This window comes from Anopheles merus, chromosome X, assembly GCF_017562075.2.
Source record: "Anopheles merus strain MAF chromosome X, AmerM5.1, whole genome shotgun sequence".
NCBI lineage: Eukaryota > Metazoa > Arthropoda > Insecta > Diptera > Culicidae > Anopheles > Anopheles merus.
This window is the reverse complement of record NC_054081.1, coordinates 10,346,062-10,488,463: the sequence shown is the minus strand read 5'-3', so window position 1 is coordinate 10,488,463 and position 142,402 is coordinate 10,346,062. Positions and strand designations below refer to the sequence as shown.

Genomic DNA, 142,402 nt, shown 5'->3' with positions numbered 1-142,402 from the left:
GACGACTTCAAAAGTGCGTTCACCTGTCAGCACGTCACGCCTACGTAGATTCTGATTATTTATTGGTAGGCGAGCTAATGTTGCCACCATCAGTTTGGTCTTTGCCCCGTTTATCTGCAATCCGAGGCTCTCTGCCGTCTGCTCGATCCCTTGGTAAGCTACTGCTACATAGGAGAGTCGCAGACTAATGATGTCTATATCATCAGCGTATGCCAGGATCTGGGTTGACTTACAGAAGTTGGTTCCCGTAGTCTCCACCCTCGAATCGCGGATGGCCCTCTCTAGTGCCAGGTTAAATAGGAGACAGAAAAGCCCGTCCCTCTGGCGTAGACCCTTGGTGGTAGCAAAAAATCCTGAGAGTTATCCATCCACCTTCACTTGGCAAGTGACGTTGGACATAGTCATTCTAACTAACCTTATCAGTTTGGCAGGGATTCCATAGAGCTCATAGCGTCATATAGTTTTTTCCTGGCTATGCTATCATATGCGGCTTTGAAGTCAATGCAGAAATGGTATGTGTCGTTTCTGTATTCAGCCATCTTCTCCAATATCTTTCCATAGAGAAGATCAGTGGTTGATGTTTCGTTTCGTTCCTCTTTGATAGTTTCCGACTATCTCTTCGACATGCGGGACAAGGCGATCCTGAAGAATCAGGGAGAATATTTTATCATGACACTATCTGCTAGTGGCGATTCTAGCCGTTCGTTAAACTGGTCGTTGAGTAATTCATCAAAGTACTGAGCCCACCGCGAGAGGACCTCTGGCTGGTTACTGACCAGATCGCCATTCTTTTTGCGACAGCAGGTTACCTTAGATACAACGTTATTTCAGTGACCTGCTATCGCTTGGTAAAACTTTTGTGTCGGTTCCGTACGCCTCTCTGGTTTGCTCAAGTTCCCGCATGTTTTGCTCTTCCAAAGCATGCTTCTCGGAGCGGTGAACTTGTTCATACCAACATACCAAATGGTGCTCTGTTGAAGACGCTTCTAAGGTTTCATAAAAATATGTGTTTAAACAGTGACAATGACAAAATAACACAACGTTATGTGAAGATATATGTGACAAATGCCTTGATAGCCGTATGGGAAAGACCGTTAATTCGTATAGAAGTTTTTCGGCTCTATCCTTCTTAGAGCACAAGAGAAAAGCCCAAACTCCGTTGTTTTACGACCGTCGTTCTGTCGATCTAGGGAACTCCTAGGGAATTGGGTGTTTAGAAAAAAAGGTAAAAAACTAATAAACTATTAATAAACTAAACTAAACTAAAGTGTAGCGTGAGAGTGAACTCATGAACTCGAAATTGTTCAGAATATGAACCAAAATATTGTTGTAATTTTATGATTTTTTGTTTTTGCTATGTTTCTAGTAAAATTATTCGAAATCTTTATTTTTTCTCAAATGTAGAAGGTTTGCTTTAATAAATGGGGTTAAAAGAGGTTTGATCGATAATAATTGAATTAGAAGATCGATAATAACTGTCTGTAATTCGAAGAAATGTGGTATATGTTCTAACGAGTATCTTAAAATATCAACATTCATTGCAACAGGAAAAATCTTCTAAAATGTCTCTATCTTCTCTTTCTTTTTTTCTTTCTCTGTCTTTCTCTCTCTCTCTCTCTCTATCTTTCTCTCTGTCTCTCTTTCTGCTTTTCTTCCTCTCCACTGTGTCCAATCCAATCCAATTGGGATGGCGTTTAGCTCAACGCACCCATAAAACCCATCAATCAAAGCAGACAAAGCATTTCGTGCACGGCGCTACTCACCGACGACAGCCCGTCGGTGAAGCACGCACCGCGTGATTATAAATGAGATTTCTCGAATTTCCACCCATCCGTTTTTGGGGGGGGGAGGGGGCGATACTGACCCGGCAAGATGCGGGCAGAGGAGCAAATAGCCGGTTCCCGCGGGGCACATCATCCAGTATAAACCGATGAAATCGATCCCGATCCCGTGCTGATTTCCCGTTGGGCGGTGTACTAATTCTAAAAGTTTGCGCTAAGCCCTGTGCTGCTGTTGCGATGTGATAAAATCGGAAGAGTTGGGCGGAATTGGGAAAAGAGAGAGAGCGAGAGAGACAGGGGGAGCGAGGCAGATAAAACACATATCTCACACCTGCCAAATGGGGGTTAGTGTCGATGTATTTGTTGTTTTTTTTTTCTATTCAGTATTTCAAGAGAATTTTGTGCTCTACCGTCGGGGCCGGATGGACGGAGGTGTGCGTGTTTTGATTCCATGTTGATTTTTTCCCATAATTTTTGTGACACTGATCCGATGTACGGCCACGCCAGTTATTTATCTCTTCTGCACTACCATTCTTCCCTTCTCTACCGCTCTCTCACACCCACAGACACTATCTCTATCTTTTTTGTTTTTAGTTTAGACAGCAACGCATCGATGCAGGCAAACGAGATTGATAGAGTGCTTTTTGAGGACACTGCGCTCAATGCCGGCCAGTTCGATAGGGAAGCTTTCGAAATGGAGGCGCATGGTGTATCACGATAAATGCATTATTTACACTGGTGACACTCGCAAACACGTTCGCTGCACAGTGGGCACTTTAACACAAAAAAGCAGGATAAAACTAATTTAAACTAATATAGAGTTGAAAATTAAAATTTTTGAAAATTTAACTAAATATTAATGTTGATATGATTATGTAACAAATATTATAACTATTTTAATAAAATAAATCCCTACATCCCAAAAATATTCTTTTTTTGGCTGCGTTACAAACAAATGGGGCTATACTTACAGAGTTTCTCTAGCCAACGTGTACTTGTTGAGTACACAAAGCCACCTATGACAGATCATTCGAGTTTCCATTGTTATTGTTGAAATATATTTTACAGGTTTGAATTATTTGCTTATGGTGTTGAGTTGGTTCGAGAAACCCTGTAATATACTACGTACTCTGACTGTGAGTTATTGCTACGGTGTAAACGAACTGGATTTGATCTTGTCTGACCTTGTAGGAGCTTTGTTTATAATAGATCGCCTCGACATTCCAACATATGTAAACGTTATTTCATGATCTTCATATATATCTTCATCTTCTATCTGCAAATTACTTGCTATTCAAATCATTTACTGCATATAAACCTTCTAATAAAGATGGTAAGCTTTGAAAAGAGTAAATAGCGTTTGAAACTTAATGAGAAGTTGATGTTTTGCTTTTCGAGATTAAAAACCATTTGACCATTTTAAGAAGCGTAAGAAAAGATACAATACTACCTGCTTTAAAAGATTTTGAAGGCGTTTAGAAGGCATTTGAGGCCTTAGTCGCCTTAGAGGGCGACCAAAGATTTCAACCGAAACTTACACGGCTGTAACGGATCCGCTTCGAAAGCTTTCAAATTTAGAATTGAACGAGAACAAACAGCTTCCCGTCATCGTAATTTGTTTATATACCGGTTTTGCTCCTTCACAAATTTAGCTGCGAAATAGAGCAGTGACGATGCTTTCGCTTCCGAACCGAGAGAGCATGTGTTCAAACCTTAGTTATATTTTGATAAATGATTTTCTTTTTTTTTGTATTTGTTTATATTACTAGTTTTCTCGCTATAATTATTATAAAAAAAATTTATGGACGGAGTAAAAATAAAATAGTGCCTCTTTAAAAAACGAATTTATTTCACAATGTTCACCCTTCACTATCAGGATGGGTGAAATATTTATTCCATTTCACCTTTTACGAGAAGTACAGAAATGAGTTTGATATAGTATTAACACCTTTCAACGTTCTTGTATTTAAGAACTGAATAATTGAAACCATTTTTAAAAGAGTGAAATAGCTCAGGGCTGCTATCGTACTATCGAATCTCACACACGGAATCTCTTTTGGCCATTGCAAATTCAAATTCCAAATTCAAAACGAAATATTTCACTGAAATATATCAAGGGCATTTAATTACTGCTAAATGCACTGCTAATCGCCTTCAATTCGCCGGCAATTACAAGGCAATTATAAGGCATTTAATGGAAATCAACGGGTAGGGAACCAAAATGTTACAATAATAAAAGATTGTAATGTGTAAAAAAATTGACACCACATAAGCCAATAAAAAAAAACTCGAAACCAAAATGAGCCGCAAATGAAGCCCAAGCTCATAAATTAATGGCCCGTGTAATGTTAGATTGCTGTTACTGATCGGTGCTGTGTAAAACAGCTTTCTAGCGCACCGTAAATTAGCTCGCCTGAGTGGGCGAGGTAGCAGACTTTTCCTCCGCTAATCAAGATCGATTGTTTGTACGTTACAATTCGAACGCTGCGAGCAAATGGAACCCGTTTAGCGTTGGTAATGGCCAACACAAACAAAAAAAACGATCAACCAGGAGGAGCAGAGAGAGAGAGAGAGAGAGAGAGAGAGAGAGAGAGAGAGCAAGCAAGCTATTTAGTGCGTTCGTTCGCTGCATGCAACGGTTGCAATTTCCGATGCGCGACCATTCTGTGCGAGGGATAATAATTGAAAAGAAGTGAGCAAGCTACACACATAAACAAATCCCCACTCCATCAAGCGAGCAGAACCAAGCAGGCGAGCCAAGACACCAAGAGGCATTTTCCTTATCTCTTAACCTCGTTTTATTTATCCCCGCTCGGGCAAGGCCGGGACCACTCGCTTTTTCCCCGTGCCCGGGCTGTCGGCTGTGTCAATCACATTAATCTACCTCAAGCAGCCAGCCCGGAGTGATGGGTCCGGGTTCGTCTTCTGCCAACTTCTTTTATTTCGTGTATACAAAAAAAATGGAGCAGCAACCACATTCCACTCAGTTGCTCATCGTCTTTGCGATGGACTGCACCTTGCAAGCACAATTTATGCCACTGTGTATCGTTGCTCTTTCTTTCTTTTTTTCTTCCCCTGCTCTGCTCGGTTAGGTCACCTTCCTTTATCCCGTCAATATTGCACTCTCACTGCTACACACACCCCCGCCTTGCATCTTAAACGTGTGCAGTATGGGAAGGAAATTTATGGCTCCCCACACGCCTTACCTGAACCGAGCGGCAAATCGACACGAAAAGCAGTTGCGCTGCACCCTGGCTGGAAGGTGCCGTGGCAGTGCCGAGTGCTCGAGAGAAGGCGCAAGCGAGGAACCTTCGTGCTAGAAACCGTGTGTTATCGGTTTTATAGCCATGTTTTGCTCGATTTGTTCGAACCCTTTGTCTTCTTTTTTTTTTGTAGTTGTAGTCGACCAGTCTCTTTACCCCACGCCCTTTTATATCCACTCCAGTGAAGCGGTTTGTTGATTACCGGTTTGGCGGTGGAGGCACGATTCGATCATAAATTTATTTTTAAATGAACCGCTTCTTCCGTACACGGTATCGAGCACACCTTCGGCAAACCGAGGAACTGGCACGACGACGACGACGACGACTACCACGACGTTGAAGTGTAATGAAAATGCATAAATAATGCCATCGAAAGCTCAATCTATTGCAGCATGTAATGATGGGAGCGGAACAGAGAGTGGAGAGTGGTAGGGACGGGTCAAAGCAGGGTAATGAAATCATATGTCAGCTCAAGTTTAATGCGTTTGCGCACGTGATTAGAGTGATTGATGGGGCTGCATATTGAGTTTGCCGGCTCCTGATCCATCCCGCACAATTAGGGTTTGGGGCCGGGGCGGCATGCGAGCACTCATTTATTTTGCTCACCTTGCAAAAGGATGTGGGAGGGGGGGGAGGGGGAAGGTGGAAAATAAAAACTGCAAAATTAAAGCCGCTGCGAAAGATGCAGCGATGGCATCGATTTATGGGCTGTATTGTGTTTCCACATTAATTAAATCGACATTCTCGGTGAGCGCGCGCCAGTTTGCATGCGATACCGATGCATTATCATTCCTCGGGGTGCCAATGATGTGATGAGAGCGGAGGGAAAGCAAATACAATTGATTGGTATAGTTTTTTTTTAGGTTGAATATTTCACTTTCAAAATATTATCTTCGCTGATCGATGCTTTATACATCAGCAGAGTAAAAAGATATGCAATTATTGATTTTCGAAGTTAAAAAAATTGAAAGTCTTTGCCAAAGTTGTAAGAATTTAATGTACCAATAAAGAAAATATTTGTTTATTCTCTGCGCTGCAATGGGATAGGATTCAATGGAACTTTGAGGGATATTCTAGGCTCCCCAATTCGACTCCTATCCGGGCGTCCCTGTTCGTGCACAGTGGGAACATGTGTCACCAAATATCCAAGATTGGATCTCCCGGGACATCCCAGGAATCACAACCCTGCTAGTGACCCTGCCCCATGTATCAACAGACTACGGAAGGTATCAGGAACATTCGAAAAGGGCTTTATAATATTAACCACAAAGGGCTCAGAGAACGTACGCAGGCTCTGCAGAGCCGGAGCCTTCAAACAATTACGAGATACGATGGCTAGGGATTGGTACGTATAACAGGCATGGACACCTTTCATGATCATGATCTCTACCTTACTAGACGACAAATTTACTATAAAAAGATACTTGCATCTAAACAAATAAAATATGTCTTCATATCTCTAATATGTTAGAAGATATTTGTAGTTCACTATTTCTTTGACAGTATTATTGATTATTGATGATGCAAATAATATTTTTAAAAAACTTTGAATGTCTTGGCTTGTGGCTTACAATACCTATAACAAAACTCATTCAAGACTGAAAGGGCCCATCTACAAAAATCTTGAATAACTTGAAATAAATCAAAACGTCTCAATTATACACACCGTTTTAGTTTAAAACACATTATTCTCATCATCAACATTATAGTGGGCTGCTCACATTAGAACCAGCTATCAAACATCATGTTACCAAACATGAATTCCAATGTGTCTTTCCTGATCTCACCTTAAGGTAATCTGTAATGTTACACGTAGAGTTCATATCGTTATCAAGGTCTTTTGGTGTCCTAAAGAGATGTGGATTGAGTCCTGAATTGTCCTAAAGAGATGTGTAGTTTTGAAATGCAGCTCTTTTTCGATGTCCATCCCGAGTATAAGATCAGTTGATCATAACATCTATGTCTCAAATGGATAGCCTTAAGACCAACTTACTAGTGATGGGAAACATGAAGATTTCGTCGGAATCGATCCGGCTGTTTCCGGAATCGGCTTCAAAATTGGTTCCGGAATCGGCTCCGGAATTGGTTCCGAAATTGGAATCGGAATTGGCTCCGGAATCGGAATCGACTCCGGAATCGGAATTGGATCCGGAATCAGAATCAGCTTCGGAATTGGTTCCGAAATTGGAATCGGAATTGGAATCGGTTCCGGAATTGGCTCCGGTATCAAAATCGGCTCCGACATCGGAATTGACTCCAATGTCATAATTGGCTTCGAGACGGAGTCGGTTTCGGCAACTTCATAGGAACAGACGTTTGGGTTCAATGATGCTACGTGTTGATAGTGGCAAAGAATCAAAATTTACTTGTAAATGTTCTATTTACATAAAGATTCCCGGACTTATTTCGCTTCCCACACTTCTTGTTTCAATTCGAAAACTAATTCTCATTTTGGAGCTAACTCCATTTCTGGAGTCAAGACCGATTCCTTTACCGGAGCAAATTGCGATTCCCAGGTCGATTCCGATTCCAGCGATAATTCTAATTCCGGAGCTGATTCTAATCCTGGAATCAATTCCGGAACCAACTCCGAAATCGGCTCCGGAATCGACTCCGGAATCGGAATCGTTTCCAGCATCGGAATCGTTTCCAGCATCGGAATCGGCTCAGGAATTGATTCCGAACACGGAATCGGAATCAAATACTTTCGATTCCGAACTCCCACCACTACATCTTACGAATACATTGAATACAAAACCACAATTTAAGTTTTAGCAACCGACGGTAAAACTTTTAGGCTTTAGGCACAGGAATGGTTTCTTGGGCGTTCTACTGTGTTTGACATTTTTGTGACATTACCTCAATTTATAGACAAGTGCTAAAATATTGTTTCAACTTCCTCCAGATTTTCACGCAGTTTGTAGTTATTCTCGCAATGTTAAACGCTGTTTTTGCTCCATAAATTCTAAACTATCGCTCATACGCATTGGCACCGGCTGATAACATTTAGGGAGGGGTACAATGTACTGCACATCATCAAGTATGCATAATTGGTTAAAAGCCGGAAGGCTGGAAACTCAATCCCCAGTCGGTGACTGCCACAGCATCCGTTTCAGCGCCCACAAAAACTTGTTCAAATTCTACCATAGCATCACACATTTTGCCACACGATCGAACGATGTTCTAGATATATTATCTCTCTTTCTCATGCGCATCATCGAGTCACATGCGAAAAGTAATGTTGAGTATACAATCGCTTCCTGCAATACAACATCAGTTTTAAACGCTCCTCGAGAAGACAAACTTAGTTTCGGGAGGGCGGCTGAGAGAACGGGTAGAATTTTCCACTCCATTGAAGGCCCTCTTTCCCGTATTCGAGCGAGTTCCAAATTGCTGCTACCTTTTTCACAGCTTGGAAATGATTTAAAAGGATAGGAATAAAACGAGCCAAAATTTAAGGGATCGTAATTTGAAAAAAAAATACTCACATGCACAGACTAACTTCATCCCAAATTTCAATAGTGAGGTCCATAATAAGATCATAGAAAAATAAGGTTATCCTTCATTTAGCTCACCAAAGCCCACGCAACCTTTCAAGTTTTACCTACAATAAGGATATGGTGTCGCGAATTTATTGTCTTACTTATAATAATTCTTATTCTACTTGTTTTACTAGGTTGGCATCCCGGAAATTTGTAAGGTCTAGCTGGACTTTTACATTAACCATGCATGCTTCGGTATGACAGAGCTTCATACGAGCTCAACTCAAAACACCAACATGCAAACTCTTGCCAAAAAATAGTACCACACCTGTGCTGATGGGCGGCGGAGTGGAACATGTTAGCAACCGAGAAATAGAACAAAAACAACAAGTAACGATGTTCAAGTACGATAACATCGTGTATACGCGTGTGAATTTTTTGTTTATTTGGGTGACCATAAACTTTCTCACATAACTTCCCAGGGCTCCTGCCCTTTTACGCAAATTGCTTTAAATCTTTGCAAAACATGTTGATCGGATGGAATGAGGGTTAAACGCGCCCAATTGACAGCGCTGGAAACGCAGGACCAGGAAACAAGGCAAAAGGGTGCATAAACAGTAGAAAACTCTGTCTAACTTTCTCTGACGATTCAGGCATCTCCGAACATCACGATGAAATTCATAAAGCTTTACAGATTTATAACCTATAGAGAGTAGAGGGCCGTCCCGTGGTACAGTCGTCAACTCAAACGACGCAACAACATATGCCCATGATTGGGTTCAAGCCTAGAATGGACCGTCCCCCCGCAGCAACAGGTCGACGTATCCGTATAGGACGATTGTGGCAATTAGAAGAAGAAGAAGAAGAAGAAGAAGAAGAAGAAGAAGAAGAAGAAGAAGATTAATCCCACGGGTTGGAATGCGGTTAGGAAACATTTAATGCCTTAGTAGTCGCCTTAGAAGTAGCAGGCGAATAAAGATTTCAATCGAAAGTTTCCACGACTTTTACAGGTTCCTCTTTGAAATATTTCAAATTTTTAAATAAACGAGTGCAGTTTTCTTTGTTTACATATCGGTTTTGCATCTGTACTGATGTATCTGACAAATAGAACAGTGGCAATGCGTTTTGGTCTAGAACAAAGAAAGCGTATAATCAAAGCTTGATTTTTATCAGTACCTGATTTTTTGTGTTTGTTTCCATTCAATTTTATTATTTTTTGCTAGAACAAAATTAAACAGGTAACTCGTTGAAAAAAAATTATAATTTCACATCAATGAATAATGAAGCATAGATTGTACTACCGAATCTCACACACACATCGCTGGGAATCACTACAACAACGCATCAAATTTCGTGCAATTGAATGAAAAGTTGTCACATGAAATTTTTCATTGAAATATATCAAAGGCATTTAACTACTGCTAAATGCACTTCTAATCGCCATCAATTCGCCGGCGACGACAAATGCGAAGAGAAGGCATTTAACGGAAATGAACTTTCTATCGAGCGGTCAATCCACACAAAATCATGGCATCTCTTTCTATTCTTCAACCCTGCTCTCTCACACACATCGATGAACTTTTGGTCCTTCGTACACACCTCTTTGTTTATGGTGCTACATCTGCGAACAAATTATCCCCGAAAAGACCACAGAAACCCAGCGTAATCTGAGGCTTGGGTAGGAATATTAATGAATCTCAACGATATATTCATGGGCTACAACACCACTCTAGGCTTCATTAGTAATAAAATTTGTTTTAATAACTAAAATTTTTAGCACTATGAAGAATAAACCGGAATCTCTACATGGCTGGCTCTATGCTGACCCACTATGCACAGTTAAGTAAAGTGTAAACTGCCCGAATGAGGCTCGTTTAACCCTTAATGTTAGACCCTTAACTCTTCCCATTCAATAAATTTCAGCCGAAAAGTTTTCCATATGTGACGGCGAACGTTGAGAGGAGGGAAGCATTTTCAATTTAAAAAAAAATGTCCAACATTATGTATGGCGTACAGCTGTATCTAATTGCGACCCGAAACAGCTCCCTCAACACACTTGCCAATAGGGATGGAATGGTGCTGCTCAGGCGTTCCAGACTCGAAGATCGTTCGTTGAAATGTGAGCTTTCGGCTCGAACGAATCGTTTATCAGCAAAGGTGTAATTCTATTGGTAAACTGTCTTCTAATTTTGCGCAACAAGAAAACAAACAGCCGCTAAATATCTAACGCTACCAAAAATGATACACCAAAACGTCAAAAGGCATCCCATTCGGGAGCTTGTTTTTTCTTCTTTCTTGCCACTGTATAACTCCTCCTATACCATAGCGCTAACAAACAAACTCAGCCGCACAAAACCCACCTGCCCGGTCGGGGCTAATAAAGTGCGAGAGGACGAAAAAACGCACGCACTTTCCCGGCGCACGGTGCTCGCGATAATTTATTGGAACATCTATCTCTCGGGGCGGCCTTCACTCGTTTGATGGGCACGGCAGTTTGAAGCCGATTAAGACAGGAGTGGTACAGGTGTGAAGGAAGGTTGAAAGGTGCCAAATCAAAGCGAGGGAGCAGCAAAGCCGTAAGAAACTTTTGTTATATTTTGTTTGTTTTTTTGGTTCCCACTTTAAAAAAAAGAGGCAGGGAAATAGTGTAATAAAATAATCCGAAGCGTTTTTTTTTTTCATCTTCTCCAGCTAGATGGGTTGTTTTGCTCTTTTTCTACTCTTTTATTTTCTTTAGCGCGAGCATGAAAAGCGGATTAAAATCGGAGAGGGTTCTGGGGGTTTGTTCTACAAGGGCACTTAGCGAGGTTCTAAAAATCCTCAGCATAATCCGAAATTTAATTACTACGTGGAATGGAAGGGAGAGAGTGGAGAGAAACTTACGCCCTTGCTTTTTTTCATTGTTTTTTCTTCTATTTTTCCTTCTTTTTTTGTTCCATATCTTACACTTGGTCCCCTCAACAGACCCCCTCCCCAATTGTTGTAAGCGAAGGGCAAGTGATGGTATAAATTTACGCCACTTAACGCGTGGTGCCAAAGTTTGCTCACCACTCGGCGAAAGCACCTCAATATCAATCCCCAACTCGCCACCCCTCGCACTGGAGGTGAGGTGGTATTAGACCTCCGACTACACACTACCTTTCTGCCCTCCTGCCGAAGATCACCGCTTCGGTCTTGTACCGTCATAAAGCGAGCGAAAGTAATGGAGCTTTCCCCGGGTTTTGCTGCTTTTTTACGCTGATGGATGATGGCTCATCATTATCATTAGCAGCTATGTCGTTCCGGGCCGTTCGGTTGTTTGCCTGCGTGGCGCTGCGCTTTTCTTTTTTTTACCAAGGGCAAGAGGCGTTGTGTATCTGTGTGTGTGTGTGTGTGTTTTTTTTTTTATTACTATCACAAACTTCACGGGGTGACGATGGCAACAATTGCAATCGGCGTACCAAGGGTACAGGGAAAAGAACAAACAAAAGGGTACGAATGAGGCGTAAGGAAAGGAGGAGCCTGGTGAGCAGGGAGAGGGTAGTTACGAATGGAAGAACCCATCATCATAATCCACGGAATTACTCATCCCGACCGGGCTCGTACTCTTGCGTCGAAATTCCATCGATGATTTATTTCTTCTTTCCCCACTGCCCCATTGCACACGCCTTTGGTCGTTCTTTTCTACTCTATTTTATGTTTTTTTTTTTGTTGAGATCATTCTTTGCCCTTTTCTTTTCCTTTGACACAAGCTAGTGCCAGTGCTACCAAACCAAAGAACACTGTTCATGCTTTTCCCTTTCGCGCTTGTTTTATATTATCCCTCCATCCCGGATTACACCGAACATTGGCCCAGCTTTCGTCATTTTTTGTGATTTCTGTGTTTTTGCTGTTGTTGTTGTTGTCCTGACCCGCCCGCCTGCAGCACTGGCCAGCGGATTGGCATTGACAAAGTGACAGCGTGTACTTGGCAACTGCCGGAAAAGTGCAGCACAGAGTGATAAGTTAAGTTGATTTTATGTTGTTCGGATGTTTTTTTTTTTTCTTCCGAATTCAGCTTCCCGATCGACGAGCTTTTTACGCGCTGTTACAGGAGGGCGATTGTCTACAGCACCGATATAAACATCGATACATTTGCGGTAAATATGTGCGGTCGCCTCGACCGGCCCACAATCATTATCTGCTGCATCAATCAAATTTTCGCTCAATAAAACCCTCGAACTCGTGGGCATTAAATAGACATGTTGCTAGGAAGAGGGTGACAGTTGCTTTGAAGCATTTTATTTTAATTTATTGATTTACTTAATTATTTGCATTGCTCAATGCGCTTTACAGATTGCTACACAGGAAAACCACACGCAAGTAGTTTGGAGAGAGTAGATTTAATTGAAGTGTAATTAAGTTGCTTTTTTTTACAACGGATAACTCATCCAACTCTTGATCTTGTTTCAATTTTTACAAACACTGCTCTAAAACACCATTTTTGCACGTGTTGCCCGTGTTCTTAGTAATATACTTCAATCTAGACTCTAATTGACAGTTCATATCCGATTGGTTCGTATCGTACTTACGCGCACTTGTCTTAGTCCTTTGTCGTTTATTTTTTTTACATTAACGATGTGATGCATGAACTACCCGACGACTCAATTCTTTCCATTTGCCATGGTGCCTTTTTCATTTTAAGTTCACAGGCTGAAATTTCAGCCTGTCAGCTGCTTGCATTGTATAGCAGTTTTCGAGCAGCTATCTAAGTGGGTATATAACAGGTGGGCTTATCCCAAGATCAGTGAATTTAGAAGACTGATTTTTACCGCTTCTGTTTCTGAATGAAGATTTTAAAGGTATTTTGTGTATTCTTCAAGCCTCCAGAAAGCTTGTTTGAACAAAAGTTTTCACCCATCCTGTCAAAAAAGGCTATTCTAATTTGTTTACAAAAAACATGCTATGAGACCACCTGGACTACATACACTTTGGTTTTAAATTCCATCTCCTGAAGTCTATAATGCACTTTAGGATAAATGTAAACACTACCTTGTTTTGCCATTTATTCGAGCAGGTACTCGAATCTAATTCTATCTTTGAGGATAAAATGATCTAGACTGAAAATTGCAGGCTAGTTTTGTGTGTGGTTTTGTTTGGATTGTTTATATGATTTCAGTCTCCAACTGTCAAACTCCATACAAAAAGCTGAATAGAATCGTGAAGAGCCCCAATGTCAGACTCTTTAAAACAGTACGTAACCATGAGGATTGTGCTACGCTATGTACTATAACTTTTTGTCAATAAGAGTATCAATCATTCCACCGCTGGAAACCACTGTAGGTAAACCGTTACCATAATAATAATCACACTGAACAAAAACGTAATTCGACAGTAGGAGACCTCGGCGTTGAACTAGAACAAGCCACTCCTTCTTTCATGACACATATGCGAACCCAGTGCCGTTCTCTTCTAGAATTTGGTTGCGTAATGTCCCCGAATGAATAGAACCTTGCAAAAAAAAAGTTGTAGAACGAACATTTATCAGAGTCGCGATTCGTTGCTTACCTTGATACTTAATCTTGATGTCCATTGCTTGGGCTACAATCTCTGGAACATCGCCGAAAAGCTGGACAAAGTTTGTTTGTAGCCAAACTGTCGCGAAATGATCTTATGTAGCACGCCTCCCAACACAAATTTCTATTCACACAGCAGCTAGAAACACTAACCGAAGGCGTACAATATTCTTCTGCTTCAACTTGGCGTAAGGTCCTAAGCCGGTCTTCTATATAAGCTTTCGAGACTCATTAAAGACCACGTATCCGAATAGTCAAACCTTGCTACGGGGAGATGTTCCATTCTAGGTTTGAACCCACGATGGACATATTGTTAAAGTCGTACGAGTATACGACTGTACCACGAGACCGTCTCCGTACATATCTGCACAACGAACATACAAGAACGGTAGCCTCGTGTAACGGCCCTATTTTGAAAATGTGTAAACAATTCAATGCTCATTTCGAAACTTTTAAAGCTAGGATATTAGCATCGTACGCACTTGGCAATTAGCCAGGTTAGTTTTAACTCATGGCAAATAGTGGCAACGGCCATAGTTCATATAGCTAGCCTCAAAAAATGTGTTAGGCGTCATCCATCCCCGTTGGTAGTGCTGTTGCGCCAAATAAGAGGAAGGAGAATTTTGGTCACTGGTGTACAGTTAATGACAACTGTATGTCAGATAAGAAGGGGACTACCTACTGAGTCGGAATCCTAAATTTTAGTTTGATATTACAAGATCTAAACTCGGATCAAGCAATGATGTCATTATAGCTGCAAAAATCGGGGTACTACCAGACAATTTGAACATGCCACTTTAAAGTTAAAGGTAAATGATCAGGTGGCGGAAAGGATCAGGATACGCAGGCCAGCTTCTTTACCAACAGGTGGAATAGATTTAAATCCATAAGATTACTCAGTAGCAAGGAATGGCCAGGCAGTTCTACTTCTTCTATTTGGCGTAACAACCAACTCGGTCAAAACGACTTATAAAGTCGTACGAGTTGAGGACTGTACAACAGGACCGCCCTCAGTTCTTTGAAACTTGCAGGAATGGAATCCTGCAGAACAAGGAAAACAATTTCACCTTAAAAGAGATGAAAAAATAGCAGATAATAGGTAAATCAAGACAGCTTTGTTGGTATAGTATATAATATAAGATGATATAGGCTACTGTGTAAAATAAAGACATGGGCTGCCATCGGATCTGAAATTCAGAATTTTGCAAAATCTTTCATTGCGGTGTACAATCCTGACATTGCGTAGTAGTGATGGGCAAATTTGGCAAAAATCCGGAGTCGCCTCCGATCCTACTCCAATTATTTCGGAACCGACTCCGAAAGGTAGGTTCGTCCAGAATTATCTGGAGTCGTTTGGAGCCGTCCGGAATCGCCCGGAGTCGTTGGGAGTCGTCCGGAGCCATCCAAAATCGCCTGGAGTTGGAGTCGTCCGGAGATGGCCGGAGTGGGCCTTCGAAACAAAGGCCTGAATACGAAGTACATGCACAAATTGAAAGACAAAACAACACAAACACATTGCACCGAACGGGTACAGGTGACTCCGACCGACTCCGATTCTAGTCAATTTCGATTGACTCTGGATGACTCTCGATGACTCTGAACGACTGCGGCTCCGGTCGACTCCGGACGACTCCAGATGTCTCCGACTCCAAAAAACTCCGGCCGACTCCAGACGACTCCGACTCCAAAAAACTCCGGCCGACTCCAGACGACTCCGAACGTCTCCGTTACGTAATTGATGGATGACGCCTTATGAAATAACTAATTAAATATTATCAGTTTTGTCGTGACCCAACCGGCAAACAAAAAACATCCACAATTGTTGCTATTAATATTCACTCCTAGTCTCAAAAGCACACACGAAGCAATAACAACACGTCTTGCGCTCGAATCTATGGCACCGCATTGGCAACATGTATGTATGTGCTAATTGCAAGATCCCAGCACGCCCATGCTGCCCGCTGCACTGCACCCGTGGTGCCGCGTTGCCTCACATTCACTTCGCACATTCCTTCCCCTCTGTTTGCCCCTTCCTCCGCATGCCAGCCCTTTCGTACATGTTTATGATTATCCGTTAACCCTTACCATTGGGCACGCCACCGACAGGGACAATTGGCGCGACGACCGTTCACCCATCAACGCCCATTTCTCTCCATTCTTTATTATGTTCCTCTGCGACCCACTCTGGACTCGGAGCTTTCCTAGCGCTGGCCACACTCGTCGCAGCAGGCTAACAACACAACAACATCCTACCCCCGCTGTAAGTAGCAAAGCTCCTCTTGCACAAGTATGCGTGTGTGTGTGTGTGGTGAAAATGGTTGCGCTAAGGGTGAAAGGCAAAAAAAAGAACAACAACCGCAAACAAAAACAAAAAATGTATGCGAAAAAAGGATTCACGCAACACATGAGAGAGAGAGAAAAAAATACAAACGAAAACGCAAAAAAACACGACAACCAAATGGGTACAGGACATTCCTTTTCGCCACATCCCATTACCGATTTACCCCGGGGGAAGGGGCGAAAAACAGCAGAAAGCAAAACAACCAGTACAAAACGGGACGGGAAAATAAAACAATACGTGCATGTTCACGCTCCGGTGACATACATATATTTTTAGCTCGGCCGGTAGCACATTTGGAATTTTAAACTGTCAGGATCCATTTCCAGTTCACTGTTGCTTGCAGTGTAAGTTTCGGTTGTTTTTGTTGTGTCTTTTTCTGCCTTGTTCTATTTCTATTTTTCTTTCTATTTTTGCTTTGCCATTTGCTTGATTCCAAGTTTTGGATTCATTTTGGTTGCATCATCCTTCAGTGTTCTTGTTTTCTTTGTGTGTGTATGTGTGTGTGTGTGTGTGTGTGTGTGTGTGTGCGTGTATTATTTTGGCTCTTAACTATATATGGTTAATCAATTGGAGCTCTATTTGCACGTTTTGTTGCTTAGCTGTCGGTAGCTCCGGTAGCCCGAAAACCGAAGCAGAAAAGAACGAAGTGAATCCAACAGCATGCTTCACTACATTTCCATTTTCTGCCCGATCACCAAGGCTAAGGATAAGTTATGCCGACGTTTTGCGGGCTCCCAAACGCCAACCCGCCCCTCCCCGTGCAGCTTCGCAGTGCGGTTGTTTGGACCGGCACCCAGAGCTTTTTATGCCATTTCTGTACCGGCAGAGTGTTAATTTCGTATTTTTCTCACATATCGTTCGGGCTCGCTGGTCTCCTAGCCCGGTGGGTCCCGCCTTTGTGCGACCGGTTTCTAGCCGCAGCACACACATTCCTTCTGCCGCTCCCGAACGCCGGTTACGTGCGCGGGGAAAAGGATGTCGTCTTAGGCCGTCGCCGGCACGAATTGGAAACCCTCCCAATGGACTGACTGAGGGAGAGAAAAAGCCCGGCCCCGTGCGATTCATTTAAATGCGTTGCCCGGTTTGCCTAGAGTATTTTGTACACATATATATATTTTGTGTGTGTGTGTGTGTGTGTGTGTGTGTGTGTGTGTGTGTGTGTGTGTGTGTGTGTGTGTGTGTGTGTTGTTTCTTTTTTTGTTTTGCTCTTCTTAATGGCACCGCATTAGCAATGTCGCGATGTGGGAGAAACAGAGCCTTTGAAATGGAATTTTTATTATCCATATCTCTTCACGCGCCTACCTTTCCCCGCACACCTCCCTTCTTTTCCACCTCATCGTCTCCCCTTCCCTCCTGGCACCCTTTTCTTAACCCGGTCGCGTACACACTGAACATTGTTTTAATCAGATGCGTAGTAACAGATATTATCATATTGGAAACGAACGAATGCTTTACGCACCTCTAATCGTTTGATTTGCATATACACACCGACCCACGGGACCGTTGTTGTGCCGTGCGAACCCGACCAGATCGAGTTATCCCGTAATCTCCGTTAAACACACTCGTAACCGGTTTTCCACGATACACATATAATTGAGCCAATCGAGCACAAAGTGGTACATCCGGTTTGTGAACATGAAGGATATGAAAGCAATCGAGCAGTGGGATCACACTAACAGCGAGAAGGAAACCCATTAAACCACCATCGAATATACATGCAACATGAAGAGGTAAACAACATCTGAAAGCATATTCTTCAAAGCTGAATGTGGAATTTGTGAAATTTGGTCCCTGCACTGTTGTGAAGATTTACATAGGCTTACAGTTTTTTTTTTTAATTTTTACTGGTGCAAAACTATAAGTGCATGATGTTATCCTACGCCCAGTAAAAAAACTAAATTTGTAATGCTCTACTTATGCCTCTACAAATTCGACTCCAACAAATTTTGTCGTTTCAGAGTGTCTGAGCGAGGGAAGCAAATGGATTGTATCTACACTGATCTCAATGTTGCCTGCAATGTGTATCGATGGATATACTGGTAGCAAAACTCGATAGGCTAGAGCTCTCATTTTCACTACTACTATGGCTTCATTCGTATCTGATAAACCGGGACCGGGCTTTGTGAAATTCGGCGAAAAGAGTGCTCATCAATTCACAAGTACATCGGTAGTTCCTGATCAGGAAGCAATCTTAGCCCTTCACTATTCCTACTCTATGTGAACGATATATGCTACCCCTTGACAGCATTTTAATGTACACCGATGACTTAAAGATTCTTCTCGCTGTGAGTATTGAATAGGAACTGTAATATTTTACCAGAACTTGTAGATTTGTGTGCCAATCGATGTGCTAGTAACTTCCCAGTTATTTGCATCCAAAAATGTGCTTTACCCTTTTTAGCGCCATTTATCCGTTTGAGGAGACTGATCAAACAAATTTGTACAATAAACGGGCTTCCAATACAACAGTTTCAATAAGATCCGTGATCTAGGTGTACTACTAGAAGACTACTTAGCAATCCGTAACCAGAGCGATGCTGTAGTAAGTGGAGCCAATATGTCTTTTGGATTGATACGTAAAGTGACGAGCTTTATATATAAGAGTTCTCTTGTGTAGTGTAAATTGCTGGATAAAATGAATTGAAAAAGTTCAAAATGAATTGAATAATATGACGTAACATGCTATAAGACTTCTAAGATGGCCAAACGTGATACTTGCTGCTAGGTTTATGTAGCTTAACCAATCTTCGGTAGAAAGCAAAGGAAGCGGTGCAATAATATTTACGCACTGAATGAACCTATGTCTGGCATGGCACGTAGTTTATGTTTATACTACGGTAATTTTTATGTTAACTTTCAATCTAATAGTCTTAATCAGGTCCTTCATTGTTCAATTGTATGAACGTCTATTAGCATTAGGTTAGCATATAAGTTATTATTGTATTTGATATCAATCTCTTGTTGAGACACACGCGACGGATAAGAACATACAAATAAATAAATATGTTCTTGTTGACCTCCAGGAAGCAGAAGAGTCGCTCTAAATGCCATTCATAACGTATTCTTCTTCTATTTGGCGTAACGACCTACGCCAGAGAGTTTCCCCCTAAGGGAGGCAAATCCTCCACCATGTCTACTCTTCGGCAGCTCTTTCAGAAACGCCGAGAGCTGTTCATCAACTTCAAGACGGCCTACGACATCATAGACGGGAATGAGCTATGGAACATCATGCAGCGATGCCACACTCCTGGGAAGTTGATCCGGCTCTTAGAGGCCACAATGAACAGGGTTCAGTGTAAGGTGAGAGTGTCGACCTTGATGTCGGAATCGTTTGAATCTCACAGAGGTCTGAGGCAAGATGACGGACTCTCCTGTCTGCTCTTCAACATTACCCTGGAAGGTGTCATTCGAAGCGCGGGGCTAGACAACGATATCCGTGGCACGATGGTCTACAGGTCTCTCCAATTTATTGGCTTGACGGATGACATCGACATCATCGGTAGGTCAACAGCGAAGGTGTGTGAGGCGTACAGCAAGAATTAGATTGAGAAACAATGCGACGTATACGAAGTACATGCTTGCCGGAGGCTCAGACCATCTGGTAAGCAGTATATAAGTTGATGGCGACTACCTTGAGATAGTAGAATAATTCTGCTATATGCTAGAATTCACATTGATTCGCCCGGTGGTCCTCTATGGACATGAGTCCGAGCGGTGGATGCATATGCGGTAAGCGTATCTGAACGACGCATCCTCCGGACCAGCTGTAAGGCGAACCGAGTATCCTGACGGATGCTGCGGAATTTTATGAGGCTGCCGTACTCATTGTCCCACCATGAAGATATTCGACAACGACCCCCAGTTCGGCTCGACGCTATTGCTATTAACACCTAAGGGTAGGAGAATTTCGGGATGAGTACAGAGTGTTTATACAAAACTATTAAATATGTTCCATTAAATTGAAAAAGAAAAACCAAGTATCTGAACTCTTCCTTATCAAAGCAAAGCAAGGCTGAAATTCCAAGAACTCAAGAGCACATCCTGGATCCATACCGAGTAAAAAGAATCAACTCACTAGAGCAAGAGCATAAAAAACCAAACTTCCAGCTTCATCGGAATAGAAAATTCCCGGTCCCCATTCGTGTGCAGTGTAGCGTACACATTTTAGATAATTCGCTAACATTCCGCACAATCACATACGTGCACACCACCCCCCGTTGGGCCGAAATGGAACAGTTTTGGGTGTGATGAATAGGGCAAAAACACATTACCACATTGTACAGCATGTGGTGCTTGAAATTCTCGTGCCCGGAAAAGCCTGGAATCCCGAAAAAAAAATTGAGAAAAGTACTTTTTAAAAGAAGAAGGACCACGATTCTTCCTCCGACCCAAAAACACACACAGCAATACCAGGGGGGTGGTTGTTTGTCCAGCGAGTACGCACGCTTTTATGACATTTTTATCCTTCAGTGGAAATTCAAACACACACACACATACACAAATGGCCACAAGAAATTAAAGGCGCCCCATTGTTGTGCAAGACGCTTTGTAATGTCAAAATCGTAAAGCGAGCATTCTTTACACGTTGCTGCACACAAACACATACGGGCGCGCGTGTACTTTTTGTTGCGAGAGATGATCGGAAGGACGCCTCGCTGGGGGAGCACTTTCTTCCTGCATTGTAAACGGATGCGGACGCGTTATTAAAACTGACACTCTTTTCTTCCAACAGCTTTTTTGCCCTCCTGGATAGTGGTGTTCCGCTGAGGGAAACCTCATCCCCATTGAAACGTAGCCTTTAGACGTCCAATTTGTGCGGAACAAATGGTATTCGCTTTTTTTTTTTTCTTCCCGTTTTCTGGAGGCTCTCGGCCGCTCGCTCAGCGTTCAGGTGAGGCAGCGACAGGGCAATCAAACGCACCAGTGTGCTGAATGAATGGTTTGCCGAAATAGCGCACGGCCGAACAAAGCATTTCGCCACCCTGCCCGCACGCTTTGTGCAGCGGTAGCGCCTCGGGGAGGTAATTTTTATAACAAATGTCTCACTCAGCGGCACACCCGGCGCCCTTGCTCGACAATTGCTCGACCATGCTCAGGGCCATAGCCGGCGGGTCGGTCTCCGCATGGCCGGCCTGTCCCCGCGAAGCAGCCAACTCCTCGGGAGCTGCCAGGACCCAGTCAATCATTTTCGATCGCGGCCACAAGCGAGATTGATCGTGGACAAATTCCACCTCCCAATGTTCGGATCGGGGACGGCACGGGGGGGGGGGGGGGGGGGGGCGGCACAGTTTATGGTTTTATTGCCCTACCTTCGCCGGGCGAGTTTTCACATTTCGGGAATGATGAGGTACTGCCGAAAGTTCATCGGCGCAGCTGGAGCAACCCTTCGCTGCGGGATTTTTGTGTTTTGTTTTGTTTACTTTTTTTTTATGACAGCGCACGTGGTCGGGGTTTTTTGTTCTTGCAAAACTGGGACGGGAAAATAACAGCAACTCATGCATTAGAAGCGTATGGGCCACAGTTTGGTGCCGTGTTCCCAACAACAGCAAAAACACACATCAAATCAAGCTGTTGCAAAATGGAGCGCAAGCAGAAGTGAAACATAAATGTTTCTTTTTAGAAAGTTACAAGAAAAAAAGAGGTTGGAGATGAGATTGTGTATCAAAAATTTTTTGTACGGCGCTTAACAAAGTAACGTGCAATTAAGCTCGAGTCATATATTCCAGGTTTTGGTGTACTTTTTTGCGACCCAAAATACTCTCCTAACACACATGCACACACACACACACATACACGCACACACAATAGGCTTGGACAAAGAACAGCCATCACGGAGAAGCCTCCCGGAGTACGTACGAAGTTGGCGAGGATGGTTTGTTCTTGCAGGATGGGGAAAAATCAAAACAGTTCTTGGCGAGGTTGCAGCATACACACACACACACACACACACACACACACACACACACACACACACACACACACACACACACACACACACACACACCGGATGACCAACTGGAGCGAAATGATTGGTTCTTGTTCGCCAAAATGGATGCTGCTGGACGCCCCATCCCGTTTTGGGAAACGGAAGGGACCGGTCATACTTTTGCTGCTTTGTGCTATGATGGGAGGAATTATTAACGCGCACGGCCGAAATATGGCACTTCAGAAACATATTTCCTGCCCGCAGAGTCCCATAACAACCCAAGACAAGTGTGCCTACTTATTTTTTTATTTATATTTCTTTGATGATCAACAACCCAAACAGAAGAGCTTTGGGTCTGTGGGACGATCTTTCTTGGACAAGACTTTTGGGGAACAAAAACAACGTTTTTTGTGATTTTTTACTATCCAGATGCTCCGTAATATCCAAAGATTTCTCACCAAAAGTCCTCAATGCAGACACACAATGCAGAGATTAATCAATATCCCCCGCCAAGCGAGAAACCTTTATTGTCTGTCCCAATAACAAAAAATAAGTCATCCCCAACGCCCTGCTATGTCTACCAATGTACACTGCCTGCCAGAGCCTAGACGCTGGCGGATGCTCCATTAGCCGCCTGGAGCGCCGACAGCGCATTCAGCCCCTGCTGCAATACGGCCGAACCGCACACCTTGTACTGCCAGAGCTGCTGGTGCACCTGGAGACCGGCGGCACACGCGTCCAGCTGCTGGGTAGCCTCCTCCACCACGACCGCCACCGCCGGTTCACTCTCGGCGGGCAGGCTGGTTGCCCGATTTGCCAGTACCATCAGCACCGTCGCCTTATACTGGACGGCCTGCTCTTCCAGGGTCAATGCGCCGCCACCGTTCTGTTCCGTTTCCTGTGCCTGGAGGGGAGAGGTGTAAACATTAGGCTTATACTAGGCGCTCCTTTGCCAGACGTACCTTCCCGGTGGCCCAAACGGCCACCAAAATAACAGCGACGGACAGGAGCGCCTTGCGAACCATGGTGCGTGCTTTGCTGCGCTGAGGTGGTGTTGTTCTTGCGTTCTCTCTTTGTCTATCTCTGGCGAGAGGGTCTTGCCCTTTCTGTGTGTAATTTACAGAAGTTTCTTCAAACTTTCACCCAGCAAACACGCTCTGATCCGCAAAAGATGGGAAGAAAATGGAGGATATCCGTTAGTTTGCCGAAACGAAAGGATATCCGTCTTTCGTTTTTCTTTCTATCTCGTTTTCTTATCGCTTTTTTTGTAACTTACAGTCCCACTTTTACCCAAGAAAGCCAAACGCTGAGAGGAACCAGAGAGCAGGCGAAAAGTGTGCAGAATATGGTCGGATACCCGCAAAAGTTTATCACTGTCAGCTCTACAGCGAGATGGGGGGCGGCGTAAGTTACACCGATATCTTAGTAAGCAAATTAAGATCCGAGAGGAAGCGGCGTGTGAGATAGTTCCGCGAGCCGACCTAGACACCGGGGCGAGCGAAAAACTTAATTAAATGCCACGACTTCTTCACTGCTCGTTTATATAGCGGCTGTTTTGTCGCCTGCGCCTCTCCGCTGTGTGCACTGTTTGTCCGACCGTTTGCCAGCGCTCGTTGTTCGACGCTGAGCTGCAATATTACTGCGACACTTCAATGCCACACGTGACTGGTGTAGACACCCCGAGTAATACTCCCGGTAGGGTTAGAATCGCGGTCCATTCCATGTGAGCCGAGTTGGTATCTTCGTCATCGCTGTGGTTGTTTTTTTTTTTGTCCTGTTGGCTGAAGGCACCTCCATGTGGATACACGTACTTTACAACAGCGCTTTGTCGTTCTTCGGAGCGAACTTAAGAAGGTGTTATCAGTATCTATTGTATTAATGGTCGTCATAATTTAAACTTCGGTCGGTCGTGATATTTGCGGCAAATGGGAGGAAGTTTGTTGGCAAGGCGTGTACGTCCGTTCGCTTTTATTACCAAGTTATTGAATATAACTGTCGCATAGAGGCATCGGAGTTGTAATCGGACAATAATTGAAGTTGAGTAATTCAAGATGTCAAAAAATAGATCTCTTTCCAAATATTCTATTTTTTCGGAGGTTCAGACATGTGCTGCAATATATTTCTATAGATATGCTAAGACCTAATATGCTAATAATTTAAATAGTCGTAACATTATGTTAATTCATGCGACAAGTCTTATAATTAGTCTGAACAATCATCAACGTCCTTTTTAATAATATCCAGTTTTACAAACCATCTTCGGGATATCTTATTATTGTAAGGCTCTCCAAGGATGCAATAGGCTTATAACGATTCAAAACATACAATCACAGTAATCACAGTGATTTAAATACAAATTTTTATATGAAACTCACATTTGTATTCTAATTCCAAACTGAGAATCAATTTACAAAGGATTGTCTCTCGCGAATTGAATGGTTGTGTGAATGGTTTTGGCCTCAAAAGTTCAGCTTTGAGAAGGATTTGAGGTGTTTAAATATTCTCAGAAACGGTAATGCCTTAACTCGAATTTCAACCAATACATTCTTGGAATAGGCTAACAGACTCTGAGTTGAATGTTTATGAACTTTGGGCCACATTTTCTTGAAAAACTAATCTATTCAACTGGTCGAAGGGTTCTGAGAAAAATAAAATTTCTGACGCGTTAGTTCGAAATCTGCCTAGTTGCTGTGGCGGAAGCGTTAGTGGTTTGATCACTTTAATCGTCTGCAATGTCCCCCGCCGCTAGAGATATTGTAACAACAGATCAAATAATCAACACTGCGCTCCTGTTACCAACACGGCCGTGCCCAGTGCGGAACTGCACCACTAATCTGCCAGCAAACATTCTAATACACCCGCACACAGCCCCTGCTATCCGGGGGTCTTTCCATTGGCATCAGATAAACACCCCGGCCCGACTATATCTATTGCCGGCTGGCGAACAGTTTCCGCACAGACGAGATACGACCACTCCAACAAGCATAATGAACAGCTCACTGACGATTTTTGCCGTGCTAGCGATTGGCCTAGCGGTGGCCCAACAGGTAAGCAGTAGCATTGCGGATGATACGCACAATTTTCTTGGAAGAACTGTTCAGAACATTTTTGTGCGTTTTTTTTTTTCTCAGCCCGATGAATCGAATGTGCTCGGTGCGAGCAATATGGCAACTGTGGGCGGTGTTTCACTAGAGCAGCGCACGGTCGACCAGCAGAACCAGCGGCTAGCGTTGTCGTTTGCTCGTGCCTTCCCGGAGGAAACGCCGGCCGAATTTCAGCCGCTAGTGGTGGCCCTGTACGTGCGCTGCCAGGCGGAGCTGGACAACTGTGCCGACTTTCTGTGGGAGACGCATCTACTGCGCGAGTATCGCAACTGTGCGATGACACAGCGGCGCCTCTGCACGCAGGAGGTGCAGGAATTGCAGGCCCAGCTGAGCGTGATGGCCGATGAGGCCAATGAGCAACTAGAGCTATCGCCGGCGGAGGAAGAAGTGCTGACGCAATTAGCCGAGTAATCGATCAGAAAATCAATTGAGATTAAAATGTCACCCAAACAAAAATATTGTTTGGACAAACAAAGAAGGAATCAATTCCTCTGCACCCTAACAGTCGAATCTTAATCAAATCAAAGCATATACAATTCACTTCGAATGAAATGAACAAAAAAACTTGATTTATTGTGCAATTAATTTGCATTGTGATTTCGTATTGCGTCGAAGTAAAATAAAAATCATTAAACTGGAACTGTGTTTTTCCCTTTTCTCTAATTTGGTTGTGTGACACGATTACAGTTTTTATTTTGATTTTGATTTTTGAAAAAAATCCAGTTTCAACCGGTTTCAACCCTAAAACTATGCGTGTAATTAATTCTGTAGCCTAGCCCGATCTTCAAAGTAGTCTTGGACGACCTAAAACCTCGAATTAAAGCTGATTTAATGGTAACTACATTGTCATAGCTGTTTATTAATACAGCCTAGCAGGAATATCTTAGGCTTTGAAACTGTTGTTGGGACTAATCTCGTTCTAGTACTGGTTTTAAGCTTATTATAGGTTCCAAAATTAACCTTTATTAGAAGTTTTGGATTTATTATTCCATGACCAGTATGGGTTCATGATAGATTTCAGGACCAAAATGGGTTCATTACAGATTTCAGGCCCGGTATGGGTTCATGATAACTTCATGATTAATTCCAGGACCGGTACGAATTCATGATAGGTTCTAGGACCAGTATGGGTTCATGATAGATTCCAGGTCCGGTATGAGTTCATTCTAGATTCCAGGACCAGTATGGGTTCATGATAGATTCCAGGTCCGGTATGAGTTCATTATAGATTCCAGGACCAGTATGGATTCATGATAGGTTCCAGGACCAGTATGGGTTCATGATTGATTCCAGGACCTGTATTGGTTCATGATTGGTTCCTGGGCCGGTATGGATTCATGATATATTGCAGGGCCGGTTTAGGTTCGTAATAGGTTCCAGGACCGGTACGGGTTCATGATAGGTTCGAGGACCGATACGAGTTTACGATTGGTTCCTGAACCGATGTGAGCTCATTATAAAGTCCAGGACTGGTATGGGTTCAAAATCGGTTCGAGGAGCGATATGGATTCATGATCGGTTCCAGGATCAGTATGGGTTCATGATAGGTCCCAGGACCTGTATGGGTTCATGATAGGTTCCACGGCCGTTGTTGGCTCGTGATAGGTTCCAGAACCGATATTAGTTCATGATAGGTTCCAGGACCGGCGTGGGTTCATGATAGGTTCCAGGACCGGCATGAGTTTATGACCAATTCCAAGACTGGTATGGGTTAAGTATCCAGGACTTTTATGATTTCAGTATCCGTTCTAGAATCGGAAGGGGTCAGCATCTGTTTTATAATCGGTATAGGTCCGTGATCGGATCCAAGACCGGTATGAGTTCAGTATCAGTTTAAGGACTGGTGTAGGTTCAGTATTACTTCGAAGACCGATATGTATCCAGAACGACCGTGGGTTCCGTACCGGTTCCAGGACCAGTGTGGGTTTGGCATTAGTTCCAACACCGGTAGAAGTTGTTTTTTAATTTTAGATCTGTTTATGAGACTCATCAGCTCTTTTATTTAAATAGAGCTATAATCGGGTTAAACGGGTTAAAACTAAACAGTACGCAATAAAAACACTAGAACAAAAATAAAAACCGTTACAAATTTCAAAGTTCAAACTTGTTGCCCAGCTATGTCCGTAGGCACAGCGCACCACTGGGCACCAGTCGGAAACGTCAAACCGAACGCGTCAAAAGCAAACGTCAAAAGCGCTGCGCAAGCAAAACAACAACAAGCTGATAACAATGGACACGCACTGAATTGTGCTGGTTCGTTTGGCTCGCGAAAATAACAGTGCATCTGAATCATCTCTTTCGCGTGTGTGTGTGTGTGGTTGTGAATCCTCCAAAGAATCAAAAAAGGTGTTTCTCACCAGCCGACATCAATCAACGTAGCAAGAAAGCCTGCAGCATCATTCGCCGTAAAAAAAAACAATCACTGCTGCACCAGCGCACAGACGGACACACAATCAAACAGCAGGCTCCTAGCGTGCAGGGGGGGCGAACAACCCATCAACCGATTTGGACCGTGGGGCTGGGCGGGGCAGAGGGTGAAGCAATTCCGTCACGATGGGCAACCAGCTGGTTGCGCTGGCACCGTCGCAAATCTTCCCCGTCGAGCACTACCTCACGGGGACGTTCGAGTTTGACCTACAGTTTGAGAAGAGGTAACACGGCCAGCAAAAGAAAAATGGTTGCAAAATTAAATCGTCTGTTTTCTTGCTCCGTTCGACTGCAGTATGGGAAGCACCCGCTTCATGAAGGTGGCCAAGGTGAAGGTGGACGAGGGACCGGCCGTCGTGAAGGTGTTTGTAAGGCACGATCCCTCCCTGCCGCTCGAACAGCACCTCGAGCGCATCGAGCACATCAAGAAGCATCTTGCGAACGCGGTCAACTGCTTACCATTCCAGAAAGTGCTGGTAATTTTGTGCGGCTTGATTGTTAATCTATTTGTTTAATTTATTTTAGGATTAAGGGGATTGTTGTGCAGGAAAAGGAAGGAAAAGTATCTTGCTGGAGGAACTGTTTTTAGTTTTATATTTATTTGATTTCAGACATAAAAGGATAAATAGGTATTTGAAAAGGACATAAAAATTAGAAAATTAGAAGACGATCAGCAAAAGCACTTGCCACCAAGCGTAGTATCACAATGAAACGAATCCAACAACGAAAGCTGCATGAGCTATTTCTACAATCCAGGGCTGTTACAGCTTGCGCGGATATTGCGGAAATGAAAAATAGTCTATCAAATCGAGATTATTTTCTTTCTCTCACTCCAGAATCGAAATCGATAAACTTTTCGTTCTAGCAATCGTAACATCAACGAATTGAGTGAAACATTATCACTGTCTGGGCGATCTTCAGCTTTATTATCTGATACTCAACGTGATACAGTGTGGCAGTCAAAGTATTAATAAGCAAAATGAAAATGCTGGTTTTGTTAAAATGCTACACGATGCAAAAAATGATTGAGTACAGAGCATGCAAAATCTGACGAAGCTCATGTTCCTCCATCTGTATTCCGCTTTTCTTGGCAAAGCAAAAACCGATTTTCCTCTGGGGGAGAATGTTTGAAGAGCCTGTAGCTGCTATTTCTCCTTTAGACCACCTTGTCATGATAAGCAATGGATGGCCCAAACGTCAACCAAACCCTCGAGCGAGGAAAGAGGATGCACTTTAGAGATGGGAAAAATGATGTTTTTGTCGGAATCGATCCGTCCAAAGATCGAAATTAGAATGGGCTTCGAAGCGGAGTCGGTTTTGGCGTCTCCATAAGCATAGGCATTACTAAGACTAACTACATTTATTCGATATTTCGTGTAATCACGGTTACTGTAACCAATGGCTAGTTGATTACAACTAAGTTATTGCTATAAGCAATCCACCACAGGCCCATGATGATCGGTATAGTTCGTGATGGTCCGTATTGATAGCCGCAAAGAATCAAAATTTACTTGTAAACGATCCATTCTCATGGAGATTACCGGACTGATTTCGCTTCCGAAATTCCTTATTTCAATGCAAGAACTGATTCTCGTTCTGAAGCTAATTCCATTTCTGGAGTCAATCCTGATTCTGTTACCGGGGCAAATTGCAATTCCCAGGTTGATTCCGAAGCCGATTCCGATCGCGGAATCGATTCAAGAGCCGACTACGGAATTGGCTCTGTAAAAAAAAACACAAAATCAATCAATCACTTTTTCAATGACATCTGATCGTGAACTACAAATATCTTCTCGAAACTAATAATGACAAAATTGTTCGTATATACAAATCATATGGAAAAGAGCCTTCCGCTTAACTAGTTTGTCGTATAACAAGTGAGTCACTGGAACGGAATTAAACTCGTTAATGGGGGGTTCTACTGTACTTTCATGTGGTTGGCACAAGTGGAAAGAATTTCAAAACAGGAATTTCAAACTAAAACGCAACAATTTATTGCACTAAAGGCAAAGCAGTTATTCAGATATTAATTATCATATGCATAAAGTTAAAACCAGAATAGTATTGCTTCAAGAAAAAGTTAACGAATATAAAGGAGGTGCCTCGGACTGCGGAAGACAATCAGAAACACCGCGATTGAACACTGATAGGAGAAAAACAGGTGCCAGCCATACGGTTCGGAATCAATTCTAGAGTCGATTCCAGAGCCGTTTCCGGTGCCGATTCCTGAGTCGATTTCAGAGCCGTTTCCGGAGTTGAATTTGGAATCGATTCCGGAATCAGAATCGTCTTCGGAGTCGGAATCAACCTCGGAATCGCAATTTGCGCCGGTAACAGAATTAGTATTGACTCCGGAATTAGCTCCGGAAGGAGCATCAGCTCTTGCATTGAAATAAGAAGTTCCAGAAGCGAAATCATTCCGGGAATATACATGAGTATGGATAAAGTAAATTTTGATTCTTTGCGACTATCAATACTTAGCATCATTGGATTCAAACGCCTATTCTTATGCCAAAACCGACTCCGTTTCGCAGCCGATTCCGATTTCGGAACCAATTCCGATGCCGGATCCCATTTCGATTCCGGAATCGAATCCGGAGCCGATTCCGATTCCAGAGCCGATTCAGATTCCAGAGCCGATTCAGAATTCAGAGCCGATTCCGGAACCAATTCCAGAGCCGATTCCAGAACTGATACCAGAGCCGATTCCAACTCCGGAGCCGATTCCGGAACCGATTTCGATTCCACAGCCGATTTCGGAACCAATTCCGAAGCCGATTCCAGAACTGCTTCCCGAGCCAATTAAGGAGTCGATTCCGGAACCGATTCCGGAGCCGATTACGATTCCGGAACCGATTCTGGAACCAATTCCAGAGCCAATTCCAGAACCAATTCCGAAGCCGATTCCGAATGCTGGTTCCGGACCTACTGTCCAAAATCGATTCCAAAAAAAATCTTCTGAGTTATTCAGAATCGATTCCGACAAATTCATCATTTTCCCCATCACTACTATAAGTTGCTTTCGTATTGGCGCGGATCTCAAATGGCCTTGACGCGGATTTCGCGGTTTTAAATCGAGACTTCTGTACCAGCTCTGTTAATCAGAACGAATGACACATTGAAAATATCGAAAACCCATGTGAAAAGGTAGAAAGGAGCCAAAGGTTGCTACTGAATAGGCCTGAAGTCACAGAGGCGCATATAAGTATATTGAATTGTTTCAAAGGCTGGTCAAAATCATAAAAAACAAGCTTCTCATATAATTGAAACCAAAAAACAAAAAAAAAACAACAACGAATTAACCTTTTCTCCGCATACGCTACTCGTTCGCAGACGATGGAAAAGGCGTGCCTGATCGTGCGGCAGTACGTGAAGCACAGCCTGTACGATCGCGTCTCGACCCGCCCGTTCCTCACGCTGATCGAGAAGAAGTGGATCACGTTCCAGATACTGTGCGCGCTGCACCAGTGCCACAAGCAGCGGATCTGCCACGGCGACATCAAGCTGGAGAACATCCTGATCACCTCGTGGAACTGGGTGCTGCTGTCCGACTTTGCCTCGTTCAAGCCGACCTACCTGCCGGAGGACAACCCGGCCGACTACAGCTACTTCTTCGACACGAGCCGGCGGCGCACGTGCTACATCGCGCCGGAGCGGTTCGTGCGCTCGTCCAGCGGCGAATCGATCCAGCCGAAGGACGGGCCGCTGGTCGGCGACGGGCAGTACTGTGCCGGGCAGCTGCTGCCCGAGATGGACATCTTTTCCGCCGGTTGCGCGCTGCTCGAGCTGTGGACCGAGGGTACCGCGCCGTTCGAGTTTTCCCAGCTGCTCGCGTACCGGCGGGGCGAGGTCGACCTGGTCCGCAAGCACCTGGACGGGATCGAGAACGAGCGGCTGCGGCAGCTGGTCGAGTCGATGCTCAGTCCTGATCCGCGCGATCGCAAATCGGCCGAGCTGTACCTGGACCAGGAGCGGGGCAAGCTGTTCCCCGAGTACTTCTACGCCTTCCTGCAGTCCTACCTGCAGATGTTCTCGACCGTGCCGGTGGTGCCGCCGGACGAGAAGGTCACCCGACTGCACGGCGACATCGGCCAGATTGTGCAGATACTGACTGGAGGGGGCGGGGGTGGAGGCGGCGGAGGCGGAGGCGGAGGCGACGACGACGACCCGCCCGAACCGTCCGACGACGACGACGACGGGCTGATACTGATCACGGGCGTCATCACGTCCTGCATCCGCGGGCTCAGCTTCTGCCGGTCGAAGCTGCTCGCGCTCGAAATCCTGCAGGCGCTGGCGGAAAACACCACCTCCGAAACGATCCTCGACCGCATCCTGCCCTACATCCTCCATCTCGCGCAGGACGCAGCGCCCCGCGTCCGCGTCTGCTCGCTCAACACGCTCACCCGCTGCCTGCGGCTGGTGCGCCAGCTGCCCCGCAGCGACGCGAACGTCTTTCCCGAGTACATCCTGCCCGCGATCGCACCGCTCGCCACCGACCACTCCACCTTCGTGCGCATGACGTACGCGCGCAACATCGCAACGCTGGCCGACACCGCGGTCAGCTTTCTCGAGCAGTCGCAGCACACCTGCACCTCGGAGAACGTGCCGCCGCCGCACTACGAAACCGAGCTGAGCGCGCTGCACGAGATGCTGCACCAGACGGTGCTGTCCCTGCTGACGGACGCGCAGTCCGCCGTGAAGCAGACGCTCATGACGTCCGGCATCACGCAGCTGTGCGTGTTCTTCGGCCGGCAGAAGGCGAACGACGTCATCCTGTCGCACATGATCACCTTCCTGAACGACAAGGAGGATCGGCATCTGCGCGGCGCCTTCTTCGACTGCATCGTGGGCGTCGCGTCGTACGTCGGGTGGCACTGTGCGCCGATGCTGCTGCCGCTGCTGCAGCAGGGCCTGACCGATCCGGAGGAGTTCGTGATCGCGAAGGCGATCCACGCGACCACGCTGCTGGTGGAGCTCGGGCTGATACAGAAGCAGGGCACGATCGAGTTTATCGGCGAGTGCGCCTGCTACCTCGCCCATCCGAACCTGTGGATCCGGCACGAGGTGGTCGAGCTGGTGGCGACGGCCGCCCGCATCCTCACCGCGATCGATGTGCAGTGCAAGGTGCGGCCGTCGATTGCGCCCCACCTGCGCCTACCGCTGATCGAGCTGACCTGTCCGGAGCTGCTGCTCGACTGTCTGGTGCCGCCGGTGCCGCGCAACATCTACGACGCGGTGCTACGCTTCGGGCCGGACATTGCGCCGCTGATCGCGGTGCTGCGGGAGCGCAGGCAGGCCCGGGCGCGCCAGCAAACGCTCGTGGCCGAGCGGGAGGGCGACCGGCACCAGTCGCCGCTGCCCGACGGCGGGCAGCAGGCACCGCCCGGGATACAGCAGCTGCTGCGCCGCCTCACCACCGAGGGGCTAACGGAGCAGATCGAGGAGCAGCTGCTCGCGATGAGCGTCCATCTGATGAAGCTGCACCACTACAAGCTGGCGGAGACGCGCCACACGCAGCAACCGTCCGGCCGGATCGTGCTCGACCACTACCCGGACGTGATGGGCGAGGTGCCGCTGGCCGGCGCCGACACGCATCTCCCGCTGGCGAAAGGGGGCGCTCTCCCCGGGCGGCCAGCCGCGTCTGGCGGTGCTGGCGATGGGACGGCACCAGCGGGGGACGGGCTGGGAAAGCAGGCGGGCGGACGTACCACGCGCAAAAGCGAGTCGGACAGTGCGCAGGACTGGCAGCACATGCTGAGCGCGATCGAATCGCACACGCCCTCACCAAGCTCACCGACCGGTGGCGGCGGTGGCGGTGGCGATTTAACCGTCGCCGGCACGGCCGTTCTGCCTGCACCGCCGCCGGTCGCCGCCACCGGGGCCACCGTGCCGATGGCCACGATCGCGGCCGCCCTGCCGCCGACCGTGCATCACCACCATCATCATGCGACGCCGACCACCTCGAGCCTGGTGGAGTACAGCCTGCCGGAGCGCACCACCGGCCACCAGGAGCGGCTGTCCGACTGTCGGCTCGAGATGGAGGCGCTCGTCGCGAAGCTGCGCACCCGCTTCGCCACCTACCAGCGGCAGCGGGAGCTGCGCGAGTCGACCAGCGCCGGGCCGGCCCTGCCGGCCGGCTGGCGCCTGTCCGGCACGCTCGTGGCCCACCTGGCCGAGCACAAGGCGGCCGTCGCCCGGATGGCAGCGCTCAAGCCGCACGCCGGCTCGCTGTTCGCGAGCGCCTCCATCGACGGCACGGTGCGGCTGTGGGACTGCAACAAGCTGGACGGGCAGCAGTCGGTCAACCGGTCGCGCCAGTCGTACCACGCCAACACGCCGCTGCACGCGGTCGCCGCCTGCGACGCCGGCCAATCGCTGGCGGTGGCGGGCAAGGACGGCACGCTGCTGCTGCTCAAGATCGACACCAACTCGAGCAAGATGGCGCTGCAGCAGGCGCGCCACTTCGAGGCGGACACGCGCTACACGTCCGCCTCCAGCTCGACGGGCGAGCTCGGCCCGGACGACGGGCCGGTGGTCGAGATGCACCCCCTCGACCAGGGCGCCCAGAGCGTGATCGTGTACGCGACGCTGTACGGTGCGCTCGTCGGCTGGGACATCCGCATGCCGGACTACGCCTGGCGGCTGCAGAGCGACCTGCGCAGCGGCGTCATCACCACGTTCTGCATCGATCCGTCCAGCTCGTGGCTGACGGTGGGGACGAGCAGCGGCCGCCACGTGTGCTGGGATTTGCGCTTCCAGCTGCCGATAGCGGAGATCAAGCATCCGCACGATGCGCGCATCCGGCGCGTCTCGCACCATCCGACCGAATCGTCCTGGCTCGTGTCGGCCTCGCAGGGCAACAGCGAGGTGTACGTGTGGAACATCGAGACTGGCCACCGGCAGCAGGCGTACTGGGCTAGCGCGAGCCCACCGCTCTCCAACAGCAACGCGTCCTCGCACTCGGTCTGCGCGCTGCTGCCCGGCGTGAACGATGGCAACCCGTTCCTGCTGACCGGCGGGACCGATCAGCGCCTGCGCTACTGGGATCCGGTCAACATCGAAAACTGTGCGCTGGTTGTGCCGTCCGCCCGGGACTACGCCCCACTCAACGTCACGTACGAGTGAGTATTGCTCTCGATGGTTACGGTTACTGCCAGTGCTGCAAAATGTCACTGTCAATGTTATAAAAAAAAAAAAACCACACTGAAACAAAATCCATATCAGCGTCACGTATTCAGTTGTGATAATCAGCGGTGATACTCAAAACGATTGCTGTGACCAATGCATGCTTCGTGACATTTTTGCAAAATGTTCAGTGATAAGTTCTGCAAAATGTCACTGACATAGTTATGAAACATTCCGGCCGAAACAAAATCATGTCAGTGTCACGTACTCAATTGTCACGTACAATCAGAGATGATACTCAAAACTCAATTGGTGTGACCATTGTATGCTTGGTGACGGTTTGCGACCATCGCATCAGTCAGTCACTATGTCATGACTTTTTTTTACTGTGAACTGATGCAAAATGTCACTGACATAGTCATGACAAATTCCGACTGAAACAAAATCATGTCAGTGTCACGAACACTGCTGTGATGATCAGCGGTGAGACTCAATCAGTTGTTGGGACCTTCACATGCTTGGTGACGCGTTGTGCAACCAACTCTTGGTCAGTCACTTGGTCGCGACATTTTCCGTCGGTGATCATCCCGACAGTCATGGGAAATATGCGATGCGTCTGAGTGGTTCCAACAATCAAAGCAGACAGAGCGAGAAAGAATACACATTTTGTTGGTTTTGACCACACGCCAAGAATATTCCAAGAATGTCGTGATTATCACCAAACAGAAAATGTTGTGACCGGGTGAGTGACGAAGAGTTGGGTGCTACAAAAAATGTCACCAAGCATGTGATAGGTCCATCAACTGTTTGAGTCTTAGCTTTAATCATCTCAGTTGTGTACGTCAGCTGATTTGAGCTTCGTTTCAGTCATGAGTGTTGGTGACTGAAACATTGGCATTTGGCAGTACTGTTCACAGCCAGAAAAAAAAAACAATGCTAATGCGTGCGCCGGCATTAAGCTCAGCTTGTGATTCAGAGTATAGGGTTAGCCTCAAACATTCGCATGTCGCATTCGGCATGTCATGACGCTCATTCATTGAGTATCAGCAATGAGCATCACGCTACCACGGATATTATCATTGTATTCGTTGGTGAACATCTCGTGATGCTCATGACATTTTGCAGCACTGACTGAATACCTATCCTTTCTGATTATGTTCTAGTGCTTTGCTCTAGTGTTTACTTTTACTTAATTAGAGTATTACAAAATGCCTAGCTAGAGTTACAGAATAAGTGAAGGGTAAACCAGAAAGTATAAACACTATTTAAAAAGAAGGCGAAAATTAAAATTTGCTCCAGAAACTGAATGTTTATGCGATAAACCATGTTTATGTCCAGAATTGTCCAGAACCAATTCTCGAAAAAATATTTAAAAAAAAATAACGATGCGTGAGAACCTCATCGGAGGCGTCAGGTCAGGTCTGTGTATCTAAATTGGGTTCTTAAATGTCGAAGTATATGTGTCGTATTGTGCATAGACGCTTATATTTAACTTTTGTGGAATTGCCGGCGAATCAATGTCGCCGTGGAGTCGTCTCCGACGGTTTACACATTTTTCAGTTTACTTTTTGTAATTTTTTGGATGATTACTGCGCTATTTTAGATGAAAGTTATTACCCGATATCTTGCGTTTTTTCGCAATTTTATGTATTCAGAGGCAACAAAAAGAGCATTACCTCCGCATTATGTTCTTTATTCCATTCCATTTCTTTAATTATTTTTATTTGTAGATCACGCCTAATCGACGGCACGAAAGTAATCTCCGAGATACACTGCAACAACAACAGCAATAACAACAACAACAATAGCAACGTGCAAATCAACAACAACAACAGCAACAACAGCAGCAATACCAACGCAAACCAGACCAGTGCAGGGCAAAGTGGCGGAACGGCCGGCAGCAATGCGAACACACCGGGTGGCGGCAGTGCAGGGGCGACTCCCGGTGGCCCAGGGTCCGGTGCCGGCGGGTCCGGTGAGCGGAGCGGCCGGCAGCCGGACGATGACCATCGGGTGGGGCCGGAAATGCCCGCCCACGGGCATAACGACGTGATCAGCGATCTGCTGATGTGCCGCTCGGCGAAGCAAACGTTCATCGCGTCCAGCAGCCGGGACGGCGTGATCAAGCTGTGGAAGTGAGCGCCGGAAGTCGTCGGTAGTCTGCCGATGGTGTACGGTTAAAAAGGGAAGTAGTATTAAGCCTTATTAACGTTTCTTTCGCTCACAGGTGATCATCATCAGCGCGTGGGTAGTGGGGTTTGTTGTTGCGGACAGGGTAAATGTGCGATTCTTTTTCCTTTTTTTTGTTATGTTTTGTGGCTGCGAACCACGCGCAAGAAGAATCGCACATTTGCAATTCCCCTCCATTTCGTTTCTAATCATTTTTCCTATTTTTCGTTTTATTTTTTGCTTTATGATCTGTTATTGCATTACTCATACTCTATTGTGCTGAGATTAATCTCTTTCTGTTGTGATTTCGGGAGCGAACGTTCGCTAGTGGTATTTTGCTAGAGGATACTGCACCACTGTGTGTATCTTGCATGTTAAAGTTATTCAACTCAGGATGCTATTATCCTACCAATATAAAGTTAAGAATTACTTACATCAATGTGCTACATACTTTTTTTTACTTACAACAAACGTCCGTAGATATCACATCGACATGAAGATAATTTCGTTGAGCATTGGTAAAGATCTTCATGCAATGTACAGCGTGTATAAATAATAAGTAAAACGTTTGCAACATTTACAAAAAAAACTGTAGTACTGCAAGTCAAACATGGAATTGGACCTTCATCTTGCACAAAAGAGCGTTATGTTATGTATGATGAGAATACATCCTTCACGTCCTAGACAAAAAATCAAAAATTGCAGATGAGAGTGTAAAGAAACTTCGTTTAGAACACTTTCGTTTTTTTCTGAAAACCCATTGCAGTAAGGGTCGTGTTTGTGCTTCATGGCATGCGATTTAATCGCTCGTGGTGTTAAACGCTTTTTCGTATAATATTGTGATTATTTGGATGAAATCGAATTCGGCGTCCGACGAAATCAAACATTTGTGATTCCGTCGTACGACTAAATTGCACGTCCCACGTTATCGGTCAAATCCCATATCCCATTTGACATGGCATTCCGATAAAATCGCATCAGATGCAGCACAGACACGGCCCGGAGTGTTCGTAGCTATATGTTTAGTAGCGGTAGAATTCAAATTAGATCAGAATTAGATATCACTGCCTGGCCATTCATTTCCAGTTTTTGTAACCAGATAGCTGGCGTGCTATTCAAACATTACTTTTTTTATAAAAGATTATCTACAAAGCTCCCTTGCGCCATCAGTTTTTTGTGTAATGATTTTAGACGACTAACTTCTGTGATATTATCATGCAAAAATTCAAGCAAATAATCTACAAATTTCATGACTTTCGCAAAGCATGGATATGGAAGCATGGACGAATGATCTTCATTACTCTAAGTCGTGATGTCCATTAAAGTATCATCGATTGCTTCATCTGAAATAGTATCCTCGATATTAAATGTATCACCTTACACTTCACAAAGTTGATGATATCATCATCGATGTAAACCATTCTTGTAATCCAAGCTGGATTGTTAATTTTATCGTAAAGATCTTCTTCTAGCCATGTTCCAGCCAGTGTCTTCGCATGTACTACAGCTGTTAAATCCGCTCGACGTTCACTCGATCATTAAAAAAAGCATCATTACATTTCTTACGACTCGTACTTCTACGAATTTTAAATCGTAGATGAACCAAGCGGCTACCAACCATTCAATGTTTTGTTGCAAAGATATTTTCTTTAACCATTCCTCAAACTGTCTCGCTTGATTGTTTTGAATTACAATAATCAACCGGAAGCTCTTCCCTGCTCGGCTGCGATCGTGGTTTTGCAGCAGTATTAGTACACCACCAACACCATCTCCACAGGCTACACGCTGAAGCGACCTTGGCCGCTACGATAGAGGCCGTCGATGACAGCTGATAACGGCGGCCGTATCCGTACAGGCGGCTAAAGAACACGAACCGTGAAGTAGGAGAGAAGGTGAGAGAAAGATGATCGTGAGAATGGAGAGAGGACAAGGTGGATGATCGAAAGAGCTAACGGGCGATGGCGGTAAAAAGATGAAGGGGATTCTGGTGTCGGTGCTTGGCTAGAACAGAAGTGTAGAGAATTAAAATAAAAAGTTTGGTGTTGGGGATCATAAAAATTCGTATTTTATTCAGTATAATTAGTTCTAACCGTTTCATCTGGTGACAGCGGTGGGATGCGAAAACACAGCCCTTCAGCAGCAGGAACGGCTCACCAGCTACCAGCAACCTTCCATTAATCCAATCCGTGCTGTCTTTCCTTCATGACGTTCCGGGGGGATGCGAAAACACAACCCTTCAGCAACACACGCTTGGTTCAACGCTTCACATGCACACGCTTCAGTCCAACTCTGGAATAGTAATAATAGTAATATAATCCTTGCCAAACCAATCAGGATCTTAAAGTTGGCTTACATTCGCTTCCCGCTGCTGAAGAATTCAGAAATAAAGTGCTTTATCCAACAACGGAAACGTCTGCATATTCCAAGTTTTTCGATTCCATGTTGAGTTTTGTGCATTAAGATGTTCCTTATTCCAAAGATGTTTGCGAATCAAAAATGTTTATAACATCGAAATGCTTGAAAAAACTTATTCATTTCTGAACATTCTGAATTGGATTCTGAACTCGTCATTAACTGGACAATGAAATAAAAAGCAAATCTGTGATACGCGAGTTCCTAGGGATAACTACGATCAATGTCGATCAAAACAATACGCCAGAGTAATGTTCTGTTTTTAGTTTGAATGCTTCGATGATTATCATTTCATTTGAATTAACTCAGAAAGTAAAGAAATCTCAGATAGCGAACACTTACTGTACCTTAAATGTTGTCCCGATAGTCGATAGTGCATCCTTCTGCTCATGAGCATCTTGGACATACGGAAGATACGCTGTATGCTCGCTTGAATCGCCAGACTTAGGTATCTTACCTTAGCTTTAACAATACACCATCACGCGACGTAGGTTTCTGAGCGTAGGTGCAATTAATAATTCAAGACGTAACATATTTATACACGACCGGGAGGGATTATTACCCAATCCATCAGTATGCGCAGCGTACGCGTGCTTTTCGCGAGTTCCCGCGCTGGTTGCGTCACATACCAACCCCCCCCCCCCCCCCTGCCTAACGATAGACACCTTTAGAACGAACAACAATACTCGGTTCTTTTTGTTTTTTTATGCATATTCCCTTCTAATGCCGCCATCCAGCTGTCATCTAGAAGACGGTGCAAAAGCCACTACGCACTTGCAATTAGAATCCGATCCGGCCCGATCTAATGAAGTGTCTCGTTCCTGGCGTGCCAGAATTTATGGCCCGATAGGGGCTTACATCGTGAATCATAATGGTTGACACCTCTTCTAGCAGATCGGGATTTTTTTTTTCAGGTTGGGTTTTTAGGCCGGGCCGCCTCAGGGCACATTCCCCGGGGGATTTTATTTCCTGGTGCAGACATTCCGGGAACTACCGAATGTTTTATGTGGTACTTGCTGGTTCTTTCACGTTCCCGATTTCGCATGCCAAGCAGGGGCGACCGTTTGAGCTTGGAATGAGACAGCTCGGATGCGACGGATGGCTAGCCGATCGTGTGACAGATTGAGGGTATCGGGGAGTCTTAGCGGTAACAGTACTAGAAGGCTCCTAAACTCAACCAACTCAACCTATCGAACTCGGAGGTCCTTGATGTACCTGCTGTTATTATTGTTATTATTAATTTTTATTTTATTTTATTTTAATTTTTTTATTATTTTATTTTATTTTATTTTTTTTTATTTTATTTTATTAATTTTAACTATCATTATTATTTCTAGTGTAATTGTTTAAAATATTAATATTATTATTATTATTACTATTATTATTATTATAATTATTATTGTTATTATTATTATTATTATTATTATTATTATTAGTATTATTATTATTATTATTATTATTATTGTTATTATTATTATTATGATTAAGTCTTTATTCAATGGACTAATTATGTGCTCTCTGGAGCGAACCCACAACTCTGATTCGACTGCGGATATTTTTAGTTCGATTCCGACTCCGGCGAAATGGTCGCCTTGAGTCGTAGTAGTCTGAGTCGCAGTCACTCGGACGACTCCAGACGACTGCGACTTCGGAAGATTCCAGACGACTCCGGTCGACTCTGTACGATTCCGAGCGACTATTTAAGACTCGGGGCGACTACGGACAAATCCGGATGATTCCGAACGACTCTGGACGACTCTAGATGATACCAGGCGACGATTCCAGACGACTTCAAACAACGCTGGACGACTCGGGCGACTAGGGACGATTCTGATGATGATGATGATGATTTCAAACGACTCCGGACGACTTCGGATGATATCAGACGACTTCAGACAATTCCAGACGATTCCAACCGACTCTGGCCGATTCCTAGCGACTCTGGACGACTCAGATCGACTCTGGACGACACCGGGCGACTCCGGGTGATTTAAAACGGCTCCGGATAATGCTGGGCGGACCTACCTTCCGGAGTCGGATCTGAGATGACTCCGGTTTTTGGTCAACTTTACCCATCACAGTTGGACAGTTATAGTCTTGATCAATGTTATTGAGTTTAACATTATCTTAGGTTCTACATTCCTAGCGAGGAACACACTCTACTATACCCAGGCGGGAATTCGGTCTTTAAAGGACTTTAGTGTCGCATTAAAATCGAGACATTCGTAGACTAAACAAATGCTCTCCACATTGAAATTGATAGGATCACCTGAGCCATAAATGATTCTACGGCCTGGAACATTAAGCAGAAGGCGCGCATTGCCGTCCAGTCATCGGAGTAGGGCTGGCCTGTGTAGATGTTCCCCGTTAGGATATCTCCAACAAACATTTGTTGCACTATGCAACGCCTTTCGCTTAGCTTTTTATAACCCTAGAAGTTTTAGGCGTGTTTTGTAGGATGAATATAGACTGCCTGGTTGCCATGGGAGAAGACGCAACGCGTAACGGGTGAGTCTGCGCTGTATTGATTGTTCAGATGTAATGTCTTCCAAACAAGCTGACAGACCTTCACACACATTGGGTCTCATAAATCTCTAAAATCACTCGTTGAACCAATCCTTAGAGCCTGGAGTTTCGTGTTTCGTGACATGGATGATTCCAAGATCCGGGAATTCGGTCAATATTTTAGCTGTACCCAGTTGGGCAAGCTCTACTAAATACCAGGACCCGACATTTTTCGACACCCAACTGCAGATGATGGGATGCAGATTTATACCGGAACCTAACATCCACGGATGCCCTCGTGGCCGCACGCTCAGTCCGCTTACCGTTAAATCCGCCAACTGAGCCAGCGGGGGCCCCTTGGTTTCTTCCGCACCTGGCCTGACCTTGACCGACCTTAGCGTATCGATCGTTCCAACCGATCAGCGGCAGACGTCGACCATTCGGTCCAACTACCAAAACTCTAATAAACATCCTTTCACCTGTCCCTTAAGCGGCCTGCCCACTGCTGCCCAACAAATAACGCGGGCTTCGCATTAATGGCTGATCGTTAGTCCTGCCCCCCCCGAAACGCCCCGGTCGCGTTGCGAATCACGTGTTGAAGTAAATGAAAAACAGCCCTTTCGACCGCTCTTGCGCGTGGCAAACGAGCGTCGTACGCCGGTCGGTGGTGATGGTAATAAAAAATGTGTCCCCATGCAGTGTGTCGTTAACCTAACGGCCCCAAAAAGGAGATCACAGATGTAATTACCGAACGTAACGTACCGTTTCCCCCATCCTCCCCAACCGCTCGCGCTCACACCGAGTGGATTTTAATGAAGGATTTAGTGCCTGCTGCCGCCGCATGCGTAGCACACCGGGTGCCTGTGCCACGCGGTGCATTATGCTGCACTTCTGTTCTGGTGTTTTTTTTTTTTTTTTTTTTTTGCGCACCGTCCGCCCAGCCGCGGCGCGGCGGTACCTTTGAATAGATAATGGCCCCGCTTGTTCTATTACCATATGCCCTGCTTCGGGGTTGCCAGGTTGTTAGGATTCGTGTTTTCCGCGCCGTTCTAGCGCTGGTGTCAGCTCGCACCATTAAGCGCTACCGAGCCCTTAAAATTGTTCCCAGTTTTTTTTTATTTTTTGCCGTTTGTTGCCGTTTCGGGCAGTGTTGCTGTGCCGAGAGAATGTGCGATTATGTAGCGACAGTTTTAGTACATTTTTTTTGCGACCCTCCCCCCGCTTTACAATAGCGCTTGATCTGGTCCAGATCTGGCGACCGGTAGCACCGGTATCGTTATGCTAGCCGCCGGGCATCAGACATAAACCATAAAGGCGCTCGGCTTGCTCGTTAGTCGTGCCCGCAGACATGGGACGCGCGAGCATTAGCTAACGAATTGGCACGAACCGGTTTCCGTTTTGATTTTCTTCTTCTTCTTCTTCTTTTTGTGTGCCGTGCACGTGCATTCACGCACACACACACACACACACGATCAGCCCTTTCGCTTGGGCTTGGAGCACCTCTGGCAGACAAGTTTTCCCCCCTACCCATTAGCTATTTTTAGATCGCCCTCCGAAAAGGGCAAAAAAGAGAAGAGAAGCAAAAACCCCAACACGAATGCCCGCAAAATCGACCGTGTGGACTGGTGTGGTGTGTGATGTTGCCGTTGGGACGGTTTTGGAGTACCGTTTTTGGATGCGCTGGGCTGCCAACTGCAACGGGGCACCGTTCGTCCCTATCGCGCGGCAGGTCAGAGGGTGACGCGCGCTCCAAACTGACCGTGAAACAGTTCCCACTATCGGCCACGTTCATTCAACCTCGCCGCGGTACGGGCGACTATCCGTGCCGATGCGTGATGTTGACGCGCAGCATCGAATCTGTGTCCTTCTACGCTGGCGTGTCGCTGCGCTGCGATTAGCTGCTACCGGGACGGGCGGCATGTCAACAAACGCGGCGAAATGAAAACAAAAATTCCCACTTCCTACGACGGTGGGCACTACGACCGTACTCTACACTGCGTCCATTTCAGGCCTTTTCGTGTTAAGAGAATACTTTGGAAAAGGAATGTTAAGACATTGGAATTTTACCGAACCAACGCCCTGTTTGTATCAAAGGAACTTCAAATTTAGAGTCCGGAAGCTCTTGGGAAAACCTTTTTAGATGTATTCAAAATTTTGTAAATACACAGGAATCTCCCTAAGATCCCCAGGTAGTCTCTTCAAGATTGATTGTTTCTTTAAGATGAACATTTTGAAGGTCCCGACATATTCCATACATATAATGTCTCTCTTCAAGATGTCTTCAGAATACAAGATGTCTTCAGAATACAAGATATCTTCAGAATAAAAGATATCTTCAGAAAATCTTTGCCTATGCCCTACGCCGAATACTCTCTAAGCTACAGATGCGATTTGGCAGTCCAAATTCTGTAGGATATTTATCCTACAGTTTGGATGACAGTTCTCAAAAATATTGATCTAAGAATGCCACCGGAATTCTTCCTAGCAACACTTTCATTAGTTGTCCCCAACATCAATATATCTGTATTCTGACGCTCCCTTGAAGATTCACCTAGAGATAGAGATTACATTGGAATTAGACTAACCTCACAATTCCGAATGCTGTTTGATTGTAATTATGAAAGAATGGCTTCTTTTTTCTTAAACAATTTTTAGATTGTTTCAATTCAATGGATCATTGCTATTAAAAACAAAATGTTTTGTTTCATTTTGTTAATGTTAGCAACTGATAGAAACTAGGCATTTTGCAGCCAGCTCGTATGGGCGTACAGAGAAAGAAGAAGAGGAAAAAGCAACGCCTTGGTCGCCTGGCTCGGGAAGTCATCACCACAGAGAGCGGCCCCGAACAAACACTGTTTGCGTGCAGGAAAAGAGTTTCGCTCCCCCCCCCTCCCCCCTCCTTGTATCCATCTAATGTGCGTGCCATGAGCGACTTCAATTTCGGACTTCGCACGAAGATCCGCCAGTTCCAGCAATGAGCTACGCGATTTTGAGAGCTACACCGTCGCTGCTGTTCCGGGGTTGGGGCTGCGATTTCGCGATTCATAAACCAGAACGGTGGGGTGGAAGGGAAGGGAGTTGAGGTGCATTTTCCCTTTCTCTACCAGCGCTCGGTAACTTCCGGTGCACCAGCACAGCGGGACTGGTTTCAAGGTCTTTCTGAAGATTCCGGGCTTATCAGGTCCGCTTGATCGCATCGCATGGCCACCAACACGTTTACGCGATTGTGGTTTTGTGTGTGTTTACACTTTCGGACGGTATCTGCGCATTGGGAGATGTTTACTTTTTCGCTATTGCCGACTTCTTGTTCACAAGAATGCTCGACCTCCAGCAGAAACCTGGTACATCACGCAGCATGACTCAGCGGTTGGGCTTTCCCCTCTGCGATCGGTACGCATTATGATTGGAGAGCAATTCTTGATCGATTGGATGAATCACACCCTGCTCCCCAACGGTGCTCATGAAGATTCGTGCTGCTCGTCCAAGACATTTCTCACCGCCAATGCCCTTTTCTTTCGCGGCACGCGCACGAACCTGGAGAAGGGTTTGCTCGCCGCGAAACCCTATAGCAAAGTTCGCATTAGCGCTGAAGCAAAAATCGTTGATCGTATAAACCTGCAAAAGTGGGCGCTAGAAAAGAAAGAAAGAAAAAAACAAGTGAAGGAGGGAAAAGGCCAAAAGCACCGTGTGCCGAGAGCAACGAACGGTTCCAGCGCGAAAACGTGCACGTTGTTATGGTGAGCTGCGAACGAAATGGCATTCCGCGCCGCGTACGACACGGTGCGCCACCGGCAACCGCCGCAACGAAAATGCGGGGTGGGTTGCATTTCCTCATGCCACCGTGTGCGCGCCCTGCAGTACACGATTCCGTGATCCGTGGCTCCATTTCCTAGCCGAACCAGCTTGCCGTGGCACTGCCAGTTTCGGTTCGCAGCTGGTTTCGCACGGTAGTGCTCCGAGCGAATCGATTTTGTGCCGTGTGGGTAGGCCTGTGGCGCGGATTAAGGTGTGTGAAGCTTTGTTTGTATGATTAAGGGCTAAAACCAAGGTGCCAGAATCGCATAAATTTACCTGCCCCACAAGCTAACAAACTGGGCGGAGTGTTGGGTGGCTGTACGTACTACAAAGCAGAAGAAGTAAGAGCTAAAGGTTTGGATAAAGAGCAACGGTGTTGTGAAACAAACTTCCGGGATTCAGGAAGGCGGCAGGTGTGGTTCGATCAGGCTGCTACGCGTACCGTTTCCAGTAGACGTCACACGCCCCGAAACAGCTGATTATTAAAAAAAGCAGAAAGATACACAGCAAAGCCTGACCCTTAACGGGTTCCTCTTCGCATAGCAGTGCACGGTCGCTGCATATATCCTCGACCTCAGAGAGGGGCGCGTGTCAGTGCACTTAGATTCGCGGCGAGTCAAGGTCAGCAGCAGACGGGGAACCCGTCTCTCGCACAGAACAGAACACACCGCGCGTGGTGGGAGTGCTGCCCCCGCTCATGCGGGCTTGGATGCTGTGTGACGCTGCTACCGCGCTACCACGTTCACCAAACATTGCCGAGGATCTTGCGATCTTTCTGCAGGTTCTTGTGCGAGAGCGCCCGACGCCGCTGGAGCAGCGCACCGAGAGCGATTGACCGCGCGCGCGAGAGAGAAAGAGAGACGCATCCACCTGATCATCGCATCCCTACTATAAAAGCACGCCGCCCGTACAGTACGCTCGTGCAGAGTAGCGTCTATCCTTGGTGCGATTAGAAGACCCGAGCGGACCGCAGCCGGAGAGTCTCCCGGTAAACCAAAACAAAATAAAAAACATTCTCCCCCCGCGTGCCCTGCAATCAAAACATATCTCGTCCGACTGCTGCTCTTCTGCTTCGTCTAAAGTCAAACAACGCTATCAAGCCCGCCGCTCAAACCTGCCATCGCATCCCTGAAGTGCCGACGACTTTGGCTCGCGTACAAGGTGTGAAGTTGTGTCGCCTAAACAACAACCACAACAACAGCAACAACAGAAAAGCCGTTATACAACGGACACTCAAACCGCCAAGGTGTGTTAATTGAAGGTCGAACAGACAGCCGAACAGTGCGATGTACACCGCCGTTACCTCGCTCGGGCGGCTAGTGGCGCTGGCCCTGCTGGCGGTCCTGCTCGCCCTGCTACAGTGTTCCGCGCCCTGCCAGGCGTCCCCGGTCATGCTGGACAAGCTGTTTGGCTTTGCGGCCTACCAGCCGACCTACTCCGGCGGTGGCTACGGTGGCAACCAGTACGGCTACTATGGCGGTGGCGGCGGCGGCGGCGCCGGCAGTGCCAGCGGTACCGGGTACGGCAGCCATCATCGCCCCACGGCCACCAGCCACAAGCGGCAGGCGAAGGGGCGCGACTACAAGGACATCTGCCGGGTGGTCAATCCGGCCCCGTACGCGCTGCCCGGGCGGGCACCCTACCCGGCCGCACCCTTCTGTCCGTATTAGGCTCTGGCGCTGCTGGAGCAGTGCGAGGAACGTGATAGTTACGATTAGGTGTTAAGGTTCGATTTGTAAGACGTAATAAAGCGGTGTGACATCGCGGTGGCTGGGGCAGAGATAAGGGTGACCGGACACAACAGCTGCTGGTGCTCCTTGTGCTTACTACCCGCGCAGCAGGATGTCGTTATAGAATTTAAGTTGAAGAGGCCTCCAATCTTGTGCGAATAGCAGACGAAATATGGGCTGCAGCTGCTTCTCCAGCTAGAGAGTTTTCCAACGCAATAAAGTTAAGAAACAAAACAACAATCATTCATCCGCTTCATCCCCGGATTGGAAGTAAGTTTTACAAGCGATGAAAGAAACATTGATTTTAACAAGAGGTGGACGCATCTTCAGGTCTTGATATTGGAATAACGTTTTCATTTTTTTAAATAGACAAAAATTGGAGTTTTTTTTTATTGCTTTATCTTCACCCGCACTAATTAGGCGTTAATTGCACTTCCAATAATAGTATCTCATGAGACTCTGTTTTGCGAGAGGGGATTAGTGTTGGGTTTCATAAATCTTACGTTGAGATTCATTCATATGAATCTTCAGTGCTAAGTGATTCGAATCTCGAGTCGAATCTTCAAAGATTCATGAATCTTTAAAGATTCACGAATCTTCTAAGATGCATCTTCTAATTCTCCAAAGATTCATGCATCTCTTAAGATTCATGAATCTATAATATTCATAAATCCATTAAAATTCATATATATCTTGGGATTCATGAATCTTTAGAGATGTATGATCTCCAAAATATTGAATTTTCCCAATCCCACCAACAACTTGTCATTCAACTGTTGTCGGTTCAACTGCGTGGTATTTTCCAAGAAGTCTCAAAAGTCTGTATAGGCTGGCATGACCACGTAGCTTGTTACACTAAAAAGAAGAATAATAAAAAAAACTCAAGCTTTATGAATTTTAGAGATTTATGGATCCTTAGACTTTCATGAATCCCTAGAGATTCGTTAATCTTTCTAGATGTAAGAAACTTTCGAAATTAATGAATCCTTCGAGATTAATGAATCCTTCGAGATTCATGAATCTTTCGAGATCCACGAATCTTTTGAGATTCATGAGTCTTTCCAATCGGGATTCAGATTCATTTAATCATTCCAAAGATTCATTCAAAACTGTGCTGGCCAAAAGAGTGTAGCAACTACGTTCAAAAGCGTACGCTATCAAAGAACGACACCCTGTAGCGTCTAAAACGGACTCCGTCCAGTAGTTTGTGGACGTCGTATAAGCCTGTTCCGGCATCTAAAATATTTTGGAACTATTAGACAACAATCAGAGCATCGAAAGAAAGTCTAATTCCGAATGGCCTACGATTCTGAAACCCCGACGACAAGAAGTTCTAAATGATACTGAAAACGAAAACATAGAGCAAAGTCGCTACATCACTACGATCGCTTCGCTTGAAGATTGATATAACCGGCCAATTTGTCTAAATAGTACCTGGGAACCATGCAAAAACATAACATCTACCAGCTGTGTCGCATCCAAAAATATACCGAACCAACATGATGCGAAAGCCAACTCCAACAATTTTGTCGCAAAATCGAAGATAGATCTTTAAAAAAAAACATGCCTACATGTAATTCAAACGTTGCTACTAGAGAAATATCGTCTGACGAACATTTGCAAAACTCCTCGAGATCCAGAAGATTCAGAATGCTAGATTAGACTTAGATCCTGATATTCGGAACGAGATATATTATGCAGTTGCTCTGGTAACTCTGGTAGCAGTGGTTTCGTCGGTTTTGATATCGTCGGACGAACATTTGCAAAACTCCTCGAGATCCAGAAGATTCAGAATGCTAGATTAGACTTAGATCCTGATATTCGGAACGAGATATATTATGCAGTTGCTCTGGTAACTCTGGTAGCAGTGGTTTCGTCGGTTTCGATATCGTCTGAAGAACATTTGCAAAACTCCTCGAGATCCAGAAGATTCAGAATGCTAGATTAGACTTAGATCCTGATATTCGGAACGAGATGTACTGTGCAGTTGCTCTGGTAACTCTCTGGTAGCAGTGGTTTCTGCTAACCTTGAGACGTATTGTTGTGATCTTTTCTTTCTCTACGCGGTGTTGATTCTTCGGAAACGGCAGTATATTTTCTTCTAATAATTTCCGACGTATGCCTCTCCTCGCGTAGGATTAGGCCTTAAAAAGTATGCTGTACATTCTGCAATAATCGTACCGATCCTCTTCAGATAGAAATGTTGTCTGTCTCCAGGGCACGGCTTACAACTCAGCGCTTAAATTCTGGGAGTGAATGGAGTCTTTGCAATGCTCTACTCAGGCAAGAAGAGAAGACTCCGGTTAAAGGTTAGTAAACACGCTGATCTACCTTAAACAGTTGCGTCAAACACAAAACGATCGCTTACAATAACTTACTTTATTTATGATAAAGACGGATACATAGATAGACTTTCCAAGCCGATCGCGATACAAACACACATTTGTAGACTGGACTGGACATTGGCACGACAGAAGGCCTTCTTGTATGGATTATCACAGCTGACGAGAGACACGATTAAAAGAGAGTTTTTTGTTGTTGTTGTTGCTGTTGTTGTTTGTTTAAAAAGGGTAGACAAATTGGAAACATTCATCTTAATTAAGGCACACACTCACACACACACACACGCACACGCACACACAAATTTGCATACGAGCGATCGCGACCGCTCATTCGCACAGACAGTCGCACGGCAGCTTGGGCATTTTGTTCGCCGGCCACGGCAGATAGCCGGCCGTCTTGAACACCCAGTAGTCGTACGACACCTTGCAGACGAGCGCCACCAGCAGCAGTATCTCGGTCGCGATCAGGTAGTAGATGTAGTCGGTCCAGTCGTGCTGGGACTGGCACAGCTTGCTCTCCTGGATCGTCACCAGCTGCTGCAGGTTGGTGTTGCCCTCGCAGAAGATGTTCTCGTGGTCGGGCACCTGCGCCTTCCGGCTGAGCAGCCAGTTCTTGAACCCCTTCGCCGCGTTGCAGTCGCACGTCATCGGGTTGCCCTCGAGAAAGATGTACGAGCCGAGGTCGAGCGATTTGGTGAAGATGTACGACTGGACGGTTTTCAGCTTGTTGCGCCGGATCGAGAACAGCGTGAAGCGCGAGATGAAGTCCATCCCTTCCAGGTCGCTCAGCGAGCTGATCTGGTTGTCGTCGGCGTGCAGCCGCAGCAGCGACTGGTACGGCGGCGTGTTCAGCGCCTCCAGGCTGGTGATCTGCAATGGGAAAGCCAAACAAGGAAACGGGGGCCATATCATCGCGCCGCTCACCACGCTTCACCACCATCCACCGCTTACATTGTTGTTGGAGATGTTCAGCGTCACCGTGCCGGCCGGCAGCCGATCGGGGAACTTGGTCAGCCCGAGCCCGGTGCAGGCCACGCGCGTCGTAATCGTTTTGCGCTCCGTGTTGTTCAGGTCGAAGTTGAGCCGGTCGAGCTCGCAGGTGCAGTTCTCCGGGCACTCGTCCTGCACGCGCTGGATCGTCTCCAGCTGGTGCAGCGGCAGGCTGTCGGTCGAGTTGAACCAGTTGAAGGTGCGATTCGTCAGGCAGAACGTCGACTCGGGATCCTTGAACTTGACGCCGCTCTTGAGCGATTCGAGCAGCGACTTGCACAGCATGCCAACGTTTCCGCTGCAAAGAGTTGGAAGAAAAAACGGAATCAAATGCGGGTGTTTTTTTCTTCTTTCCTTTCTGGTTTGCTCTATCCCCTTCCTACCGTATGTCGAGCCGAAACTTCCCGTTGGTGGACGGTATGGTGGAGAGATTGTTGTACGACAGGTCGAGCATCGTGAGGTTGCGCAGCTCGCGGAAGGCGCGCGGCTCGATCTCGCTGATGTTGTTGTTCGACACGTTCAGGCAGACCGGGGACGAGAACCGGGCGAACGACGTGCTGATGCGCTGGATCGTGCCGTCGGTGATCGCGAGCGACAGCAGCGTCTTGATGTACCGGTTCGACACGTTCAACGCCATCTCGCGCACGGTCACGTTGCGGATGTGCAGATACTTCCAGCTGGCCGTTTCCGGCGCGTTCGTCACGCACCCGATCGCCTTGTTGATGTCGGTGACGTTGCAGCAGTACAGGGCGGCCGGCACGACCGGATCGACGCTGCACTCGCAGTCACCCTTGCGCTCGGCGCACAGCTCCGGCTGGGCGTGGTAGCATTCGATCTGGGGCGGGGCAGATACCGCCGAGCGCCCGTTGCTGGTGGCCGTGGCGGTGGCGGGCGCTGGCCCAACGTTTGGCGCACCGGCAGCGATCGTCGCCGTCGTGGTCGTGGTCGTCGTGGTCGATGCCAGCGTGCTCGAAGAGCTAGCGACCGGTGCGCCGGTGGTCGTCGTTACCGCGGACGGCATCGGTGGCGGTATGGCCGTCGTTGAGAGCGAGGGTGCCTGTGTGCTCGAGCCAGCGTGACCGTTCGGTGCCGGTGCTGGCGAGCTGCTCGATACCATCGGTACGGTTGCGGCAAACGATTCGGTCGATCTGCCGGCGCTACCACCATCGACACTGCCCGGTTGATGATCGCTGGCCGGATTGAAACCACCGCCACCGTCTCCTCCTTCTGCTCCCACAGGGTCTACCGGTAGCGGTGGCTCACCGACAGCGACCACATGCATCGGCGTAGTGTGCTCGAGCGCCTGCGACAGCAGTTGCGGTGCGTCGGTGAACAGAACGTTACTGCCGGCCACCGTGTCGTCCACGATGCGAGCCATCGCCGCCGGCAGGGGCAGCTCCGGCACGGTTACTCCCATTATAAGCAGCATTGCGATGACGGCATCCCTTCGTGCGAATCCCATCGCAACGCAGCTGCAAACGAGCGTTGATAAGATGGTGCAACAATTAGAATAAAGCAACAGAGATTTGTAACAACATTGGGGAAGTTAAAATTGGCCGTTTTGTGTGTACATATAATGATGGGACACGTTGAGATAGGGCACATTTCAAGGACGTTTTTTGATGTTTTAAATTTAAACAGGAACGAAGTAAACCAAACCTCATCGCACTCAGAACTAAACTCTGGGTATGTTAAGAATACCTCAAATGAGAGGGTTTTATCATTGAATGTTTAAGTCATTCCTACACAACACTATCATACAGGGGTTTCAAAGAACTTTCGAACATAAAGATTGTTTTTCACCGCTTGCAAGAAGTTATTCTACATCACTCTAATATTTCATTTTCATCATAATAGTTTTTTTATTTCTTCAGCATGATTTTCAACACTACAATGATCAACGGATGATGAGAACCGGCTTCAAACTCCAATAAAAAAAACGATTGCAAAGGACTGTTGAAGTGTTGAAAATCATGCTGAAGAAATTTTAAATTCTTCCAGGGTTTTTTCGAGTCAATTTCCAATGTCAACAACTTTTTGCATTGCTTACGAGATGTTTTTCAACAGCTTTCAAATGTTGTATTTGCATCACAATAATGTTTAAATTCTTCCATATGATTTTCAACACATCTCTCAAGTTGGATTGAGTTTAAAAGTTCCTTGCGATGTGTTGAAAATCATGTGTAGGAACTGAACATTTTATCATGATGCAAATACACCACTTGGCAGCTGTTGCAAAACATATTGGAGGTGATGAATTACAACATTTTTTGTTTGTTACGGGTTGGGTTTTTAACAGGTAAGATAAATGTAGGAAATGCTTAACATCGGAACAACAAACTTTACCCAGACACACATTCATGAATCTCCAAGGATTTAAGAAATTCTAAAGATTCAGAATTCATGAACTTATAGGATACATGAAATCATTACAGGGTTTTCGAAGTCACTTTCGAATGTAAACATTGTTATACGCCGCATGCAAATTGTTGTTCCACATCGATCTGACATTTCATTTCCATCAAAATACTCTTTTAATTTTTACAGCATGATTTTCAACAAGACTCAAGCTGGATTGAGTTTGACAGTTATTTGTTTTATGTTGAAAATCATGTGTTGAAAGGAAACCTTATTTTGAAACAAAAAAAACATTTAACAGCTGTTGAAAAACATCTAGGATGCTGTGAATAACAATGTTTACATTCGAAATTGACGTGGAAAACTCTGTAATGTTTCAATTCTTCCACATGATTTTCAACACATCAATAACAATGTTTACATTCGAAACTGACTTGGAAAACCCAGTAAATTTTGTTGTGAGCAGATCTGACGTCAAGATCACGCTCGGTTCACATTGAGAGCATTTCTTTGCATTTCGATTAGCGCTCAGTCAAAAAAGAGCTTCGATCATAATAAACGCGATTAATAAAAATCGGTTAACTATTCTTACAGCAACATTTTTTAAATTGTGATGAAACTACCCTTTTTTGGGAAGATTCTAAAGATTCTAAAGATTCAGAACTCTTCAAATTTAGATCTCATGAATCTTCAAGGATTCATCAAATTCTAAAGAATCAGAATTCATGAACCCAAAGGATACATGAAATCATTAAGATTCACAAGTCTCAAAGGATTCATGAATCTTTAGAGATGTATGATTTTGTGGGTTGTAGCTTCGTATGGACCGTCTCCCCGTAGCAAAGTAAACTATCCGGCTGCGTGCTACTTGCCACGAAGTCTCGAAAGCCTGTACAGGCCGGCATGACCACGTAGGTCGTTACGCCAAGAAGAAGTATAATTAAATGTTCAAGCTCTATAAATCCATGAAGATTTATGAATCCCTATCCCTATGAATTCGTGAATATTTCGAGATACATGAATCTATTGAGATTCATCAATCTATTGAGATCGATAAATCTTTCGACATCTTTGATATTCTTGAAACTTTCCAACCGAGATTCAGATTGACTGAATCATTTCAAAGATTCATTCAGATGAAACTAGATCAGTTTCACCCACTAGCACTAGCCCTTACATGAGTGTACTTGCCCTTACACCAGTAAGCCCTGAAACCAATTTCAGGTATTCCCCGATATACGTTATTAATGCGGACCAGAGGCAATCGCGTATATCGGTTTTCGAGGTTTTCAGTGAAATTATAGTGAATTATTGTGTAATTTTGCTGGAAGTCGTAGGTTTTAGGCAATAAATTAGTTAGAGGATCAGATTCCTACCGAAGATTACTATTTTGTACCTTGGATGGATTTTGAAATTCACTCAAAAGGGGATTTACTTTGCATTTGACAATTGATGTGTCAAATCAGAACAATTTTCGCAAAGAACTGTCAATTTTAGAATATCGCGTATATCGAGTATGGCGTATGTCGGAGAATACCTGTACTGGTACTTTTCATACCAACGAAACGGAAAGGAGCCTTCCGCATAACGAGTTTCTCGTATACCGAGCGAGTTATTGGAACGGATCAAACTCGTGGCACTGGGTTCCACTCCGACGCTGGGTCTTTGTAGGGACAAGCGGTCCTGGAAAAAATTTTTTCCTGGAATTTGTTGCGATCAAGTTATGGTTTGATTCGCTCATTCCCTGTGCAGCAACAGGACGAGCATTATCCTTGAAGTCCTTATAAGACTAGCAAAAGCGACTTTGCACAGCCCTAGGTAAGGGCTTCCATGCCGCCAACATAAAAAAAAGCTCCCTAAGTTCCAAACCACCCATTTGTTTGCTTTTCTAGCCATTTCTAGCAGCAACAATTTGCGACGGGAGGGGTTGTTGACGCGCCCGTCGTCGCGAGCGCCGAGCCCCTTTGCCGCACACCTTTGTTTACTCGTCAATTAGCGCAGCGAGGGGCTGTTGGAAGGGGGCAGATGCATTGTCGCGTGCCGCCACGCTTGCCCCGGGGAACGCTAACTGGTGCTAATTCTACCATCCCCATCGCCCCCTGCAGTGTCTCTTACCGGTAATGCTGATTCGGTGATTAAGCTTTCTTCTCTCGATATTTCGCTGCTTAATTTAGACAACAGCAAAAGCAAACAGAATTTTAAAAAACACGTTCGTTTGCGCCGGTACGTTAGCTGGACGGGTATGTCTCTCAGTGGTGCATTTTCATTCCCGGAAGTAACAGCAGCAGCAGCAAGATGGGCAGGCGACCAACGGTGTCGTGCATTGCACAGAAATCGTGATGCTAAAAATGGAAATCATATCACAGTAAGCGGAGTGATGCATTCGCCCCGATTGGGAGAGGAGCATTCTAGAGAATTCTCTTTGTTGTCATCTCCCTGTTTGCTGCTGCCAGCTTACCTCTGCTGCGGGATGTGGTGGTTTGATCGACGCACACTGGTTGATTGCTGCGTTTGATTGCTGTACTGCACCACTGTGGCTTGCTGCGTTTTTGTGGCACAAATTGGCACCCACAACCCAACCGATTGGGACTTTTAGCAGTTAAACGACGGTGCAGTTTGTGTATTTACCTAAAGCAGCCACAAAACGACAATAACAACAACCTGCCCGATCCAATTTGACAGATCGCTCTGCGCAGCCACTTGCTTCGATCGAATCGCAGGGGTGGCAAACACCTTTTCCTGGCCTTGTCCTTCACATCCCAAGAATGCCAAGGATCGGTTTGTAGGGGAATGTGGGGCAATTAAACACCTGCATTGTTGGCAAATTAGCACGTTTATTATGACTTCCAATAACTGACAAGCATAAAATACAATGTTTAAAGCCCACCGTTAAAAAGTTTCATTTCTTAAGATTTCAAAATAATTCAATAAATTAGCCAAGAAACTGTCTGCTCAAAACTATGTAATTTATACTGTCTCGAAAATATGCTTTCATAGGAATTAAACTAATAATCAGAGAAAAAAAATGCATCCAGGCACATGATATTTATCTATGATTGACGAGAAAAATGTAACCATTTTTTCCCATATTAGAATAGGTAGGTGGAATCGGAATTCTTCTGTCAAGACCGATGCTAGAGAGCGATTTGACATGAAAATTCTACTCGCTAGTGTAATAACGCTAGGCGAATCTCAATTGGTTTTTGTGGTAATGATTCTACTTCAACGATAGAAACAGTTGATAACACATTGAAAACTTCTCTGTGCTTGTTTTGCTTTTCATCTAAACGAAAATAAGCTTTTGTTTACTTTTGATTGAGCACTCTGACAGTTAAAATCCTCTCGGCACCGAAACAACCACGTGCATGCATAATTATCCTGCCGTGGTAAAAGCTGTCAAATGAGTTTTGACGCACGATTTCCATGCCACCTACCCGGTATGTAAAGTTTTTAAAAAAAAATTTTATTTTTTAATTTAAAAGTTTTTGTGGTTCATTTTACTCCTTTGTTTTGATGTGTTTTAACATTTCATGTACGACCATTTTGCCCCATAGCGAGTCCATTTTATCCCGCACAATACATTTTCACAACGTTAAATTTTGAGTTTTAAATTTCATTTTATACATTTATAGTTGTTATTAAGTTGTTATTTGATTGCCGTCAAAATATCAGTGTAAAGTGAGATACAGAACAACATCCTTAATAGTGCCATTTTACCCCGCTTTCCTCTATGTGTGTTGTTTGTTAGTTTTTTTTTTTCGTTCCTACTTACATGAAACCACCAATTTAGAAGGAAATGAAGAGATGGATAATTTTATCAAAATATTTTTACTGTAACAATTTTTGCACACTGACGGAAATGTGTTTTTGCTAGGGGTGTAGCTGATTTTTTACAATTATTATAATTATTTTCGCATACTAACGCATGTGACTGCTGTCAGTTTGACTAGCCTGATTAGAATACGGAATAGGAAACAAATTTGATAGGGGCCTTCGAGATGATAGCCCTTATCGCACTTGTGCACTGAATAAAGGAGAGGAAATTACTCCGAAGCCTGATGACGTTGCCGAGTGAAACTAGCACAAGCTTACAATGACAACAAATAACCTTTCCAAACAGTTATTACATTCAATTTACGTTTCAATCCGATTCAAAACAGATAGAGCTCCCGGCGATGGATCACACGCGCTCAATTTTCGCACTACGAGATGTATCAATTATCTTTACAGAACTCGTTACCGACGCTGTTTCTTACGGGTTGCACGAAAGAACTGACAGGCCCGACACTCCAGCTAAGAGTAAGGCTACCAGGGAACCGGGAATAGCCGTTTCGCGTCGGCTTATTGATCCACCAAAACAACCCAACCCACCAGATATCCCCGTTACCGACACGGCTAGAACGGCGTTTTGTTTGTCTGTTTTTTTTAACCCATTTTTGTAGCTGGTTCTGTTTGCCTCCGTCTATCCACAACGGCCACCACACCCGGCGCAAGGCAAGCTAATTATGTGCTTTGTGTGACCGCGCGGTCTCTATATTGACATTGAATCATGTTTACCCTGCTGTCCGAGCTGCTTCGAGCGGCACAATTGCTAACGGCTGTTGTTCCTGGTATCTTAAGCGCCCAAGATTTGCTGCCCTATCTCAGCAACCACCCTCGCTACCGTTATAGAACACTCCGCGCTTATAGCGCCGAGGTTCAAGCATCATGGCCACCAAAGGATGCTTGCCATCTGTATGTTACAGTGTCTCGAGCCCGCTAAGGGAGTTACGATTGCAACCACATTTCCTAATGCCGTTTTGCTGTTGCCCTTCACGTCCCAATTTGGTGATTTTTTTTGCTTGGTGACACTCTGTTCACTCTGCTCTATGCGACCTATTGCAACGAGTATACTAGATCGCACAGGAAGACGGTTATAAAGCACTGTGCACTCTGCTAGACTGGAGTTAGTTCTGAACTGTAAAATGATGTAGTTGCATCAGGCGCGTGTGCCAAGTGAAGTAGTATTTGCAGTGCATATGCAGGTCGCGAATAACTAGTTAAAAGCAAGAGGAACGGAGAGATATGTAAATGTAGGATAGTGAATTTAATAGAATCGTGCATTGTTGATGTGTTTATTTGCAAGCGTTTGAAAACCATCTTTCAACCTTCGTGCGTACCTGGCATGGTAAGTTTGGCGAAGGAAGTAAATTTTGTGTGCATTTTAAATGAAACTTTCATGTCGATTGTACGATTTAGAATTGGGCATGGAAAAAGATACTGACCAATCCTACCCATTTACGCCCTTATGCTGTGTTGTACAGCTTTTTAAAGCCATCTTCTATGCTCGGACGCATGGTAGCGCATGTCATAACGTCGACATTGCCGAGTCGTGCGGAATGGCTGTGAAATAATGGCTGGGAACTTCTTTTTATACTCGCCTGTTTTTTTTTTTTTGTTTACAAGCTTTGCTAGTGTATATTTGCTAGAAAAATAGCGGCTCGGCGATAGTGCGCCGTTGGTATCGTGCATTTTGAAACGTTGAAATTTCATGAAAATTTCCATTGAAATTTTTCATCAAAACTGATTGGCACACGCATTTCATTGCTGCTGCAGCTGTACCTTAAATTTACTTGAATCGTAGAGGGCATTTAATTACCGGTTATTGGACATTCATTCCGTCACATATGTTTGATTTAGATTATTTGTATGGAGATTTTGTTCATCTATGCATGAACAATCTATCAATAAACTCCAACACACGGTCCACACTAGTGAAGTGCTCTTTGGAGCGTACCCACGACTCCGATCTGACACCAGCTATTGTTGGTCCGCTTCCGACACCGGCAAAATCAGAAACGCTAGTTCCACCCGAAGTCGGAGTCGTGCAGAGTCGTCCGAAGTCGTTCAGTGTCGCCCGGGGTCGCTTGGAATCATTCGGAGTAGTCCGAGTCGTCCGGAGCTGCGTGGAGTCACCCGGAGCCGCCCGGAATCGCCAGGAATCGTTCGGAATCGTTCGGAGTCGTCCGGATTCGTTTGGAGTCGTCCGGATTCGTCCGGAGTCTTCCGGATTCATCCAAAGTTCGTCCGCGGAGTCGTCCAAAGTCGTTCAGAGTCATCCGAATTGGTGGTGCTCGCGCACGCTGCAGGTGTGAGTTCAACACGAACTTTTTCGGTTACGCGTTCAAACCAAAAAAAACTTCGTGAAAAAAGGTATTTTTAAACAGTTTTGGTTTATGAAATTGTTTTCCAACGCTACCCCAGCTTCCTTGCTTGAAGGGGAGCTTTCTCATTCCCTCTGTAGTGTTGTATTGTTTCGCATTGAAGTTATGCATCGCTAGAACTAGAATGGCAATACGATTATTCGCAAATAGTCAAAATTGCTTAAGCAGCCAATTTTGGCATGCTAAAAATCGCTGCTTGAATTCGCGTTTTGCAGTAGATAAACAGCTTCAAAGTCCCAGGTGGTCCTTCTAAATAGCGCCTAAGCAGCTTCCTTATGCTATGGTGCCGGGGATAATTTTTCTTTATGTTTTATTTTCAAGCAAGCGTCATCGATGAAATAAACAGCAGGATTAGTTTTGTTTGTGTACATGTGTGTATTTTTAAATCCCTAATATTCATAAGTTACACGAAATGTATCACAATTTACTGTACAATCACAATCACTTCCCTCAAAATCCCTTCTTCAGAGAACTAATCTAACTTGTGCAGCAGCAATGAGGTGATTGATGTCGTCAGTCTTTGACAATTTGACAAGAACCACCTCGTACCGATGTCATGCATTAAAAAGCTATAAAGTTCCACCAAGTTCGGTACGCTTTCTTAACAAGCCTTCAAGTTCTATCGTGAACCATACACATCAGGCTAATCAGCTACAAGGTTCTTGAGAGTACCATTTGCCTGTTAAAAAGCTCCATAGTTCCGCAAAGTACCGTCCCTACCAGCATTAAACGGCTTTGAAGGCATTCAGAAGGCATTTAAGGCCTTAGTCGCCTTAGAAGGCGAATAAAGATTTCAACCGAAACTTTCACGGCTGTAACGGGTTCTCTTCGAAATCTTTCAACTTTTTGATTCAAGGAGAACAGATAGCTTGCCGCCATCTTAGCTTGTTTATATACTGAATTTGCACCTATACCAATGTAACTGCCAAATAGAGCAGTGACATCGCTTTTGGTTCCGAACCGAGAAAGCGTGTGTTCAAATCCAGATTTTTATTATCTTTTTTCTGCGTTTATTTCTTTTTAAATTAATTTTTTCTTACTATAATTACTTTAAACAAAATTTATGTGAAGCGAAATTAAAATAATACCTTTTAAAAAAACATAATAATTACACTTTGTTCACCGTTCATTATCAGGATGGGAGAAATATGTATCTCATTTTTCCTTTTATTTTAGTTATCGAAATGAGTTTGATATATTATCACCTTTCAATGAGTTGGTCTTTAACAACCGAATAATGTAGACCATCTTTAATAAAGTGAAATAGCTCAGAGCTTAACGCAAGAGAACATAACATGTAAATCGTGCTATCGAATCTCACGCTCATATCTGGGAACACTACAACAGTGCAGTGCTGAAGACACTTGTAAGGTTTTCTTTTGACAGTTGCAATTTCAAATTTCAAATTAAAAGCGAAATTTTTCATTGACATATTTCAAAGGCATTTAATTACTGCTAAATGCACTGCTGATCGCCTTCAATTCGCCGGCGATTACAAGGCGATTAGAAGGCATTTAACGGAAATTTGCGGGTAGGGGTCTATCCCTTAATCAGCCCCAAAGTACGACAACGGAACGATTTTTCGTTAAACAGCCCCAAATCAGCCATAAAGTATGAGCTGGCTATTTGGGAGTGCTCGCACCAAGATGAATTAAAAAGTTTAGACTTCATGCATAAATTTTTCAGTATTTCATATGAGCCAAAAAATTATCAAGGAGTTTCGATTTGAATAAAACTGTTAGGCCGCAAATACACGACGCGCGTTTCCGCGGGCGCGTTTAAACGCGTATAACAGTTCCGTAGAGATATCCAGCTGAGCATCTCTGCGTTTCCGCGGTAGCGCGTTCGAATGGCATCCCAGGAGACAACTGTTCTACATTTTTAGCTTAAACTCCTTGTGAACAGCTCGATTTAACCCATTGTCTCATATAAACGCTTGAAAACATGTTTATGTCAGAACTTCGGTAGAAGCCAGACAAACAAGAAGCTGGCAGTTTCGTCCTCGGTGTTCAACAACCAAAACACTGAGTAACAAGAAATAAACGATCTATCCAGGAGTATCAGAATAGTGGAGAAACGCAGGGAAAATAACAAAACAACGTGAAGCGTGTTTTATAATAAACTTTTTGTTTGATACGGATTGAAGAGTACGCATGTTTTGTTTTGGGCTAGTAGCTTGTGCACAACGTGATGACAATTCTCAAAATGACACCAGAAAAAAAACGCTTCACTCTGACGTTTCAACTGTTATAATAAGCTTAAACTCTGCAACATCGCTTGCTCTTTAAGCCAGTTTTAAGCCTGCTCTTTAAGCTTCCAGCAACTCGAAAAACGCTAACAATCTGCTCGAAAATGTCACTTGGGATTTCATTTCTATGGCTGGATTGTTATACGCGTTTCTGCGGGCGCGGAAACGCGCGTCGTGTATTTGCGGCCTTAAACTTCCCTTAAACTGCACCAGTTTAAGGGAATTTAGAAAAAGGCCTTTAAAATCAACTGTGATGTGGCTTTTTCGTTGTTTTCTTCTAGATTTGCTCAGAAATTATGTTTTCTATCGTTATAGTTGGTCATGTACCCATTTTATACTTAAATAAAATCGATTTTCTATAAAATAACGTCACACAAAATCCGCTTTTGTTTTTCATAAATTATCAAATCTACGAATGTAAAATGAGCTCGACGGCATCGTCCATCGAAAGAGGAAAGTTACGAACTCACCCAATCTTAGCGCCTTCAAAACACTTCATAACACACAAATGCACAATTTCAAGCGTATCAAGTACTAATCGAGCAGATATGGGAAAACCATTTCGAGCACATGTCTCTTGGGAGAGCTCTCATGCGAACTCGCGCGGACTGCTCGAATTTGTTTTGCGGGTCGCTGCGACCTCGACAATAACAAAACGAACTGTCATTGCGCCAGAAATCTTTCGCATTGTTTGTTGTCATTTGGCCCGTTTGGCTTTAGCTGTGAAGGACTTTTCGTTAATTTAGCGCCCAATTTTTTTCCGTTCAAGCGTGGTAAGATTTGCTGAACTACCTGTTGTTATCTGTCTGTGTGGTAATGTACTGCTTTTTCTTGCTAGTTGCAGGTTCCAGTGCCCCCACGATGACACCTCCGTCGGTGCAAGCGGAAGGACTGAGGGGTTCCGAAACGGATGGCGCCAAGCTAACGACGGCGGTCGGGGGGCGGCTCAGCTACCTCACCCGCACGGACGAACCGAGCGTGGATGTCAGCCGGTGGGACATACTGCTGACGGCCATCTCGATCCTGTTCCGGCTGGTCAGCATCAGTCTGACCGTGCTGCTGTCCTGCGAGTACTACCGGAACGGGCGCACGGTCTACTTCGCCCTGACACTGGTCGGGCTGTTCGTGCCCGGCATCATCACCTCGCTGCTCAACCTGCTGATGTACCTGGACGACGCGCGCCGAAACCGGCGGGACCGGCAGCCCTGCTGCAGCACGCTGCTCTGTGTCGTGGTGGTGCCGTTCTGCTGCCGCTACTGGCACTCGCTGCGCCTCTCGTACGCGTGCTACCGTGCCAAGCACCGGCAGGACTGGGCCGCCCAGAAGCGAACGTACGAGCTGCTGGTGCAGGAGGACAGCGACGTTGCGCTGCTCCGCATCTTCGAGTGCCTGCTGGAGGTAACGCTGCAGAAGATACTGCAGCTGACGATCGTCCTGTCGACCGGCCCGGTCACCGTCCTGCAGATGCTCTCGATCGTGAGCGCCATGGGCAGCATCGCCTGGTGCATGGCGTCCCACTACCGGTGCGTCCGGTTCGCCCGGCTCGACAAGCGCCACATCCCCTGGTCGGGCACGATCGTGCACATCGCGTGGCAGTTCTCCGTGACGGTGGCGCGCGTGCTCGCGATCGCCACCGTCGCGAGCGTATTTCCACTGTACACCGCCGCCGCCTGTGCGGTGCACGCGCTCCTGATGGCGACGTGGGTGTTTTGCTACGAGCGGCCCCGCTTTTGCGGCGACTCCGTTCCCCAGCGTGCCCTGCTGTCCTGCGCCTTCGGTGCGGTGTTCATCTTCAACTACATCCCGCTGCAGGAAGGCACCACCCGGCTGCGGTACACGTTCTTTTACGCCGTGTGCTTCGTCGAAACCGTTGCGGCCAGCGCGCTGTACGGGACGTTCGTGCGCAATCCGACGATCCGCCAGTCGGTGCTGTGGACCGGTCTGCTGACCTGCTTCCCGATCGCCACGTTCCTGGTGGGGATTGGCCTGATGCTGGTGTTCTATCGCTACTGCCATCCAAACATTATCTCCCGGCAGCTGCAGTCGCGCACGGCGGCAGCAGCCGCGGAATGAGCGACACTGCGCGGACACACAAAGCAACCCGCAAACAACCAAAGATGCCACACTGCCAGTGGATCGAATGGATTCCAACCGCGAAGACTGACATACTGAAATTGAATAGTTTTTTTTTTAATTAGAGATGTTTGCTTTTTTCTCTTTCCAAGACGCAACGTTGGAAAGTGCAAAACAGGAACCGAATAATTCACCTTTGTACACATATCGAGGGGAAAAACAGAATGGGAATGAATAGTATTATATTTAGTAATCGACTGTAGAACAATACTGTTAGAAATAGAGCTATGTTTTTAGCGAATAAGTATTTTTATTAATATATTTTGTTTAATATTTCGATGATAAAGAAGCGTTTTAAATAAACAAGCCGTTTACATTAAATACTTGAACGAGAACGACTCTTGCATACCTTGGTGAAATGTTTTAAAAGCGTTAAATATTGCTGTTTCTATAAAAATCAAACGTACGCTGAAAACCTTCTAGTGATGGGAGCTCTGGAATTGGATTCGTGCATCCACTCCGACTCCGACATTCTTAATTCGGATCCGACTCCGAAATAAATATGGCTTCGAATCCTGCTGCTCCGAAAGAATATAGGTCCAATTGGCTCCGATTGAATCCGGATTACTTCGATCGAATCCAAATGGCTCCGATTGAATCCGATTTGCTAACGTGCTTAATTCGTAGAGCAAAGCACTTGCACTACAAAAGGAAGCTGGCAAGAAACCTTAGTTTCTAGGTAACATTACTGTTTTCATAGCTAACCGTTATAAATAAAAATTCGATCGTCTATCTTTTTCAGGTTATTTCCAGATTTTTGTGTTGATAAATTTTGTGATTTATTGTTCGCTTTCCTTGCATGTTTGGAATTGTTTAACGATTCATTAACAGTTCCCCGCATTTGTTTAGATCATTCTCACAATCAGTTGGCATTATTCAAACTTTTTTTTTTCATAAAAATGAATCAAAAAATTTTGAGCAACGTGCTAAACATTGTTGAAAAGTTAAAATAAATTAATTGAATCCAAATAATGTCTGTATTAAATAAATTAATTTGTTAAATAATAAAAATCAATTGGAAAATATTGAAGAAAATAACATCACAGGAAACTTATAGCTTTTAGCTACGTGAATATATATATAGTAACTCTCTTTCTCTCTCTCTCTCTCTCTCTCTCTCTCTCTCTCTCTCTCTCTCTCTCTCTCTCTCTCTCTCTCTTTCTCCCTCTCTCTCTCTCTCTCTCTCTCTCTCTATATCTCTCTTTCTCTCTCTCTCTCTTTCTTTCTCTCCCTCATACTCTCTCTCTGCCTTTCTCTCTTTTTCTCTCTCTCTCTCTCTCTATATATATCTGTGTGTGTGTCTCTCTCTTTCTATTTATCTCTCTCTCCTTTCTCTGATTATTTCTCTCTCTTTTTCTCCTTCACTCTCCATCTTCAATCATTCTCCAAGATTATCGGTCCCTGACTGCATCCTTCCATCCATGCAGACACCCGATCTCCGTCAGGTCTCGCTTTACCTGGTCCAGCCATCGAGTTCCCTGTGCTCCCCTGCGCCTTATGCCGAACTGAGGATCGCTGTCGAACATCTTCTTGGTGGGGCATAACATCCACATAACATGCCCCACCCATCGTATCCTGCCAGCCTTCGCCACCGTCAGGATGCTCGGTTCACCGTACAGCTAAGCAAGCTCGTGATTGCCAAAGATGATCCGGAGAATGCGTCACACACGCCCAGAGCGATTGCATCCTACGCTCGAATGATCCAAGACTCATGAGCGACTTATCTTATATTTTGTGCGGTCTCGAAGCCTTCTGGATCCCGGCAGATGCAGAAGCCCATATCAAGCAGGATTACCCTTCAGTCGTTGTCCGAAGGTAGCAGAACTCTTCTACCTCCTCGAGATAGTCGCCGTCAACGTAGGCCTGGGTCTATGAACATGTTGCGGCAACATTTATGGATTTTCCTATTTATTGAAAAAACAAATTTGCACAAATTTGTTCGCAAAAACATTTTAAAATTAAGTTTAAAGTATTTTTTATCCGTTTTGGTGAGCAAACAAGTTCGAAAATGTTCCTGCAACAAATAAACATGAATCAAATCGTTTTGGTTCACTTGCAACAAAAATGTTTCCGCAATATATATTTTCATGGACCCATGTCGACTCGTTCGGCCGTCGACTCGTTCGGACGGACAGAGCCTCCGGCAAACAGATACTTCGTCTTCGTCGTAATCTTTTTTTTTGTCTTACTGTTTGGCGTATAGTGGCACTGTATAGTGCAGATAAAGGAATGTAAAGTAGGAAGTGTTGTTAGAAGTTAATTGATGTGAATAACTTTCGGATTCGAATTCGAAAGGAGCTGGATAAGGATCTACCCAAATCCGGCTGCAAGCCCGTTTTGCCCATCACTACAACCTTCAGAAGTGCCATCTCGCCTGATTTAGATTTTAGCATAAAGGACTACAATTTATGATTCGTGATCATCGATATAACATGCTGAAAAAAGACGAATATGTCAATCAAGACAACAGCAGTTATATTTGCATTTGGAAAAAAAAATAATTTAAAATTAACGCAAACCCGGTATCGCCGCTTTGCACCGTGTTCCCATACGCGTCGCAGCCGCCGTCCGCCAAATGCGCACACAAGTGAACCTCATCTGCCTCGGTGAAACGTCAACACAACGCAAAACCACAACCAAAACAAACGTAATCACTTGCGGCGTCCGTGGTCGTGGTGCGAGTTTCCAAATATGTTGCAAAGTACGCGAAAGTTCGCCTGGCACCTGCGTGCCCTTGCAGCCGTGAGCTGCGGGCGTACGTTGTAAGTACTAATTCCTCCTCCCCCTCCCCCACCCACACAATCACTAACGTTTCGCTCCTTCCTGCACCAGCACCGGCAGTGCCTTCCGCCCAGGTACGCTGGCAAGGCACCCGAGCGGCAGCAGGCAGCTGCTGGCCAGCCCGGCCACGCTGGCCGCCAGCCGGCGCAGCATGTTCATCCAGACGCAGGACACCCCCAACCCGGACAGCCTGAAGTTCCTGCCCGGCGTGCCCGTGCTGGAGAAGGGCCAAACGATGGACTTCCCCTCGGTGTCGGCCGCCCAGTGCAGCCCGCTGGCCAAGCTGCTGTTTCGCGTCGAGGGCGTGCGGGCCGTGTTTTTCGGCGGCGACTTCGTCACCATCTCGAAGCAGGAGGACGCCGAATGGCGCATCATCAAGCCGGAGGTGTTTGCGGTGATAATGGACTTCTTCGCGTCCGGCCTGCCGGTGGTGACCGACGCGAAACCGAACCCGGACACGCAGTTCAACGAGGACGACGACGAGACGGTGCAGATGATCAAGGAGCTGCTCGACACGCGCATCCGGCCGACGGTGCAGGAGGACGGCGGTGACATCATCTTCATGGGCTTCGATGACGGCGTGGTGAAGCTGAAGATGCAGGGCTCCTGCTCGTCCTGTCCGAGCTCGATCGTGACGCTCAAGAACGGCGTGCAGAACATGCTGCAGTTCTACATCCCCGAGGTGGTGTCGGTCGAGCAGGTGACGGACGAGGCGGACAAGGTGGCGGAGCAGGAGTTTTCCCGGCTGGAAAAGCAGATCCGCCAGAAGGACGAGGAGCCGCCGGCGGAGAACAAAACCTAGAGCGCTGGCGGCAATGGCCAGCTGTGGGGTGGATTGATATTTTCGTTATTTTGTTGTTAGCTTAGTGTTTGGTTGGAATTAAAGAAATCTAACTCGGTTTTTAGAGCCGCTCAGTAAATCACCTGGGCTGTATTAGTGTAGCGTCTAGTGTACAAGATGAAAAATTTAATATCACCTGCAACTTCGAAGTTTCGCTTCAGTCCAGAGTTGTCAAACGGATGTGACCCGCGACCACTTGAGCCAAAATTTATTTGTAGAAGCATTTCTGCTTCAATAGTACATGTCAGTCAATTCCGGACTGCTGACATATGAAGAGATTTTCAAACTTCGCCGGTTTCTCTATGAATTGTCCGGATTAGTCTACATTCTCTCTACGCATGTATGTATAAAAAAGATACGAATTGCTTGTTGAAGTCAGAGAAGGAAAATCAAATACGGTTATTTTGATGAAACTGAGCTTTCAATTCCGCACAATTGTAGTAAAACGGTTAAAAAATCAATGGAAATTATGTTATACCCTTTCCGATGATTAAATTTGTCAGTAACTGTTGTGGTCACGAAGTGGAAGGCTCCCTACATTCGGCGTTAAGGACGTATGCAGCCACTGAGTGACTGATGAGCGGTTAGCAGACGAGAGAGCGCCAGACGCTCGTGGGACACCGTCGGGAACACAAGGGCTGATCGTGTAATAAAGTATTGTGTATTGTTTATTACGTGTTCGGTGTAAATATAAACTGTATACTCTCGGCCATCCGAACACAACAGTGGCGACGAGGAAAACAAAATAGACTTTTGGGAGTTTTTCGAGTAAAGTTTACATGTTATGCGTGTGTCAGTCATTGCTATAACTCTCGTGCTAGCGTCGCGCGTGTGTATGTGCGTCGCGTGATCGTACCGTGTCTCGGGTCGTATTTAATTTGTTTTATCGGGTGTTCTGTGCGTACTGCAACAATTCCTTCGTTACGGAAGCGGAGAAGAATGAACAGCCCAGGAGATCAGCCCCCATCGGAAGAGCAGCGTCGAGCATCGCAAAATTGGTACAGCGTTCCCGGTGCAGCAAGTATGCCGCAGCAGCCGCAGCAGCCATCATTAGTAGCAGTGCCACCAAATCTACAAAGTGCAATGCCCTCAGCATACCAGAATCCAGCGCCATCGCAGAATTTTGTTGAAGGGTCATCGCACCAAGCAGCGTCATCGCACCAAGCAACGTCATCGCACCAAGCAGCGTCATCGGAGCAAATGATGCAACTGATCATTTTAATGCAGAAACAGATAAGCCAACTCACATTAATGCAAAATAATTCGGCAATTGCCAAGCCCCCAGAAAATGTATTAACTTCCGCACCTTTTGCAGAGCAAATACTCGATTCTTTATCGCACCACATAAAGGAGTTCCACTACGAGGAGGAAGCAAAAATGACCTTTGCTTCGTGGTTTGCTCGATATGAGGATTTGTTTGAACGAGATGCTTCAAGGTTGGATGATAGCGCAAAAGTGCGGCTCCTCATAAGAAAACTGGGCGCAGCAGAATATGAAAGATATACCAATTTCATATTGCCAAAGAGTTGTCGTGATTTTTCGTTCAGCGAAACGATAAAAAAGCTGTCATCGTTATTCGGAGTGAAAGAGTCATTGTTGCATAGGCGTTATAAATGCTTGAACCTAATGAAACGACGTAGCGAAGATTATCTGGCATATTCTTGTCGTGTGAATCGAGCCTGTGTAGATTTTGAAATTGGAAAATTAACTGAGGAACAATTCAAGTGTCTGATATACGTATGCGGACTGCGGGACGAAGAAGACGTCGAGATTCGAACACGTCTACTTGGAAAGATCGACGACCGAAACGACACAACACTGGAAAGTTTAACAGCAGACTGCCAGCGTATTTTGAACTTAAAAAAAGACAGTGCTATGATCGAGAAAGCAGCAACCGAACAAGTTTTCGCTGTGCAAAAGAAAACTGACGAACCAAAGTTTTCTGAGCGCCAAAATTTCCAGAGCAGAAAGCACGAATATAAGCGTCCTCAAACCCTACCTGGAAGAAATTGCTGGCTTTGTGGAAAAAATCATTGGGCGCGTGATTGTCCTTTTAAGTCGAATGTGTGTCGTGTCTGTAAGAAAAAGGGTCATAGAGACGGTTACTGTCCAAAACCGAAACGTTATTCAGATAGTCCAACATACAGAAACAAGTTTTCATCACGAGTGGTTTCGGTGAATACAACGAATGTTCAGCAAAGGCGAAAATATATCAATATTTTTATAAATAATGTAAGCACTCGATTGCAGTTCGACACAGGATCTGATATAACGATCATTAATCGAAACGTATGGCAACGTCTTGGAAAGCCTGAACTAAAACGAACAGTTAGCGCAAGAACAGCATCAGGAAGCGGACTCTTTCTGTTAGGAGAGTTTGAAGCGAATGTTACCATCGGAAGCGTAACTCATGTGGCTTCTTTAAGAGTAGCACAGGCAGACATACTATTGCTCGGAACAGACTTAATAGACCTGTTCGCACTTGGTTCTACCCCCATGGATGCTTTTTGTAGGCATATCTCATCTGAGGATTACTCTAAGACGGTTGAGCGGAGATTTCAAGAGGTCTTCAACGGCATGGGTCTGTGCACAAAGGCTAGTGTAAAACTGCAGCTGAAGGAAAACGTTCGTCCAGTATTTTGCCCAAAGCGACCGGTAGCTTATGCAGTACAGGAGTTAGTCGACAAGGAACTCGATCGACTAGAGCAGATGAGCATAATATCTCCAACGGATTACTCTGAATGGGCAGCACCTATCGTCGTCGTCCGCAAGGCAAACGGCAGCATTCGGCTTTGCGGGGACTACTCAACTGGACTAAATGACGCGTTGCAGCAACATGAGTATCCTTTACCATTACCTGAAGATATCTTCGCTAGACTATCGCAATGCAAAATATTTAGCAAAATTGATCTATCCGATGCTTTCTTACAGGTAGAAATCGACCCTGCCTACCGATCTTTACTCACCATCAATACGCATCGAGGTTTATTCACCTACAATAGATTGCCGCCTGGTATTAAGATTGCTCCAGCAGCGTTCCAGCAGCTTATCGACACAATGCTGGCTGGTGTAAAAGGAGTGTCATGTTACATGGACGACATCATTGTCGGAGGAGCCACTGAACAAGAGCATGAAGCAAATTTAATGGCAGTTTTGAAAAGAATTCAAGAGTATGGATTCAGCATTCGATCGGAAAAATGCGCTTTTAAGGTTCAGCAACTAAGATATTTGGGTTACATCATCGACACCCACGGATTGCGCCCCGATCCAGCGAAGATCGATGTCATAAAAAGGCTTCCAGAACCAACAGATGTGAGCGGCGTCCGATCCTTTCTAGGAGCCATAAATTATTATGCCAGATTTGTCCCAAACATGCGAGAGTTGCGATATCCACTGGATAACTTATTGAAGACAAATGCACAATTTCGATGGACCGCCGATTGTAAAAGAGCGTTTGAAAGATTTAAATCCTTGCTATCATCGAACTTGTTGTTAACGCATTATGATCCAAGGCATAAAATAATAGTATCGGCAGATGCATCATCAATAGGTATTGGTGCCACTATTAGCCACATGTTTCCCAATGGTACGATACGTGTGGTTCAACACGCCTCTAGAGCACTTACAAAAACGGAAGAAGGATATAGCCAAATAGATCGTGAAGGACTGGCAATCATCTTTGCGGTAACGAAATTCCACAAGATGATATTTGGAAGGCGTTTCCAGCTTCAGACAGATCATCGTCCACTACTGCGGATCTTTGGGTCGAAAAAAGGGATCCCAGTCTACACTGCCAACCGCTTGCAGCGTTTTGCGCTCACGCTATTGTCATACGATTTCGGCATTGAATATGTACGCACCGAATCATTCGGAAATGCCGATGTACTCTCCAGGCTAATTAACAAGCATGATAAACCGGATGAGGATTGTGTAATCGCTTCTGTTGCACTAGAGATGGATGTAAAGTCTATTGCAACAAGCGCTTTAGTTACGTTTCCCTTGAGTTTTAGAGAGGTCGCTCGAGAAACGAATCGTGATCCTATAGCAAGGAAGTTGCATTACTACATAAAAAACGGGTGGCCACGTAACATTGCCCTTGGCGCAGATTCATCTCGTTATCACAGCAGGAAGGAAGACTATTCAACGGTGGAAGGATGTATTTTGGTCGGAGAGAGAGTGTTAATACCAGAGAAACTACGCAAGCAATGTCTGTCCCAGCTTCATCGAGGACATCCTGGTATCCAGCGCATGAAGGCGATTGCGCGTAGCTATGTGTTTTGGCCGTCGTTAAATGAAGACATCATCGATCTCGTCAGTAATTGCCATTCATGTGCTCTGGCAGCAAAATCTCCTGCTCATGCTGATCCTTTGCCGTGGCCGAAGACAACAACGCCATGGGAGCGTGTCCATGTGGACTACGCGGGCCCAATAGATGGAGACTATTTTTTGGTAGTAGTCGATGCGCATACTAAGTGGCCAGAGATCATCCGGACGGCTAGTATCACAGCCCGCATAACCGTTAGCATCTTGAGAGGGTTGTTCGCGCGTTTCGGTATGCCCACGACACTGGTGAGCGACAATGGCACACAATTCACCAGCGGTGAGTTTTCAGAGTTCTGTTTGAGTAATGGTGTGCATCACATTACGTCTGCCCCGTTTCATCCGCAATCAAACGGGCAGGCAGAAAGATTCGTAGATACGTTTAAGCGCTCGTTAACCAAGATAAGAGTAGGAGGAGCACCGCTGCAGGAAGCACTGGACCTATTCCTACAGACATATCGAACCACGCCAAACCCTCAGTTAGAGCAAAACAAAACACCTGCTGAAGTTATGTTTGGACGACCTATACGAACGTGTTTTGATTTACTCCGTCCCCCAAGGAAAATTCAACATGATTTTAGAGAAGGGAATGAAAGATCGTTCGAGCGTGATGACCTTGTCTATGCTAAGGCGTATAGTAGGAACAATTGGCATTGGGTTCCAGGAAGAGTGATTCGGAAACGTGGAAATGTTACCTACGAGGTACTGACTGGTCATCGCAGCGTCATTAGACACATTAATCAACTGAAAAGGCGTGGACCATTAAACAGCCAGGGTCCCATGACGGAACGTTTCAATCCATTACCGTTGGATGTATTATTGGATTCCTGGAGCATACCCGTTACACCATCAGTGCTCCCAGATGTTTATCCAACACAACTTGCACCGCCAGTGGCGACTCCAACTGAGCCGCCATCTCTTCCCCCACATCGATCCATTCCTCAGCATCAACGTTCACCACGTCGCTCTTCTCGGTCTAGAAGAGCTCCACGTCGGTTCGATCCGTACCTACGCTATTAAAAAGGGGAGATGTTGTGGTCACGAAGTGGAAGGCTCCCTACATTCGGCGTTAAGGACGTATGCAGCCACTGAGTGACTGATGAGCGGTTAGCAGACGAGAGAGCGCCAGACGCTCGTGGGACACCGTCGGGAACACAAGGGCTGATCGTGTAATAAAGTATTGTGTATTGTTTATTACGTGTTCGGTGTAAATATAAACTGTATACTCTCGGCCATCCGAACACAACAGTAACAAATATTTGACGAACAGCTTTGAAACGAAACAACTCACGGTTTAGTCTCAACCTCTTTCAAAACCGTGAATGTCTTACTCATGTTTAAGCAGTTTAGGAACATTACTTTTTTTTTATTGTTAATCCATCAATCAAAGCACTTGGCGACCAATTAAGCAATTCCTATTAGAGACAGACTTGTACAAATTAACAAAATCACTCATCCAACAGGAATTAAAAACGCAAGCTTTCACATATTTTGTTAAAATCAGATGAAATGATATCAGCACAAACACGTGTTACTTGTGATAGGATGTTACAAACGATCTCAAGCTATCCATCAGTCATCCTGCCTAGCTCAATGTAATTCGATAAACTACAGGAGGACTTATGAATCCGATTTTTGTCGCCATTATGAATGAAGATTTCTATGGAGATTGGCAGGAAGGGAATAACGGGTACTAAAGGACTAGTTTTGGGTAAATCTAAAGTGCCCTGGAGCCTGCCATTGGTGCCAGAGATTCTGGGGCCAGCGGTTGGCACTAGTGGAACTGGCCATATGCATGTCGCAGTTGTGTCCTGATCAGTGGTGCGCCAGATCCATTTATTGGTTCTTGGCGGGCTACGTAAAGGATGCTAGGGAATACCATTGTATTCGATGGAGTATGACCCGTTTTTTCTTGATGAAACTATGTTGGTCATCTTGGGTGTGTGTATGACTCGAACACTTCCTCTGAGAGTTTTCCGATGCCACCACTTGCTCGTACAAATATTTTAATATACCTATCAGAGTAATATTATCGTAAAGATACTTCCGTCCTTCTCAAACCTATGTTGGGGAAAGAGGTGGGACTTATCATCATCATCATCATCATACGAATTAATGAATGTTGATCAATGAATCAATGAATCAATGAATGCAATGAATCTGAATCTCAATTGAAAAGATTGATGAATCTCAAAAATTCTTGAATAGAAAAAAATTATAAATCCATTAAAATTCATATATCTCCAGGTATTTATGAATCTTTGTGAATGAAGATGTACGATTTCAAAATATTGAATTTCCTAAATCCCACCTAAAACATGTCCGTCGTGGGTTCAAGCCTCGCATGAAGCTTTGAAGATTTGTGAATCTTTAGAGATTTACGAATCTTTTAAGATTCGATTCGAGATTCGAGCCACTCATCACTGAAGATTCAAATGAATGAAACTCATCGAAAGATTCATGAAACTCAACACTACTAAGGGCTTATATGACACCTTGCACTCCTCTGCAAACTCAACATCTGAACTGGACTGAACGACCTGTACTAATTTATGGACTTTAGACAGCATCAAAAGTAAGAATTCGCTACTTCAATTCCAGCTCAAAACTATTGCTTATCAAAATGACACCCATATCAACTTTACTTTACAATTTTACTACTCTGTATCGGGAACAAACGCGTTTCCCTCCTACACGGACATGCCCCGGCCTTTACAGGCTTTCGACCACGATTCACCACGCAGTGGACACTTTTCGAGCTGGCATAGACACTCGGAACAGTCGCAAACTTCATAACAAACACATCTGGAAATGATTGCAAACAAGCACGAGTTGAAAGGCGGAACGGAATTGGAATTTATTCCGTTTTTATAAAACAGTATTTAATTATATAAAACAATTATTAACCTATTACCTATCTACCATCTACCATCTCAATCCGAACCCGTTCGCCGTGCCATTTTCATCGGCCGTCGGTGTAACTCATCGTCCTCCGCGTGGTCGCCCTCCGTCTCACTGTCACTTTCTTTGCCGGCCGCCTGTTTGAGCTTTGCTTTGGCTTTAAAGGCACCCAGCGGCAGGCAGTGCAGCCGCTGCGGTTCTTCCCCGGGCGGCACCAGCTCGTTGCCAGCCGGCTCCAGCAGCGAGCGCAGCAACGTTTCCTTCCCGACCCGATCCAGCTCGTCCGCCACCACGCTGAAGCGAATGTCTCGCACGTCCGGCTGCAGGCTGCGCAGGAAGTCGACCAGCTCCGTGCTGCTGGCATGGGAGGAGTAGCACACGTACCACAGATTGCCGCTGCCCTGCTGCCAGAACGGTTCCCCCGGGCGCAGGTTGCACCAGCGGCGCGCGGTCGGGCGGATCGTCATCACGAAGTCGGGATGCTTCTCCTCCGGCTTCGCCGCCCGACACGCCCCCTCGTGCTGTAGCGTTTTCCCCCGGCAAGCGTGTATCCGCGCACCGGCCGCATCGTCCGTAAAGACGTCATCCAGCACCGCGAAATGGTTGTACGGTTCGCGCTGGGCAGCGTACACGTGTATCCGCTGGTGCAGCCGGCCCGCCAGCTGACAGAACAGCTCCTCCGAGCCGTACGATGCCGGTGGCCACAGTGCGACCACGTTGCGCCGGTCGTGCGCCAGCCAGCGCGAGCACAGCTCCACTATCCGGTCCATGCTGGCCTGCCGCGATGGGAAGTGCGCGTACCGCCGGTCGAGAAAGGTGCTGTCGAGGTAAACGATGGTCGGCCGCACCCGGTACCGGGTGATCGCGGTCAGGCTGGCGGACGACAGCCGAAAGTCGCCCGTGTACAGCAGCCGGACCGTTTTCGTTTCGAAGTAGAACATCACCGAGCCGGGACAGTGCTCAGCGGGCACGGTCCGGACGCAGAGCTCGTAGGCCGGACCGGCCGGCGGTCGTACGGTGAGGCTCAGCTGCTCCCGGACCGGCACCGGGACGAGCGTGTGCTGCGGGTACCGGAGACCGACAATGACGGCCGAGTGCGGACTGACGTAGAGCGGACCGGGCAGTGGCGCCGCGTCCGGCAGGCCCTGCATGTGATCGACGTGGCAATGGGACAGGAAGAAGAGTGTGGCCCGATCCCGGACCGGCTGGTCGAACCGATCGATCCCGATGCCGGGCAGCTCCGGCACGGTGCCCGGGAAGGTGCTCATCTTCGGGGTCGAGGTTGCGCTGTTTACCGGTGCGCGATTCGAACGTTTTTGTTTTTGTTTTCATGTGACGTCTATGTTATGTGAAGCGAGGGAGAGAAAAGATAGAAGAGAAGGAAATGATGAACTACAAGAAGTCCTCGAGATACGCGGTAGCTTTTAGACGCGTGTTCGGAGAATTACGCAATTTTATAACATTAACAGTTCTTTGTGCAAATTGTGAAGATTTGACTCATCAATCGACCAGCGGAAAAGACAATCTCATTGGATCGAGTTTTAAAATTCTTTCAAGATGGTTTCATATTGTAATTTACAGTCAGCATCATATCACCGTTCAAACAGACGACGCGCGACAAAAAATAGCTCAACATTTCACTCCGAGTAGATCAAAGTAACTCCCCAAGCGCCACAGATTAAGCTTAAACGACTGGAAAATTGAATATCCATAGAAAAAAAAATGAAAGCTTCACAGCTTCATTGGTTTGATCAATAGATGGCGTATTACAACTCATCATTATATTGCTGTCCTTTTCTTGCAATGTTTTTCGACAAGTTTCATCTTATCATGACCTATATAGCCTTATAACTTTCTGAGCAAAAATCTATATGAATGGTCGTGTGGTTAGATACGTGGGTATCAATACCAATGACCATTGCTCAAATCTCACTTGCTTCAGTGCTGGTGGTTTCCGTTGGAGTTTAGTATTTAAACAATTGTATCGCCGTTCTAGTTCTAGCGATGCATAACTTCAATGCGAAATCATACAACAGTACAGAGGAAATGAGAAAGCTCTCCTCCAAGCGATGAAGCTCAACTGGTTGGGGGGTATCCCACCAATAGAGAGCGCCACCAGCTTTTTTGCTATTTTTAGAATGAATGAGTCGTTTGCCGTCTGCTAAACGAAGTCTTTCTATATTCCGTTTAGGTAGAGAACTTGAGTCGTTTAGAAGCCGTTTAGTGGTCTTTTAGTGGATTTGTGGCACTTGGGTCATTTGACTCAGTCGATTAACTTGTTTTTTATTTGAAAATACAAAAAATAAATGTGTTCAACTCTATTTTTTTTGCATTTGGCATTCATCTGGCTCGTAAACAAACTTAATAATTCGATTATTCCGAACGAATCAGAAATGTCGAGCGAGACGAGTAGCTCTGTTTGCAAAATTGAGCTACTTTTTGTCGTTGTTCCTCTATGTCTATTTTACCAGGCGCTCTAGCACCAATCAAACACGACATCGAACATGAAAAATGTATGGGATTTGACATGTTTGTCTTGTTTGTTTGTTTTTGTCTGGCAGTGCACCACCATATGATTATATGGGTTTGTTCGAGTCGGATGTTGTGTTCGATTGCTGCTAGAGCGCCGCCTAACAGTCATACAATTGATTTTGTCAATGCTCTATCGGGTGCGATTTCATCGGACGTGCTGTCAAAATTTTATATGAGATTTGATAGAAAACGTAAAAAAGACATATGACTCTAGACAGTCGAAGTCTAAAAGAGAGAGTAAGCCTCTGAATATGTTGTTTAAAACAAACGTTTGTACAACATAGGAGGATACATCCCCTCTCGCCAAATAGAAGAAGAAGAAGAAGAAGAAGATAGAAAACGTGAGACGTATTCCATAACTGATTTGAGGCTGTTTAACAAAAAATCGTGCCGATGTCGTACTTTGTGGGTGATTAAGAGATGAAACGGTATTTGGTGAAACCATATAGCTTTTTAACAAGCACACGGTACTCGTTGGAACTTTGCGGCTGATTAGCACTATGTGTAGGGTTCATGATGGAACATGAAGGTTTGTTAAGAACGTGTACCGAACTTGGTGGAACTTCATAGCTTTTTAATCTTTTAGTTGGTAACCGGATATCCGGGTATTTTTTTCAACTTCGAACTGCGATAACTTTTGATTCATTACTTTCATTGATCAGAAATTTTCCGTAGCCTCCCAACTCTTAATTTCTGATTTTTTGGTGCATAAATTGTAATTTTAGACAGTCTGTAAGTATTTTATTTTGAATTTTTTTAACTTTACCACGTAAGTTGGCAACCAGCGTACCTGGGTATTCCATACATTTTATATGGAGAATGACGTTTCTTTTCTTCCTTTTTTCGTATTTTGCTTATTTTTGAGTCGAGTTCAAGCGATTCCAAATTTCAATTTGACCGTTATTTTTATAATAAAATGAAAAAAATTTAATGAATAAATGAAATAGAAGAGAATATATGGTCGGCATTACTTGCTTACAGCATTAAAATATAGAAAGCATTGTTTACCTATGAAAATCGTTAATTTTTTGCGTCAAAACGTGTGGAATACCCGGGTATGCCGGTTGCCAACTTACGTGTGTAAATCTGGTTGCCAACTCTACGGTTAATGCATGACATCGGTACAAGGTGGCTCTTGTCAAACCGTCAAAGAGAGACGCCGTTGATCATCTCATTGCTGCTGCACAAATTAGATTTGTTAATTGAAGAATGAATATTGAGTGAATAAGGATAAGGAAGCTGCTTAGGCGCTGTTTGAAAGACCCACATGGAACTTAGATGCTGTTTATCTACTGCAAAAGACGAATTCAAGCAGCGATCTTTAGCGTGCCAAAATTAGCTGCCTAAGGCCCGTGTCTGTGCTCCATCGCATGCGATTTTATCGCACGTGCTGTCAAACGCTTTTTCGTATAATATTGCGATTATTTGGATGATTTTAATAATATAACGATTATGAAAAATTAAGTTGAGATTGTTCCTACAAAACACCACACATTTAGTTTGACAGATAAAATCGGATGCGGTGTCCGACGAAATCAAAATTTTTTGATTCCGTCGTACGACGAAATCGCACGTCCGACGTTATCTGTCAAATCCCATATAAAATTTTGACAGGCCTTCCGATAAAATTGCATCCGATGGAGCACAGACACGGGCCTAAGCAATTTTGGTTATTTGGGTTGTAGCACGCCATCTATTGAGCAAACCTGTGAAGCTACGGAGCATTCGTTTGTTTTTTTCTTTCTATGGATATTAAAATTTTTGGTCGTTTAAGCTTAATATTTAGCGTTTGAATCCTGCGCGACATAAAGTAGCTCAATTTTGCAAACAGAGCTACTTCTCGTGTAACATTTATGTTTCAGGCAAAACAATCGAATTATCCAGTTAGCTTATGAGCTGGACTAATGCAAAACTCAAAAAATAAATTTTAACATATTTGAACATATTTTTTATGTTTTTCAACAAAAAACCTGTCTGGGTCAAATGAGCTACTTTGATCTACTCGGAGAGAAATTCTGAGCTACTTTTTTGCCGCGCGGGACGTTGTCGCTCTATGTCTATTTGAACGGTAATGTAATAGGGCATTTAAACAAAAAAATCCAGATACGCAGTCGAGGAGAATCTCGGTCCCCATCAATAGCGTATCGCGGGGACAACCTGTAGTTTCTAAATTCAAAATACAGCGTGATTTTGAATGCGGAAATTCATCAAAATCGTTACTTATTCACTTGTATGAACACGTTTGAAGCATTGTTGTTATTGTTGAAATGCAACCGACGTCTACCAAACCTTTCAACTCGTCTTGGGCTGTGTTTAAGCGAACCGAGCCGAGTCTACAGAGCTTTCAGCTTAATGCCAAATAATCTTTCTTTCATGTTCAGGAGGAACAGAGTTGTCCTGCTTTTGTGAAATGGACAACCATATAATGCGAAAATGTTCCAACGGTCGTTGTCGTTACCAAACGCACCCATACACACCCGTCCGGAGGCGTCCAGTCGAAGCAGAGTTGGCAGGAACATTTCCGCGGAACCAAATAGTTCCGGTGCCGGAGCGGAATGAATCGTGCTCGCAGCGCGTACCATCACTACGGCTTAAATTCGCCGACTTTCGCAAAACCCGTTGCTGCAGGGCTCGCTGCTTCAGTTCGTTCCCCACTGGGACCGTATGTACGTGTGTATCCAAAATTAATATCTTTTTATCGGTGATCGTTTCTCGATCAGCAAAATAAAGTGAATTGTTCGTTTATTTTTATTTGTTTACCATTGTACTCATGAACGCATGTAGTACCGCCGTGCCAGAGCCGTCTCATTCCCCCCAAGCAGCAGGGTGGGCTTGTTGTGCATTTATCGTGCCGGATATAAACCGGGCCCCGTCAAGCCCTGCACACACATATGCCAATGCACGGCTGTTTTGCCCCATGCGAAAGGAACGACCGCCCGCAAATACCGCCTGGCAGCCGAAGCAGAAGCTGCCGACCGAAATCGAGCCACACACGCGCCTGAAACGTTCGCGTTCGAAGGAAATCGCATCAACCCCGCGTCGCACAGCCCATTCCCGCCCTTCCGGCGTGCTTTGCCACTGCCCGTGTGCCGTGTGTGTGTGCGTTCGCGAAAGCATCACTTAGAAGAGGTACAACATCGCAGTTACCATCCGGGTGGGGTGGTTGGTTTCGAGTTTTTGCGAGTGCCGGTTTATGGCATTTTGGAGTTATTAGGGAGGGGGAGGGGGTGTTATGTTTGGAGAGTGACCGTGCTGTGAATTTCGTTAGCTAGGGACAGGCGTACGGTATGTGAGGGGGATGGTGGTGGGTGAAAGGGAGTTGTCATATCATCCCGGTATGTGCCGAGGTACCGTTTTGTTCGCTCACATGCACCATCCATCCTCCTACAAGTGTTTGTGCGTGTGTGTGTGTGTGTGGGTGTCCCTAAGGGATGACAAAAAGGTGCGCGGGATGGAAGGGGTGCACTGGGAAGGGAGCAGTGAAAGTGCGCGTCCAACAATGACAACAACACCACAACCATTTTCTGCAATCAACAGAAGAAAAAGAAGAAGAGGAAGAAGAAGAAGAAGAAGAGGAAGAAGAAGAAGAAGAGGAAGAAGACAATTCAAGAGAAAGAAAGAAAGTGAGCGAGGGAAGAAACAATTTTGCTCGGTGAAAAATCATTCACACACACACACACACACACACACACACACACACACACACACACACACACACACACACACACACACACACACACACACACACACACACACACACACACACACCACACGCACACACACACACACACCACACACACACACACACACACGCACACACACACACACGCACATAGGATTTTTTTGTGTTTTTGTTTTTTAGCAATGAGAGGATTGGAAAATGCGTGGAAATTTTTCGGAACCATTATGCTGGTAGTGTTAGTTTTTTTTTTAATTTTCTTTATCAATTATGTGTGGATTTGTTGTGTGTGTGTGCCAAAAAAGGATTGAAAACAAAAATAAGAAACAAATGTGTGGGGGGGGGGGGGCGAAGGAAAAACTCTTCATGCGTGTGTGTGTGTGTGTGTGGGAGGGGTGGGGGGGGGGGGGGTGCGTACGTGCATGCGTTGCCTTAGCGACCCACCTACGAACAGGAAGAAGACAAAAATAAAAAATAAAAACACACTCATTTTCCCTTCCGTGTGCGCGTGTGTGTGTATGTGTGCGGAGTTTTCCCTCCCAAAGTGAACATGTGTATGTAGGATTTTCTTGTCTTTCTCTCCCCTTTTTTTCCAGCGCGTAGTGGAAGAAAACAACAACAAAACCGCGTGTTTGTGTGGGTGCGCCAATTAATCCCCCCACCCAACCCGTTTCCCTCCCCCCTCCAGCAAACACACACACACACACACACACCTACATTTTCCGGTCGTGTAGCGCCGTGTCCCAACTTTCCCAACACTTAGCTTTTCCCCTCTCTTCCCTGCCCTACTCCGCTCGTCCCTCTCTCTCTCTCTCTCTCTCTCTCTCTCTCTCTCTCTCTCTCTCTCTCTCTCTCTCGCTACCTGTTGTGACCTAGCCGGGCGTGACAATTGTGTGCGCAGGGCAGTATGGCGGCCACGGCCGAGTGGGAGCCACCGGTGGCACCGGAAGCGGCCCCGGTGGCGCAACCGGAACGCAAGGGGACAGGACCGGCGCCCGGCCCACCGGCCGCAATCAACCGGAAAGCGGAAAACAATCAACCGGACGAGATACACTACGTCAACCCGTTCGTGCACAAGCTCGTCTGGGACGATCCGATCGACAAGGCCAAGGTAAGAGGGAGCGGTGGAGGAGGGGTGGGGGAGGGGGGGAAGGGCTGGACGCGATACCAGCAGCGAGCCGCGGGCAGCGCTGCGTCCAACTGTGAGCAAAACAGTGTACTGCGTTGTTGTTAAAGTTCGGGCCTGCAAACGGGGACCGTGGGGGGAGTTCAGCGGTCGCGCGGGGTAGGGGAATTTGCGTAGGGCCCGGGGAGAAGGGAGCAGGAAGATATCACTTCTGCGTCTTGGTTTTGGGGTGTTGTGTGTCCATGTGCTTGTGCTCTCTGGGTTTGTTTTTGCGTCGTTTCCAGACACAGTGTTTTATGGTTTGATGTATCGAAATTTCGCTGATGAGCTGATCTGACTGCTTGACAGCACCCGGGAAGTTGAATGGAACACAGCGATTGTGACGTATGCCGGATGCTGCTACATTTTATTTTTTTCTTTCCATTTTCTATAATTTTTTCCCCCGTTTTGTGGAAAATCTAGAAGAGATAGAAAACAAGAGCTAATGTTTGGTTTATGGAAAATGCTTTTTCACATTTTTGTATATTTTTCTCACAGTTGAATTTTGAAAACCACCATTACAGGGTTTTCCGAGTCAATTTCCAATGTCAGCTACATTTTTCAATTCCTGCTAGATGATTTTCAACAGCTGTCAAATGTTGTATTTGCATCACGCACATTTTTCAGATCTTTCGCATGATTTTCAACACATCACAAGCTGGACTGAGTTAAGACAGTTCTATGCGATGTGTTGAAAATCATGTGGAAGATTTGAAATTGTATTGTAATTGAAAAACAGCTTGGGTCGGCCTGGTGGTAAAGTCGTCAACTCGTACGACACAACAACAGTGCCCGTCATGGGTTTCAAGTCCCGAATGGACCGTGCCCCCCATACGTAGTACTGACTATCATATGGGGAGGAAATCAATAAGGCCTTGATTCGCAACGGTTGTTGTGCTAAAGAAGAAGAAGAAGAAGAAGAAAACCATCTTGGAGGCGGTGAATAATGTTGTGCACATTCGAGATTGGCTTAGAAAATCCTGTATTTACATGACTTACTTGGGTTTTCCAAGTCGAATCGCCTCCAAGATGTTTTTCAACACCTGTCAAATGGTATATTTGCTTCAAAATGAAATTTCAGTTTCAGCACATGATTTTATAACACATCCCAAAAAACTGTCAAACTCAATCCCGCTTGAGTTGTGTTGAAAATCATGTTGAAGTAATTGAAAATTATTGTAACGGAAATGAAGAATCACATTGATGTGGATTAACATGTTGCACTCGGTGAATAAGAATGTTCACATTTGAAAATGAGTTGGGAAACCCTGTATCATAATTTTTAATTTCTTCAGTATGATTTTCAACACATCTATAGCTGGATTGAGTTTGGCAGTTTTTTGTGATGTGTTGAAAATCATGTTAAAAAACTGAAGTTTCATTATGAAACAAATACACCATTTGACAGCTGTTGAGAATCATCTTGGAGGCGGTGAATAATTATGTGCTTATTCGAAAGTGACTTGGAAAATCCTGTAATACTCCACAACCCTTACGGGGCCGCCTTTGTAGCGGTCTAAAAGATCATCGATGATGAAGTGTGGGTGGTAAGAGGAAAACAAATATCAGATTATGATTACATTCCTTAACTATTTCTTTAACAATGGCAAACATCTGGGTTCTGTTAAAACATGTTGAGGTGTTTGTGTCGATTTTGTTCGAATCGGATCAGCTTTGAAACCGTTGTTCACTAAAGGCTCTCAATATACTGTCGTTGCCGATAAATTTTGGCTTGTAGGCATCAATATTTTGCAGTGCGCAACAATTGTTGACTCTAATGCATCATTTTTTGACTCTGACACATCTATTTTTGTCTGTAAGGCATCAATTTTTAACCCTTGTAGGAATCATGATAATTTTACAAGGTGTTTGAGCAGATTTATGGTAATTGTAACTTTACGTCATATTAACACTTCAAAAACCGTTTAATTCGACCGTTTTTATGGAAAAAGACTAATTTAATTTAATAAATCAAGACATTGTTTACACCTGAAAATACATGTCGATGACCTACAGTCAAAAATTGATGCCTTAGAGATAAAAAACGATGTACACTGTAAAAAATTCGAGCCCTACAGGAAAAAATAGGTGGGTTAGAGACGAAATTTAGTGACAACGATGTATTTTTGGACAATTTTTAAATGCATTAGGTGTTGAAAAAATCCCATTTCTTAAGTGTCTTTATGCTAAAACTCTAAATTCGTTTTTACTCTTTTTATCCATCTCTTCAGGATTTCATCTCAAATCGAAAAAACAAAAAAAAAACAATGTACATATAGTTACGGTAGGCCGTGTAAAATAGCGAGTCTTATATCAAAAGCATCTTGCTAAACTATTTCTTATGGGAAGAAGCTGCTTCTTTAAGTAAGCACATATTCTTGTTTGGATTTTGGAGTTGGTGCCTATCGGACCACTGGGCTCCAATTATAAGTGGTATTAAATTTAGTAAATGTCGTTGGAATCAGTATGTCGCAGCTCGTTTGAAGAGTGACATGGTCCTGAAACTTCAAAAAACGAATTCGGATTGCCTTATGTAGCTTCTGTTACGGAAGGAATTTAACTGTCAGAATGTTGAACGAAATGTAAACAAAAACCCCATATTGATTGAAATGAAAGGTGGAACCCTAGCAGATATGCTTTCAACGTGTTGGGAATCGTTTTAGCCGTTCAAACAGAAAAACTGAAAGCAATTCCATTTCTAATGCCCTGCGCGCAGCTTATTACTCTAGAGAGAAGAATTTCAATGTTCTATAAAGCTCGCTGGAATCGATTTTGACAGCCAAAAGCCAATTCCATCTACCCAATGTAATAGCACTATAAATAGAGCAGACTACGGCGCAGTAATTGCCCCCTGGGGAAGTGTTGGGAAATTTTCATAAAAAATTGGAACGAAACGGATAGAGGGTTGGTTGAAGTTATATATCAAAGTGGATACAGGCGACCCTTGAGCTACGACCCACTCAAGTTACAAGGATTCGCAGATACGAATTTGAATATGATACACGCATTTATGAAGATTCCCTATGTACCCAAACATGAATATTAATACAGATGGTGTAATTACACAATGACATTAATGCTTTCTTGAAAATTGTTCTACACAAAATGCGCGATATTCCTGTTTGTGACTCTTTTGTCTTTAAGATCTTCCCCCGGATGAGACATTTATTTCATCGTACAAACGTGAGGGACACGAGCACAGTAAAACATCTGCAGGATCTCTGCGTTTCAGCACACGTTCCCTTCTAGCCTCTTTCTCCGGGGAGTAGATGGTTTTAATTTTTTGCATTCTAATGATGTGTCTGTGCGTCAGTTTCAAACAACTAATTTTAATCTTCGACCACCCCCAAGTGAGAAAGCTGTGTGTGTGTGCCAGCAGTAACAACCAACATTCCGGTGGTTAATGGTGGCATTGCTTTAGTTTTGGCGTGTTTTGTTTGTGTATTCTGCATCGAAATGATTACTTCAGAGGTCTAGCGAGCTCTACTCTACTCCCTCCCTACGGCTGGGATTTTTTTTAGTTAATATTAATGTTGGGCTGTTCTCTCTTTTGTTTGGAGTTCAGAATCAGATATCTTCGATTCCGATTCCGTGTTCAGAATCAGTTCGGGAGCCGATTCCGATTCTGGAGGCAATTCCTTAGCTGATTCTGGAATCGATTACTTAATCGGAATCGGCTCCGTAATGGAAACAGATTTGGGTTCAGAATTGGATTTTGCTTCGGAATCAGTTCTGGAATTGAAATCAAAAGATTCAGGCGAGAAATCAGTCCCGGAATCTCGTTGAGAATGGATTGTTTCCAAGTAAATTTAGATGATTTGTAGCTGGAGGATCCAAACGCCTATTCTTTGGGAGATGCAGAATCCAATTCAGATTTCCGAGTAGATTATGATTTTGAATCCGATTTCGATTCCAGAGCCGATTCAGATTCCGGACCCGAATCTGGAATCGATTCCAGAAACTGTTTCCGGACGCTACCATCCGGAATAGATTCCAGAAAACTTTGGACCTAGCTGGAACCAATTCCGACATAGATTTAATATTTTCCCTCACTAGCTCTATCTCATTCTTCCATGTCTCTACTCTACTTTCTATCTCTCCGCGCTTCTAGACAGCACTGCTGACGGTGATACTGCTGCCATTTCGCGTCGTCCTAATTCTCGTCTGTCTGGTGGTGGCATGGGCCCTCGCCAATATCGGCCTCTATGGACTGTCCAAGGAGGATCTGCGTACGAAGCCACTGGTCGGCTGGCGGCGGTGAGTATTCTGAGTACCAAAGCGGATGTTTAGGATCTGCAATAAAAGATCTTATATATATATATATAGCAATGAATATGCCGAAATTGTTGTGCCTTCGTCCACGAAATAATAGCTCAAGTTCTCCAGCAATACAGGACTCACCAATTCTGACCTGCTTCCCAAATAGATGTTCCCAGAATTTGCGACCACAACACATTGTGATTATAATTGGAGCCTGTAATATGTATGAAGTTACTAATACGAGCCTGTAAATATCGGTTGAACCCGCACACTAACTCCAACATCTGGAGCCGGTGCAGAGAGGGGGTACACGTTTGCAGCCGCTCCCAGGTGTTGGCGAATGCACTGGAAACACTGTCGGTTGAACAATGTAAAACAACCGATCGTTGCATGCTGCCGTACGCAGAGGCCGGAGGTCGTCGTCGTTCAAGACCTCCGCTATGTTTAGCACCGGGCCCGGGGGAGGGCCGCACAGAGTTCATGTACCAGGGGTTTTTGGGGAGGGTTTCATTAATTCCAAATAGCGCCCCATTCGCTATGGTAGAATGGCATTACCGCCGGGTGGTTGAATGCCGTCGATTGGATGCGCTTTCTTCCAATCCCTTCTCTCGACCCCGTACAATCGTCGATATGTCGATACGCGTTGGCCGCAAACTTCTAACTCATCGCACTAACAATCCTCGGGTGGGGATGTAACACCAGTTGCTTAATGGGAAAGAGGAGGAGAAAGAAACAAGCAAGCGTGCTCGGGTGAAGTTGGCTTTTCTCTCCGGGAAAAATGGTCGTATGACCGGTTTGTTGTGGATGTTGTTGTATCCGTGCCTTTTATCTCGTAGTCATGGGGAGGAGGGCTGGCAGTAGTGTATCTTTTGTGTGTGACTAACTCGATCCTGAAGAATACAGTAGAAAACTGAAATGGAATCCCACCCATATACACAACAACAACAACAACAACAACAGCAACACACACACACACACACACACACACACACACACACACACACACACACACACACACACACACACACACACACACACACACACACACACAACACACACCGTAGTTGGCGGAAGGCACAAAGTTCGTCGTTAACTTTCCTCCCAGGGGAAAGTTGTACCTTCAAACTCTATTGCTTCTCCTGCCAATATTATGCCCTTCCATCACCCAAGGGACAATTGTAGCCAGCTCCTGAAGCCTACAAAAATGTTAATTAGCGGAACTCCTTTCCCTTACGTTTGATTTACCCCAAGCGTGCTCTTTTGTGTATCCCAGCGTGACAATGGTCAATGGGTAGAGGGACTCTTTTCCAATGTCCGCTAAATGTACTTTGGGCTGATGACGATCCATTGTTGCAAGATTGTGATGTTGGGATAGGATTTCTCTTCATTGGATATGTTCCATTCCGTTTTACATAGGCTGGTAGATCTAAGTTATCGTGATTTCCAAACATCTCCAAACGATGCCTTAAGACATCACGCATTGCTGTTTCGCTAGTTCTACACTCCATTATTGCTGCGGGGTGACGTCTATAACCTATTCCACACATCTCTAAGGAAAGATCTTGAAAGAACCTCGATATCTTGTGAACTCCAAAGGAGGAACATTCTTCCAGAGGAGGTCCTCATCATTTCCCCAATAACCAACTGTGTTTCAATCAATCTTTTGTCCTCTCTCTCTCTCTCTCTCTCTCTCTCTCTCTCTCTCTCTCTCTATCTCTCTCTCTCTCTCACTCTCTCACTCTATCTCTCTCTCTTCTATGCTCCCATCTTCTCAATGTTCCTCCCATCTCTTCCTCTTACCCGCATCGTCTTTGGTCTGACAGCCAGTTGCGCCATCTGACCGCGCTCGTGATGCGCACGCTCTTCCTGTTCGGCTCGTTCAACTACATCCGGTACAAGGGCGTCCGGGCGTCGCCGAAGGAAGCGCCGGTCATCTGTGTGGCGCCGCACACCGCATTCTACGATTCGGTGTGTGTCGTCCTGTTCGGGCCGTCGGCCGTCGTCGCCAAGTACGAGACCGCATCGCTGCCATTCTTCGGAAGTAGGTGTTTGCTGCCGATCGCGCCCGGTCGCGATCCATTCTGCTCTCTCTTTCTGTGTGCTTTCCATTGCTTCTCATCCCTTGTGCTGTGCCCGCACGTACACACGTACCCAGCGCAGGATATGACACACACGCTGCGCTTGTTTTGTAATTCGCAAGACCTCAAAACAACGAACCGAACAAGGGAGCTGGAATTATCGTCATGCATGCATATAACGGTGGGAACACTGAGGGGACACTACTCTGGAACAATAGGGCAATAGGGACGACTTCCGTATTAGACAATCCATTTCCAAGCACTAAAAAAAGGAAAGTGGTAGTAAAAAAATTACAGCAAATGTGTTTTTTGATAGGCGATATGTGAAAGTGATAGGCGTGCTTGGTTGTATGTTGGCTTTACACATATATATGAGTGCGTGTGTGTATGTGTGTGTGATTGTGTGTATGTGTTTGGGAACATAAATTTGATTAACGTATAACCATGTACGGGAATGGCTGTGATAACCCAACACGACAGCCAAAACGCAATATGAGCCGCGGTAGCTCGGCCTACCCCAGACAGCAGGTACGCGCGACGTCAAGACAGTGGACGAACAACCATCGCATCACCGTACGATCACTTCCATCGTCATCTGTCAACGAATCATCTCATCGCTCAGTGCATGTATCTTCCTGTCTTTTTGATTTTGTTCTGTCTTTGTAACTTCTCTCACCGTCATACCTTTTTTCTGTTTTTGTTTCCCTCCTGTGTGTGCGGTAACCTAAAAAAGCAGATGAATCACTGCAAGCCGGAACCCTCGCTTCTTACTCATTCACCTTTGTCTGCTAAGTACAACGACATGTAGATTATATGCCGCTTACTCCCGTTCTAACTTCTTAACTTCATGGTGCAATTGCAAAGGGTTTTGCTTTCGGAAAGAAATGCTGTTTGTGTGGGTGTGTGTGTATGTGTGGGGAGATTTGATGTACATTAAAATTAAACCCGAACCATTAACATCATCACTAATTCCTCTACTACTGTGTTTCCATCACGAAGCGGCTTCGATTGGCTGCACCATTCCAATGCGTCACTGGTTCAGTTGTACGCTTCCTGTGCCAACAATGGGATATTGCGTCCCGTGTGCCGTTCACCTTGCAAAGGCCGAATAATTCGACACATTTGTTTTGCGCACACCTTTGCTGCTTTCGGGTGTCGTGTTTGTTTTGCCTTTACTGCACTCGTTCCACGTTCCGATGGAGCAGGCCAGTTGTGCAGTTGCAGCGATTTTTGTAAATCGTTTGTTGCTAGCTTTGCTCGATTTATATTTCGTACAGCATGGGCATGGATGAATGATGCCAATGTGCCATCCATATTTCACACCCTCGCTGCTCTCTCCTTCGTTCTGTGTCGGTTATGGTCAACCTTCCCAAATTTGCTGTCTCGTTTTGTCGCCTTTAGTCACCGGTTGCTCCATTTCTGTACAACGATAAACACCACCCAAGGCTATGGGGAGCAATGGGTCAACATGGGCATGTTAGGGATTTTTTCTTACTCTGCGTATGACGTCACTGTCATTATAAACATGTGATGCAAAGCATTCATTCAAATATACATATAACAGTTTAAAAATTCAATAAAATAAGTTGTTCACTTCAAAGCAAGTACAGTGTTTTTGACGAAAGGTGACGTCTAAACTAGTGTTGTGTTTCATGAATCTTTCGTTGAGATTCGTTCATATGAATCTTCAGCGATGAGTGTTTCAAATTTCCATAAATTCATACCTGAATCTTTAAATAATCATGAATCTCTAAAGATTCGTGAATCTCTAAAGAATCATACAGCTCTAAAGAATCATAAATCTCTAAAGAATCTTGAATTTCTGAAGAATCTTGAATCTCTTAACAATCATGAATCTCTTAACAAGCATGAATCTCTAAAAAATCATGAATCTCTAAAGAATCATGAATCTCTACAGAAGCATGAATCTCTTAACAATCATGAATCTCTAAAAACATATGAATCTCAAAAGATTCATGAATCTCTTATCAGTCATGAAATCTAATCAATCTAATAACAATCATGAATCTCTTAACAATTATAAATCTCTAAAGAATCATGAATCTCTAAAGAATCATGAATCTCTTAAAAATCATGAATCTCTAAAGATTCATAAATCTCTAAAGAATCATATAGTTCTAAAGAATCATAAATCTCTAAAGAATCTTGAATATCTAAAAAATCATGAAGATCTAAACAATCATGAATCTCTCAACAAAAATGAATCTCTAAAAAATCACGAATCTTAAAAGAATCATGAATCTCTACAGAAGTATGAATCTCTTAACAATCATGAATCTTTTAACAAGCATGAATCTCTTAACAATTATGAATCTCAAAAATATAATGAATCTCTAAAGAATCATGAATCTCTTAACAATCATGAATATTTTTCTATAATTATAAATCTCTAAAGAATCACGAAGCTTTAAAGAATCATGAAGCTCCAAAGAGTCATGAATCTCTAAAGAATCATGAATCTCTAAAGAGTCATGAATCTTTAGAGATGTATGATTTTGAAGATTGTTTCATTGAATTTGCGAGATCTCACTCTTTGAATGTGAGATTGGCGTGATATTTGCCAAGAAGTCTCGAAACCCAGTATAGACTGGCATGACCACGTAGGTCTTTATGAATAAGAAAAACAAGAACATGAAATAGAAGAATAATAAGAAGGAGCTGAAACGCTATGAATCTTTTGAGAATTATGAATCCCTTGAGATTCATAAATCCCTAAAGAATCCTTCGAGAATCCTTCAAGATTTATGAATCTTTTGAGATAAACCTATCGCGAATCATGAATCTTTTCAACCGAGATCCATATTAATTGTATCATTTCAAAGATTCATTTAGATTCATGTATGTGAATCAGATTCACCCAACACTAGTCTAAACCATAAGGGAAAATATTGCCATAGACATTTTGTAATAAATGAGTTAAAGTACAATCAGGAGTTAATTTTCACTTTTTCATTAAAAAAAACTCTTTCCATCTTCTTTAACGGTGCTCTTGCACCAATCTAACTAGCTTGCCTTTTATGCACATTGAGTTTGGTGTAAACGTTGTCGACTAAAAAGGAACCCATGTTGCCCCGTGTTCCCCACCCGGCTGTATATTTGCTTCAACAGCGTGTTCACGCGGTTTGCTCTCTTTTTTTTTGCTGACAGTTTGGGGGGTAAAGCGATGAGATCAATGTTTGCTAAATAGGCTAATTCGATAGATCGCCTCTGATGAAAGAAACGAAACCTACCGCTCATCTTCCCATTGCCCGCTCATTCTCATGGATTTTTTTTCTTTTTTTCTTTCTCTCTCTTTCTCTCTCTCTGTCTCTCTCTCTTCTTCTCTTTTTCCTTCTCTTTTTCATCTCGCTTCTCTATCAATCGGGTGATCGAACTTTGCAAACCAACACAAAAAACCGCCTGTGGTCCATTACTTCATCCGCAACTTCGGCTCATCCGGATGTGCGCTGGCAAATGCAAATGCAAACTATTTCATATTGACTTCCTTCACACCGATACTCTCCGTCTGTCGCTCTCTCTCTCTCTCTCTCTCTCTTATTATTATTCTGCTACTTGGATGTCTATCGCATTCATTTTCGGCGTAATTTGCCATGATTGCAATGCTCTCTCGATCCAAACAACGGCTCGGATCTTGCTGCACATGCGCGGCATGCACGAGGCTCGCAAATACTCATCCACATCGCTCTATCTCTTCCTCCACGCCTCTCTCTCTTTCTTTCTGTCTTTCTTTCTTCCTTTCTATCTTCTCTGTACTTATTTTATATCCGACCATAAAACCCGACCCTTCCCGGACGGACCTGGACGCGATCTGGCTGGACTGGTGATATACTTCTGGACATCTCTTGGACGCAATTACATTGTTCCCAAATCCACTGCCATCTCGGACTCGCTTCATGCCATTTCATCTTCACATTGGACATCGTACTACACTGTTCGGTGGAATACTGAATGCCACTTGACACACAACAAAAAAAAACTCTCTGACCGTACAAACATAAAAAACGCAAAACACCCTGCACTATCTGCATTAATCGGAGCAGACGGTTGAAAGGGCCGCTCGGTGAGTTCGCCACGCTCGCGTACACCTGCGCTGGGCTGGGCATTACGATACGGGGGCGGCAGGCGAGCCGTGCCGAAGCGCCGGTACTGGTAGTGTCCCCGCACAGCTCCTTCCTCGATGCGGTCATCATCTACGTGACCGGGTTGTCCAGTCCGCTGGTGCGAAACGCTGACCGCAACCTCGGGAGTAAGTGTCCACACAGAAGCTGTGATTGATTTCTTGTGTTTTATTTTTTGTTGTTATTGTTGTTATTGTTTTTTTTCTGGCCTATCTCTATCTCTTCTCTTTTTGAACTCGTCTTTGTAATTTTTGTTTATATAATTGCTCCCTTTAATAACCCAATGTCCTCATGGCACCACCATTCATTGGATGAGCGAAGTTGAACGCTATCGAATTCCAATCCCAATGTCTGCTATACTTCCCATGTATCTTCCTGACATGTAACCAAACATATCATGATACATATCAGGAAGATGTATATATCCATACCATCCTTAAAAATAAATCTCAAATACAATCTCTTAAGATATACAATACTATTACAATCTTTGGAAACTTTTTAAGCGCTCCATATTATTGTAAGATATACTTGCTGAAATTATTGGCAGCTAGAATTGGACGTGTTTTATGTCAAAATTCATCATCTGAAGTATTCCCCTTCAATTAACTTCCTTATATGTTCCTATTCCATAACATCAATATCATCCTTCAAAAGAATCCAACAAATCTCCAATATCTTTACCTCTATAGCCTAACAATTCCTATGGAACCTCTGGAATCGCTCGAGATCGCTTGATGAGATTCTGTTTAAGAATGGTTCTCCAAAAAACAAGAAGAGTAACAAGTCCCACATGTTGGATATTGAAACTGATAATTTCTCTTTCTTCTTTCTTCTTTGGCTCAACAACCGATGCCGGTCAAGGCCTACCAACCCACTTGTGGGGTTGGCTTTCAGTGACTTATTGATTTCCCCCCATAGCAGGATAGTCAGTCCTACGTATGGCGGCACGGTCTATTTGGGGCTTGAACCCATGACGGGCATGTTATTAAGTCGTACGAGTTGACGACTGTACCATGAGACCGGCTGAAACTGATAATTTACATCCATAAACTCGAAGAATTTCCCCAGTTCCTACTACATATCCTTCAAAGGAATCCAAGAAATCCCCAATATGTTTGCCACCTGACAATTCCCATGGAACCACTAGGATCGCTCGAGATTACTTGATGAGAATATATTGAAGAATGGTTCTCCAAAAAACAAGAAGAGTAACAAGTCCCACATGTTGGATATTGAAACTGATACTTTACATCCAAAACCTCGAAGAATTTCCCTAGTTCCTACTACATATCCTTCAAAGGAATCCAAGAAATCCCCAATATGTTTGCCACTGCAGCCTGACAATTCCAATGACACCTCTGGGATCGCTCGAGATCGCTTGATGAGAATCTATTGAAGAATGGTTCTCCAAAAAATAATAAGAGTAATAAGTCCCACATGTTGGACATTGAAACTGATACCTTACATCCAAAAACTCACAGTATTTCCTCAGTTCCTACTACTTATCTACCTAGCTTTTCTTCGTTGGACGAGTATTTAAATCTATTGCTTATACAGAGTTTGGCGCTCGACTGTTTCCTATTCCCTTATCATTTGTGTGCTTGTATGTGCGTTTTGCGTATGTGTGCGTGTGTGTGTGAGTGTGTGTGTGTGTGTGTGTGTGTGTGGTTGTGATTGGCAGGGCATCAATAGTATGCACTCAGCGTGCGGGGAAGCGTTCGTAGGTAGTATTACATTGTATGTGTAGCTCGTGTTCGGTTTGTGTTTTGTCCCTTTATGGCGAATTTGTGCGTGTGTGTGTGCGTGACACAAGGGTGAGATTTGGTTGATGGCGCACTGGCAACACCATTTCTACTAACCGTCTTGTTGTATCTCCCTACCCTTCGAATAAACCACAACTCACAACCTGTGTGTTAAGAACTGATTGACTACGCCCAACCGATCTACGTGTGCCGGGAGGATCCCCATTCGCGCCAGACGACGATCCGGGAGATTATACAGCGCGCCAACTCGAAGGAGGACTGGCCCCAGATACTCATCTTCCCCGAGGGGACCTGCACGAACCGGACGTCGCTGATCAAGTTTAAGCCGGGTGCGTTCTACCCCGGCGTACCGATCCAGCCGGTGCTGATGCGCTACCCGAACAAGGTGGACACTGTCACCTGGACCTGGGAGGGGCCGAATGCGTATGTTATTGTGACATAGATATATGACATTGCATCGTAGTACCACACTGTACACTGAGCGCGTGAATATTTTGCACTCCATTTTCCAGCATCCAGCTGCTGTGGCGCACCCTAACGCAGTTCCACACGTTCTGCGAGATCGAGTTCCTGCCCGTGTACTACCCGAGCGAGGCGGAAAAGGCAAACCCGAAGCTGTACGCGGACAACGTGCGCATGCTGATGGCGAAGGCGCTCGACATACCGATCTCCGATTACACCTTTGACGACTGCAAGCTGATGACGTTCGTGAAGAATGTCGGCATGCCTCATCCGGCCGCGATTGCGGACATTGGAAAGCTGCGCGAAACGCTAAAGTGAGACGTTTGAAGAGCTGCCTGTCTGGCTGTGTGTAAAACGGTGTTGACTGAGCTGTGTTTTTGCTTTTGTCGTTCTCGCCTTGCAGAATTGCCGCCACCGATCGGGAAAGCAAGATCGTGGCGAGTGAGCGCCAGTTCACCGATGCGAACAGTTTGCTCACCTACCCACAGTTTGCCGAGCGGATGCAGCTGGACGTGCAGCAGGAGGCAGCACACAATCTTTTCCACAAGCTGATCCGGGTATGCTTCCATGTTAGCAGAATCTCTCCGAACTACGATGGTAATCCGTTTCTATTTTCCTTTTAGCCTGAAACGCCGGACGTGATTGATTTCAGAGAGTACCTACTACTTGCACTGTTTCTGATAACACTGTACAAGCCGAAACTAATATTTGTTGAATCTCTTTTTCATGTAAGTATTTGTCAAGGTTTGGAATTGTAGAGTTGCGGTAGGCGCAAATACACAATGCTAAGCTCTTTTTGAACATTGTTCGACGTTAACATTCGACTTCCAACTAAAATACTGATGCCTATCTGAACTAGTGTTGGTTAAATCTGATTCAGATTCATGAATCTGAATGAATCTTTGAGATTATTCAATTAATCTAGATGTATGTTGGAAAGATTCATGAATCTGAAAGATTCAAGAATCTCAAATAATTCAAGAATTTCGAAAGCTTCATGAATCTCGAAAGATTTATATGTTCAATATGTTTTTTTGATTAATCTATCGGGATCTTGAAGATCCTACATGAATGTGCTTACATTAGTGCTTATAGACTATGTAAGGTACATAAATGGATAGGGGAGTACTGGTGCACAAGAATTGAAAATGTGTATTGAAAATATTATTATTACGTAAGTCTATCTCTAAAAATATTCTTTAATATGTTAAAATCTAATAAATCATAGTTATTGATGAAAGTTCGAAACATTGCTGACATAGGATCAGACTGGCCAAAACGAGTTCTATAACGAGGGACAGATATGAATTGACCTGTACGTAGGTTTCTAGATGGCGCATAAAATTCTATCGTAGCTAATAGAGTAGGAGCATCAATGTGGTGGTTGAGTAGTCCTGATATAAAAAGGCATTTAGCTATCTCACGGCGCTTTTTCAACGGCTGAATCCCTAAAAGCAGACACCGGGAATGGCATGACGGTAACACATCGCTCTGTCGCCATGGTATAAGTCTTACAGCATATCTAGTCGCTTTTCTTAGGATGGCCTCGATTTGATTACTCCATTGTTCGGTGCAGGGGTTGCTAACTATACTGCCATATTCTAACAATGACTGACGTAGGCACAGTAGATTGTTTTTATGGTCATAGGATTACGGAAACCTTGCGTTGATCGAATAATCCAACGCAATAGTAGGTTCCCTCTGGACATTATATTATATATCTCCAAATATTTGCGAATCTCTAGAGATTCATATATCTCCAAAGATTCATAGAGCTTGAGCTTGTTATTATTCTTCCTATGGTGTAATAACGTTCGTGGTTATGTCAGCCTAAAGAGACTTTCAAGACTTCTTGGTATGTATAACACAGCCGGATAGTTTGTTTTGCTACGGGGGACGGTCCATGCAAGGCTTAAATCCAAGGCGGGCATGTTGTTAAATCGTGCTAGTTAGCCACTGTACCATAGTATGAGATCTAGCAAATTAAATATTTTTTAAATCATCTCTAAAAATTCATCAATCCCTGGAGATTCATGAATCTTCATAGATGCATGAATTTTGAAAGATTCATGATTCTTAATGGATACATGAATCTTGGAAGTATCTTACGAGATTCACAAATCCTTGGAGATTCAAGAATCTTCAGAGATCTCTAGAGATTCTAATTATTGAGTATCATGAATATTTAGATATCCACGAATCTTTAGATATTCATGAATTTTTAGAGATTCATGAATTTTTAGAGATTCATGAATTTTTAGAGATTCATAAATCTTTGGAGATTCGATTCGAGATTCGATTCGAGATTTGAATCACTAATCCCTGAAGATTCAATCGCAACGAAAGATTTATAAAACCCAACACTAATCTGAACTTCGTTCAATCGTAGGTAAACAAGTAAAACCTCTGAGTCAATCCGTTTGCTGTAGGGAGTTTAGGCTTTTGTTAGTACCTCCATTTACAAAAATAGTTTGAATTTATATGCCAATAATGTATCCCGATACCTTCGAAATAAATGATTGGTTATTAAATTGTGACAAAATCAATAATAATGTAGCTCAAAACAATTTAATTGCAATAAAATGAGCATCAAAGAAACGAATCTGGGTAATATAAACGTACCTACATATTGGGGAAAGCAAATGTTTAGTTGCGTGTGGTAAAATGTGCAGGAAGGCATCAGAATTTCAGTTGGCGGTCAAATGACAATGTTCAAAAGTTGCTTAACGATGTTTGCTTGAGCTCAAAACCGGTGTAAATGTGATTTTATATTACAAAATATGGACAGGATTAGTTTGATGTTTTGCACAAATCAATACTATCGAAAAATGTGCAGTATCGAAATAACATCCAAGGGTTACTAATCTGTGGCATCCGTTCAATTGCAGCTGTACGGCGTGAATGGACGTGTGAACCGTACGCAACTGTACCAAACCCTCCAGAATCTGGTACGAATCTCGCAGAAGGAGCTGAACAGCATCTTTCTACAGGCGGATCCGGACAATCTTGGAACGATTGACTACAGTATGGTTCAATCTGAAGGAAGGACACGCTAAACCCGAGAACTAAACGAACTCAATCCTTTTCTGCTTTGCCTTTCTTCTGCAGGTCAATTTGTCAAGGCAATAGAGCGCAATCCACTGCTGGCCAAGCTGCAGAAGAATAACGATCCCAACAACCTAAGACTGGGCTAAAGCAACGCACAACCTGAACTCTACTCTCTCGCTCGCTTCTACTGTACGGGTTTACACCAGACGCTCTTTCCCTCTCCCCCCCCCCCCATTGCTGGCCACCCCTGCGGACCTGCGTAGGTGCAAGCAACTTTGTCGCAAGCATACGCTCCTGACCGCTGAAGCAGACTGTGGAAACTTAAAAAATATATATAAATATGTAGGCTAGACGTAAGCCAGCGGGAAAAAAGAAACGAAAATCGACGTTCGACGTCAAACTCCGTTCCAATCTCAATGCTGCGAGCGCACGCGCTGCATTTGTGCCACCACGACGGTGTTTGTATGCGCTTCGATGAGTGTTAGGAGTGTTTTTGTTGTTGTGCTGTTGTGGCGATTTCGTATGTCTTAAACATGGAAAGGTGTGCGTGTGTGTGTGTGTATGTAGGTGTGTATGTGTAAAGCTTTCGTCCAGCAAGTTGTAATTATTCCGTGTTCATCCTTTACGTTTAGGACCAAAACCAAGGCCGCGGTGAAGAAGCAGCACCAACGTAGTTGTAGCGCGGCAGCAGCGCATTACGTTGTAGCGCACATATGTTTGCACAATTTGTTGTTAAATCGTTACACATTCATACGATCAATGTGTGTACGCATCGTCTGTGTATTGCCGTGTCGTCTATAAGTAATAATTATCTATATATGTATCACTGTTCCGCACTGGGCGGCGCAGGTCGCGTGCAACAAGTACTCAAGCAACTGTTAGGTTACGTTTAAGTGTTAAGAAGATGCAGGATTCTAAATGCTCATGCCAAACTGAAGGTCTGAAGTCCGTATTCCGAGCCGGGCGAGCGTTCCGCAGCATTCGTGAAACGTCTTGTGGTATGTGTTTGTTCTTCGTTTTATGATTATTATTGACTTGACTTGATGGAACAGTCTGGTTTGAATTTGATTTTGTTGCGACAGCACTACATCTTTGGTTCGCTGTTGTGGGATCTTTCTTAATCAAAGATTCTGCAACAACAAAAAAGCACAAAGCACGGAGCAATACCTTCGTTGTCTGTCATCAGCTGAGAGCTTCAACTATTACAAACACACAACAAAGTAGTAGATGTATTACACATACACATACACGAAACTCGTTCGTCGCACGAGTAAATTCTAATCAAAGAAACATACTTAAAAGGAAACAAAAAAGGGAACTTAAAGTAAAAAAAAACGAAAATAAAGTCATGCTAAGGTATAGATGCAAAAAAAAAAATGTATGGATGTGTGGGAATATATATGTGTGTGCATGCGTGTAAATGTATGTTTGTGTGGGCTATGTAGCTCCCCGCTCTTGATAGGCCGAAGGAAAGACGGCAAAAAAGCTTCCAACAAACATAAGCATGTAGGCAACGTGATAAGACGCAAAGCACGCAAACGTTTATAGAAAAAAAAGGGAAATCATTTCGAACCACGCGCCCAAACGGAGGAGAACCAACCGGAAAAAAGCTTTTGCGAATAAAATTTGCAAAAGCAAAGAGCCTAAGAATATATAGAGAGCAGTCAAACGTGCACGAATAGACAGGCGTTAAAGCTGGTTAAGGAGAGCGACAGAAGGGGTTTTTTTTTTGGAAAAGTGCACAATTTGCGTAGAAGAAAAACACACACTCACACGGAGGAAGAGATATTTTGAGTATTTATTTATTTACTAAGTGTCTAGCCGTAGCTGCGCATTTTGCTGGGCTGTACGATTGCCACAGCTATGAGTAGGGGCGGGCGACCCTTGGGTCATCCGGCACAAAACGGAGAAAAAAAAAAGCTGTAACCGAAATGTCGTAGTGTAAACAAAATCTACATACACATACACACAAACACACACGCTCTCACACATAACCACGAAACAAAAAAAAGGTCATAGAAAACGTACAGAACACAACTGAACTGGCACAAAGGTATATAAGAAATAGAGATAATTTAACATATATATTACAAAAAAGTAATGATGCCCGAAGGGAAAGAGAGAACAGCGCGCAGGAGCAGTAGGAGAGGAGGACGCCGTTTGGGGCTGTTTTGCTCGCCAAGCTCGACCTCCGCAGCGCTCCGCCGTCTTTCGCCGAGCTGTTAAAATGTTCATGTGTTATTACTCAGTGTCCTCAAAGGAAAGCGCAACGGCGAGACAAACAAGAGAAAAAAGAAGAAAAAAAAACAAACAAATGTAAGAAAATGTAGCAAAATGCAGTGAAAAAAACACACACACACACATACAAAAACAAAGAAAGAATGAACGAAAGAGAAAACAACTATTTAGAAGAAATAATAAAACAAGAAAACTCTAAAGCAAACACTTCTGGGTGATGATGGGTGGTGAGAGATTGATTTCAAAACGAAAATAGCTTTGTGACGCAGTTGGTTGCAACGTTAGATGCATGATGGAGCGATTTGTTTCTTTTGTGTGATTTTAATGTTATCTAGTCTTCATGTTGCTGTATAAAAATGACCCAAAATTGATAAATTAATGCTCAAAACATCGGTACACGTTGTTTTGGTTGATATTTTCTAAGTGCTCACACGGAACCATCGGAAAGCATTGCTTCGTAAACTCTCTCTTTCTCTCTCTCTCTCTCTCTCTCTCTCTCTCTTTCTCTCTTCGCGCAAAGAGGCTCAATGTACTCTCTTCACGGTCAAGAACATTCGTGTACGACGAAAATCGGTTCCCCGCACAAACCCGGCCGTTTGGCAGAAAGCGCGGGCCCTTCTATTAATATCGTGCAGTTGTCGCCATGGTTGGCCATCATGGCGAGAGTTTCCCGTGAGGGCAAACGCGGGCGAGAGCCAAACGCCGTTGCTCGATTCTCGCGCAAGTAAAAAGGGGGGCACAAGATGTTGAGCGTTTGCGCGCTCGCGCCCCCGTCAGCATTGCCTTTCACTGTCTCGCCGACGACGAACGTGCGTTTTTTGACGTGACGTCGGAAGGGTAGCTAAGCGTGTGGTACCGCGAGATACGAAGATCGGTTTGGCGGCGGCCCCCATTTCGCATCCGGGCGGCCGTTAGCGCGCTCGTGTTAAAGCAATTAGTGTTTGCTGTGTGCTGTGTGCTGTGTGTGTGTGTGTGATTGTGTGTAGGCAGTGTGTGGGTGACGTGCTGTGGCGGTAGAATCGTGCATTGAACTCCAATCACCAACAATCCCCCGCCCGGCTTCAAGATGAACTTTCAGCGATCAACTACGATCACGAGTACGGTCACGCGCATCCCGGAAGCGGAATACGTGAACCCGTTCGTGCTCAAGCTAGATCTGGACGATCCTTGGGAAAGGAGAAAGGTGCGTGTGATGGTATTGGCTGGCGACAGAGCTGTACATTGATTAATTTTTTTGTTCCTTTCTTTTTTCGTTGTTGTTGCTGCAGACATATCTGATGACGTTGCTGGTGCTACCGATACGCGTCGTGCTGATGGGCCTGTGCCTGCTGGTGGCGTGGGCCTTCGCCTCCATCGGGCTGTACGGGCTGACCGAGAAGGAGCGCCGCTCGGTACCGATTGCTGGCTGGCGACGGTAGGTTTCCGTGTGGGTCAGCCGACCACCAAAAACGCCCCCAAGAACACGTGTTTGCAAGCACCGCGTCCAGAAGCGTGGACTCTCAAACCGGTTGAATGGATTCAGTGTGCGCGAGAGCGAAAGACAAATTGAAAGGGAGAGAGAGAGAAAGAGAGAAAGAGAGAGAGAGACAGAGAGCGAGAGAAAGACGTAACAGCTGAGTAATCGAACGATACCGCGCCGGATCAGCCGAGCGTCGTGGAACCTTTGGACTACGTCTCACACGCACCTCGCTGGTTGACGGCGCGCGTTATCAGCCACTTCCACGCACTGGAACCACCCCGTTGCCGGCCCCCGACGCAAAGCACACAACTCCCCCCAGCCTCCGCGCCACCGAGCAATGGGTGCGCGCGAGAGCGGGACAAAGTTATTTTTAAAACGCAGACCGTCTCTCGTCACCGGCGGAAAATGTGGCGTGATCTGCTCGTGTATCGCGTGCAGCAAAAACAACCCCGAACCGGCTTGCGCTTGCGTCTCTTTTAACCCAATCGCGCGCACCCCGTGCACGCGCGGCCTTCGCGTTCACCGTTTTGGCAGCGTTTGTGCTCGCCCGTCCCCGCAAGTAAAAGGCAATGGCAAAACGACACGGATCTCGTTGTAATGCCTTTGTGTGTGTGTGTGTGTATGTGTGTGTGTTGTTTGGTGTCTCTTTGGCACACATGTTTGGCCTGCCCGAACGAAGCCCGTCGTGGGAATTTCTGTATTTGAATTTGCGTCTTCCTCAACTCGCAATGTTGTCCTGGTTGGCGATTCTTCCCGCGGCATCGGGACGGCGTGTAGACAACGGCGTGTCACCTCGATTGTTTTTGTTTTTCGCTGTTACAGCTTGAGACCGTTGACTGTCACCGGGGACCGAGCGCGCATTTGCTAGCTGCGCAAAACGGTTGCAGTCGCGGCCAGGCAAAAACAATCGAATATTTTTAGTACCCCATGCACAATCATAATGCAGATGAAAAATCGGTTGTCTACTGGCCAAGAATTGTTTCCCCCTTCTAGCTACTAGGGGGGAAACTACCTGAGATAGAGAGAGAAAGAGAGGACTAGCGTGGTTTATTCAGTTGTTATTCTACCATGTTAGCACAGCAAGATAGTGCAGGAAATACAGGCAAAAACTGAAGAATAATGGCGTTAGATACTTTTACCCTTCTATAATTAACTCTATAGCCCTTGAACCTAAGGTTTCTGTTTTTGTAGGTATTGACAGCGTACCGTACTTGGGAATTCTAATACTTCCAACAGAATGTAAATATGTCATCAAGATACCGATTTTATTGCTGTAAAAGTTTTGGGTTGATGTTTCAAAAGTATCTTTGTTTTCCTGGGGCCTTAAATCTTTAAATTCCACAGCATTTTGTTTGGCTTAGGTTTTATCGGAATCGTAGAAAAATTCAATTAACAAATGCATCTTAATGTTAAAATGTTCCTAGCGATACGCCATAGCCAAAACTTGAGGATATGTAAACCAAAACTCATTTTGTGACACTGTTTTGACAACTCAAAGCATGTAATAGTTAGTTGCACTTCAGGTATCTCAAGTCTCAGGTATTTGAACACCGTAAAGTACGTAACATTAATAGTTCCAAATTTCTGTTTTTGTGCCACTGGTTGTGTTTATAACCACGCTCAAATAATTGCACAAATGATAGGGCGAATCCTTCTAAAATGCCATTTTCACTAGTTGATTTGACCAGGTTATAGGATCCTCTTCACTCTAAAATGAGGTATTTATGACGACCTCTTCCATACCTAAAACCAAAACTAAACTAATACTGGTCCTAACACCAATACCAATCCTGGTTCAAGAATTGCTCTGATCATGATCATGAACCCAAACATGCCCTGGAATCTATCATGAACCCATACCGGTTTTGGAACCGTTCATGACCTCATGTCGGTCCTGGACCTGATACTGAACCTATACCGATCCAAGAACTGATGATGGACCCAAACCTACTGTAGAACCTGTCATGAACCCTTATTGCTTTTGGAACCGATTCTGACCTCATGTCGGCCTTGGATCTGATACTGAACCTATACCGGTAAAAGAATTGTTTATGGACCCATACCTGCTGTGGAACCTGTCATGAACCCATACTGCTCTTGGGACCGAATCTGACCTCATGTCGGTTCTGGACCTGATACTGAACCTATACCGGTCCAGGAACCGATACCGAACCCTTACCGGACCTAGAACCGATCACGAACTCATATCGGTCCTGAAATAGCTTCAGAATTTATTCTGATCCTGGAACTGTACCTAGAGCTGTTCCGGATTCGGAACTAAACATAGATCCAGCCCGGACCTGGAACCGATACATTTATAGTTCCAGTCGACAAACCATATATCCGGTAGTAAATGTGCAACGTAGGAAATAGCATAGGAATTCAACGTAGGAATTAGTGTAGGAAATAGCGTATGAAATTCAGTAGAATTTGTGTAGTGATATTCTCCTGATAGCACAATGTGTGTCCGTATTTGAACACACTTCATATCAGCTGGTAGTAATGCATGTCATCTGGAAGCTATTAGGCAAGCTTTTAGACACGAGACGCAGAGAATGTGCGCAAATCAGGATGATGGTCCGTTTGAGTCTCTTGAAATGAAGAATTGTAGCCATTGTCCTAGTATCTTGAAGAGCGAGTTACTTGCCCTAACTAACGATCAGGGAAGAACCAGACCGCACATGGCTATAGGACCATACGCTTTTTTCGTATGGAAATCCTAAAACACTGCGTTATTTTAATGAAACTGGTTAAAATAACTAACATCGAACAAGTAACAGATGCCTTATACGCATAGTAACGCTTTAGATTGCGAAAATAGGAAACGAGAAACCCGATTTGCTCACATGTAAACTTTGCACTACGGCCAAAAAGACATTTGTAAACAAAACATCTATGGTATGTTTGCGATAATTGGAAAACATCAATGTTTAGTCAATTAATTAACATTAAATTCAATCAATTATTGAATTTTGGAAGAAAACACACTTTTTCGATGAAATGTTGGTAGATTTTTGAATGTCAAGTTGTTAAATAACTAACATTTTGCATTAAAATGATGATCAGACAGAATTATGGTTAGATGCTTAAATATCACTAATATCCTATAGTTCTGCTCCCAGCAAAATGGTAAGAAATGTCAAACATCTTGCAAAAACACATTTTAAAAGGGTGATATTTTACAAACATTAGTGGCCAGGACAGAACTAAAGAAGCACAAATGTCTTAAAATGTTCATACTTGATTTAAAAAAGTGCATTTGTGGTTTCAGAATTACAATTGGCTGTTTTAGAGCAAACATATTCTTCGTTATAGCGTTGCAGTAGTTTTGCAGATCTTGTCTTTCGAGCTAACACCGGACGGCCCCCTGACGACCACCTAACCACGCATTGTTTCTCTTTCCAGTGAAATGCGCGAGCTGACCGCAGTGGCCATGCGGATGGTTTACTTCTTCGGCTCGTTCCACCGGATCCGGGTAAACGGCGTGTGTGCGTCGCCTCGCGAAGCGCCAATCGTGGTCGTCGGCCCGCACTACAGTCTGTTCGACGGGATCGTGGTTGCGTACTGCGGTCCCTCGACCGTCGTGGCGAAAAGTAAAGCCGCGGATCTACCTATCATTGGCAGTAAGTCGAGCAGTAGCAGCGTGGTATGGAATGACAAACAAACAAACTAAACCTTCTTCCTGTTTCCTTCTTCTTCACACTTTCCGCAGAAATTATCGACATCACGCAGCCGATCTACGTGTGCCGGGAGGATCCGAACTCGCGCCACATCACGCGCCATCTCATCATCGAGCGGGTCATCTCGAAGGAGGACTGGCCCCAGATACTGATCTTCCCGGAGGGTACCTGCAGCAATGGGCACGCGGTGGTGCAGTTCAAACCGGGTGCGTTCGGGCCGGGCCTGCCGGTGCAGCCGGTGGCGATACGCTACCCCAACCGGACGAACACAGTGTCGTGGACGTGGGAGGGTCCGGGCGTGTAAGTTTCCGCTGCCGGTGCCTTCTCTCAACTGCGAGTGCTCTGCAACAGTTTTGTCGATTGATCCTTTTTGCAGACCGGTACTGCTCTGGCGCACGCTGACCGCTCTGCACACCGGGCTGGAGATTAACTTCCTGCCGGTGTACTACCCGAACGAGCAGGAGCGCAACGATGCGAAGCTGTACGCGCTGAACGTTCGGAACTACATTGCGCAGTCGCTCGGCATTCCCGGGACCGAGCACGGGTACAACGATTGCAAGCTGATGAACTACATGATCGCCATCGGGATGCCCTACTTTGCCTGGAGCCATGACATTGCGAAGATGCGCCGATGGTTAGGGTAATGTCCAGTGGGGAGTGGGGCGAATTGCGTTAAATCACACGTATTTTTTGTTTTGTTGCAATAATTGCCCTTTTCTCTCTCTCTCTGTGTTTTGCAGACTGGCTGACGGCAAGCGTGAACAGGAGCTGGTAGAGCAGTACGCACCGTTCACGGACCGGAACGCATTCGTCACGCTGGAAGAATTTGCCGAACGCTTGAACGTCTCGGTTGATAATGATTCCACGAGGATTTTGTTCAAAATTTTTAACAAGGTATGATTGGATGCTGCTATCAGGGTGGCCACTCATTCGAGGAAAACTGGCAAACGTATGGGAATTTTATGCATCCGGAAATAACCGGGAAACACACAATTGTCAATTCTATCTGAATTCTAGTTAATTTGACCCAGTTACAGAGTTACGCAACATAATTTCGAAGGTATTTAACAACTCTTGGATGCGTGCAATGGATGTTTCAAAAGATAAAGCGAATTTCATATGATTTTTAACTCCAAGGGTTGCATTAAGAGAAACTGATTCAGAATCCATATCTGCGACTGATCGCGGACGCATGTCGATCCTGGAATTTAAAGAACCCATGCTGGAGCTGAAACTGATGTCAAACCCATACAGGTGTTGGAATTAGTCATGAACCTACACTGGCTCTGAAACTGATCCTAATTCCTTAACGGTGCTTTAGGTATTTTTGAATCCATTGGAATTGGAATTGGAGTGGAATTCCTGGAACTGCTCCCAGAACTTACATTGAACCCATATCGGTCCTGGAACTGATCCTGACATCATACATATCATGGAAGTGATCTCAACCCCTTACTGATCTTTGAACTGGATAAGATTCCATATAGGTCCTGAGACAGATCCTGACCCCATTCCAAAAACCTACACCTAAAGTAAGACGTCTTCTGACTTTGAGGCTTTCTGGACAATTCTTTGGGTCACTTATTGGAAAACTTTCCTCACGCGTCGTCAGATAACATTCTTTAGCAATGCTTCTGCTAAACATTTGACCGATATACGGAACAATTCTCGAAAAACAACGCAAACGTGTTCAACTATAGAATTACTGACTGTTTCTTGTATCGTTCATTCGATTCTTCTCAAAATGCAACTCTTAAAAAGTAAAAAAAAAGCCATTTGAAGGGCTCTCAAAAAATATTCGTGTGGGCTACCTGTGGGCAAGTTTCATTGAAAAAACTGACAATAGATATCATATTCAGAGTTTTCTAAGCCGTTCAGGCTGGCTTTGGGCAAACAGCAATGCTCTATTTATACTCCCGCTCGAGTGGCATTGGAACATGTGGTACTTTTTAGGTTCAATTTTTCAAAACTGGAATTCAAATATTTTTAGACATGCAAGAATCAAAATTCGTACATAGTACACGACGGCCTTATGATCTCAACATGTTGATAAACTTGTTCCAACCTGCGAATAGAGCCTTGATTTTAAAGGAATTCCTGAATTATTTAATTCTCCTTATCAGATCTCGTTGGATGGTATTATTGAAACAAAACATTTTCGTAACAACTCACTCTTTCAAGCCACAATCATACTCCACCAGATATCATACTTCGCCACATCGACCCATCGACAACATGTGACTGACCTCTTCTCCTTAACTTGTCGGTCATTGCGGAATGTGATGATTCTTGAGTTATATTTGATTTTTTTTTTATAATAATCCGCTCCTTCCACTAGTTTAAAGGACAAGGATGGCTGCTGAGCTGATAGTTTGACACACAATTCGTGTCAGTTGCCATCGGTACTATTTTAGAACGTTTTTTGCTAAATGTGTGATTTAATGGTCCCTTGTCTATGCCCATTGCGGCCATAATTCGACTTTTTGTGTTAAATAAATATATACAGGCAGTCGAAAAAGTATTTGTCTAGCTGAATATTTTACAGAAAAAGGCGAATTATGGCCGCAATAGGCTTTGGGCGGCAAAAATAATGATTGTTTAATTGTTTAATTGTTTGAAAATAAGCATTAACATAGTGCAATAAAAGTAGAAAATAACAACTAAATTACTTAACAAAACTGAAAAAAAGTCGTTTGATTTTGGCATAATATGCGTTAGAAAACAAAGGTTGTGGGATCAAAAGATGTTTTGAACTTGTTTCTTATTGCATTTATGAATGTCAGTGACTACCTGACGAACGCCATAACTCATTGAAACCTCGAAAAGGGTGTGTTTTTGACCCACTCATCCTACAAGACTTCTTCCAATTAATCTATGGGAGAATTTTTTATGTACAATTTCTCAGAACTGGGACAGAAGAGTTACTTAAAAACTGCAAGAATATGTTTCCAAATCTCTTTTCCCATAAATTTGAATTATTTTTTAGTTCACCTTTCCTCACTGAGACCTAGTATCATGACACCATGATGCTACCGTTGCACGAGATTTTGACTGCACTGATTCCTGGTTTATATTTGAATTTTTGGACATTAAACCGCTTCTTTCGTTAGAAAAAAAAAACGGTAAATGATGACTGTTTACATGGCTGTTTGAGACACAATTAGTGTCAAAAAAGGGCCATACGCTGATCAAATGAAGGAATGAGCCCTTCCAAATGTGTTGCAGCCTTTAAAAATGGGTAGGATAGGATATGCATAAGATGACGATACGATTTTCGCCTTCATGGTCCATTCCCTTAACTTCCCCGCCTTTAGTGCCTCTTTGACTGCTCGAAGGGCAATTGAAACAACAGAAATGCGTTAATTTAGAAGGAAGTCACTAGCAGACTGATAATAATATATTTAATTCATGTGTAACACTACGTTTGGCCAGCGTAAATGAGTCAAAAGCCTAATAGACGAATACTTTTTGCGCCCCCGTCAAACGATTTTTTTTGTGTTGGAATTGTTTTAGTTCATGTTGCCATATTTTAACGTTCTTTTTGTAGCAAAACGGTTGTATTGATGGTCCCTTTATCAATCTTCATTATTATTTTTACCGTCTCATGCTTATTGCGGTCATAATTCGCCTTTTTCCGTAAGGTGTTCAGCTGGACGAATACTTTCTGGACTGACTGTAGGTAATCGAGGGAAAATAATCGGGAATTTAAAATCCTCATCCGAGTGGCCACCCTGAACTGTTAAGAGAAAAAAAAAGAAAGAGATAGACAGGGAGAGAGACAGATAGAGCGAAAACTAATAAAATCTTATCGCAACAGGATAAGGACAGCGCAGGAGTAATTGACTTCAGGCAGTACTTGCTGCTAGCACTCTTCCTGTCCACCTTGGGCAAACCAAAGCTCGACTTGATGAAGCTTCTGTTTAAGGTAAAGTAAATTTAACACTGACAGACAAAAAAAAAAAAGTAAACCCAACGATATATGCTACGATTGCATTCTTTATTTCAGCTGTACAGTGAGGAGCGTGATCTGATCGGAAGCGACGGTCTTTATCAGGCAGTCAAGCATCTAGCGTCTATTACGCCTGCGGAGTGCAATCGGCTGTTTGCGGAGGCAGACACCAGCCAGCGGGGAGTCATTTCCTTCGGTAAGCGGGCACCGCAAGCTGCATTCTACAGGTCATATGTTAATGTGCATTTTTCTCCTGTATTGTATAGAGCAATTTGAGCGCACCATCAACAGCCACGCAGTGCTGAACGAACTGCAGGAGCTGAACGAACCGAAACCGTACGCAGCGCCGCAGCCACAGTCGGCGCCACAGACCAGCTAGAGTTAGTTGGGCGATAGGAGCGGTAGAAGCAGGAGTGGAAGTGGTAGTAGGAGTATTTTTTTGTTGGCCAACAGCTGTACAACGGCTGTACCGGTCGTGTCTCGCCCCACCAGCAAACCAACCAACCAAACCAACCGACCCGCGGTCTTAGTCGTCGTGGTCGTGCCGCTGCACATCACACTCCTCGATGCGGCACACGAGCGGCACGTCGCTCGGGCGGGGCAGATGGCGCGGCGCATGCACCAGCCGAAAATCGTCCACCAGCTGGCGGCGGTACCGGTGCCACAGCAGCTCGGTGAGGAACCAGCGGAACAGCCGATCGCGGGACGGCTGCCGCTGCTCGAGAAAGCACCGAACGCGGTTCCAGATGTTGCCCCGGTTCTGCGGCTTCTCCAGCAGCCAGTAGCGCGGTATCAGCAGACACTGGACGGGCGTGCGAGCGTACACCGCCCGGTCGACCATGTGCTCGCCGATGCCGAACACGGAGCCGCGGCTGTACGTCGCGATGTCGACGAAATGGTACTCGATCCGATCTCGGCCAGTCGGTGGCGGTCCGCTCGGTCTGCGAAAGTTTAACAAGGGGAGGGGAACGTAATATTATTTTAGGTAATAGCATGATAAGATAGAGACAGCGTTAAAGTGAATACACATTACAGTTGTAAGGGAATAGCCGTTTGTACATCGATTGAATTCGCTTGTGGGGGCGAAAAGTTTTAATCAATAGTAGTTAGCGTAGCAGAGCTTGGAAGCCATATTATTTTGTTAGTAAGAAACATTTACGGTACTTTACATACACAGTACTGCCATAACAGTGATGGCAATTGATGTAACTTGTTTTTTTTTTGTTTTTTTTTTTTGGTAATCAGGGTCACTTCACAATTATATAATCTCACCAGCCAATTATTGTGTACATTGCTTGTAACTGGCTATTCTACTAGTTACTATTTCTCTTTTGCTCATTAACGTTATTGTTTACTCATTAACAAAATTTGGAATTTCTCTTTTTACTACCATTTGCCATCTCACTGTGAGCAGTCTTTTACCGTATGTACTTAGCGATAGAGGGGGTTTAAACTTTAAAGCTTAGCTCTTACACGCGGCTCTATGTATTTATCTCAGCGTAAGGGCTACAGCGCTACAGCTCGCTTAGCTTTTAGGTCGCGTCTGGTGCGTTTGTTGCACACTCAACCCAACTGTAACGATTAAACTGAATAGACGATAGTGATGAGTGTGTTTGCAATGGCCTCCACCTTACCCGACCGCCGGCAAAGGCTCCACCGTGTGCAGTGCGTCGACCCGTTGCGCCCGGCGCCGATGAAAGCGGGTGATCTCGTCCTCGGTCGGCTGCGCGCGTGACAGCCGGTAGCGTTCCGTCGCCGTCCGGCTGTCCCTCCACCGGTGCAGCTTCAGGCACTGCAGCAGGCCGCACTCGCCGCTCAGCATGAAGTGCGCGTAGTTGACGGGGGCCTGCCCCTCCACGAACACCGTCTGGTCCGGCTCGAACTGGCGGATCTGGGCCCGGTGGCAGCAGTCCCGCCGCTGCTCGTCCGACCACCGGTCGAAGTAGGAGAACCGTGCCAGCGCATCCAACAGGTCCGTCCGCCCGTCCGGCGTCAGCTTGCGCGGTTGTCCGTGGACAGTTTGAGAATGGCGAGAGGTCCGGAACTGCTGCCGACCCGTGTAACGCGGACCCGGTGTCCCGCAGCCGACTGCGGCGGTGTCCGCACGGTCCCGCGGCCGATAGTTGGGTGCGCGCGTGCTCGCCCCTGGTATGGGTGTGCGATATTGGAAACGCTGTCGAAGTGAAATTTATTGAAACCATGCTGGGGTGGGTCAGAAAGGGGGTTGAGAGAGAGAGAGAGAGTGAGGGAGAGCAGCGAGGCCCACACACCAAACAGACATACGTCCTTGAGCATGCAATGGTGACCACGTGCACACTAGCCTACATTTAGGCGTTTTGTTTCATACCGTTTTTCTTTGCTTCCCCCCGTTGGCGCGGCACCGCTGATGTACGGCGAAAGTCACGCGATTTGACGCGCTATGCTAATGTGAGTGGGTCGTAAACGTTTTGGTTTTGTTGTTGTTGTGGGTGCAATAAAAACACGAGCGAAATGGGCAATCGTTTCGTGCGCCACCGCTTCCCGGGATTGGTTTTGGTGGAAGTTAAGTAAGGGTAAGCGTTTAGCAGCCTATCCAGTGCGGACGGTGTGGAAGTAGGTGCTGTGGAAGGTAATAACAGTAAATTTTATTCAAAACAGACAAGCTTAACCTTGAAATTTTGAATCATGCTGGACAAAACTGCGGTATCTTTTTTGTGTCTGAAGTTGAGACAGTCTTGGAGACGTCTTATATGTACTCCAACGTGCTCAAATAGAACGCTTCATATAGCTTGTGTACTAACAGTAATCTGTTTCAAATGTTATATGATCCCATGTCTTATGATCCCTATGTCATATTTAGTAATAATTTAATTCAGGACATTTCTCCAAGATCTCGTGGAATTGCATAACATGGATATTAAAACAGTAACTGCCAAGCTGGTCGCTTATACCTTCAATACCTCCAGAAGGCTGAGAGAGCTGTTAAGAGGATCTTATAGACTTGGAAGGCTTCAGACAAACGGGAGAGGCATAACATAATTATCTAATGTGCACGACTTTCTTGTGTTCCTAATACGCATGTTCTATTAGTCATATAAGTCGCAGACCAGCAACCTACATAGCAATGACCCTTTCTTGAAGGCGTTTGTAGTGTTCAACGCATTGATTTTTTTACCTAATGGATTTCAATATCCCCGTATCGTACTCCTGTTGCTTTCGTATTGTTTCTATATGTGATATCTTTAACGTTTTATTGTAACGGATGCGCTTGTACGACTCACGCTAAAGACTAACTCATGTTTGGGAATGTTGGGTTGCAGTTCATTGCCTTCAGAAACCATACGACGCGATATATCCGCTTCCTGACATGTATGTTCATGTTCTAATGGTTCTAAGAAGAGAACGCTTCTTTTCGCTCAGGGTATATCGTCGGCTATTCGGAACCGGGTGTTCTTTCGATGCTCGGATTGTTGTCCGAATAAGATATCAGAGTACAGAACAAACGCATAGGATACCCTAAAGATACTACCTGCTTGAGATGCGAGTTTCGTTTTGATTTTGATTTCACAGTTGTCATTTAGATGAAATTGAAAAAACTTAAACAAAAAAAAAAACATACTGATAAACGTTGCCTTCACATTTCTGAAGGATTCTTAATTACCCGAAATTGAATAGTCTAATGACATAAGTCTTTTTCGGCTTACACCTTGCTTGGGGTCTTTTTTTCGGTCCCAAATACAGTCGTATCTCGGTATCCTGTATAGGGTTATATGGAAGTGATACTGACGGTCAAACAAACAAGACAAACATCGTCTCAAATCTGTCACATTGATTTTCGAGTCTCATGTCTAGTTCGATAGCTGCGATCTACCGTACATCACAATTCGGATTTCAGCGTTTGTTGATTATGGCGTTTTAACTAGTGGTGTATACAACTGGCAATAATCCGGCTACGACTCCAATCCGATTCCGAAAATTTAGGAACTGTCTCCGGCAGGTACCCAAGTCCACTCAGCAGTATTCAGAGCCGTTTAGAATTGTCGGGAGTAGTCCAGAGTCGGAGTCATCCGGAGTATTCCGGAATCGGCTGGAGTCGTCCGGAGTCGGCCGGAGTCACCCAGAATCAGAGTATTTCGGAGTCGCCTGGAGTAGTACGGAGTCGTCTGGAGTCATCCGGACTTGGCCGGAGTCACCCAGAGTCGGGGTTACCCAGAGCCGGAGTCAACCTGAGTCGTAATCGTCCAGAGTCGAAGTCAACCGAAGTCCAGGTCGTCCGGAGTCGTCAGGAGTGGTCTGGAGTCAGAGTTGTCGGAGACTCCGTCCTGGAGTCATCTGGAGTTGGAATCAGAGTCGTCTGGAGTCGATCAGAGTTGGCTGGAGTAACCCGGAGTCGGAGCCACCTAGAGTTGGAGTAGTACAGAATCGTCCGGAGTCGTCCGGAGATAACCAGAGTCGGAGTCAACCGGAGTTGAAATCGTCCGGAGTTGAAGTCATCCGGAGTACAAGTCGTCTGAAGTCGTCTGGAGTCGTCCGGAGTCGGAGTTGTCGGAAACTCGGGCCGACGCACCTCTCCGAAACGAGTCATTCAGACCTGGAGTCACCTGAAGTTGAAATCAGAGTCGGTTGGAGTCGACCAGAGTTGACCGGAGTCACCTAGAGTCGAAGTAACCCAATATCCGAGTAGTACGGTTTCGTCTGGAGTCGTACGGAGTCGGCCGGAGTCACCCAGATTCGGAGTCAACCGTAGTCGGAATCGTCCAGAGTAGAGGTCAACCGGTCGGAGTCGTCCGGAGTCGGAGTAATCGGAGACTCTGGACGACGCACCACTCCGGAACGAATCACTCCCTCCTGAAGTTGAAGTCAGAGTCGGCTGGAGTCGACCAGAGTAGGCAAGAGTTACCTGGAGTCGAAGTCACCCAAAGTCAAAGTAGTACGGAGTCGTCAGGAGTCGGCCGGAGACAGCCGGTGCAATGTTTTGGTGGTTAGGTATTTCAGCTCCGACTTCGACTTCATAAAGGAGAAAAAAACAAACACCACCAAATGCTACGTTCACGGAGCCCTACGCTCTAAATCGACCCCCAAATCGACGGTAAGTAATTCTTTCGTATTACTTCATACCCACACTCTCCATGACATTAAAGTCGACCTACCATTTGATCGGCAAAGAAGAAACACAACCACTGCCCGCCGTATTTCGCCGTCTTAATTATAGTACCATTTATTTCAGTGAATCAACCGATCGTTGCGAACCGACCGGCGAGGAAATACAATACTAAAGAGCTACTTAATAATCTCCAATCGCAAGCCGCGACTGCGTTTGCCGGCAATGCAACCTGCAACGTCTGAAAGAAACTTAAAACAAAAATGGGAGGGATAAGGCCTCCGGACAGGGATTTAGAATATCCTACACGCTAGCGTGGCTGAATGTGGCTCACCACGGCAGTGCAAAACGCCAAGACGGCCGACGTACGTACTATTCCTTACAATACTAGCATAAAAGAGCAAGAGATAGAGGAGACACAGAGGAGGAGGACCTATCTGCGGCAAAAAGGCGTGAACTTCTAACCAGATGGTAGAAGCTAGGCTCAAATGTGGCAGAAGGCAGGAAAGAGTATGTCGACAGTGATAAGAATGAAGGGAAAAGGAAAATACCGTCCCACTGTTGGGCTACGCGCCATCGGCAGCAGTGGATTGGGATGGTGTAGTGGTGACAAATAATAAATATGGCAGAGATGAGGTTAGCTAACCAAAACCACACTAACGAGCGGACCACACGTTAACGTTCTGATGAAGGTGGATGGTGGTGGTGGGGGCGATGGGAGCGAGTAAGGATGGAGATGTTCACTTCCGGAACAGCAGTTGCCGCTGCTGGTCCGGGCTGAGCTTGGCGAACATGCGCTGGGAGGACGCCTGCGGGATGCCGTGGTTCAGGGCGAGCACCTTCGTGATGATGTTGAAATCCTCCGCCGAGCGGGACGTGATGCCGGACTGGAAGAGCAGATTCTGCAGATTCTGGCTGTCGGTGAGTGACTGCTGCTGTCCGTTGAATGCAAGCGGTTGGGATGGACGGAACGGTGCCTGCTGCTGCTGCTGCTGCTGCTGCGGTGGTGGACCTCCGTTGAGCCCGAAGTTACCGGTGAACGGCGGCTCCTGTCGGAAGACGCGATTGCGCTGCTGGAGCGGTGGCAGCTGCTGCTGATCGAAGGGGCTCGGGCCGAGCAGTAGCGGCGGCAGCACTGGGAACAGATTGAACGGCTGGAACGGTTTGAGCGGCAGGGCCTGGTCGCGGGATAGCTGCGGCGGCTGGCTTAGTGCCTTCACCTGCTCGACGGAGGTCGTCGTCTGGACTCCCTGCTGCTGCTGCTGCTGCTGGGGCGGCTGTTGGGGCTGGAAGTCGACAGCTTCCTTGAAGGGAAGCTGCTGCTCCACCGAGATCGGGATCGGTTTGCCGCCCGGCAGGCTGACGCTCGGTATGAACTGTACCGCGGGCCCAGGCCGTGGCAGCTCCTGGACGAAGGTAGGCTGCGGTGCTAGCGGGAGTTGCGGCTGCTGCTGCTGCTGCTGCAGTGGCAGCGGTTGCGGCTTGAACGGCGGCAGCTGTTGTTGGGAGGGTGGCGGCTGCTGGAACTGTTGCTGCTGCTGCTGGAACTGCTGCTGCTGCTGGCGGAAGAGCCGCTGCTCCTGCTCGAACCGCTGTATGCGCAGCCGCGTCTCCTCCTCGAGCCGCTGCTTCTGCTGCTGGAGCTGCTGCTGCTGCTGGTGTATGATGGCCTGCTCCTGCTGCAGCTTCGCCCGCAGCAGCTGCTCCTGGGCACGCTGCTGGTTCTGGAGCGCTATCAGCTGCTGCTCGAGCTGGTGCGTCTTTTCCTCCAGGGCGCGCGTGCTCAGCCCGATCCCTGCGGCCGGCTTGAGCGGCGCGAGCAGCGCTTGCGTGGACGGCACTGGCTGGAGCGGCGCCAGCAGTGGCACCGCCGGGGCGGCCGGCAGTATCACCGGCGAGGGCTTAAAGTCGGTCCCGGCGGCTGGCTGCTGCTGCTGCTGCTTCGGTGGCGTTTGCAGCAGCGGTATCACGTTCCGCGGCACGCCCAGCTGATCCTGCTGGACGGTGAAGGCGGCCACGAGCGGTGCCTGGAATATCTTCACGTCCTCCGACTTCACCTGCTCGATGTTCTCGCCGTCCTCGTTGTGGGTGGGCGCGGGCGTCGTCGGTACCGGGGCGAGGGTCGTGGACACCGGTTCGGGCTGCTGGGTGGTGCTGGTCGGTGCCACCGTCGTGCCGGGCGGGCTGTCCGAACCGACCACCGGCACGATCTCGTTTTCCGACTCGAGCTTCGGCAGGACGGGTGACGCCTTCGGTTTCGCGATGATGATCGTCTTGATGATCTCGTTCGCATCGCCCGACCCGATCGCTACCGCGCCCGTGTCCCGCTGCTCCACCTCGCCCTCGATCGTGTCGTCCTCCCGGGCGTTCGCGACGTACGTCTGGAAGTTGGGGACGGGCGGGGCCGGCGCCCCGTCCGCCACCGTGCTCTCCTCGAGCAGCTCGTCCAGGATGGTGGTGGCGAAGTTTTCCTCCGTCGTGTTCGCGTCGCCCAGCGGCTGCTGCTGGTCCTGCTTTTCCTCCTCCTGGCGCTCCTTCAGGTGGCGCAGCGCCCGCAGCAGCGCCTTGCGCAGGGCCGGATCAATGTTGAGCTTCCGGTCGGCCGCACCCTCCTCCCTAGCCACCACAGCGAGGACCGCGGCCAGCAGCACCATCGCCAGGAAAAGTCGCCGGAACAGCTGGGGTGAGCCAAAAAAAAAATGAAATAAAAAAAACAAAACGGTGAGAAAAACGGTGCGAGACAGAGCTGAGATAAAAATGCGATGACGCAAACTAAGTGTGGGTGCCGAAATCGCAAATGGCACGCTGCTCTCACGCCGGCAGCAATTGAATATCTCGCTTTTCGCCGCCATCAAGCGTGAAATTGGCCGCGCGAGGGGAAGCGAAGCTGAATAATGCCCCAACCGCTTGCCTGCCGTAGCGCATCCGGAACCCCAGCGCTGCGCATTATTTGTGAGTCTGTGTGTGTGTGTTTACAGAAATCTTACACACCACTTTTCCAAGTCCGAGTTGCGTGTAGTTCGTGACTTTTTTATGCCTTGTTGTTGTTGTTGTTGTTTTTTTTTCGGCCATGTTGCTCAACGGAAAACGAAATCCCCATGTTTCCCATGTGACCCAAGCGCAAGGTGCGCATCCCACCGGGAGGAATATACGGGCAATGAATGAATATATGGGAACAAAACGGCATGTTTTTGGAGATGCGTGGCACACGAAAGACGTTCTCGTAATTAGATATTGGGTTGCTGCAACGCAACCAACCTGCTGTGAGGTTATATCATTGATCCGCCAAGAAGATGAAGGCATTGCTATTTCCTCAAGAATCTATAGATAAGGACTGCTCGGAACTGTTAGGTAACTATCGACAGAACTTAATGTATTGTTTACTTTGATTGGGTCGCAATCACATCCTACTCAAGTTTGCATTTTCAGTTTGTGTCTTTTCTTATCAAAATGAGATTTAAACGATCCAAGGTGCCAAGATCCCACCACAAAATAGGTCCTACTTGACCCTAATGGGTACTTGAGAAGCGATTCGACCCACAACACTCCAAAGTATTGGAGTGAGTGACTTAACAGAGATCCTCTTGCAGTTATCGCTCCATAAACGGAGCCAAAACGCACCGGCTCCATTATACGCATTTCAGCTGATTAGGTTTGACTTAATCTGACAGCTATCGCTTGATACTGGCGCCCCAGGCTTATCTTCTTGTTGAACGCTTTCCTGAAAGCGAGTCCAAAAAAAAAAAGGTAATAGAATACCCTCTTCACACCGAAAAGTTACGGCCTGCTTGTAAGCGAACAGCCCAGGCAGCACACTGCACATCATCTTCAAACTGACAACAACAACAACAACAAAAGTACAGGAAATGTTAATCCGCCCCATTAAGCCGTCAGCTAATCAAGGTTTTGGGCACGCTGTGTAATCTGCTTGCATAAAGCGGAGCCTACCGGGAGCTGCCGCATGGGAGCGTGACGTGATACTTTTTGGTCGCCAGTCATTGTGTCGGGCCGGCGCTGGTCGGAACTACATACAACACTGTTTTTTTTTAGACTGTAGCATCTGTTTAAACATGACATTGATGCTGACAATCAGTAAAATAATGGAGTACGGAACGATTTCAGTAAAACGATCTCCAAAAATTCATAAATCTCGAGGGATCCATAAATCCAAAAAAAAACTCATTAATCTCCAGAGATTCATGAATCTTTGGAGATGTATAATTTTCAAAATATTGAATTTGCGCAATCCCGTGGTATAGTGTTTAACTCGTACGACTTAACAACATGCCCGACCAGGCCTTGCATGAACCGTCTCCCCGTAGTTAGGATATACTATCCGGCTGCATGGAATATCCAAGAAGTTTTGAAGGACTGTATGGACTGACATGACCACGTAGGTCGTTACGTCAAGAATAAGCATCAGAAGAAGCTCAAGCTTTTTGAATCTGTTGAGTTTTGTGAATTCCTTGAGATTCTTGAATTCCTAGAGATACGTGAAACCTTTGAGATTTAAGACTTGTTTTCAACTGATACTCAGATTTATTGGGTCATTTCAAAGATTCAATTCAAATTCACACTCCACACTCAATTGTACGCGTGCGGATGATCTAGCAGATTGCTCTTTTGCGTCCGACGGTCATCCGCACACTTTAGTGAATGGAGTGTGCGGCATAGGTCTCGCAGAATACAACAATTCTACAACAATCTGCAACTTGCGATACTCGATGTACGTGAACCCTCTAAATTTGACAGCTCTACGTGTGTTTTTGAATAATAGTTAAAGAGCATGCTAGATTGATGTTGGTACGATACATGCACATGTTTTACCAGTGAAAAAAATGGATTTCATAATTCTGTTTGACCCTACAAACCGGTAGTTTACACTATTTTGCCACAGGAATTCGCTAACGACACGAAAATTCGAGATTGCTATTGTGCTCGGTCTCGAACGGAATTAAATACTGTAATCCCAAGGCATGTTCGGAACCTTCCAGTATCTTACTATTTTCTCAAACACTTCCGAGAATGGGCGGCAAAACAAAACCAAAATAAAATTGGCCTACCAAATCCGCTCTGACGGCTGTTTGCAGTTTGGGTGTTGTGGCAGACAGTGCCGCATTAAAATTAAATTATTACCGCCAGCGAGACCAAACAGTGCGATAGGAGAGCGGGAGAGAGCGTGCGGCCATCAGCTGGGATACATTCGCAAAAAAATATAGCCTCAGCGATGTCAAACTCGTTTAACACCAAGGGGGCTAAAATGCTACTTAAAATGCTGGATAGGTTTGTTTCCAGTCTGTTCAATGCTGGATAAGTTACAAAGGATTCAAGTCCTTACTAACCGTTACTTCCTTTCTATCAAGCTTCATAGAAATCCCCATTAATTATGGCGATCTAAAATCAGAACCATTAGCCCACCAGTAGTCTAGTCTAGTCACCTTGGTGCTGTCTGATGGAAGCCTTGAGATCGTTTGTAACATCCTATCAAAGCTGATTTCTAAATGTTTTGCAGAAGTATTATTGTCTAGAATCTAAGCTGCAATCATACCTAAAGATGCCAAGAAAGTGACAGAGCTTGCGTTTTTTATTCCTTTTGGTCGAGTGATTTTGTGAATTTATCGGAAGATTTTTCTAACAGAAATAGGTCTTTTGGTCACCAAGTATCTTGATTGCTGTCTAAAAAAAAGATAATAATAGTCCAAACCCACACAAAGCATGTGTCAGATAATTCAGGACATTTACGATATGGTATGAATTTGAAACAAAAACACCAGTCGTTTGTTTAAACAATGGTTTAGTGGTTTCAAAGGTTTTGGGACGACGGATGCTCTCAGAAATAGTAGCGAAATTTGCCAACTTGAAAATTTCTTCCTATTTCAGGTGTCCGGAATTTGGTCTCAAGTGGTCGTGGGCCACACCAAAAGACATCGCGGGCCGCCAGTTTGACAGCTCTGGTGTAGACGATCAAAACAGGGGTGAGAAGGCTATATTTTTTGTGTGAAACAGTGTCATTGAATCCACGCGGGTGAGATGCTTTTTTGTGTGTGTAACAGTGTCGTTGATTCCGGGTTCCAGTACGGCAGGCAAGAGCTTACTGATTGTGGATTCGTACCACGGTTGGTGACTGGAGGCTGGGTTTGTCCTCTCATCTTTCGGCTGCCAAGCCAATGCAATCCAGTGCGTAAGTACATTGGCTTACCAACATCAATCAGTACGTTTCAATACATCACGGGGTTTTTTTTGCGAGTTTAACGAGCGCCCCGCTCACAGTAGACGTCGTAGATTAGGGTTTTCATGTTTTTTGAAAGCGGTGTTGGTTGATTCAAATGCGAGAAATCAAAAATCGTAACCCAATACTTTCTTGTGGCGGGGTACCGCTCGAAACCGAAGAAATTCCCAGCAAACTACTTGCTCCCCGCGGCTTCGCTTTGTTTAGGCACGCCACACCGAACACAATCGTTCAGCCCCTGCGTAAGCTCGGCCGCACCGTTACAGCGCTGTTGCAAGCGGATGTGGTTTGGCAGTTTGCGGCGAAGGGGGCGATAAATTATCACTAGCGCCATCTGGGCATCCATCCTCATCACCATCCATAAAGTTTCACCCGCCGGGGACTGCAAAAAGATGACGCGATGTGCGAAAACAGCTCCATTACCGTGGAGTACCGTCACAACAAGACACGGTAAGAGGAGATGGTGGCCTCAGGATGGGGCCACCGATGTTCACATACCATCAACAGTGAACTTTGACCACTCGTACTCAAAAAGAGAGAGAGAGAGAGAGCGAGAGAGAGCGAGAAGAGAGACCGGGTAGGTTAAAGAAAGTCAAACAGTCAGTCAGTGATAAACCCAACTGCCATCGGCAGTGATACACCATGCGGCGAAGGTGTACCTGAACGAGGACCTATTGATTGTATTCAAATTTATATCCCCCCCTCCTTCTCCCGTTTCCATACGCTCTCCACCTGCTCGGCGCATAATGTTTTACGTAAGCAGAGCTCATCTTTCGGCCCGGTTCGACATCAGCGAACGGAAAAATCGACATCATTCACCATCCCGCTACGATGTACAGATTTCTTTTCCTTGCCTGCTTTCTAGCTACTGCACAGCTGTGGGTTGCGCTGCTCTGTGGCAAAGCAAGCTTCATCTGGCTTCTCTGGCACTGAAGAAGCTGCATCGCCCCTGGGAAGAAGGTAACGTGTTGGTAAATTTGGAACCGCAGCAGCAGCAGCAGCAGCATCACACACGAGCTCCTGCAATACCACGGCTGCTGCTGTTGTTACGATCAAATTTCTGGTAGTCGATGGTTTGAAGCCCCTTCCCCCACGGCCGGCACAGGAGATACAGTATCAACTTTCTCCCCGAGTCCCGCCCGGCGGCACGATAGCGTCGTACGATTGATGATTACGTTTATCTTCCTGGATTAAATGGTTGGCGCAATCGATGAACGCTTCCTCGGCTTTACCGCTACTTCCGGGTCGGCGGGGACATTGCGACCCAAGGCACGACATTGCATTGGTTAACCCGCTAGGTATATGCAATGTTCCAGGTCGGCCCGAACACCGTACACCTGCGCCCTGCTTAATCCTTCCTGCCGTTTCGGCGCAGCGCGGCTCTGTCAACATTGTAAACAGCACAATTGAGTAGCGGTGGATGTGAATGCTGTCATAATTACGCTATTATTTACAATCGGTCGATGCCGAGTGCCCGTCGCTCACCTTACAAACAACGATACTTACTACCATACAACCATGCAACGATGCCTGGTGCGATGATTGTTGCTTGCGGAACTGGTTTTGAAGCCTGTGACGTATTTTCACTGGTCCAATATAAATATTCACCCGTTCAATTTTTGACACCTCTTTTTACATAGAGGCAGGTTTGCGTACACTGCGCGCAATTAAAATAGCACCATCATGTTATTTTTTGCAATTATTGCAGATTTACCATGTCGATTAAGATTGTTTTAGTTGAGAATGTTAAAACAACCCGTTTTACTCCATTCGAGCAAATTACTTCAGTATATTCGTTTAGGTTATGATTCAGTTTCTATTGGAAAAAATGCGTTTGCTCAAAAATTAGTAAAATTGATAGTTTTTGGTCTATAAATATGGTAGGGCTATTCTCTTCTATATTACAACCATGAGGGCGCATGAAGAATCTTTTAGGAGAGTATAACAATGAGAAATGTCCCAAATTCAGCAACCTCACAGCCACAATTTTGAGCAAAAACAAGGCTTTAATGACAGATAAGAGAAGAATAAATACAAAAGTCGTGTACCAGTTAACAATAGATTATCAAAATCGTGCATGATTGCCATTTCCAATGCTCAAAACAGGGTTGTTTCTAAATTCTACAACAAATCAAACAAACAATACAGTAAATAGCAAAGTAAATGATGATTGATGGAGTGCTAAATCGTATTAATGTTTTGGAAAGTATTTTTCTAACAAAAAAGACTGTAAAAATGTTCTTCTTCTTGATGAAATTAAGCTCAAAATTGGTGATTATCAGGTGCGGCAATATCACTGTTGAAGTTGATAAACGGGAACAAAATTTTGAAGTTGATCCAAAGCTCCTACAGTACATCCATGGCGGTGGAAAGTGTTATTTTTTATAATAAATTGCAATTGGAGATTGATGTAAATGCATAAAACTTCAGAAAAAGGAACCAAAGTACTTAAAATTATCTAAGTCAAACAGTTTCACACACACACATAGGCCTGGGAACAGTTTTAAAGTGTAAAAATGTGGTTAGAAGCTTGCACATCATTACTTTACAGCTAGATTGTTGACAAACATATTGCAGAGATCAAGTGCTATTCAGTTCTGACATCCAATGAAAAATCATTAGATTACCCTTGTTTGTTGTTTACTGTTTTTTTTTGTATGAAAATTGATAAAAACATACAGATATGGAATACTAAAATCTCCTGTTGGTTAACATTTGGAGCAGATCGAGTATCACTCGCAATAATTTATATTTTGCCCATGAATTAACCAGGTAATTTGTACATTCTGAACTAAAACAACCTGAACCAGCATGGTAATTCTACAAAAATTGCAACAACTACAAAAAAGAAACACTTGGTGGTGTTATTTTTATTTCGCGCAGTGTATGTATACTACATTATCTGACACAAAGTGTCATTGGGACCATCTTTTTTGAATTTACAAAATTGAATTAACACTTCAAAATTCACCAAACAAAAGTTTTTTGTTTTTAAATTTTTGTTCTGATTGGATTGGACCTGTTTGCGCTTCATACTGTGTCAAAGTCAATTTGTTGCGCGACAAAATATGCAACACACGTCGCAAAATGACAGAATGAATGACCCTAGATTGCTGCTCCTATTAGTGCAGATACCACCATTGCCACTTCTAGAAATGTTGGGCGCCTTAACACCCGAGCTTGGGTCGTGCGTTTCCGCGTGTCAGTGCCGCCGCCGAAGAAGCAGGTGAGATAACGGCAAGAGGCAGCGCCGCAATTAGTTGTCTATCGGTAGATGTTACACCGTATCTCTTCGCACCCGTACGGTAATCTACTTGCACTGGGCGCATGAATGTGTGTTGTTGCGCATTAGGCTTCAGATCAGGCTTGTCTGCTGCTGCTGCTGCTTGGGGAGATGCACGCGTGCGTCTTTTGTTTTATTTTTGCTGTCCCGCGAAGCAGACGCAGAGCCTCCGAAACTATGTTTTGCGATCAAGCGCTCCCTCTCCTTGGCGTTAGATAATTCACCCATTAGGTAATAAATCACAGTTCACGTCACACTTTGTACGTGTCGATGGGTGTATTGATGCTTCATTACTGCCATTTATTCGTTCGCCGGTATGCGCTTTTTTTTACGCGTTCGCACACGGTTCCACACGTCCAGCGATACAAACATGTTTGCGATACCACCGTGGGTGTGTGTCGTCCGGCCAAATTGGGCGGGGGCGGGGAGGCAATTTCTCCCGCGGATCGTGTCCGGCGTCAAATGTCAAAGCAACAGCCTGCACTTTTTCACATGTGCCGGCCACAAGCCCGTTGGCGCTGGGTGCTGCTCAACCCTTCGTGACCGTTATTATCATAATTCACAGCCCGAGCGCGGGGGAGCAGAGGTTTGGGCACAAACAGTGGCAACGTTTCTAGCGGTCCTGGGGCTTTGCTGTTCCGTTGATTGATTTTGATTTATTGTGCGCACCGCGCTTACGTCACCAAAGCAAACCGGGCGCGCACGGCCACAAGAAGGAACACAGCGCCATCTGGTCACGTACGGACACGAGCGTCACGGCGCCGTCCACCACCAACGTTACCATCACTAATTTTTAACGAGCTGTTTATGATCCACGTGCGTTCCACCGAGCGCCCGGGGGAAGATGCGCCGCCTCGGGCGTGCGTCCGCAGCGGGCGGTCGCAGTAATGCGGCAGCATTGGGGCGCGGTGGGACGGCAACACAACACTCAGCAAGCAGCAACCAAAACCAAGCGTTCGGGTGCATACCAGGGGGGGGGGGGGGGGGGGGATGAGTGAGAGAATGCGATTCGCACATAAATATTTAGACGCCACGAGGCACAGCATCTTCCGCCAACGGCGGCGGCGCATCGGGGCGCATCTCATTGGGAGAGGAAAATAAAAGCAGTAACATGAAGCAAATAATAAAAAAACAACAAAACACACTGCCACACACAGGGACGTTATGAAATGTTGGCATTGTGGTAAAAGACAAACACGAAGCAATCCACGCGTAGTTACGCACCGGCACACGGTCGGGCTCAAACGGTTTTGTTTTTGCCATTAAATGTGGAATTCGATTTGTCTCTGCGCAATGCGCACTGGGCACAGGTGAAAGTGAACGAAAGTTCTCGACCGAACCGAAATGGCACGAGTTTATAAACCACTCGATGAGTAGATGTGTATTGCAAAGTTTTTTTTATTTTCATTGTGTCTCTATGTTCCCAAATACATTCAGTCGCTGTCGCTAAATGTTGGCTCTGAGGTATCCAGTTTTGACTGCAAGTCAGCAATTTTTTGACTCATGATGTAGGAATCATGAGAAAATTGACAAGGCATTTAAGCAGCTTTACGACATTTGTGCTTTATATCACAAAAACAGCTTTATATTTTGAATCGTCTTAAATTAAATTAAATCAATTACCGATAAAATTAAAAATCACAGCCAGCTTCAAACTCCGGTCATGCATCATGTGCCTTAATTTCTTCATATCCAGTCCCTGACCATGCCGCTTTTTAATTCTACATAATTGCCATGATGCACTTTAATCAATTAAAAATGTATCAAACCCCTGGCTAGACCCTGATGTCACGATAAATAAATGTTTTCTGTCGTACTGTCGGTCCAAGAAGACACCGACACTCAGAATTGGATGTTAGGACCTTAAAAGATGTTACGTTTTTTTTAAACTAAAAAAGTGTTGTGTATGTGTGTATGTATATGAGTGTGGACATCATTGGCGAATCTTTTGAGGCCATCTGGAATTTCAATCAAAACGCCCGTATTTTGAAATATGAGCTCAAAAATGTCCGGAATATGAATCAAAAGATCGTTGCACTTTCATGAGTTTTTGCAATGTTTCGAGTAAAATTATTGCAGATCTTTTTTTTTTTGTAAAAATTTGTAGATTTGCTTCAGATAAGTGAGTTATGCAGAGGACCGATTAAGTTTGATTCAGTGAGAACATACTACAATCAGACTTTAGGTAAAATTTCATAAACTTGTAGTCAAAACTTGATGCCTTTAGAGGCATGAAATTGATTCATTAGAGGCAAAAATGGATGCGCACTAGCACAAACTGATGCCTTGGAGACAAAAATTGTGACCAATTGGTGCCTTAGCGACAAACATAGGTGAGCTGCAGGCATAACCTAGCGACAATGACAGCTGAAAGTAAACGAATGTTGTAATGGCTGTAGTTGTTGTTTTTCAAACTTGAAAATCCAACCGCGTTGGAAAGTGTTTCAGAAGAGCGGCCAAACGAAACGCTTTCGGCAATTGATTGGAGCTGCCTGACGAGCGAGCTTGATTAAAGTCGCTTTAGTTGTTGTTTTTGACGTCATCTCCATGCACAAAGGTCGTAATTTGAAACCGATCGAATGGTACTTTAACTATCTTCCTTAATTAATCGTATGTTTGTTGACGGGGGAGGCAACATCGAGAGAGCGAACGAGACTCTTTTGGTGGGAATAAGTTAGGATGGGTTGGGAAGGACAAGTAGACAACAAAACACACAAAAAAGAAAACGGCTGAAACAGCTCAAACCCCATTAATGTACCGCGTGTGTCGTCCACAGACTCGGCGGGGGTTTTCTACGGGACCTTGGGCGAGAGTTCCCGGATCGACTCGGATAGCAAAGGGAAGGGTACAGATGCGCTTTACGAGCTTCATTGTCAGCTCTGCCCACTGCCGGGAGGTCGTCCGGGTCGTCGCGGAGCATCCCCGGTAGCTCTACCGGTGGGACCTGCTCGCTGTGCAATGAGGCCTGCCTTGTGCCGCACGATATTGCTTATTTAGTCGTCGGCTGATGTTTGACATTTAGCGATGGTTTGTGCGCGTGACCCGACCACGTTTGCTCTAGCACCTTCCTTCCTTCCACCTTCAGCCTTCACCATCGTGCAGAGGAGTACAGCACTTGAGCGCAATCGGCTGTTTAAGCTGCTCGATGCTAGAAAGCGCACCAAACAAAGCCGCAAACGCTTTATCGTTAGCTTTCTTTCTCTTTCCATCTCTGTTGCTCACTGTTGGCTCTCCCTTTACGGTTTGTAACGCATCTTCAACAGCTTCAACTACCGGTCAAGCGGGAATCGAATGCTGCACTGTCAAAAACTGTCAACCCGCTCCACACGAACATCTCAAACAGCCGGATCTTTCGTAATTTCGTCGCCTACTGCCTGTCCGTCCGGCCCCTGGGCACGCCGCCAATGGCCCGGTAATCGGTGTCGTCTTCAGTCGTGGGGAAACTTTCTCCCGAAGCCATCCGGGAGACGGGTAAAGATCTTCGCCCTGTCCAGCTGTTTCGCCCTTTCCACCTGGGAAGTCTAAAATCCTGGCACTGGCGTGTTCGAAACGAAGCGTGCTTTCCCTACCGCTCCCGGGAGGTTCTCGGTCCGGGTCGGGGCACATTTTAATGCTAATTCGGTATGTCCATACATGGATGTGCCGGGTGGGAGGAGGTGAAGACTCCTCTTGAATGGGATGTTATTTTTTTACTTACGTTTACTGTTCCAAGTACCGAGGTAAATGGTACGATGGAACAGGCGCGTCAGGCACTAGCAAAGCTCGACGGTGAATGGTTACGCGTTACGGAGTAACATGCGAAGACATAGGGGAAGGTTGGTACAGACGGACACATTAAGACACAATATAGTGACCTTACTTTTCACTCATATTTTGTCTAAAATCGTGTTGAGACTTTTAAGTTTCAATCAAATTAAGCGCAGCTTCGAACACATTGTTGGATGCAGAATCTAAGGCATTATTGAAATCTCGGCCAATAACACTGGACGTTCTTCCAGTTTACAGATGTAAGGAACCTCTCTTTAGGAACTCACTCAAGTCCTCGATCCCAGCAAGTTTGGTGGCCTTGTTAATAGGTCCTTCAGGACATTAAAAATTAATCTTTTTGATCTTTGTAATCCTATGGAATGGCCTATCTATCCTGAATGATGTCTCTTATTTTGTTTATTGAAGTAGTCCAAGTCTTAACAAGATATTGAATTTCGTGAAGTGCCTCATCAGCGTCGAGTGAGGAATAGCATAACGCATGGCTGCTATTTTGACTAGGATTCTCGCATCATTCAATGCTCTCTCTAGTTGCTGGATGGTTTATCTCCTCCGACTACTCTTACTTAAGGTATTTGATGACATCTGTTCATGACCAATTGATATAAGAGGTAAAAATAAATAAAAAATGATGTCCATTCTTTGGTTATACTATAAAAAATCCAAATTTTGTAGTGCTTTCATTGTCATTCTTTCTCCAGTTTTTACCTTAAAAACCAAGACAGCTCATTCGGTTAATAAACTTGCCTGAAAATATCAACATATCATGTTATGCAGCATGAGGTCCGTAATAACCAATTTTTCAGATAGCTTGTCCAAAAATATTTTGAGATATGTAGCGATACCTTCAGTTTGAACGCTGGATGTTTGAGTAGCTCAATAATGAACATCAACAACGTGTATTTATGGCAAGACTGTCCATCTTTGCCTACCTTCCCCTGCATGTGTACTGACCTTGCGTGGAACGAAGCTCGGAACGGAACGGCTCGCAAGATGCAACTTTGATCTTCACTGTATTCTAATCGGAAAGTAAGATTCTAGCAGGCAAAAAAAGGCGTGGAAAGTCGCTTTCTCACGGTCACAACCTCCACCATTTCAACGGAGCCACTTTGCTGGACATCTCTGACCGATCGGACGCTCTTTCTTTTCTTCGCGCGGTCGTTGACTTTAAGCCCAGCGGCTTAGGAGACACCACTCAAGCTACCCTTTTTTTGTTTTTGGACACTCCTTTTCAGGGTGAAACTCAGCACTTTCGTTCGCGCAGGGTAGAGGCAGGTGTAGGTACCACTGCACAGAAAAGAAAAATGCCCGCCCGGACCGGTTCAAGGTCGGTTGAAATCAAATTCGTTCCGCTTCGATTTAGTGCGGTTGCTTGCTGTGCATGTGATACGTGCAACGAGCGAAGAAAAATGGGGACGCGGTGCCACGCTTCTTCTCCGCCGGCAGCTATCTATTTCCACTTTAAGCCTCAAACTGCGACCTCAAACACACACACACACACACACACACACAGCGGCTCCGCTTATAATAGCCATATTTTCATCATTATCGATCAAACAAATAGTTTCGTGCAAGGCTTTCCAGTTGGAAAGCGGGGGGCTCGAAATGGGGGAAATTTTCCAATTCCATGCCGCTGCAAAAGCAGTTGTAAAGCTGTTTCGGTTGTTTGTCAATTTAAAAAAAAAAATCCCTTCTTGAGTTGCGTTTGTGCTGCCTGACCTAACATTCTACCACTCGCTGCTAGACATTCTTTCCCACGGGCACTGGTGAAAAGCAGCAGCAAAAACTTGCACTGCTCAACGAAGCGGCCCAACAGACCCATTCGAAAACTACCCAAACTTTCTCCCAAAACGCCCCTTCTCAAATGCAATGCGGCACCAGAATAGCCGAATGAAATCGAAACAAGCTTGGGTACGTACTCCCGATTTAGAACGGTTGCTTTGCCCGGTGGAAATGGATTGTCATCGTGATGTTTCGTTTTCTTGCCTTTCGATGTCTGTTTTTTTTAAACAACCCCAACAACATGATTTTAAAAAACCATTTTCATCCCCCGGCACCACCATGTTGGGTTGTATCGTTTGTGTTCAGCCATCCAGTGCATTCTTAAGCTCATCTGCTGGCATCAACCGCTCTCAAGCTTTATTCAACGATTCAACGCTGGAAGTGTAATTGGCCGCATGCGGTGCGCACGCATTTTCACACCCCATCCAGCAAAACAGACGCATTCTCATACCACACCTGGCAGACGTGATGCTGAGTGGTTGGCGGCGGTATTATTGCTTCTTTGCCTAACAACAACAGCACCAAAAATGGCACCCCTTAACAATCGCGGCACGCGAACACAAGAGCATCGGTGTGTGCCGCGTGCTCATACGTCACAATTGTGGCGAGCGCAACCGAAAAAAAAGCCGTTGTGCGTTACGCGTTACGACACTGGGCGCACAAAGCTTCCTGACCTTTCGCTTCGCGAGTCACGCTAATTATGCTATCATTTTTTTTTTTTTTTGCTCAGAGAGATGCCGCTCTCTTTCTCTCATTTATATGTGAGTAAGTAAGTGAAAACAATCGCCCGTAACCATCAATCATTTGCTGGAGCCTGTGCTGGATGGATCATAACAAAAAAAAGAGTAGGGGGCTTAAGTTTGATAGCAAAGTGTTTGGTGCTTGGATGCCGATGCCGGAGAATGGATGAATTATATGGAAAATAATAAATAAAAAATAAAAATAATTTATCGGGCCATTAGATCATTAGTTGTGCCAGTCGTTACAGATAACGTTCACGCGCGAAATGAAGCGAATTTAGCTATTATTGTGATGTTTTCAACTGTTACACTTTTAATGTCATCTCACTATATCTCATACTCTACGATTGATGTAGGTATCTGCACTGCATTCTTAGCACGATCGCCTTTGAAAGCTTTAAAGGAGAAAAAACGTTGACGTGAAAGTAAATTCTTGGTCTAAAAGGTCATATTACCAAATAAAGATCCAATGTCTGTAACAAATATAAATGCTATTTTGCTGCGAAATTTGCCGGCATATTGAAGTAATGACAAATTATTGGGAGGTGAAGGGCTTGCATAATCAATAAAATAATAAACGCAAGCATTTATAAAGAACATTTACTGGATGAGAAGAAATATTGCCATATCGGAACGGCTTGTTGAGGAATAAATAAATAAATAAATAATATGCCCTAACAAATGATTTTCGCCTATTATCAAGGATCACAATGGCTCAGCAAAGAACTGACCAGCAGTCGTTATAGTCGGGAAGTGTTGAAATGGTACAGTTAAATACAGCATTATAATTGTGCTCAGTTTTGGCCTAAAGTACAATATTTAGCAATAATTTATCAAAACATGAAAAAACAACATAAAACTTCTAAAACGCCTTTACAAAATAAGAAAAAATCTAGATAAAATGTTGTACCGGTAGTGCGGAATCTAACGACAGACATCAAAGGATAAGTTGTTGCATTTATCAGTACAGCAAAGATTTATGATTATTTTATATTTTTCATTGAAATGTCAATAAAATTCCTTTTGTTTGATATCAAAATAATGTTTCTACATTAGAAATTGATTGTTTTACAGCCTTTACTAAGTGACTTTTTCGGAATTCTTCGCATGTAATAAACAAGCGTTATTAACGCTGCAAATGATTGTTATAGGCTTATTAGATGATGGAAAGTACTGTCACCATGCTTTAGTATTGTTCTGACATATCCCAACTGACAGATAACTACTGGTCTAGAAATCGGAATTCGACATGCTCATTTCCAAGGTGCTACGGAGAGGATTGTCATGTCAAAGTCGATAGAAGTAGGGGAAAGCGGGGCAAAATGGACCGGTGAAGGATTTAAAGTCTGTATTTCATTGGTTAAAACACTTTACACTATTATTTTTATGTCAGTCTTTTTCATGAAAAACAATCATAAGTTGACATATTAATAACAAGTATATATATAAAACATTAATTTGCATGTTTCAAATGTATTTAGACAAATGCTGGAATATTTCAATAATTCACGTGTTTTCAGTAATTTATCTTGTCGATGTAGTACAGTTTTATTTATATAAAGCTAGTATATTGTAGCGACCTCAGCTTAAAGCTCAACATCTCATCATGTTGCTAGTGTCAAAACAGACCGACCATTTTGCCCCAAGCTGGAATGACCATTGAAAACATTAACTTTTAAAACTTTACATTAAATTAAAATGATCATTGTTTAAATAAATAAACTAAATAAATAAATAAATTTAAATAAATATCATGTTCCTGCATATACATTCTTTATTTTTCTCTAATTCAATGTTAAATTCATACGAAAGCTTATTTTCGAGACGGTGAAAATTGCATCGTTTTGAGCACATATTTTATTTGCTCATTTATTCACTTATTTCGAAATCTTAGGTTATGAAACGTTCACGGTGGGCTTTAAACATTGTATTTTATGTTTTTCGATCATTAGAAGTTACATTATAAACTTGTAAATTTGTCAATAATGCAGGTGACCCCTTCGCCCCAGGTTCCCCTGTTTGAATTTATTGTTGGTGTTTGATAAAAATAATTTAAATGATAAACAATGCTTGATTGCTTGTGATAAAGCTCGAGAAATCAAACAAATTGAAGAAAAATGTGAAAACTGACAGAAAAACTCTCATTTGTGCTAGAGTCTGAGTTTGACAGAAAAAAATCAATAGAGGATGGCAGAATTTTTCATCATGTAATAAGACTATCATTGGTTTTTACAAACACATTGGATTTTGGCTTTTTTCTTTATTTTAGGCATTTTTTTTGCTATTTTGCCACTACAGGAACAGAGAACAGGCATGTCTGTATGGTGTTCATACAGTCAAAAAATTAAAATATATCTGTCCCACTACCAATTGCACCACTGTTGGTATATTTATCATATTGAAAATATGCTTTCCGTTCCTCTAATTTCTGCACCAAAAAATACTGTCGTTATTACTGAAAACTTGGTTACGGAACGCTCTGCTGCATTAATCCCACCATTTCACGCATATATCTACCCTAATCCTTTTATTTTACTATAGAAGGTAAAGAGAGCGAGGGGTATTTCATTGGCTATTCATAGTTATTTCTGTTTCGCTCTTTCTCCTTTACAATACACAGCACTCTTTGCCTCTGACTCCTCACCAACGGCAACGGAAATGCAAAAGCAATTTAAAGCAGCGCCGAGCGGTGTGCATCCACTCAGTGCGCTCCATTAGAAGCAGCACGGGAAGAATGTGTAGCCTCCCGGACAGCTCAGCCCCACTCCCAGGCCGGTGTGAAGCAAGGTGAACTAAAAACGAAAGACGAACCAGCGCATCCCCGGCATGAGAGGGGAAACGGGAACCCAGGGCAGCAAATCGGTGGAGCAAGAAATGAAAGTGAACTGTCTTTCGGCCATTGCAGCCTTCTAAGCACCGAGACGCGTCGATTCTCGTCTAGTTCTTTGACCGACGAAAAATGCGATACAAAATGGGGAAGCGATAAATTAGTGAGAAGAAACCAAAACAGAAACAGAAAACACACAAAAACGCTGGGGTTAGTCTTTCTTAGTTTTTTTTTTTTCAAAGTAGGGTTACAGTACGCTGCAGTGAAAATCCGACCGAACCGGCTGCTAGTTGCTGTCGCCCCGTACGCCGACGACGATTCTAAGTGATGCAGCAAAGTCGGGACTGGCTCGAGCAGAGGCTGTTTTCTTTGTTTTTTTCCTTTTTTTTTATTTTGGTTCGTCTTTTTAATCAATCCATTAAAAGGGCTTCGCTTGCCTGTGGCAAGGGTTAAGCGTTGCTGTTCCCTCCATCGCTGCAGCCTGGGGTGCATCGGTACTAACGGTGTGTGTCTGTCTCCCGCATTCCGCAACGTCACGAAAGAGTCATTTGGGTATTTTCCCTTTTTTTTTGGTTTCACATTTACAAATACACCCTTCATACCTAGCTGTTGGGGGTTGGCGCATCAGCGGTCGGGGTTTGCCCGTTCGCAAATGTCAACCGCAAGCAAATTGCTGCGGTTCGGCCCGTCCCAAATTATTTTCACGCAGGGTGGGGGAGTAAAAGCTGATCATTTCCATCACCTGCGCTGCTACACGTACGAAACGGAAGCCAGCGGAATGAACATACTTCCGTGTGTGAGAAAACGTGTGGTGTGGCAAGCAGAACGGGAGGAAATGGAATTGGAAAAAGCAGTTGTAATGTAGCGCGAGATTGATCAACACCACAGCCGTCGGGAAATCGCTTGGCCAATGGTGTAGTGTGCGGTCACCCACGATCGTGATTACCTTTGGCACTGATTTTCTTCGCAACAGGGCGAGCGAGAGGCAGTGGAGGAGAAACGGAGGGTCACACAACGAACAAACAAAGAATGCGCCTCCGGAGAGTGTCAGCACAAGTGAGTTCAGCTCATTTTAAGTCCAGGTTCGTCACTTGCACTCAAATCTTTCGTATTGTCTTTCAATTTTGAACTTACCATTTTTGTAATTTTTTTGTTTTTGCTCTATTTTCTTTTCGCTTTGTTGTTTCCGGTTCGCCTCTAGCAACTGCTGCTAGCGGCACGCTTGCTGCGTTCAAGGTTGAGCACGTTGATGTGCTATTTGAGCCCGTGGAAACGACCGTTGAGGATGAGGGGATGCTGCTGCGACAGAGTTTTGGTTTTTAGTTCGTGCGCTGCAACAATTTTGATACACTTAGCACTCTTTTTTTTCTCTCTCTCACACACATACACACGCACTGTCACTGCGGAAAAGGGTTTTTGTTTATTCGTTCTTATTTGTGGGTTTTTTTCTTCGCTTCTCCTGTCATTAGAACGATTCCACCAGGCGTAGCCTACTTCTTTGCCACTCAAATTGCGCAGCACGGCACGACACACACTCTCACGGTGGTAACTATTCAAATGAGAGGTAAAAATACACACACACACACACACAAGCACACCCACTCCCAAACAGTGCACTGAAATGACAACGCTGGCCCGAGAAGGGCCCGGAAAACGTGTTCGCTTTTCGGCGGCGTGAATCTGTGGCGATCGCTTCGGCGCGCAGTTTCCGTTGCTTGCACGGCGAACGTCTACGTTCGACTGAAACGGTTGCGCTGGTGGGCGCGAGATTTTGTTGCGCTTGCGGGGTGCTATTCCCAGCCTCTGCCCCGGTCGTTGCATCCGCGCGCACGGTTAACGCGGCGCGCTGCGGGAGCAACACGGCGTGCCGCGAGCACGGGCAGTCGGTGCGCTTTGGCCGTGGAGCGCCGGCCAGACAGAGAGGGCTTGCTCGAAACCGTCGGCAAGCTGCCGAACCGGTCAGTATTTCGGAAGGATTCGGTGGGGCGAGGAGGGAGCGGGCGAGTGCAGTGGGGTTTCACGGATAGAGCGCAGCATCTGCTTGGGCACCCGCCCGAATGGAAGGCTCCTAATTAAGCGCGGCGGAATCACGTGTGTCGCTTTGGGTGTGGTTCAGCTGTCGGATGTGGTTGGGATTGATTCACGATCTGCCGTTTGTTTGAGTGTTTTTTTGTTGTTGTTTTGGTTGTTGGGTGAGGGATTTTTTCTTTTGTCTGTATGGCTCAGCCCACGCACTACGCGGACCAACGCAACGCATTCTTCCGGACGTATGTTGTTGCGATGAACTTCATTTAAAGTGAACTATAAGCCCCAATAGAGCGTGTGCTAATTGATAGAAATACAGTACTGACGAGTTGATCGACAGTGTTTTTTTTGCACTAGCTCTGGCTTTTGGTTAGTTGCTGGAGATTTTAAATCATTTTTTTCTCTTTCAAACCACTAATACAAAATGAATTTGACAACCATATAATCCAACAGCAGGTTCGTCGCTTGTGTGCAAATTTTGTATTCTTTCGTTTTATTACGTTAATAATGAGGGGTTTGCGATACTGGCCCGCTTTATTACATGAAGTTTGACAGTTGGCGGCTGAAACCATGTAAACGCTCCATACAAAACCACACGCCTCAGATTTTGAGCCAAAATTCTGCCGAAACCAAAAGTAAGCAAACGCCAATTCAAGCTCATTGAATTGAAATTTATGGCTGTAGCTCGATTGATATATTTAAAAAAAATATATTAAAGTTACTTTTATTAATTTCAAACAGAAAATAAGAAAAACATACGATTTTAAAATGCATCTTTGTTTGTACACAAATGATGAATTCGAAAATGGAAGAACCAATTTTTTAAAAATGGATATTACCCGGCTGATGAATATTGCCCCACTAACAGGCTGACATTGCAGCCTGTTGGCTTGATATAAAAACGGGAGAATATTGATATTTTGTTTGTATAAAATGGTTAAAAAAGCAAACTTAAATCTTCTCAATGCTTTTCATAAATTTTTTCTTGCTTTATTTTGCCTTTTTTTTTTCATTGTTGTAAGTAATTGTGTAACATTTCTGATCAATGGGAAAAGCTATCGATTTACGATCATGATCGAATGATTGCAAAACCAAGTACATTGCAGCCTGGCATGACGAGTTTAATCCGTTCCAGTGGCTCACTTGTTATATGGAAAACTCGTTATGCGGGAGGCTCTTGTCCATACAATAAGTACGAAACGTGAAATAATTGGTACCAGCACCACAAATATCACCATAAAACTAATATTAATTATTGCAACATTTGTAGTGCACTATTTGCCTTTATAAATGATGCATTTGCTTAATAGCTTGAAATGTTTTAATGGTTTCTTTAATATCCTAAAAAAACAGACAAACTCTATTGTTTCCCAAAAGTCATTTGCTCCTAGAGCTAGCAACACGAGGAAATAACATACAAGGGTGTTTAATTGGTTTTTGTCAAGCAAGTGTTTGTTGTTCAGACACTAAATATGTTCTAGTTGACAGTTTCCTCCAAAAAAAAGAATTTATATTCATTTACCAGTTGATCTAGAAAAATATAAAAACAACACTGATATCCCAAATAAATTTAAAAATGTATGGTAAACTTATCATAAAGCTCATAAGATTAAAAAAAATAAAATGCAGGCTAAAATGCCACTGAAAATAGTAGCACGGGCCACAGTTTTTACATGAAATTATATTATACAAAATTCAAAATGTTGGCAGATCTTTTCATTTTATTTTGGGTTTGTAAGTTACGGGTTTGTAAACTTTTAGGTTAAAAATTAAAAAAAAATAGCTGTAGCATATTATTTTCAATTGATTGTAGGCCTCTGATATTTCCAACATTTGCATAATTTTATGGCAACTAACAAAATTCAGTACGCAAAAATAATGTGCAAAATCAGGCCATGACTAACGCGTTGGTTCCAACACAGAGCAGTAAATTTTGTAAAATAAAGTTAATATCGGTGTCATTTTGATTATCAATATTTTTGAGCTAGAATTGAAGTAGCGAATTCTTACTTTTGATGCTGTCTAATGTAAATTACTACACGTCGTTCAGTCCAGTTCAGGGTTATATAGGGGGGGTACTCGTTATGAAGTGTTCCACTGCGACTTAAAAGGTTCCATATGCGACTGAAAAATTAAACCCATGTTAGTATTGATTATTCTGATTGTTAAATTTCAGGGTTTTTTTTTTTGTAAAAACCATCGAAAATCAAGCCCCACATGGCTCAGCAGCGGGTTCGTCGCCTGTACTCTCGTTCTTAAGTTTTTTGTTTTGTTCCAATTAAGCAGCCCCGAGAGGCGAGAAACAATTACAATTTTCACTTCAACGCAACGGTCCATAATCATCCACTTTGCGTGCGTGCTGAAAAGAAAAACGAATAAAAAAAGTACTAACCATCTATCTACCCAGTCACACACCTAACAGTTCTGACGAAAGTGCAGCCGCGCATCAAACGCAGCATAATGGTCGATTGCGTGGCCTACGCGCTTAGTAGTGCCGGTGGCCGGTGGCCGAGATCATTTCTAATTATGCGCAAAAAAAAAAAAAAAAAAACGGCCCGCGCGCGCCAGATGTTACCCACGAGTGTGCTGTGCTGTATGTCGATGGCGGCGTGGAATGTGTAAATGGTTCACTTTCGTTCCCAACAATGTTGTTGCGCCCAGCAAGGCAGTGTTGTACTGTGACGGCTCGCTATATTAATCATTTTTGTGCGTTTTTTTGCTTTGTTTGTGTTGCTCTGTTGTCGATTGTCTGTCCACTGTGCCGCTTTAAATGGCGTCGCCTTCCTCACTGTCCCCTCTTTTTTGTTTTGTTTTATGCCGAACGATTTCCAATCGCAACCCTTTGCGCCACATTGAGCCGTTCAGTGTCGTGAAATAGTTTTTGCATGACAACAACATCATCATCATCTTCTTGTCAGGTGTTGGATGACAGGAAAGCAGTGGACAAAAAAAAATGAACACACAATCATTCATACACATTTTACAATGGCGTTCAAATACTCGTTAGTGTATACACGCATACTTACAGCACAGCGGAGTGTACGAGTCTGCGAAGAGATCGATATGCTACACCGCAGTGCGCTTCCAAACATCCAAACCGACGTAAGGGGTCCGTCTCCAAACGTTGTCAGCTCCGGCTTATGATTGATGAAGGTGTAAGGCGAGGTAGAGGGCGCACATGTGAGCCCGCATCGCAGCGCATGGCCGCGTGTGAAGGAATGTGAACAATTTCGATTTCGGCAGCAGGCACTTTCGGTTTCATGGGCGCGCGCGCAGGAAGGAAGCGGATAAAGCGGGATGAGCCAGTACGATAACTTCACCCTGTGCCGATGTCACCCAGCCGCGGAGCAGCACTCCGTTGATGCTGGGTGACATAAGAGGTAAAGGATTTCACGATTTCACGATTTCACTTTCAATCCCAGCGCTAAGCTGGAGGAGACAGGCTTAGGTAGGTTAAAGCGATGAGGTTTCATCTGTACATTCCGGCATACAGGGTGACATCTCCTGCGCCGAAATGACAGGTTGCCAGCTGTTGTAGCCAGCGTTACCTGCTTTAACGCTGGCAAATCGGAGCCAGAACTCTCCATTAAAAAAAAAACCAAAGAACGAAAGGTCATCCCAGTTCATCCCGTAGTGAAGTTGAGATTAGACAAGATTAGGGGCTGCCTGTAAAGCTACCAGTCTACATCATCATTGGCATTGCTGTCCGAAGAAAGCAGACAGCTTCTTCACTATTTCATTTCCATTTCATTGCTGCTGGACGCTTCTAGCTTAAGGCAGAATTTAAGTTGGATGCGTCATTCGTATCCCCTCTTTAAAGATGAGTTTTGTTGTGGCATCGACGCTAAGGCTTCCCCCTAAGAATGGTCCGCCAGAAAGACGGAGTTCAGCTAAGCCTGATCGATGGGTTCGGAGCGCTTCCAGCATGATGCGATAATTTATAATCATTTTAATTGATCTAAGCTTATCGAGATGCCTCGGCGCAATGCCTCTCGTTCTCTTAGTTCTTGCTGAACGGGTTTCTTGTTTGTTTCTAATCGTAAACTGGCTCCAATAGGAATCAAAGATGACAATTGTAGCAGGCGGAACGCGCAGTCACGCAAGAGTGTTTTTCAAGTTGGAAAAATGTTCGCCCCATGAGTATGGCGTGTACCACCACACCGTGAACTGTGTAGGTCCTACTCGTGCTGGCAAGCGGTGTTAAAATTGAACCATCGAGAGTATCGAATCGAATTAAAGCCTCCCCCAGCGTCATCCCCCCCCCATACCCTCACTCCCTTTGCAGTGAAGGTGCAGAAAAGGGATGGGTAGCGTTAAACTTTCACTCGGCGGCTTCCTAGGCCTGCTGCTTTGTGAAAATAATATTGCTTTTCGAAGATGACCGTGCTTCGGTCGGTTCCTCCCTTGCTTCGTCAGGCTGGTGCGGCAATGAAACGATGCTGCACACGCCGACCGATCCGACCGATGGAATGTAAAACGGTGCCCGAGGGGCCGAAGTGTGCGAACGTGTGGAGGGTGTTGCGGGCAGGAACGCAACTCCGAGCCCAATTAATGTCCGGTGGAGGGTGGGGGGGTTTTTTCGGGGTTCCACATACTGCGCTCCCTCACCAGCGTAAGCGGATTTTTTGTTTTTTTGGGGGGACGGTTGGGTAAGATCCCTCGTGAAGCCTCCCGGAGCCCTTCTTCGGATGTGTTGGGATTAACGCGGATATCTTCCCACGTCCACTGCTCACCAAACTCTTACACTTACACGCGACGAATTCGCATATGAACGCTGGCCGGAGCCACTCCTGTTTTTTCTGGAGGTTAAATTACAACCCGTGACCTGGACATCTATTTCTCATCCAGATCGCGTGTCACTCGGCTCGGCCTAGCTCGGTGGGACGCTTCCCGCCAGCAGATCTCAGTCGTCATCTCTATACCTCGGTCGACAGCACTCGCGTTGACGACAGCACTCGCGTTGCCCTGCTTTCTCTCGCTCTTCCTCGATCAACAGTTTGAAATATGAGGACCTCCCGCGTGGGCTTGTTTTCGTTTGTTTTTTTTTTTTTTTTTTTTTTTTTTTGAAGGCTTGAGAAGAACGCTGCACATCGGGCTGCGACCCATCTGTTGCGGGATGTGCGCTTTCACGCGCGTGTTATCGTCGGTCCGCACTGCCTCAACCCCCCTGCCGTCATATAAACATCACTTGGTAAATATGCGTGCGGCTTTCGAAAACCCGACATTCCATTACCCAATAAACATTTCACCGAATTGCGAATTAGGCAGGGCCCGGATGGGAAGTTTCTGTTTGCTCCTACCCATACGGTACCACCGTGCCGTGCTTCGATTGTACTCTCGTGCTGCCCGTCTCCTATGCAAATCAATGCAAACAAACACACGAGGAAAAGAAATCAGCTCGAACGGCTCGAAACGGCTCCAGCTGGCAACTGATCGAGCTGAACCGCGACCCGGAACAATCGGTAAGACGTCATCGCCCGGGACGTGTTCCCGTTCTCGCTCTCGGTCCTTCTCCGATCAATTGAATCGATCGTACATGGTGAGGCACAGGTATTGGGGATGTGCACCGTAGTGAAAGGTTTGAACTCCGAACGCGCAAGGATTTGGGTACGGCGGTTATCGGTTGGTTGATGATGATGAACTTTCAGGTGATTTTGCTGTTATGCAATCCCCCCGTAACAGGGTCACCATTCTACGCACTCCCAAAGTTTCGCCTTCGTGTACTTTGACCTCAAACTTTTGTGCTGGGAGCATCTTCGAACCTATTGCATTTGTAAATATATATTCTATTGGGGAAATATATTCTATTGCTTTTCCTATTGGATATAATTTTCTGCCACCATATTCTCTTCTAATGGGATCTATCGATTGAAACCAGACGTAGAGCTGTGGCCTGGTGGCAACTATGGGAAACGAATCAAGCGGAGCTTCATCAATAGGTTTGACGGTAATTTTGTTGGGAGTGTGCAGGGAGATGATTGTTGATCGGTTGTTTGGAAGAAAAAAAAGAAGAAGAGCCCAGTGCTCAGTAACGTGGAATTTTGTCGAGCTCGTGTGATCGTTACGCTTGACGTTGCGTAAAACTGTTATGCATGGAATAGTTGACGGTGCGTTTTTGGATTGCGGTTTGCAATATGTTGGACACACTTTGAGACATGTTGAATTAATTGTATCGGGAAACTGAAGCCACGCCTTTGCCTTTATAATTTATACTTGCCATAAGATGTATTATGGCTCATGTGGCGGCGTGTTTTTTTTTTTACAGATAGATTTAAGATTTAATGTGAAAGAACTACTACACGTTAAAAGTTCTTTGGAACACGCTTTAAACACAGCTCTTAGTACACAACTTCCAGCACCAACAGGTGCGCCTATTATGAGAGTTGCCTCAGCGCGTGGCTCGACTCACAGAGTCCGACTCTGACGGCAATCGCACAACAATACCAGATTCGTTCTTAACGCCCGTATCCACATCGAGATCCGCACAGACCGGTTGTTTCCCGCCGAGCGGTGCACGCGCGCACGCACGCTCCACTTTGCGATTGCCATTTCGGCCACAGCGCATGAAACGGAAAGATAATGAGCTGCTAAGCCGGACACCCCGCACTGGTGAGTGCCAATTCTCAGCTCAATTAAGGTACACCTAACAGCTAGCTCTCATTGTGCCACCGTTTTGTTCGGGGTTTGGTTTGCCGCAAGTGTTGGCAAAGGGACTGGGAAAAAAGGGATTGCGAATCTTATCGTGCCGCGATTGCATTGTGATACGCAATCGCAATCGCACCGCCGTTTGGTAAGGTGGAACTAAGCGCGCCGCGTTACGATACAATCGCGATGGTGCGTTATTGAGAATGAAGTAGCATTAGCAGTGGTAGCAAGCGGAAGTTGGTGGTGGAATCGATTCAATGGCATTATTTGTAACGCTTTCGTTTTTGGAATCATGTACAATGAAAGAGGGAGAGTGAGTGTATAACAGTTTGAATCACTTTTAATAGTTCATACCGCAATACAGGGTTTTCCAGGAGTTCTCATAGCAGTAGGACACTTTATTGACTCTTTCTAACTGTGAAATGAACTTAGCCTAATGGGAATTGAACTCTATAGCACCCTTGTTTGACAAATCTAACAGGAATTTCCAGGAAAAAGGGTGCCATTCAGTCAGAATTCCATCGTATGAAGTTCACTTCCCATAAGAAAGGGTCAAGGAAATGTCCCACAACTATAAGAACCCCCGGAAAACCCTGTAACATCTAAGATATGGTTGAACCAGTTTCATATTAACCCATTTTATTACACATTTACAGTCTTCCAGCACCGAAGTTCTCCTACGTATCGTGATTTTGATACCTTGTTGAGAAATTGAGCAGCACTTCACTTACCCTACAGTACTACTAAAATAAATATGAGATAAATAAATTGGAAAGTAAGGGACTACATGCTCACCTAAACCAGCAATTAGATCTTATTTGGTTTGTAAGAATGAGCAAACATGCGAGGAACTCTCAATG

General features: G+C 45.1%; 12 protein-coding genes across 17 annotated transcripts; 7 read left to right on the top strand and 5 right to left on the bottom strand.

Annotated features, from left to right (window-relative positions):
• Positions 1-22,819: 22,819 nt before the first annotated feature.
• Positions 22,820-23,861, bottom strand: LOC121592263. Its single transcript, XM_041913663.1, has 3 exons — positions 23,604-23,861; positions 23,290-23,484; positions 22,820-23,231 (listed from the first exon to the last, which is right to left on the bottom strand). Exons 2-3 carry the CDS (start codon positions 23,350-23,352, stop codon positions 22,932-22,934), a joined length of 363 nt encoding a protein of 120 aa, XP_041769597.1. The 5' UTR covers positions 23,353-23,484; positions 23,604-23,861; the 3' UTR covers positions 22,820-22,931.
• A 1,408-nt stretch (positions 23,862-25,269) lies between these two features.
• LOC121592740 lies at positions 25,270-26,084 on the top strand. The gene is made up of 2 exons (XM_041914482.1): positions 25,270-25,374; positions 25,459-26,084. Exons 1-2 carry the CDS (start codon positions 25,315-25,317, stop codon positions 25,840-25,842), a joined length of 444 nt encoding a protein of 147 aa, XP_041770416.1. The 5' UTR covers positions 25,270-25,314; the 3' UTR covers positions 25,843-26,084.
• Positions 26,085-27,640: 1,556 nt separating this feature from the next.
• Positions 27,641-37,585, top strand: LOC121594225 (phosphoinositide 3-kinase regulatory subunit 4). The gene is made up of 4 exons (XM_041917283.1): positions 27,641-28,082; positions 28,154-28,334; positions 31,192-34,979; positions 36,714-37,585. Exons 1-4 carry the CDS (start codon positions 27,985-27,987, stop codon positions 37,120-37,122), a joined length of 4,476 nt encoding a protein of 1,491 aa, XP_041773217.1. The 5' UTR covers positions 27,641-27,984; the 3' UTR covers positions 37,123-37,585.
• Positions 37,586-45,622: 8,037 nt separating this feature from the next.
• LOC121596969 (glycine-rich cell wall structural protein 1.8-like) lies at positions 45,623-47,837 on the top strand. The gene has a single exon (XM_041922402.1). The coding sequence runs from the start codon at positions 47,151-47,153 to the stop codon at positions 47,532-47,534; it is 384 nt and encodes a 127-aa protein (XP_041778336.1). The 5' UTR covers positions 45,623-47,150; the 3' UTR covers positions 47,535-47,837.
• A 2,116-nt stretch (positions 47,838-49,953) lies between these two features.
• On the bottom strand, positions 49,954-56,125 carry LOC121595849 (protein halfway). Its single transcript, XM_041920152.1, has 5 exons — positions 55,743-56,125; positions 55,400-55,626; positions 51,310-52,398; positions 50,888-51,224; positions 49,954-50,806 (listed from the first exon to the last, which is right to left on the bottom strand). The coding sequence occupies exons 3-5, from the start codon at positions 52,386-52,388 to the stop codon at positions 50,264-50,266; spliced, it is 1,959 nt and encodes a 652-aa protein (XP_041776086.1). The 5' UTR covers positions 52,389-52,398; positions 55,400-55,626; positions 55,743-56,125; the 3' UTR covers positions 49,954-50,263.
• Positions 56,126-62,430: 6,305 nt separating this feature from the next.
• On the top strand, positions 62,431-64,175 carry LOC121591620 (XK-related protein 6). The gene is made up of 2 exons (XM_041912348.1): positions 62,431-62,508; positions 62,580-64,175. Exon 2 carries the CDS (start codon positions 62,597-62,599, stop codon positions 63,806-63,808), a length of 1,212 nt encoding a protein of 403 aa, XP_041768282.1. The 5' UTR covers positions 62,431-62,508; positions 62,580-62,596; the 3' UTR covers positions 63,809-64,175.
• A 2,291-nt stretch (positions 64,176-66,466) lies between these two features.
• LOC121592039 (NFU1 iron-sulfur cluster scaffold homolog, mitochondrial-like) lies at positions 66,467-68,164 on the top strand. Its single transcript, XM_041913258.1, has 2 exons — positions 66,467-66,630; positions 66,701-68,164. Exons 1-2 carry the CDS (start codon positions 66,560-66,562, stop codon positions 67,449-67,451), a joined length of 822 nt encoding a protein of 273 aa, XP_041769192.1. The 5' UTR covers positions 66,467-66,559; the 3' UTR covers positions 67,452-68,164.
• A 5,817-nt stretch (positions 68,165-73,981) lies between these two features.
• On the bottom strand, positions 73,982-76,049 carry LOC121591408 (protein artemis-like). The gene has a single exon (XM_041911873.1). The coding sequence runs from the start codon at positions 75,977-75,979 to the stop codon at positions 74,744-74,746; it is 1,236 nt and encodes a 411-aa protein (XP_041767807.1). The 5' UTR covers positions 75,980-76,049; the 3' UTR covers positions 73,982-74,743.
• Positions 76,050-80,069: 4,020 nt separating this feature from the next.
• Positions 80,070-99,164, top strand: LOC121598605 (lysophosphatidylcholine acyltransferase-like). Of its 6 annotated transcripts, XR_006005595.1 has the most exons (11): positions 80,086-80,372; positions 81,519-82,033; positions 86,199-86,344; positions 88,171-88,388; positions 94,486-94,753; positions 94,843-95,106; positions 95,196-95,349; positions 95,416-95,520; positions 97,681-97,816; positions 97,901-98,407; positions 98,473-99,164. XR_006005595.1 is itself a non-coding variant. In XM_041925704.1 (10 exons), the coding sequence occupies exons 2-10, from the start codon at positions 81,830-81,832 to the stop codon at positions 97,984-97,986; spliced, it is 1,569 nt and encodes a 522-aa protein (XP_041781638.1). In that variant the 5' UTR covers positions 80,070-80,372; positions 81,519-81,829; the 3' UTR covers positions 97,987-99,164. The 6 variants fall into 6 exon arrangements, 5 of the variants coding, with proteins under 5 accessions (XP_041781638.1, XP_041781606.1, XP_041781625.1 ...); XM_041925704.1 differs by lacking the exon at positions 88,171-88,388 and adding an exon at positions 92,487-92,692 and having other exon boundaries at positions 80,070-80,372; positions 97,901-99,164; XM_041925672.1 differs by having other exon boundaries at positions 97,901-99,164.
• A 1,531-nt stretch (positions 99,165-100,695) lies between these two features.
• On the top strand, positions 100,696-110,767 carry LOC121598624 (lysophosphatidylcholine acyltransferase-like). Its single transcript, XM_041925728.1, has 9 exons — positions 100,696-101,261; positions 101,347-101,492; positions 104,943-105,160; positions 105,250-105,517; positions 105,594-105,857; positions 105,958-106,111; positions 109,035-109,142; positions 109,224-109,362; positions 109,433-110,767. The coding sequence occupies exons 1-9, from the start codon at positions 101,145-101,147 to the stop codon at positions 109,543-109,545; spliced, it is 1,527 nt and encodes a 508-aa protein (XP_041781662.1). The 5' UTR covers positions 100,696-101,144; the 3' UTR covers positions 109,546-110,767.
• Positions 109,609-111,348, bottom strand: LOC121589852 (the record flags this gene model as incomplete). Its single annotated transcript, XM_041909053.1, has 2 exons — positions 109,609-110,140; positions 110,801-111,348. Coding segments are annotated over 2 exons (996 nt in total), but the record flags the coding sequence as incomplete, so codon positions are not given.
• A 2,948-nt stretch (positions 111,349-114,296) lies between these two features.
• Positions 114,297-134,681, bottom strand: LOC121598600 (transcription factor SPT20 homolog). The gene is made up of 2 exons (XM_041925657.1): positions 134,007-134,681; positions 114,297-116,924 (listed from the first exon to the last, which is right to left on the bottom strand). The coding sequence occupies exons 1-2, from the start codon at positions 134,007-134,009 to the stop codon at positions 114,987-114,989; spliced, it is 1,941 nt and encodes a 646-aa protein (XP_041781591.1). The 5' UTR covers positions 134,010-134,681; the 3' UTR covers positions 114,297-114,986.
• Positions 134,682-142,402: the final 7,721 nt, after the last annotated feature.

Excerpts from the sequence above, each read along its gene's own strand:
- LOC121598624 (XM_041925728.1), top strand. The coding sequence starts at position 101,145 with ATGAACTTTCAGCGATCAACTACGATCACGAGTACGGTCACGCGCATC. Across the intron at positions 101,262-101,346 it reads ATCCTTGGGAAAGGAGAAAG|ACATATCTGATGACGTTGCT; the intron begins GTGCGTGTGATG and ends TTGTTGCTGCAG. Across the intron at positions 105,858-105,957 it reads AAGATGCGCCGATGGTTAGG|ACTGGCTGACGGCAAGCGTG; the intron begins GTAATGTCCAGT and ends TGTGTTTTGCAG.
- LOC121592263 (XM_041913663.1), bottom strand. The coding sequence starts at position 23,352 with ATGGTTCGCAAGGCGCTCCTGTCCGTCGCTGTTATTTTGGTGGCCGTT. Across the intron at positions 23,232-23,289 it reads CCGTTTGGGCCACCGGGAAG|GCACAGGAAACGGAACAGAA; the intron begins GTACGTCTGGCA and ends TCTCCCCTCCAG.
- LOC121592740 (XM_041914482.1), top strand. The coding sequence starts at position 25,315 with ATGAACAGCTCACTGACGATTTTTGCCGTGCTAGCGATTGGCCTAGCG. Across the intron at positions 25,375-25,458 it reads GCCTAGCGGTGGCCCAACAG|CCCGATGAATCGAATGTGCT; the intron begins GTAAGCAGTAGC and ends TTTTTTTCTCAG.
- LOC121592039 (XM_041913258.1), top strand. The coding sequence starts at position 66,560 with ATGTTGCAAAGTACGCGAAAGTTCGCCTGGCACCTGCGTGCCCTTGCA. Across the intron at positions 66,631-66,700 it reads GTGAGCTGCGGGCGTACGTT|CACCGGCAGTGCCTTCCGCC; the intron begins GTAAGTACTAAT and ends TTCCTGCACCAG.
- LOC121598605 (XM_041925672.1), top strand. The coding sequence starts at position 81,830 with ATGGCGGCCACGGCCGAGTGGGAGCCACCGGTGGCACCGGAAGCGGCC. Across the intron at positions 82,034-86,198 it reads ATCCGATCGACAAGGCCAAG|ACAGCACTGCTGACGGTGAT; the intron begins GTAAGAGGGAGC and ends CCGCGCTTCTAG. Across the intron at positions 95,521-97,680 it reads TTGTTGAATCTCTTTTTCAT|CTGTACGGCGTGAATGGACG; the intron begins GTAAGTATTTGT and ends GTTCAATTGCAG.
- LOC121595849 (XM_041920152.1), bottom strand. The coding sequence starts at position 52,388 with ATGGGATTCGCACGAAGGGATGCCGTCATCGCAATGCTGCTTATAATG. Across the intron at positions 51,225-51,309 it reads AAGTTTCGGCTCGACATACG|CGGAAACGTTGGCATGCTGT; the intron begins GTAGGAAGGGGA and ends AACTCTTTGCAG. Across the intron at positions 50,807-50,887 it reads TGAACATCTCCAACAACAAT|ATCACCAGCCTGGAGGCGCT; the intron begins GTAAGCGGTGGA and ends TTCCCATTGCAG.
- LOC121591620 (XM_041912348.1), top strand. The coding sequence starts at position 62,597 with ATGACACCTCCGTCGGTGCAAGCGGAAGGACTGAGGGGTTCCGAAACG.
- LOC121594225 (XM_041917283.1), top strand. The coding sequence starts at position 27,985 with ATGGGCAACCAGCTGGTTGCGCTGGCACCGTCGCAAATCTTCCCCGTC. Across the intron at positions 28,083-28,153 it reads GACCTACAGTTTGAGAAGAG|TATGGGAAGCACCCGCTTCA; the intron begins GTAACACGGCCA and ends GTTCGACTGCAG. Across the intron at positions 28,335-31,191 it reads TACCATTCCAGAAAGTGCTG|ACGATGGAAAAGGCGTGCCT; the intron begins GTAATTTTGTGC and ends ACTCGTTCGCAG.
- LOC121596969 (XM_041922402.1), top strand. The coding sequence starts at position 47,151 with ATGTACACCGCCGTTACCTCGCTCGGGCGGCTAGTGGCGCTGGCCCTG.
- LOC121591408 (XM_041911873.1), bottom strand. The coding sequence starts at position 75,979 with ATGAGCACCTTCCCGGGCACCGTGCCGGAGCTGCCCGGCATCGGGATC.